This window comes from Talpa occidentalis, unplaced genomic scaffold, assembly GCF_014898055.3.
Source record: "Talpa occidentalis isolate TD23 unplaced genomic scaffold, MPIMG_talOcc4v2.1 talOcc4.13, whole genome shotgun sequence".
Taxonomy (NCBI): domain Eukaryota; kingdom Metazoa; phylum Chordata; class Mammalia; order Eulipotyphla; family Talpidae; genus Talpa; species Talpa occidentalis.
Window position 1 is genome coordinate 58,475,016 of NW_023601322.1, and position 114,004 is coordinate 58,589,019.

The following is a 114,004-nucleotide window of genomic DNA, read 5'->3' on the forward strand; positions in this document are numbered from 1 at the left end:
CCTCCCTCTTCTGTTTGGTGGAAAAGCTATAACCAGTTCCAGGAAAAATGTTCTCTTTCCACAAATGGTCACACAGTACAGGTCAGACTTGTAAAAATTTCCCTGGCAGGACCTGGCGGTTGGGCTTACTCTTTTCAAGTGCATGACTGTGTTGCAGCAGGTGGCTTCCGGATGGACATCGGGCTGGGCCCAGAGTACTGCTGTTAGTAAACACGCCCCCACCCCCACCATTGCCACAACACACACAATTCAGGACTTCTTGTAGGGAACTGCCCACATGCAAGAGCCTGGACAGGGCAGCTCCTGGGGTGCCAGACTCCCCCAGGGGATGCCTCACTGCAGGGGTGAGGAGGGTTCAACTTGCCAATTGAGGTTCAGGGCTCCTAGGACTTGTCCAAGAGCCGGGCAGTTTTTCTTGGTGTTTCAAGGAAGCTTAGGGTTACGAAATTGGGTGGGGTTGGGGAGGCATTGAGCTGGTGACATTCCAGACCCTCACCCCACTCCAACCAGAGCACCTCTGCCTTTGCCCGGTATTCAGTGAAGTTCCTCTTTAAACATACATTTCCTGGGTTGTAAAATGCACAAACCTCTCTTTAGCCAGAACTCATTTGGCACAAGAATCCTTTCTGGATGATACCTTCTGGACCTGCCCCTTGGACACAGCTTCCAGCCACATTCTTGGGGATGCCACAGGAGCCCTCCACCAGGCTCCCCCCTGACAAACCCAGGTCCCTGCACGTGCTGTGCTATGCTACTGGGGTGGTATCTGGATGTGACCCCAGCTGTGTCCCCAGCACCCGTGTCATCCCCTTCTCGAGGTTCTGATTGATTGGTTTTGGGGCACCCAGAAAAGTTTACTTTGTAAAGTTTCGCAGGGGGTTGGAAAGAGCAGGTCAGACACCTGTGCTGCCTACAGCAGCCATGGCCTCCACTCCCTGCAAAGCTCCCATTCAGCCCCCAACTATCCTGGGCAGACTAGTGTCACTGATTTTGCCCCAAGTTTTAGTTCTTCAGACAGCAGGGCTCTCAAGAATTAGAACCCGGGCCTCCCCAGTGGCGCAGCGGTTGAGCGCTGGGTTGCGAAGCTGCCCACAGCCTCTGCAGCGCTGGTTCCATCCCTGGCCACTGGAGACCTCTCCTGCCTCCCTCTGCTCCCCTCAGCAGTGTACTTCGCCAGTCTGTCTGTTCTGTTCCCCGCTCTGGCTCTCGTGAATTCTCTCACCCTCCCACGCTTCTGACTGTACCCAGTGCTTGTATGAATAAATAAATTAATCTTAACAAAAAAAAAAATTAGAACTCATGGGAACTGTGGATCAGAACCAGGTGGCCAGAGGGGAGCCTGGCCAGTTCAAGGGGTTGTTAGAAGGCAGACCCTGGGCCACCTCACACCTGCCAGAGACCCCCCAGATGTGTGGCCTGGGAATCTCAGCAAGTTTCCCAGGAGGCGTTGCTGAGCCCAACTCCCTCCACAGCCTGCAAAGAGGAGGGAAACAGGAACAAATGTGAAAATGACTAGTCACTAGACATTTTGTGACAAAACTGGCTGTAGACCGACTCCCCCTCTGTGCAGGACTCAACCCCAGGCTTTCCCTGCCACCCATGGTGCTGAGCCAGCCATCTGAGCCCCATTAAGGCTCTCTCAAGGGTGAAGTCCTTGCTATTCAGAAAAGCTTCAGCTTATAAACCATGGACAGGGCCTGTGCCTTAACCAAGACACTGTGTGCATGTGCATGTTGATATGTATGGTGCATACGATGCTTGTGTGTGGTATGCGTGAGTGTGGTGTGTACTATGAAAGTAGGGTTTGTATGTGGTAGTGTGTGTATGGTGTCTGTGTGTTTTATGGGGTGGTGTGGGGAGCAGGGGTGTGGTGCATGTGCATGGGCAGGGGGTGGTCAGACTGATGTGCACACGGACGTCCCCTCTCCATCCTCCCCTGCAGGCTTTGCAAAAAGGTATGAAAGACAGACATGACCAAGGCGTACAAACAGAACCCCACTTTATTAGCAGTTAGTTCAAGATTGTACATTATTGGAGGAAGGTTCCCACTTCTGACACAACCCAAAACGGCTGTTCGAGAGCCCTGATCAGGTGAGCTGGGTAGCACCCTCTCTCCCCCCGTCCCCACCCCCACAAGGGCAGGAAACCTCTGCCTGCTCCCCTAATGTGCCCCCCACCCTCTCCGGTCAGCCCTCTCCTCTCCCCAGGAAATGACATGAATTTCATGCACAAATTACAAAAGGAGCCCTCTTGTGATAACAGAAGCTAGCAATCATAGAAAGCCCTCTCCCCCCTCGTCCTTAAGGTCAGAGAAAGAAAGGAGAGAGGGTGTGATGAAGGTATTGGGAGAAAACACAGCCAGGGTCTCCCCAGGCCCTTGACGCTGACCGTCCTGCAAAGCACATGCCCTCCCTGCTGGGAGCTGAGCAGTCTCCCGCCACCCGAGCTGGCGAGGGCAAGCCCAGGGCAATCTGGGCCCGCCTCAGGGCCAGGGGCTGTCTGGCCCTCTGTCTCACTGCCACCAGAGGAGCTTCCTTCCTTCTCTAACTTTGTTTAAAACCCTGCTGCGGCCCCAGCTGCTCCTTCCCTAAACGGGAAATTGAGCCCAGGGGGATACCTGTCCCGCAGATCCAAATGCACCCCATGGTAAGAAACCTCAGGGCTCTGACCGCCAGCCTAGTGCTCTTCTCACATCACAGTGGGGGAGTCAGCTCCCCAAAGAGGCCCTTCCATGGGGAGGCATCCCAGGGGCCTAGCTCTGCTCCCAAAAACACAGCCCCTGGGCCTTCGGAAGGGAAACCGCCCACAGAGCAGCCTGCATTCCACGGCCAGGCATGAGGGGCAGCAGGGTCTTCTAAGCGGTCCCCTCACCCCACAGCCCCGCACAGCTGGGGCAGCCTCAGGCCCACCTCCTCCTCTAGAGCCCCTTCCTCCCAGCTGCGCTGCCTCCTGGCCTCCCCCATCCCCAAGCTCCTGGGCTCGGGCCCCACCCCTCCCTGGCTTGGCACTTGGTATCCATGACAGTGGAGGAGTCTCAGGCTGCACTGCAGTTGTCGAGTCAGCACAAAAGGTAAAAAACCCACATAGCCTCAATTCCCCGTGACAAAGGGCCATGTTCTATGACACAGCGAGGACAGACACAACCCGGAGGGCGAGGTCTCCAGCAGGCGGCCCGCTAGCTCCCTCTCACACCACGAGGAAACTGAGCAGACTCCATCTCAGCACAACTGGCAAACAGTTCTTGCGTTCTGGTGTACATTGTTTTTACTCAATATAAATAGTAATGCTGATTTATTTTTTAAAAATCAAAGTGAGCAGAAGAGGAATCTTCAGCATCCAAGGAGATTTTTAAAAAGAGTTACAAAATGCAGCCTGTGCACCTTGACTGGATCCTGATTCCAAAACCAGGCTATGAGTTATTTGGAGGGTGCGAAATCTGAATACAGATGGAATAGTAGATATTAACGACTTGGGTGTGACATTTGGCCACTATGTAGGAGAAAACTCCTTAACTCTCAGGAGACACGGGCTGGCACATTTTAGAATCAAGTCTGATAAGATATATGTACCTGTGTTTGTGTACATATATATAAATATATATATATATATAAAAAGTTTTTGGCCAACCGCTTATAGTGCATTGGTGACCTCTGAAGACGCTGCCACACCCACTGACCCCTGGTTTTCTCCTGTGAAGGGCACCTGTGTGCTCAACCGCGGAGAGCCCCAAAGGGGGCATCTCTCTCTCTTCCTCCCAATACCTGCAGGTCCAAACAGTGGGTGACCAACAGAGACTGGGTAGTGGGAAGGGGTGAAGAAGCCGTTAAGGACACATTAAGGATGTGTGGCAGGTGAAGTCCCAGCCCCCCAGATAGGCCTGGACGAAAGTCCCCAGTATCTTCTGTTTCCCCAGGGTTTAAAACTTGCCTGCTCCTTCCTTGGGCCAGAGGCAGAGAGCTGCCTGCACCAGGCATCCAGCCCAGAGTGCAGAATTCAGAACAAGGAGTGCTGGGCCCTCATGGGTCACACAGCCCGGCACCTCGCTGACAGGTGGGCAGAGGCCTGGTATCTGCACCAGGGGTTGCCCACTCAGGAGTCAGTTTCCATAGTGCAGGCAGGTCTTCACGAGTGTGCAAGGAGGCATGCACCCCCCTCCCAGACACTGGGAGCCCCATTCCTTGTGGGCTGACCTCGCCCAGGGTTCCTAGGCTTGACAGCCCTGCTGGGAGGCACTACATACAAGACCCCTTCTCCCACAGACGGTGAGACCATAGGAAGCCGATCCCGTTGAGCATCCAACTTTCCTCTCCATCCCAGCGGAGAATGTGGGAAAGGGAATTGGTTCAGAACTAAGACAGATCCAGGCCCTGCAGTTTGGAAAGGACCTTTGAGGCAGAAGAGCAAGACAGGGATGTAAATGCAGATCTGGAGCTGAGAAGGCTCGAAGGCACCCTGGCTAGCAAGGAGTGGTTTGTCCCCATATCCTGGAATGACCAAGGGTGTGACCGAGGGAGGGGCAGGAACCTGGCACAGGTGGGGTCCCAAAGACGGGCTCAGAGGCAGTGTGGCATTGGAAGAAGAGCACTGGACTCAGACTTGGAAGTCTCAGGTTCAATTCTTGGCCTGCTCCCGACCAGCTCCATGATGGCAGCCCAGGCAGCCACCTCCTCTTTCTGGACCTGTTTCCAAACCTGTCAGAGGACCCTTCCAGCCCCAAGATGCTAGAGCTTCTGAACAAGACAAGGTTCTCCAGACAGGATTCCCTGGGTGTCAGTTCGAACCTGAACTGGCGATGGGAGGGGGCTGGGGAGAGGCACCCCAGCCTTACTACTTCACATTGTTAAAAAGAGGGAAGGAGCACACCCCAACCAGAAAATAGCCCCGAGACCCTGCTGTCTACAGGGCAGCCTGGAGCAGCCGTATGGGTCTCGGTAGGCCTCCCAGTGCCCGGGCAGCTCCCAACCTAGCACCATGTGAGGGGAGGGGGACAGGCCAGCTGTGGGCCCGCGGTCCTACCCCAGCCTGGCTGTTTCCTTTGGCCAAAATTGCCCCAGGGTCCCTGGGCTTCATGAAGCCTCATTTCCTGGAGAAAGTAGTCTGCCCTGTGCGCCTCATCGCCTCTGTTCACCTGGGGCAGCCCCAGGACAGCCACGGCACTTGGGAGAGGGACGGAGGTCTCCAGAGGGCCGCTCCACACGGCCTCCAGAGACACACAGAGAGACACCTCCCCACCTTTCCACCTCCCGCTCCAGCGCTGCCACCATTTGTACAACTGAATTAAAAACAAACCCAACCAAAAAAATATAATATATATATATACACGTTATATATGTAAGTGTATATATGCAGATATACACACTCACACATATATATATATATAAAACACAGTGCGACCCCAGCACCCAGGGTATAAACTCTGGCACCAGAAAAAAAAATATTAAAATACTTTAGCTTCTTAGTATTGGGGAGGTTAGGGGGGTCTCCAGGAGCCCTTGGCCACAGGTAGCTGGGGCACAGCAGTGGAAGGAGTCTCATCCGCTCTGCCCAGCGCCGTGGGGGCCACGGCCGGGGTCCTGGGGACACGTATGTACATTGGAACGTGTATACCGGCAGACTCCTGAACCGCCTAAGTCTTTTACCACAGGAAACACCACTCACGTCGTATTCCAAGGTGAAGAAGGGGGCAGGGTGGAGGCCTGGGTCTCTAGGTCCAAATGACATGGCAGTACCCCAGGACGGGGTGGATACTGTAGGAACCAATGACACTTTCCCCAGAAAGGAAGGTGAGGTGTGCAGGTGTGAGCCAGAGTGTGTGTTCAGGTTTGACCTTTTTGGGAGGTGGCCACCCTCTCGGCCAATCTGGTGACTGTCCCTGGGCATCCAGCTGACCCCTCCAAAGGGTCCGACTCGAAATAGTCAGGGAAATGTCCAGTCTCACTCCCTGGTTTGGCAAAAGACCCAGCCGGGCTTCACTCCCTTGTTGTCTGGAGGACAGGGAAAATATGGCAGCTAATACTGAGGGAAACCCTGCCAGGGCAGGGGACAATGGGATGAAGGGGAGCGTGAGGTTGGCAGAGCACAGTGAGGGACAGAAGAGTCTCACGGATGTCCTCCTACCAGGAAGTGACCTTCCACCAACAGGAAGTGGCCGCCCATGAAAGGCTGTGAACGGAACGGACCTCTGGGGGGTCCCACTAGCCGCAGGCTCAACACTGGATGACTGGAAGCGCTCGTGGCCCTGCCTGGCCTCCTCTCCCGGCCCTGCCCGGGCCTTAGGGAGTATTGCTCATAAGCGCTCGGCCAGCCCAGACCCGGCTCCCCACTCTGCAGGTCAGTCTGGCTCAGCGTGCGACGGGACATCCCTGCCATCACAAGCATTCCTCTGGTTGTGGTAGCCATGGCTACCTGGTGTTCTGGAGGTCCTCCCGCAGCCAGGTGGGCAGCGTCTGGCCCATCTTGTACAGCAGCTTTGAAAGCTCAACATTGTGGTCCCGGTAATAGTCCTTTAGGAAGGTGCGGGACTGTAATGGGAAGAAAAAGTTGACATTGTCATGTGCTGGGTTGGGAGAGACCCTCCTCTTTAAACCCACCATCCTGTTGGCATCAGCCCATACACCTGTTAGTAGTACTACCTCTGTCAAAGTGAGAGCCTCCAAAAGAAAAGTTTCCTACGCAGGAGAACCACCAAATTCTTGTGAGAGGGAGAAAAGAGAATTCATCAAAACCGGAGCCAACGGGGAAAGGAAAGCTTGAGAGTCACTGTGTGTGCCGTCACCCCGTGTTCTCAGCACCTTCTTGCCCACAAGAACCTTCTCTTCATCACATGGGCCCAAATGCACCCCAGAGACCCCTCCTCACTCCAGCTTCAAGTAGCACCCCCCATGCTAACTCCTCGGCACTGCACACACCTCTCCCTGCTCTGGCACTTGGTGCCTCACAGCTACTCCCCACTGTAGGGGCCCACCCCCTCCTAGACTAGGAGCCCCCTGAAGGCACAGAGCATCTCTCATCATCTTGAGAGCCCCGGAGTGCTCAGCCCTCAGCAGGAGATAAATACCCATCTGACTGCATCAGTTCTGTCCTGCTGTCTCCTGGCCCATCTTTCCACAGGTTCCAGAAACGCCAAGGCCGTTATCACTCTGAGAGGAGGGTGAGGTAGAGCAAGATGCCCCCAGTATAGGGATCCCTGCATCTACCCAGCAACCCTAGGTCAAGTACACGCCACTTACATCCAAGTCCATCTCAGGGTACTTCCGACCCTTGCTTTTGCCCAGACACTTGGTTTTTCCTCCTTCAAGCAGTTGGCACCAAAATCCTTTCTTTGGATCGAACCTGTGGAGGGGGGTAATGTGTGTGGGTGGGAGCTGGGCCTGGCACATTCCTTCCCATCAACTTCCGCAGAGCCCAGGAGACTCCCAAGTGCATCCCTCCACTCTGGTGCCACCTGTATGTGAGGCCTGTGATTTGCCCCAGATTCCACTAACCACGCCCACCCTTCTTCCCAGCAGGGGGCAGCTCTTGTCCCTGAGCCCCCACTTCTCCCACCCACCCCAAGTGGGGGCACTTGTCCCTCCTACTGTGGTGGGAAGCCTCTTCTGAGCATTTACCAATTCAGGGGTGAGCACCATTTTTCTTACCCAAGAACCCAGGGGGTTGGAGTGCGGGCAGGGGGGAGCGTGGTGGAGGTCCTTTTGTTTTTTAATAAATTATTTATTTTTCAAAAAACGCAGTACCTGCAGCTGCACTTAAGTATGTCCGTCACCACAGAGTTTCATTTTGGGAAGTAAATTTCACCATGATAGTGCAAGACTGCCTTTAGTTTTCAAAGTCATGCTGGGCCTTTAAAGACATTTGGGGGAAATAAGATCTGAAGCTGACGTGGGGCGGGGGGGGGGAGGTAGGCATTTGGAATGCAGAATTCAGTCCCATATGAGGAGCCATTAGGAGATTCCTGGGCATGAAGGCATCAGGAAAGATGTGTGTAGCAGCTGAGGAAGACGGGGTTTCTGCATGGGACGCACAGGGCAGGCACAGGTGGAGGTGGTGACCGCGAGGGTGTGGTGGTGGCAGCTATTACTCAGCATCAGCCTTTGCCAGGCACCGAGCCAGAGCTGCAAGGCATGCCTTCATTCAATGCAGTAGCTCTCAAGGTCTAAATTATCCCCAACTTACAGCTGAGAAAAGTGAGGCTTGAAGGAATTAAGATACTTGTCCAAGGTCACAAAGAAAGATCTGGGTCCCACCCCCAGAAGTCTCTGAGGCTATAACCCACACTTTGAGCTCATTTCTGCCTAGAGGTGAGAAACAATGACTTCCCTCTTCTATCTTCAGTTTCCAAGACAGTGAGAACATTCCTGTTGTAAGGTTTTCCAAGAAGGTGGCCATTTGAGGTGACTTTATTCCTCCCTCTCTTGAGACCGCCCTCACACAGCTGAGTGGGTGACGTGCCTTGAATGGCAGCCTTTCCCCAGCCCTGAGCCCCTACGATACAACCTGGCACTTACCCATCTTGAGAGGGCACTTTTGTGGTTATATATAAAGTCATAATCTAAGAGTAAGAAACTTTTGTTTGTGGGAATTAGGACCACTCATTGCTGGTTTACCTTACTTAGATTAAACATTCAGAAAATATTCAGCTCAGACTGAAAGGAATACCCAGGGGTGGGACTGACCTGAGTGAAACAGACTCATCGCCTCCTTTTCTCTTGAGTTAATACCTTTACATGACTCAAGTCATATTAATATTTGTTTTTCTACTAAACTGCCGTTGGAGACACACATACTTTCTCACATTTGCTGACTCTTAATTAATCTCTGTCTCTTTCATAATCATTCCAGCCTTGGGCCTTTGGGCCCAGCTGCATGATCAGGAAAATCCCCATTGAGGGCCTCCACGGTGGCGCAGTGGGTTGAGCGCCACGCTGTGAAGCTGTCCACAGCTGCTGCAGCGCAGGTTCAATTCTCTGCCTGCCAGGGAGATGCCCACATGGCGCAGCAGACCTCTCCTGCCCCGCCTGCTGCTCCCCTCAGCAGTGTATTTTGGTCAGTCTGTCTGTTCTGCTCCCCACTCTGTCTCTGGTGAATCCTCTCACCCTACTGCACCTCTGGCCTGGACCCCAGCTCTTGTATAAAAATAAATAAATCTTAAAAAAAAAAAAAAAAAAAGAAAAAGAAAATCCCCACTGAAAGACCAAGGCAACACTCACGCCAAGGTTTTGTGGTAATCAATGGTGTTAGTCACCCCAAGGAACTTTTGCACTGTGTCCATCACTTTGGCAGGTTCTGTTCGCAGCAGCTTGCCATCCAAGACTAGAATCTGGCAAAAAAGGGAAGGGAGAAGGGGGTCACTCCAGTGGCAAATCAACCCCAACCTTCTGGGCCAGCAGCCCCATCAGCAGGTGGAACTGGTAACAAAATGGGGACCCTGAAATTCTCTGGCATCTGCTTTCTTCTTCCCCTCTGGATGGTAGGAACCCCCAAGCCTCAGATTATCTCTCTGCCCTGTGGCAGCTGCCTCTGATCAGTGCAGCCTCACTTGGAGTTGAGACCACCAAAACCCTGCCCATCCCTCTATCTCCAGGACATCCCTCTCAGGCTTTCTGCCAAACTTCTGGCCCAAACGTCATTCTCCTTAAATCCTCCAAGATGTTCCCTGCCTAGATGTTCCCTGTGATCTGGCCCTTCCTATCTTTCCAACCAAGCTCTTTCCCTTCCCAGGGTTCTCTGGGTCTCCTTGGAGACAACAGAACCTGCTGGGGTGGTACAAGAACCTAGGAAATTCTCACATATTAACCTAGGGTGAACAAGACTGAAACTTTGGAAGGTCCCGAAGGTCTAACTCACCGATGACAGCATTTCTGGCCCTATGACAGGTGGAAGAAATTTTGGGGCTCTCTCTAAGCACACAAGCCAGGACAGGCAGCTACCTGGTTGGCATGGAAGGCGCTGAGCCAGCGCTCGATGTGGACGGCGTAACAGCCAGGGACCAGGCAGCGGTTCTGCAGGGCACGGAGCTTTGGAGATGCATCAGGCCCCGCTGTGATCACCTCATGGAACGTGTACTTCAGAGCCACTGGGTCATCGTGGGCTCTCTGATGCTGCAGGCAGAGCAGGGAGCAGAGGGTCAACATGTCCCAGGAGGGTGCAAAGGAGGAGACTTTCTGGGAACTTTCTAGGACGGAGGTGGTCATGGACCCTGGGCAGGAACCAAGAGCCTGTGATTGAGCCCTGGCTCTGTCTCTCATTGCTGTGTGGTCTCAGGGAAGTCACTGGTCCCCCTGACTCCCAGTTTCCCCATTGTTGGGAGATAGGAATTACACAAAATCAGTTTCCAAATGCCAGTCATTTGCTTACAATCTCTGTGGTTGCTGCTACATCCACTAACTACCTGTATGTGCCAATATCAACACAATTCTCGCGACACTGACTCATCTTTCTTACTCAGAACAATTTATTTCAAAATAAAACTTACTATTGCCTCCATAAATGAAAAGCTAAAAATCCACTGTCATATACACAGAAGATAAACATTCGTAAAAAGAGACAACAAAAAATAAAGCATGTTCTCAAACACCGCCAGACACAGACACCTGCCACAGGTCCTATACCCCAAGCTTATACTCCCTTTGCTGAAAACAGACCGAGCACTGTTAGAAGGGTCTTGAAAGCCATTTACAACAACCTGGGAATTTCTGCTTCACAGAATCAGGTGTTACACACTAAATGTTTGTCTCGCCTTTCACATTCCTACGTTGAAGCCCTAGATGCCCCTAGTGTGACAGCATTTGAGTGGCACTTGGTAGGTAATAAGGTTTTAGATGAGGTAGGGCCCTCACTATGGGGTCCCTTCCCTTACAGAAGGGACTCCAGAGAAGCCACACTCTCTGCCCACCACGGACACAGTGAGAGAGGCTCTGAAAGCCAGGGTGAGAGCTCCCACCAGGAACCAAACCAGCAGGCACCTTGACCTTGACCTTGGACATCTAGCCTTCAGAACTATGAGAAATAAATGTCGGTTGTTTAAGCTACTCACTTGGTGATATTTTGTTATGGCAGCCCTAGCAGACCAAGAGAAGGGTTGGGAAAGAACTAGAAAGGTAGGGGGCTTCCCTAGTGGCACAAGGGGTTAAGTCTCAGCATTATCAAGTGATCGCCAGCCACTGCAGCATGAGTTCGATCCCCGGCCAGGAAGGTGACCCACATGGCGCAGCAGACCTCTCCTGTCTCGCCCGCTGCTCCCCTCAGCAGTGCATTTCAGCAGATCCACCTGTTCTGCTCTCTGCTCTGTCTCTGGTGAATCCTCTCACCCCCACCCCCACCTGTAGCCTACACCCCAATTCTTGTATGTATAAATAAATAAAAACAAATATAAAAAAAACTAGAAAAATAAATACTCCAGGTGTGAAATTACCTAAAATAATTCCATGGGCACTGGCACCTGTAGAATTCCCGAAGTCCAGAGAGCAGAAACCTGCCCACCAGAGGTAACCCTCAGCAGCCTCCACACCCCCACCAAGGCTCACACACAGCTGGGGGTTGGGACCATGTGGTGCGTAACAGCCTCCCACCCCACACACCCCAACCCCCACCAGGACAGGCGACTGTCCTTCCTCCCTTCCAGTGCCTTCCTGGTCCCTCCTGGTGGGAATTACTCTCCCTTCTTCAGAATAGGGTCTAGACATTAAAGACATGGGTTCAAAAAACCTGCACATGAACTTGAAATGGTCACGGGATTTGCTGAGCCTTGGTTTGTTCTTTTTCTGACCCTGTGAGAAGGGTCCCCCTGCCTTCTAAAGAACTGTGTGGACGCCAGTGAGGGGGCAGAGGCGGGGCAGTATCATCAGGATAGATGGGGGACAGACTCCACCATGACAGCCTCCCCCCATATAGGCAGATAACTGGTCCACGCTCACTGCCAGGAGGTGGGGGCACAAGGGAAGAGAAAAGGCATCTGTAAGTGTTGCTGGCTTTCTTCTCCCAGAGACAAAATCTAGAAGAATGACATTAGTGGTAGACAACAAGCGAGAGGAAGAGGGGCACTATGGCTTGGGAACGGGAGCTAAGATGGTCTGCATGTAGCCTACCTCCCACTGGCCCTGAGGAGGCAGCATGGCGCCCCCAAGAGAAAAGGGACATTGAATGAACAGGATCCAGGGATGGCACAGAGCTGCTGTAAGCAGTCAGGCCCCCAGCCATCCCAGGCCAGGGATCCCAAGTCCCACACTGGCGGGTAACCCAGGAAGACTGGTGGGCAGGGGAAGAATCCCCCAAAAGGCTGGAGCCGAAGCTTTCCTGTAAGATCAATGAAATGGCACTTGAGAGAAGTGAAGGCGGGGCACCAGAATGAAAAGATAGTCTAGTTCTTCCACCATAGGGCCCTGACTCTCCTCTCCCGTGGCAGTCAACCTCCTCACCTGAGCAAGGGAGTGACAGGCCCCCCTCTGAATTCCCACCCCACCCAGGGCCCCAGGGAGACGGCCAGTTAGCATGGGCCTGGGTCACTGTGTGCGGAATCTAGGTCTCATCACAGTGGAACCAATCCCTGCCTCTTGTTGATGTGAGAATTAGAGGCAGGACCCCTAGAAGAAGTGAGGAGGCAGGTGAGTATTGGGAGTGCTTGGTGTGGATTCCTGCCTGTCTCCTCACCAGGCTAGGAACAGTGTGGAGGACTCCATGCTGACCCACAATGGCATTCAGGGCACCCAGCTTAAGGCTGTCCACAGCAGATGCTTAGGAAACACTTAATGAATACGTGAACAGCTGAGTGGCAGGGCCCTATGCCCCCACCCAGGGCCCCAGCCCAACCCCAGCTCACCTGGTACCAGGAATAGGCCCGGTCGGCGGGGTTGATGAGAATGGTCAGGACCTTGGCCTTGGGCAGCAGTGCAGCTGCCCGCCGGGGTGCCATTTCTGAATCAAAGTAGTTGGCGCTTTTCTCAAAGTAGAAATCAGAGGTGGTGTTGGAGGGGATAGGGAAAAACTCCATGTACCTGCAGAAAGCCCAGAGAGGGAGGCTCACAGGTTAGACTCATGAGCACCCAAGGAACACAGCAGGGAGGACAAGGGCCCTGGGGGGGAACTTCAGAAAGCAAGCAGAGCACAGGCTCCCAGCCAAACAGGTCCCACTCATGTGGGCTTCTACACGAGGCACTTAGCATCTCCTTTCTTGGAATCCAGTCTCTTACAAGGAAGACCAGGGGGCCCTGAGAGGTACAGACTTTGGGGGTGATAGGAGTTGAGAGGCAAAGGAAGGGGTTGTCTCTCCAACCTCAGTGGGCTACTCCCAGTTAAACTGAGAGGGCCTAGCTCTGTCTCGAGGGGATGAACTAGGACTGGGATCAGCTCCACTCTGACCTGGGAGGGGAGTGGCCGCAGAAGGGGGACAGCCTTCCACCTCCCAAGCACAGGACTCCTTTCCTGACTCAGTGTGGCATTTTCTAGGCTCCCATTGTGGCTCAGTAGACCAAGGGGGGGCGTTGCCACCTGGCACAGGTCCCACTGATGTGGGCTTCTACACAAGGCCACTTGGCATCTCCTTTTTTGGAATCCAGTCTCTTACAGAGAAGACCAGGGGGCTTGGTGACAAAGATACCAAGCTTGGTGAACTGCCAAGCTTTCCAGATGACAAAGCTTGGTGAACTGCCAAGCTTTCCAGATGACTCACCCATCCCACCCGGAGTGATCACCCACACCAGTCCTTTTCAACCACCTCTGAGTTGACGGCCCCTCAAACCCTGCCCTGAGCACCTACTCATGCACAAGAGAGGTACAACTTTGGAGGTTCTGGGGAACCAAAGGCCACAAGGCCCACCCAAGTTATGGGTATAGGATTCCTACACTGTCCTGGGAGACAGAGTTTCTCCAGGATGCAACCAGACCCCCTATATCAGAATCACCTGGGGATTTGTGAGATTCCTCAACCTCACCTGAGACCTACCACAAAATTAAAATCTTGGAAACTGGGCTGAGGAATTGCTACCCCTCTAAGTTTTCTGGATTTTCTTTATAAAATAACATCTGTATATCCACAATACATAGTTTGCAATACCTAAGCTGAAAGAAATTCCAAAAACAGCACCTTCTTCCTCACATTTATAAGCATTGTCATCTAGTAGCAAAATTTGACTGATTAATCTTGGTGTAAATCTTCACAGTTTTTGCTAGGTATGTTAATATATTTGCTACTGGGGTGCTCCCCCGGCCCTGCAGCAGGTGTTGGTAAGTGTATTATGCTGCACCCTATTACTGCTCTAACAGTCAAAATATGCTGACTTCCAGTAACACATTGGCTACAGTGGGTTTTAAGTAAGAGCCTATGGACATATTAGTGTTATAGATTAGACAGACAGATAGATGGGTTAAAAGACAGACAGGAGAGAAAAAAATACACACAAGAAAAATATGCAAAAACTACAAAAGAATATTCTACCTCGGTAAACCACTGACACAAAAATAAGAAACAAAAGTAACACATATGTAAGGTTAGAAAAGACAAATAGCAGAGAAGGATATAAGCTGAAAAATGGGGGAGTGAAAAATCCCTGTTCTGGCTCCTCATGCCCAGGCACCTCTGTTGGCAGGTCCTGGAGGGAAGCTGCAAGTTCACACACTACCCACCACCCCTGCCCCATCCATGCACAGGACAGGGAGAGGCCTCCCCAGGACCCACAGGAACAACCTGCTCAATGTAAGCCAAGCACAGCGGGAAGGGGTTGCTCCTGGGTCAGAACTTTTGGAGTTAGTCCCTGCTCTGTCCTCAGTTCTCAGGGCCAGCGGCAAGTCCCTGTCCTCCTCTGGGACTCCAGATGTTTCTGTGCAGTCCAGACAGGGGCTAGACTCTGACTTCAAGCAGCCTCTGACTCCAGGCAACAATGCAAAGGGGCAAAGGCCTTCCTCATCAAGTGCCCTGTCTGTGATGAGGCTTCCACTCCATGACTCAAAAGTCAACACACTTTATCCCTGTTTACAGGAACTTCAGTTGCATGTTGAGTGAACACCAGCTGCTTCCTGCTGTGACCCACGCAGAACTCCCCCGGGGCGGGTTCTGCAACAGTCTTCCCATCCCGCAGTAGATGAAACTCACCAGTCGATGCCTTTGTGATAGTTGTGGCCATTAAAAAACTGGATTTCCTCAAATGTCTCGGTGCTAGGGTAGTTGCTGCTGAGGTCAGGGTGCATGCCCAGGAACAGGTAGAGGGCTGTGGTGCCTGCAGGACAGAAGGCAGCTGAGCACAAAGATGGAGTCTTGAAGTCCTAGGTTCTGCTCCTAGCTTTCCAGTACTCACTGAGAGACCCTGGGCAAGTCCCTAGCTTCTTTTTTTTTTTTTTTTAAAGATTTATTTATTCATGCATACAAGAACTGAGGCATAGGCCAGAGGTGTGGGGGCTGAGAGGATTCACCAGAGACAGAGTGGGGAACACAACAGGCAGATTAACTGAAATACACTGCTGAGGGGATGAGCGGGTGAGACAGGAGAGGTCTGCTGTGCCGTCCCTGCCTTCTGAGGCTTAGTTTCCTCATCCATACGATGAAGGAATTATAATAAACCCGGGGTGGCAAATACACGGTGTTTGTGTGGACACTTCAACTTCTACACTCAGTGCAGACATCACTAATCAATCACAGCACTTTTCATCACTAAACAAGGACGTGGCCTTACAATGCTTCTCAGCACCATACTCCAGCAGCCACATTACCGACCTGTGTCTCCTCAAACTCCTGACTTGTGTCTCTTCACACTTGCTTCCAGCTCAGAGCCTCTGTCCTCTCTAAAACTCAAGTGGAGTTTGGAGAAAAGGGAGCTCCAGACCCTCCTGTCATTTGTTGTGGAATTCTTGAAGGGCTAAGAGATGTAGCTCAAATGCCTCCTCTTCTGAGGTCTTTCCCTCACTCACACCCCTTGCCCTATCTGACAGCTCAGGCCACACCTCTCCCTTAGGAGGCTCCTTTCTTGCATGTGAGCCTGACTTATTTATATGCTACAGTGAATGACAGAAGGCAGCTGAGCACAAAGATGGAGTCTGAAGTCCTAGGTTCTGCTCCTAGCTTTCCAGTACTCACTGAGAGACCCTGGGCAAGTCCCTATCTTCTTCTTCTTTTTTTAAAGATTTATTTATTTATGCATACAAGAGTATGCATAGTAGAGCATAGTAGAGTTTGCTAATTACAAGTATAAGCTTTGGGTTCATACAGACTGGGATTCAACACCTGGATCTGCCAGTTATTAGGGGAAGTCCTTACCTGCTCTTAGTTTTTATCTGCAATGGCAGTACCTATTCCTGCCTTATAGGGTGTGAGATTGGCAAATACTTTGCAACCAAGTCACCACTTCTCCCACCCACGCCTCTGGCAGACAAGATTAATTGATCATGGTTCTCCACATGGAACCAGTTTTGCCTGGCACTGCTCAGACCTGCCGAGTAGCTGCTCTGGGCCTCCTGCCCAGATGAGGACACAGGTAGTGCCCCCTGAGGCTATAGTTCAGACAGAATTCTATGCCCACTCTCCACCCCTTCCCACCTATGTACTCCAACTTTACCGCCACTTCCTGGGGGAGGTGGACAATGATTAGGGAGTGGACCCAGGGTCAGGTGGCCCCAGAATTCTGGGCTGAGACTGTAGGCGATGGAGGCCAGTCACAGTGGAGGGACCTGCCTGTTTTCTGGGGGCCAATGATGAGGAGCTTTGGGAAGCGGTCACATGTCTTCTCCTTAGACCAGATGTCTTTATGGCGCTTGTCCTCACATGGGTCCTAAAACAACAGTAGAAGGAAAGTCAGGGAAGCCAAGATCCAATAAATGAACTCCAGTACACATGGACATGTGGCGCTTAAGCCCTGACAGGCACATAACTACACATGTCCCTGTCACATCCCCGCCTCAGCGGTAAATAGTTTAGGCTTAGGTACTACCGAGTTACTATAGCCAACTTAACAATGGTTCAACTTAGAATTTTTTGACTTTATGATGGTGTAAAAATCATATGCATTGAGAAGAAGTAGAACTTCAAATTTTGAATTAAAGCATTGCCTTTAACTTCTAGTATAGTATTCAGTAAATTACATGAAATAGTCAACACTGTATTATAAAGTAGGTTTTGTATTAGATGATGTTACCCAGATATATAAGCAATTTAAGTGTTCAGAGCACATTTAAGGTAGGCGAGGTTAAGCTCTGATGTCCTGTAGGTTAGACATATTAAATGCATTTTCAATTTGCAGTAATTTCAATTTATGATGAGCTTGTCGTGACATAACCCTATCATAAGTCTAGAAAGATCTGACAGTGGAGTCACATGCCGCAAGCAGACCACATTCATACCTACTTCCAATCTTTGACCGCCCCCATGGTCAGACACACCCAAGAATGGGCCCTAACCCTCCCTGTCCATGGCTCAGATTCTGCAAGAGATAGGGGGATGCAGAAGCTGGCCTGGAGTCTAAACAAGGCCCAGCAGCTGCCTTCTCCATGTACCTACACCACATTCACTGACAATTTTCAATAGTGCTTTTTTGGAGACTATGCAGGAACATGCATGTGATGCCCAGGGTGGAGGTGTGTGTGTGTGTGTGTGCATAAGAACCGTAATGAGTGTGCCCAAGCTGGTGAGCCAATGTTTACCCCTAAGTCTACCCTCAAGAGCGAGTCCCAGGTGGGAGGGCCACGCCCATGTCTGGAGTACTGGGCAATCCATCCCAGCTTCCAGGCCCCCATGCCCCTACACCCACCTGCCAGAGAGGGTCCTTCTCCTCTGAGAAGATCTGGAAGTACTTCTGAGCCAGCTGCACAGGGGGTAGTGTCTGCAGCCGGAGGTTGGTCCAGGAGTGCAGGAAGCGCACCAGGTGCTTGAAGGTGTACAGGCCCAGGCGGTCGTTGCCGTAATTGGACAGGTGCGTCATGAAGATGCTGATCTGCACCAGGGTGGGGGTGGGAGGCAGGGGTTGCTCGGCTTCAGAGTCACCTTCACCCCACTTCCCACCCTTCAGCTTGCAGGGCCCTCAGATGACCAGTCCAAGGTTCACCTGGGTCATCAAAGTCATGGCATGACCCAGGTGGGGCAGGGGCAGCAGAGGCGGGTCTGCCAGCCAGGGCTATCACAGCCCGGAATGGGAAGCTGCCCTGAAACACAGCGATTTGGGTGTTCTCTAGGGTTTTGGCAAAAGGGGCGGGAGCTGGTGCATGGAAGATAAGGAGCACAAAGTGACTGCAAAGCTGAATAACACCATTTGATATCTAGTTAATATCATTAAAGCATGAATGACTATTCTCATTTTATAGACAAAGAAAGAGGCCCAAAAAGCTCAACTAATAGCTTAAAATGTGTGTGAGTATATATATTTATATATAAAGTTTAATATATTGTACCTTAAAATACTAATAGTATATTAGTAGATATTGATCTGTAATATTAACATACACCTTCACATATGAATATTCATTATGTGTGCATACATACATATATTGTACACACACACAATGATAGCCCATAATACATACAACATATAAAGACTGGAAAAAGAATCCAGACACAAATACTAACGTTACTGTAATGAAGAGCAAGATTATGAAGGGAGAAAGATAGCTCAGATTCTATCCAAATCATGCAACAGAGGAGTGACAAAGCCAGGCCTGGAAGGTGGGCTTCCTACCCCCTGGAAGGCCCCCACCCTGCCTTGGCTGCACATGGGCTGTCCCAGCCCCCCACAGCACCAGTTGGGGCTGGAGTACTCACAGGGTTGAGAAGCACAGTGAGGAAGAGCTCGCCCCCATTGATGATCTTGTCCAGCTCACCAGAGCCCCCTGGGTACTCGTTGTAGAAGATGGTGTGTGTGAAGAGGCCACAAGTCTGCCGTGGGAGGACCTGGAGAGGGAGTGGGAGGACAGAGCAGTGGCATACCCAGGCCTGGATCATGGCAGGGAGACCCTTCCTCAGAGAACAACCAGGGGTCTCCTCTAAGAGATGGCCTCCCTTGGGGCTGCACAGCCCCAGCACCGAGGGTCTTTGGCCTAGACAGGGGCCCATGAGCCCAGAGGCCCACTGCATGTACTCCACTGCTAGTCTTTGTACAAAGGAACAGAGGAAGAGACAGGCAGGGACACCTGGACTGTCTGCCCAGCTAGGGTGCTGGCCCTCTCTAAGCAGCACCTCCAGCCCTGCTCTGCAACGGCTCTCACAGCATCAGCGCCCGGCCTGCCAGCCCTCCTGGGCATGCCCCAATTGAACTGCTTGCTTCCCTGTCTCTTCTCATGAAACTGGGCCCCAGAGAGCAGGGAACGCGCCTTCCCTGTCAGACCCTCATCCTGGAAGGAAAACAAGCACCTCATACTAAAGAGGATGCATGGATGGACGGACAGACTAAGAAGTAAATGCATCAGACCTGGCCTTCCCACGGTTGCCTCCTTCAGGTGATGATAACTCATCCTCCCAGGGGCTCAAGCCAGAACCTTGGAGCCATCCTCAACTCGTTTCTCCCCTTCACCCTACATCCAACTCATGGACAGACAGATTCTGTTGGCTCTAACTCTTAAGTAAGTGAAGGATCTGATCACGTCCCCACACCACATCTTGCCCTCAGCCACTGTCACCTCTGAACACTGCACCGGCCTCCTAACTGAGCTCGCTGCTTCTTGCCTTGTCCCGAAGAGTCTGCCCCACACAGCAACCAGAATGATGGCAACCCATTAAAAACACGAGTCAGGTCACAACATGTTATTCAAAACCTCCCATCTGAGACTAAAAGCTACAGTCCAATAGCTTTACATGGCCACGCACAACCTGGCCCACCCTCCTTGGCCTTCTTTCCCACAGCCTCCTGTGCACACGCTCTACTCCAGCCTGACGGTCCACTTAGCTGGTCCTCAAATGCTCCCCGCACCAGCCTACCTCCAGGCCTTTGCACTTGTTTCTCTGCCTTGAATGCTCTTCCTCACAGAGCAGCATGGCTCATCCCCAAGAAGGGCCCCCAACCACCTCAAAGCAACTCCTCTTCCCAGGCACGTCTCTCCTCTGCTGGCACTTAGCACCACTGGACCGCTACACACTTTGCACAATTAAGAATACACACTGTCTCCTGCCCTGGAATGTCCAATCTGCAAGAGCAGGGATTGTGTTGGTTTTGTGCACCTTTGCATTCCCAGTGCCGAAAAAAGGGACAGACACAGAAGAAGTCCATGAATACTGTTTAAATAAGCAAACAAATGACTGGCACAGAAACCCCTTTAGAGAATGCTCATTCTATCACCAAAGCTCAGAAGGAGCTCATGAGATGGGCATGTCGCCTGGCAGCCACCTTCCCTGTGACAGAGCTTCAGATGCCACAGCGGACAGCAGAGACAGCCCTGAAGTCCCTAACCAGCTCACTGATGCCATGCTTCCCAGGGCAACAAGCACACACCCCTCCGGGGCTGCCCGCCAGGGTCCACTCACCATGATGCCATTGTGAATGAAGCCACGGCGGTAGCGGGCCGGCTTCAGGTGAGGGTACTCCTCTGTGCTGGTCACACGGATGCCCCACACCTGCTTCCAGGCCTCATACAGCTGCACATGCACAGGGTACACACCCGAGTGGTGGGGCGCCACTGCGTACCCCATGTCGGTGGGAATGCCATGCTCCTGGAGAGAGGAGGGCCAGGGTAGGATAAGCATGGGATTTCTTCCCCTCTGGGCCTTCTTTCCCCTTTATAGAATGGGAGAGAAATCAAAGACTAGAACCGCAATGCTATGGGTCCATGATCTCCAGTACAGGTGGGACGTTAAGGCCCACGGAGGGAGCCTCGGGATCTCAGTATGGGTGGCTGGGCCAGAACTCTGACTCTGCCCTGTGTGCGAGCCTTCTAGCACCCCCGCTAGAGAAACAAGGAACAGGCTTGTCCTGCCTCTCTGGGCCTCTTCTTATATTTTAATCCTGCCAGGATTCAGAATTATTTCACATATTGTAACATATTACTCAGGGAAAAAAGAACTTGGCTGGTGGGCCCAAGCTGAGGACACAGGCCCTGTTCCCGCTCAGCTGAGCACCTGCCCCAGTCTGAAGGTAAGAGGTCGGCCTTCAGAAATAGGCAGGCTTGGATCTAAGTCCTTGGGACCCCTTGGTGAATGTGGCTTCCCTGAGCTCCAGCCTCTTGTCTAAGAGTCAGGCTATCAATAACCGTCCCTGGGGCGCTCTAGGAGACGTGAGCGAGACAGTGGGTTTCAGGACATTCATAAAAAGCTGACAGACCAAACTACAAAGGCAGAGAGGCCAACAGCCCTGTCCCAGCCCGGCCCCTCGCCCGCCTGGGACTGCCTATAGGGAATCTTACTCACGACAGCGAACTTCTTGTTCAGGGCCATCTGCTCAGCCAGCACTGACTGGTTGTGGAAAAGGTGGGGCTGCATGTGGCTCCACATGTGGGGGAACCACCAGAACTCCTTCACATAGGACAGCAGCAGGTCGTCCCCAGCGTCCTCGGCATCGGTACCTGCGCAGGGCACAGGCAGCTCAGCCCGGTTGCTGTGCCACCCTCCCCCCGGCCAGGGCACAGACGGCTCACAGCAGGCACCTGGGCTACAGCATGGAGCATATGGGGTCTAGGGGGTCCTGGGCTGGCCTAGAGTGTGGCCTTGACTCACTGGTCTCCCCACGTTCTCCCCTCTGGGCCCACAGGTGCATGCGTGTCATGTGGGGTTTGGGGGCAAAGATCTCAAGGGTTTCTTCCTGTATTTCCATTGGGCCCTTTATGTTTTACTTACTGATTTGCAGTTCTTTGTATATACTAGATCTTTAACCCTCTGTCACATACCTATCACCACAAAATATCCCATATGCTAAGGCTGAGAATATCAAAAAATGCAGAGATCACCCAGAAGGGTTCAGATTGGGCCTGGGGACTATTTTGTACATTTGGCCCCAAATTGTAGGCTAATTGGATTTTGCCTAGAATTCAAGAGCGGCTGCCATCCTGGGGCCCGTGCAGTGGGTGGCCAAGGGTGCACGCTGCAGTGAGGTGCCCGAGGGTGGCCAATGAGAGCCAAGACTAGAAAAATCAACCAGGACAGTGGTCACCTCTGAGGTGGGTACAATTATAGGGTGTTTTCACATCCTATAGTATGTATTTCTGTTCTTAAAATTCAATTAGCTTTTAAAGCATAAATGCTACAATAACATTAAAAGGTGGGATGGGGTGGAGATGAGAGAGAGAGGCGAGTGTGGCTTCTGTCCCGATAGATTCGCTGGGGCTGTTGGCTCAGGGAGGCCACAGAGGTCAAAGACACCCTTAAAGCAGGCCACTGGTCCCTGGCTGCCCCCTGACACTGTGCTCTAGGGGTCCAGTGGCTGAGGATCCCTTGGAAGTTGCTGGGGGCAGAGTCAGGCCTTACCTGTGTGGAAGAATTTCCCTGAGTAGCCCATGTTGAAAGTGAAGTTGGGGATGTGTGTGCGGAGTTCGTTCTGGGTGTCAAACAGGGCCTAGGAAGGACAAAGGAGGAAAAGAGCAGTGTGAGAAAGCCAAGAGATCCCCCTCCTTCCACCAAGCACCCCGGAGGGTGTGACTGCTGCAAGATCACTGACAAAGTCTGCCGGGGGTCAGGGGGAGGAGAATGCAGGACTGTGCCTGACATTAGGATGGCGAAGACGGCAGCAGTGGAGCCCTGAGGCCTGCACGGGTCCTTGAGGAGTGAGGAGCTCTAGGTGATGACGTGGGTCCCACACCCATGACGCCAGACTGCTGCCCCCTCCACAGGCCCCAGCAAGGGAAGGCCCAGGCCCTAGCCCAGTTCTGTGGCATGTCCTTCCAAAAAGATTTGTAACTTCTCCAGGCCCCAGTAAAGTGTGGGTGGACACAAAGGTGTGGTTGGGAATCAAAACATTCCTATGCTAAGAAAACTTCAAGCGCCCATTATGTCATGAAAGCACTTTGCAAACTCATACTCCTGGTCCTCTTGCACTTCCACTGGCATCTCACTAAGGCCACGCACGCCTGGGAGACAGGCAGGCGCCAGCTGTGCAGCCTTGGTCAGGTTACCACATCTCTCTTAGCCTCAGCTTCCTCTTCTGTGAGACGGGACTCGCAGCAACACCCGACCCACAGAGCTGCCATGAGGATCAGATGAGGCAACACAGAGAAAGGACTGAAAGCAAATAGCTTTGAGTGGGGCACTGGCCAAGCCTCAAATAAATTTGGTTACAATTGCTGCACAGCCCATACAAGCTAGTATGGCGACCTTCGTGCTCGGAGAGGAAGGCTCTGTGTAGCTGGTGCATGGGGTTAAGAGAGAAAAAAAACATCTCTGCCCTTCCTGATGGTGGGCCATTTACAGCAAGTGGGAGCCTGGATGGTGCTGCGCTTACTGTGCCCGGAGTGCTCGGGAGAGCCGCCTCTCTGTAAGAGACAGAAACGGCACAAACATCTTCATTATTCTCACTCTAAAAATGGGGGAAATGAAAACCAAAAACGACAACTCTGAGGGTCAAGAGGGACATGGTGAGCCCATGGTCTTTGTTCCAGGTGGAGTCAACGCTGGCCCAGTCTCAAGACTTACTCTGGGCAAAAAGCTAGGTTACCATTGGAGAGGGCAGGTGGGGCCACCTACCCCACATAGAAAACACAAGTCTACTTTGCTGGAGGTTGGTCATAGCATTATGTAAAGCCTCAGAGCTGGAAGGTTCAATGGGAGTCATCTAAAAACTTCCTTTCAATGGGACAGCCCTGGAGGGGCTGATTCTCAGGAGGAAGCAGGATGCGTAGAGGGGCCTACCTGGCCCACCAGCTCTAAGCTCTGTGAAACTCCTGCTGCACCAGGAAACCTCCCATCTACCCCATCTTGTCATTTTACCACTGAGGCCCAGAGATAGGAAAGGACTGGCCCAAGTCATCAGTCAGTCAGGGTGAAAGTAAAATCTAAGTGCAGGTCTTGACTCCCCAGACAGTGCTGAGGCTCTCAATGCCAGCTGCCCTGCTCTGCACCTCTGGATGGGTAAGGAAGGGCAGAGCCCACAATTGCCCAAGGCAGAAGGCTGCACCCCACCCGGCCTTGCATCGGGTGGACAGAGAACACAGCATCCAACCCCAAATCACTCAGTGAGAAAGGCATTCCTTCTACAAGTCTCTTCTTCAATTGTCCACCTCACTTCAAAAAGAAATCTTACTTCTGTGCTAATATGTTGCTGACATTTGCTAACACTGCACAGTTCTCTGTGCAGTGGCCAGGGGCAGGGCCAGGACCAGGGGCAGGGCATCTAGAATATAACCCCCTGTTTTGTTTCACTGGGCCAGATGTGACGGCTTCTCTGCTCACAGCAACGCTGACTTCTCCACTGATGCTAGCGATGCTTCCGTGCAAACAGCTTTGAGTGAAACAGCAAGAAGATGAAAACCATTTTAAAGATTGCTTAATAGTCTTAACTTACAGACTTGTCTTTAACAGCGATAGTTGACATTTGTATAAAATTCTGTGGTCTGCAAAATGCTTTTATACAAAGTTTAGTTTGGTAAACACTTTTTGAGTTAAACACATGCATTCCACTATCAGTTAAAATATGCCTTCAGCCTGACTCAAGCTCTAATTCTTGTTTGAAGAGATTTGCGGGAGCTCTGGCACTGACAGAAACATTTTTGGAGAGTTAAAACCGTGTCTGGATGAAAAGGCAGATAAATGACCCTCCTCCCATCTCTGTTTCAGTGACCGGGTCTCTTCCTCCCTAGAGTGACACACTCCAGATGCAAAACCCCTCCACATTCACTATGTCGGCAGAATTTTAAATGACACCGACATCTACTAAGACAATGAGTGAAGCCAACTGACTGAGGGAAGGGCCGACAGCCCGGGTGGACGCAGACAGCCACGCCAGAAGAGGCTCAGAAGGCTGGACCTGCCGGGCGCTGGGACATACCTTCACGTCCTCCACCTTCATGCGCGTGCCCTCCTTGCCCACAAAGATGTCATCGATGTCCACCAGGATATAGCGATCCAAAGGCAGCGACAGGCGCTTGCCAGTGAGGAAGGCCACGGCGTCAACAAAGACAAGCTTGTGCAGCCAGAAGTTGAGGTTGTTGCCGAACAGCACGCGCTGGATCCCATCGTGGAGGCCCAGGTCCTGGACCACCGTGGCATGCAGTGCGGCATGCAGGCCGGCGTCCGCGCCCAGGTGCGGGATGGACTCGGACGAGCGTGTCTTAGCCAACAGCACCGGCTCATAGGTGGAGTGGTTTGACTGGAATACCGTCCAGTCCTCACCTGGCAACACGCCCTTCTCCACCTCACTGGGCCTCATCACGTAGAGCAGAGGGGACTTGGGGTTGATGCTGCAGTCCTTCAGGCCCAGGTTCGAGTGCAGGAACAGGGGGAAGCCCTTGAGCTGCGCGCTCAGCAGGCTGTTCTCGTTGGCCTGCAGTGGGGGGGAGTGGGTATCAGATCCAGAACCCCAGTGGCCACAGGCTCCCAGGGGTAATATCACTAATGTTCACTCACATGGAAGCTGCCCATCTCCCTGTCTCTGTGCCAAGCAGTGGAAACCAGCTCCCCCACCAGAGACCATACCAGCCACACAGGACGCGCGCACCAGAGCCAGGCTGTTTGTGACTGTGCGCTGCCCTCGCAGGGGTGCTGCTAATCCTCACAGTGACCAGGTGGAGGGGTGGCTGTCACTGCCATCTCACAGAGGGCACCTTGCCCAGAGACACAACGTCACTGCCCCAAAACCACACACTCCAGCAGCTGAAGCGCATGAAGTCTGCCACTAGGCTGCCTGGTCTTAGGCAAGTCACACAAGCTTTCCGTGCCTCAGTTTCCTCTGCTATAAAATGTGGGAAGGGATGAAAACTACCTCCTGGGGGTGGGGGTGGTAGAGGAGGGTGAGTGTTAAGGCCAGCAAAGTGCTCAGAACAAAGCCAGCTCATTCTGTCCTCATGCCAGCCTGGAGGGCAGGCCCCTTTGCTATGCCCTTCACAAAGGAAACTGAGGCTTTAGGAGAGTACTACCCAAAGTCACACAGGGATCAGGAGGACCCCAATTTGCAGTCAGAGGGTCTGAGCCTGGAGTCCATACACTGGGCCTGCCTGGGGTTTCCAAATGGGCTTATGCCACACAGCCCTGTCTTCAGGAGAGTCTTGGGAAAATGCCAGTGGAAAAGAGATCAAAGAGGAGGTATCCATGGGGGCGACAGGAACAAAGACACTCAGCATTCCCACCCCTCCATATGCCCCCAGCACCCTAAGGCCAGTCGCTTCCCCGCCCCAAGAATCTAGCTCTCCATGCCTCTCTTTTCCTTCCAGGGTCTGCTGCCCATTCCTCGGGGATCTGCCGACAGCCCCCACAGTCCCCTTCCCTAGGCTCACACCCCTGCTCCTTCACGCCACCCTTCACTCCCCGAGTCGCCTGCCTCTAGATGTGGTACAATTTGTTCTTGTCCCTGTGCCAGTTCCATTCTGTCTTGGCCTGGCAAACTCCTGCTCATCCTTTAAAACCCAATGCATCACACCCTCTTCTCTGCACTGACCACCCTGGGACCACAGCCTCAGTTGCAGCACTTCTCACCCTGAATGCTGTGCTGCCCGCTCAGGTGCTCTCTCCCATCAGTCTGCACCCTCTGAGGGCAGAGGCTATGTTATCGCCACCTTTGGATCCCTGCTACCCAATCCAGGCTTTACACCCAGTGGGATCAAACACATGTTTGATAAGTGGATTTTTAAAAATGATGAAAGGACAGCTCCCAGCACCTGGTACATGAGAGCCGTTTAATAGAGGTTTCATTTGTTCACCCACAGCTGTTTTCCACACCAGGCACTATGCAAAGTGTCAGGGACACAAGTGAGAAAACACAGACTTGGTTCCCACCCTCATGAACCTTAGAGTCCAGCAAGGACGAGAGACTTCAATCAAAACCATAAAAATAAACATAAAACCTCAGTGTGGCTCTGCACAGCGGACAGTCACAGTTCTAGAAGAATAGATAACTGGGTATAACCAGCTGGCTCACGAAAGGCTTTCCAGGAAAGGGGCTTTTGAATTAAGATTTAGAGAATGAATAAACATCAAGTAGGAGGGAGGTAAAGGGCCAAGTTCAAAGGATACCAGTGCAAAGGCCCAGTGCAGAGTGGTCCGGAGGAAGAGGAGGAGATGAGGCAGAGAGGTCAGCTGTGGCCAGAGCTGCAGGTCACTGGAGGCATGAAGTGGCTGGAAGCAGCCAACAAAGACCCATCAAAGGGTTTTGAAGAGAGAGTGACAGGTTTGAATGTGCATTTTAAAAAGCTCCATCTGGCTTCCGAGTGGGGAGTAGGTGGGTGGGGCAGAGCAAGGATAGAGAAAGGTCACCCAAGGGGAGAGGGAAGCAGGTCGCAGCAGGGACCTGGAGAGATGGCCGGGGGAGGGCTGAGTTGTCCCCAAGCAGAGCTGCCTCTGCTCAGAGCGGGGCTATTACTCATCTCCTCCCCACACGAGCATTTCTTTCCAGTTTCCATTAAGGCACTACACGGCCCTGCCTTGAGAACTGTGATAAGAAGCCTGCTTTCCTCATTCTTCACTCACTAGGCACACCTGCCGGCTGCCCCCTCTGTCCTGAGCCCACCTCGGGTATTGAGGGTCAAAGCAGATCCTGTTCTGAGAGGCCACATCCCCCAGTCCCAGGCTCCCCACCGAGTCAGACCAGCACTGGCCCCAGATGGGAATGGTTTGGGCTGGGTGAGAGCTAGGTGGTGGGGGTGACAACCTTTCAGGCCAGGTCTATCATCTGCTGTGTCCTGGGAGACCACACTGGACCACATGCCAAAGGGGGGAGGAAGGGAGGTGAGGACAGGGAGTGTGGATCCCATTTCAAAGCCCCAACCTGGAGTTGACTGCCAGAAACTCACAGCCCAGCCAGCTGCCCCAGCTGGAAGATGTCAAAAAAGGGAGAAAGCCAAGTGGCTGATCGTCCACCCCAGTTGGCAATGAAAGGAACCAGCTGGGGACAGGAAGGGAGTATAAGCCTCACGTGACTGAGACTGACCCCCATCTCAGTCTCGCCCCATGGGAGGGAATCCCTCCTGTCCTCAGCATGAAGGATCTACTCAGGAGACACCAAGCTTTCCAATGGGCTCATGCAGTCCAAGGAAAGAAACCTCGATCCAGAAATCAGAAGGCCTAGACTAGTCTAAGATGATGACCAGCTGGATGACCTTGGAACACTACATCTGTTCTCGGGATCTCAGTTCCGCGTCTAGTCATTTTGCTCACCTGGGATTAGGTTAGCAAGCATGAGCATGTCGGCTCTGATTTACAGCTGTCACTCTACACACCCATTCAAAACTTCTGAGCCTCCACACCTTGGTTGATAATAAAGTGCTTGCTTTCCACGGAGAATTACACACAGTCAGGCCTGCAGAGCAATAAGCTCGGGGTCAGCACATTGGAAAGGCATAGGAAAAGAATCTGGGGAGCCCTTACTGCCCTCTGCCAGGATGTGCTTAGTCCCAGGGTCCCTGGAGTTGTAAGTTCAAACAGGGTGATGAAGACCTGAAGTACCTCACGGGGTACATGCTGGTCTGAATCACAGACAGACAGAGTGCTACCACCTGCGGTGTTTGCTAGACATGGAAATGACAGAACGTGGCAGCCGCCATTTATTGGGTGGCTGGTACCAGGCCTGCACTACTGCTTCCCACAGTGTTTTGTTTGAGTTTTAACATGGACCGGCAAGGCAGGCACTGTGATTTACCCCCTTTACAAATGGGTCCCTCTGCTTAAAAGTGCCCCCAAAATCTGGGTTTTCCAGACCCTGCACCCACACTGACCTAGGAGCCCAGCATCAGTGGGACTGGAAAGGGAGTCTCCAGATCCTGGGAGTGCACATGCCCTCCAGCTCTGGCAAGCCCAGGGCAGAAAGGCTGCAAAGAAAGTTGCACCCTGACCACCAGAGGGCGCCCGTTTGAGCAGAAAGTCCCAGACCTCTTAGGCAACAGGAGAAGAGGGCCTAGGATTGTCGAGAACCCACAAAGTGGGACTCTGCAGGCCCAGCCTCTGCAGAGCAAAAAATTGGGGCCAGATAGGATCCAAGCTCTGTGGTACCAATAGTGTCAAAGACCCCATACACTGCCGGGTCTGCAAAAAGACAAGGAGCTCAGTGTGCTGGATGTGACCTCTGATAGAAATTCTCCTAAATAAATAGTATTTGAGGCTCCTGCACTCATTCCACAGTGATTAAATCGAAGGCACCCAGAGCCAGACTGCCTGGGCTCAATTCTAGATCTGTACTAACTAGAGGGGTAAGCCAGGGCATGTTTCCAACCTCTCTGCCTCAGTTTCCTTCTCCCTTAAATCAGGATGATACTCACCTGCCTTGGAGGATGGTTACGAGTATAAAAGGAACTGTGGCAGCTTGTGGTGGTGGGGAGCACCCAATAAATATGAGCCACTGTGACATATCTCAGGCATGGCTCTGATTCAATATAATGAGGTTCATGGCAGGAAGAGGAGCACAGTTCAAGAGAAAAGAAAACAGAGACATGACGGCAGCCTGGTGTACAACACTGTAAAGCCATAAACCAGGACCACATGTCCCAGAGGCTGCTCTGTAAAAAAAAAAGGGCTCTGCGATCAGGCCAGCTGGGGACAAACCTCTGCTGCAGGACTTGTCAGGGTCTTGCGTTTCTGGGCCCGCACAACCTTTGTAGTGGCAGAGCAAGCTGCTACACATATGTATGAAAGAGCCTGCTGAGGGAAACCCTTTGCTCAACGAGTTCCTCCTAGCACCATGCACAGGGCCTGGCACACAGGAGTGCCCACAAGCACTGGGGACCAGGCACGGCTACTTCTGCCACATCTGCTCCTCTCCTCACTGATGCTGAGCAAGAGCCTGCTTCATGAGCTGTGCACGCAATGTCCCTCAGAGAGCCACACGCTCTGCCCCTCCCCACCTAATAGGCATGTACCAGGACGCTTCCCCTGGCCATCCTATCAAACAGTAGCAAGGCCCAAACCCATCACTCTTCCGCCCTTTCCCTGCTTTAGCTCTCTAGTAGTTATTGCCATCTGCCATGTCATGTGTTTATTTGCTCATTGTCACCCACCACACCCGCTGCCATGCAGTGGCAGCTCCACGAGAGTAGTGACTCTGCACACCTCCCGCAGTGCTGTCTCTGGTGCGCAGCACAGGACCTGGAGCAAAAAGGGTGCCAGTGAACATCTGCTAAATGCAGAAACAAATCCCCCCAAGCACCCACGGAGGCCCTGCCGCCATCTGCTCCCCGCTTGCAGGCAGAGTTCTCTGACGAGGCCCTGGATGCCCAGCCCGGCCAGCCCAGCCTCCCTTCCCAAGGACAGGTTCTCCATGGCACTTTCAGCAAGATCCCCGCAGCTGTTCTGGGGACAGTGCAGATCCAGAGCAGCTTACTTCCCCACTGAGTCCCTCTCCTCTTTCTTTCTTTTTTATTTTTTTAAAGATTTATTTATTTATTTATACAAGCACTGGGTACAGTCAGAAGCCCGGGAGGGTGAGAGAATTCATCAGAGCCAGAGCGGGGAGCAGAATAGGCAGACTGACGAAGTACACTGCTGAGGGGAGCAGCGGGCAACAGGAGAGGTCTGGGCGCCATGTGGGACCCTCGCCGGTGGCTGGGGATCAAACCAGTGCTGCAGAGGCTGCAGGAAGCTTCGCAGCCCAGAGCTCAACTGCTGCGCCACGGGAGAGGCCCCCCTCCTCTTTCTTTCAGTGCAAAATGGCTCTGACTTGACAGGTGCATCACCTCCATGCCCCAATCCAGCCGAGGGGACAGGGTGCCAGATCCAGAGCTCCAGTGATCTACTTCTCTCCCCCTCACTGGCTGCACAGCTTCAGACGCGCTACTGAAACCTGCTGAGCCTTGGCTTCTCTACTACAAAGTGGGGACACACTCTATCCTTAGGGGCACTACTCTGACAGGTTTCCAGGGGCCTAGCATATGTGTGCCAGACCCTAATTCCTCTGCTGTGCTCCTGACAAAGTTAATACTAGGTGCGCAGGAAGAGCCAGCACTGTGGGTGGCAAGCTCTTCACATCAACCCCTCGTTTGACCTCACAACTACCCCAAGTGGGAAGCACTACCCTCACACCCACTTTTCAGGTAAGAAAAGTCAGACAATCAATCAGCCAGGATGGAGAAAGGTTCAGAAGCAGCCAGGACGCTGATCTTCCTGGGGCCCGGCCCCTGCCTACCTTGAAGAAGCCAATGATGCCCACGCCGTAGGCCACACAGTATTTGTCCAGCAGCTCCCGGTTCCAGGAGTCCAGGTTGACATACTTGAGGATGTTCTCATAGATGATGAGGGCGAAGCGGCCACGGCCCTTGTCGGTGAGCGTGGGCATGTCACCCTTGCCTGGGGCGATCTCAGTGCGGTACTTGAAGCGACTGGACTCCAGGATGGCCACCACCTCCTGGCCCAGCTGCGAGTACAGGCTCTCCACAAACACCAGCACCAGTGGGTCCGTGCGGGAAGGGGCAGCTGCCTGCATGGGCTTGAGTGGCAGCAGGCGGCTGGGGGCCACGGGTGGTGGGTCCCCAAAGTCAGGCTCAGCAGCTTCCGCTGAGGGCTCCAGGCCCCGCTTCCAGCCGTACAGGTAGTAGGCCGAGACAAAGACACTGAACAGGCAGAAGATAAACAGCAGGAACAGGACAGCCTGCGGGGACACGTGCCGACACAGCCTGCGGAGACGCGCCAGGGAGGGCATCCTGGCCCCCAAGACCTGGGCCACTGGAGGCTTGGCCTGCCCTGGCTACCCCAAGGCCCCACGAAAGGGGAAACACCAGAGTTGTCCACTGACTAACAAATTCACAGAGACTTAGCAAGCAAGGTCCTCAGTGGGCAGTGGGAGTGGAGGATCTGGGCCCCTGGCCCTTCCTCCCAGCCAGGGGCACAGTCCACAGGCTGGTTGCGCTCCTTCCTTCCCCTGCGCCCCTTTATGTCACCATGGCAAACCCCCACGTGGTCCTGTGCACAGCAGAAGTGCCCCAGGGCGTCAGCGCCTCCTGGGGGGTCTGAGCAGCAGACAGAAGAAGACTGGGCAGGCTTCGGGGTGCAGCATGCTGCTCACTCTGTGGGGCCTCTGGGGCCAAGCTGTAGAAAGAAGAGAAGAATCAGAAATTAAGACTTGGAGAGTCTGATTAGCTGATTAGCTGGGTACCCTGATTAGCTGGACCCACATTAAACATAGCTTCCCAACTGGGGTTTAGGGCAAGCTCCTGAATCTGAGCCTCAGTTTGCCCATTTGTGACAAGGGGCTGACAATAGCGCCCACCTTACCAGAGGCTGGGGGATTAAGTCCAATAATGTGTGTCAGTCACTTAGCACAGTCCCTAGCATATGGTGTCTACAATGGCAGTTGCTATTTGTTATCAGAGGACAACACTAAACCAAGAAAACTCCAGAAGGACAAAGGGAGACAATAAACATTTGCAAGACCTAGGAACTAACAGTGGAATTCTAAATTAGGACCTCCTCATCTTCCCTACCCATTTCCCTCTCTGATCGAGCCCAGCAGCCTCATCTAACAGATGAGAAACCAAGGCTCAGGCAGAACAGTCAAGACTCAGCCCAGGGCTGTCAGAGGTCAGTACCTTGGCTGTGCCAGATGACCCTCTCAAGCAGTGGTGACCTCATGTGTGAAATCACTACCCCTGCAGCACGGGCTTAGGGCCAAGGGTTAACTAAGTAAATGTGTCTGAGGAAGCCACACTCAAGAAATGGCAGCTGTCACCAGTGCAACAGGCATCCTCCACCCTTGGGCACCTGCCCTCACATGCACACACCACCCCGGACAGCTGGGGACCCAGCCCCCAACTTGATGATCAGGAGACTGCTAGGCAACTGGGGAGGGAGAAGACAACTCCCTCAATGCCACCCAGGTAGCCAGAAGTCCGGGTTCCCACCTCCCCCTCAGTCTGACCTGCCCAGGGTAAGCCCATGCATCAATCTCGGGGAGCCCACAGAGACCTAACACTACGTACACTACACAAAGGCCCCAATTTCCTCACCCCAAATAGCATCCTCACCATGGACCTCAAGTATCCCTTAAACCTGAGTGGAAGCAGCTGCTGACAGCTGGGAAAGACAAGGACAGAGGTGTGCAGGGCTGGGCTGGCACAGCCAGGGAGGGAATGTAAGCCTCAAACCTGGACTTGGGGGTGAAGATCCTCCAGAGCCCTTAAAGGGACAGCTCAAGACTGTATGGTGTGCTGGGGCGGGCACAGCACACAGAGGCGAAGCCATGGTGCTGCGAGGGCCTCTCCTCCAGGCAGTGACTGCAGAAGAGTGTGAAGATTTCCCAAGGACAGGGATCCAGGTGCTGTTTCTGACAGTGAATGCCCAGCAACGGGGGCTTGTCTTCAGCAATTAGAACTCAAGCTTGTGAGGAGACCCCAAGCAGCCATTTACTGTGCACTGAAGAAAGACACTGACTAACGCAGGAATATAATGACAAAATACATCATTCAAGTGGAAAATATTTATAAAACAGTATGGATGATGGCCAGAAACTGGTACTAAATCCAAAAAAACCCTAATCTCTGAGTGATTTTTCCCCCTTTTGTTTCCTAAATTTCCCAGAATAATCACCCCTAATTTTTGTGAAAATAAGAAAACAAATATAGTTAAAAGATGTGTTCAGAAATAAGGGGCAGGGCTGTGAAACAAAGAGGCATATGGGATACCGAGTCTTCCCCCAGCCTTCACGACAGGTTGTGTGATCCCGAGCACACCCTGTCCCTCTCTGGGTTCTGCCGGACCATCTCTGGGGGCTCTCCTACCTCTGAAACTCTAAAACCATGTCTGACTATGTGGTAAGACCATGGGGATCCTGAGGCAGCCGAGAAAACAGGCAGCTACAATGCAGTCAGCTGTGGGTATGGATGGCAGAGTGGGAGAAGGGAGCAGGTCTGACAGAACTGAGGTGGTTCGGGGATCCGGGGAAAGCATCACCAAGGAAGCAGAACCTGAGCTGATGAGAACAGGCTGGGGCACAGCTTGGAGATAAGGGAGTGTGCAGGGCTTTCTAGGGCCCCCTGCAATTCCATGGGAGCGGGACAAAACGGGGCAGGTTTCTGGCGGGTACACCATGTCCCATTCCCCACTGATAAGGGCAGCCCTTCTGCACTTCGGCATGGGGAGTTCCGCCTCTGTTTCAGGGCAGGAGCACAGGATAGAGCTGCCCAGGCCATGCCCAGCCTCCTGTCATCAAGGCCTGGGAGCTCCCACCCACTTCCCCTGATCCCCCCACACACCCTCGATCCACTGCATTAACACCTTTCACCATGTGTGTCGATGCAGCCTCAGGCAGCTGGGAGTGATGACCCTTATGGCATTCTAGACACATTTTCCATAAAAAATATGCATATACAATGAAAATGTAACCATTCAGGGAGTTCAGACATCTTTCCCCACTAACCACCCATAAAGAGACTAACAGCCACAGGGACACCCTGGAGCCAGGTGACTTCATTAGAACTCATTGCACACCCAATGGCTGTGTGATATTGAACAAGTTAGCCAGCCTGGTAGTGCTCAGTTTCCTCACCTGGGAAATAGGAAAATGGGATATCTCAAAGTTGTAAAAGTTAAATGATCTGATACTTGTCAAGCGCATGTCAGCACACAGTGCAAAACGTGCATCAGCAGCTACTGTCATGACCCTGGTTGCTTATTTAATGTCCTGACAGAATGGAAAACAGTGTCAAACTCTATCCTCCCCGCTCTTTCTCAAGTCCCTAAGAGTTCTCAGAATCCGGAATCCCCATTTGCAGAGACTGTGCCCCTTCTAGAGGGGCTGGCTGGATGGGCAGTTCTGGCTGGTGACAGGGGAGGACATTAGGCAGAAGGTCATGGCAAAGCCCAGAAGGAGGTGACGGGGAGGGAGAAAGAGAGTAATCCAACTCTCCCCAGAGAATGTGAAGTACCCTATGATGGGGGTCTGGACAAAGCACCAGCCCCCAGCACTGGCCCCACTGCAACCCCCTCAAAGGCCTGGTGCCAGTTGTTCAAGGCTGTTTGCACCCTCTGGGGCTCAAGGAATGAAGAACTGGGGGGCTTCTAAGCCTCCTGGAGTCATTGAGGCCTCAAGGCCAAGTGGGGGCTGAGGCCTCAGTGTGCCCCCCTCACCCAGGGTCTGCTAGTCCTTGCCGATTTCCCAGCTGAAACACCAGCCTCACCCAACCAATCACCAAGTCACTAATTTTGACCACACAACTAAGCCTTTGCTAATGAAACTCCCGTTGCCTGAAGTGCTCCCCGTCTACCCTGGAGAGACTCACTCATCCTTTCAGACCCCAACTCTCTGAAGTCATCTTCAGCTACTATCCATCCCTCTGGAAGCCACCCTGCTCCACAGGGCTAGAGACTGAGAACCAGACCTTCCGGCCAAAGCAGGCAGCAGTCATGCGTTCCTTAGCTTGCAGAGCATTTTTCTTTAATCTGAGACTAGTTATCAGCATTTTACAATCAGGACCTTTCACCCAGAAGTCAGAACTTCTAACTCCTCTTTAGAAAGAACACTTCTGGGATATGGGTCACACATCCCCGCCGCCAGCACTAAGGAACTTACAGCAGCAGCCTGTGAACTGGCCATGCCAGTTCACACAGTCCCAGGGCAACCCCCTTCCTTCACTTGGCCTCCTACCCTGGCCCTGGGTGCTCCTGAGCAAGCGGGTCCTGGCAGAGCCCCTCTGCCCCTCTGCCTATGCAGCCTGTAGCACCCAGTCAGGACCGGGACTGACTGTGCTGTCAGGTGCCTGGCACAGAGGCCCTCCTCAATACCCATTTCCCTTTCTCCTGCTCGTGGGTGCCCCGAAGGGCAGAGACAAGTCTGGATCACCAAGGAAACATCCACGACTTTCTCCAGGCATGGTACTCAGGACGGAAATGAAGAACAGCTGTCATTTCCAATTTAAAGATGAGGAGACTGAGACCCCGCATGCAGTGACTCGCCACAGTAATATAGGCAGCCACTAACTCTTGACTCAAGCGGGTCTCCCTCCTGACTTCAAATTTGGCCTTTCATTCTTCTATGGAACCCAAGCATTTCTGTAATAAAGATAACAACAACAATATCACTATAACTGTCATCGCTGTTATTTTTTTTTCTGCGTATTCATCATTTACTATGAGCCTAGTGATACTAAGCACTTTTAGATACCTTATCTCATTTAATCTTTACAATATTTACTATCATTATTCACATTTACAGTTAAGGGAAATGAGACTCAGAGAAGTCATGTCACTTGCCCCAAATCACCCAGCTAGTTAGTGGCAAAGCTGAAGTTTGAACCCAGATGCCAAGGGAGGGAGATGGCTCTAGAGCTTGCAGGTGAGCCTTGGCCAGGACAGGGAGAGCAGGAGGGGGTCTCAGCCACAGAGACCTCAACCTTCAGCCAGGCTCCCACTGTGCTCTCCCAGCCCTAGGCCCAGCTTTCCCTGCCAAGGTGCTAGGGATAATGAATGAGATGCTCTGGTTGCCATGGAGATGCCATGGCAACGCTGCACTTTCGGGAAATACCACAGTAACTGTGGCCACCACTCTGGAGTTGAAAGTCACTCCCTACCCCACCTCCCACTCCAAAATGCTCTGGGTTCTCCCCACAATCTGCTCTAGGACACAGAGAAGGACGTGGAGTTACAGGGACCTGTTCAGTAATCAGGCTGCCTAGAGGGGAGAACCAGGGAGGGCGGTGCTCCACCCCGCGTGGGCAGGTGGCTCAAGGAGGGGGCCCCAAGGCCCAAAGCCTTGCAGACTGCATCTCTGAGCCTTTCATGATGCAGTGCACCTCACAGCCCAGCTAGCATACACACCAGGTGCCTACTACGTGCAGCAGTAGGCCTCCTGCATTATGCTGTTTTACCATGGCGCTTCCAGGCTCAGACTGGAGCTAGCCTCCCTGGGTGTGAGTTTGTCCTCCATTACTTACTAGCCTTGTGAACTTGGAGCAAATTGTCAACCTCACTGAGCCTCAGTTTTCCCCAGAATAAATAGGGTTTACACTACTTTGTCTATCTTGCAGGACTGCCAAGAAAAAAGAAAGATGATCTCAGCACTAGGCATAAGTAATTATCCATTTAACAGATTGGGAAACTGAGGCTCAGGGAGGAACTGGCCCAAAGCCACACATCAAATCTGTAACGAGAGGGAGGGAGGGACGTCAGGTATAGGAGCCCACTGGGGATCAGGAGAGAAGAAGGTCCGTTCCCTGCTTCCTTGCTTGAGACCACTGGGCACCAAGTACAACAGCAGACACTGATGATATAGCCCTCTGGGTGCCAAGGTTTTATGTCTCTGGTGTGATGCTGTTGTAGGATGAATGGCAGAAGGACCCCGCAGCACTGCTCCCCCAGCCCAGAATTTATTTCCTGCCTGGGTGACTCCCGACAATGACACACCCACACTCACATGCACACCAATGCACAGGCAAACTTGCAGGGGGCTGACATGTCCAAATGGTGTCACCACAGGCACCTGGGCCACAGGCACTAGTACCAGGGTTGGGCGAGTTGAAAGGAGGGGCAGGAAGAGCCCTGCAAGCAGGCTCCAAAGTGTGAGGCAGCGTTGGGGCGGGAAGTGGCTGTAGGCCAGGCACTAGTGGTCCTACCAGCGATCCCAGGGCCACACCCCACAGCTGACCCAGCCCCTCCCAGCCTGTCACACCCCCCAGCACAATCACACCACCACCCACTACCCAGCCACACCCCACAGCCACTGCCAGCCACCCTGCCCCAGCCAGCCCCACCCACCATATACAGAGCAGGGAAGAAAAGCCTCCACATTTGCTTCCCAGCTGTGCGGGAGTTTCTCCAGCACAATTACACCCCCGGGAGCCCAAGACAAGAAGCAAATCCCCTCCTCTACTGGAATGTGCTGTACACCCCATCCCCCACAGTCCCTGCAGTGCCACCTGGCCCAAGGCCAACCCTCCCATCAGTCACCCCAGAGTCCAGCACTGCCACCAGAGACTAGCAGCAGTCCGACCAGTCTTAGGGCCTCTAAGTTCTCGTCCATCCTGCAGTGAGCACAGAGGACACTGAAACCCAGAAGAAAAAGAGATGTGGGGGGGTGGGGAGGGTACTCCAGACCTGTCCCACCACCCCTCCACCACCAACCTCAGCCCATCTTCTTGTCCCTTAAAACCTACAATTCCTCCTCCATGCCCAGCCTCAGCCCAGAATTGGGGTCTCCAGGCCATGGCCTTTAGGTGCTAGATGAGCTCTCCTGGCCCCATGCCACCACGCCATGCCAGATTCATGCTGCCAGACATCACTGCTCTGGCAACTTCAGGAACTGGTCCCCAACTTCCCAAAAGGGGTCCAAAGCACAGCAATCTCCTAAAACTAAGGGCATTACTACAGACTCCATGTATGAGACATGACCTGCCTGGATCACATGCTGTCACGCAACCCTCACACAGCACCATCACCTACAGTGCCCTCATTTCACAGGTGAGGAAACTGAGGCTCCATGCCCTGCGCCTGTCCAGAGAGCTGGGATGACTGCACGTCTTAGCACAGAGCTGCCTGGCTTCCGAACCTGGGATCAGCATCCTTCAGCCACAGACTCCCTCCGAGTCCACCCAGGTGGCTAACACACACCCCACACTGCGCAGCCCACCTCTGCTCCTTCCCTCCTCTTTAGGATGTTGTTTTCATCCATTTTATGTGTGCTTTCAGATCAAAAGCAGCCTCTAACCATCCTTCTTGGAAACAGACCCACAAATCATCCATCAATCAACTAGCAAACAAAGCATAAAGCGCAGGTTCACTCTCAGGCTCTCAACCTGGGATCTGTTCTGGGTTTGCTGGCCAGAGTGCCCAAAAGGAAACCTCAGAGGCTCAGACCCCACTTGCTGAGAATTTGTCTTTCTTCCAGCTGGGCTTGACAGTTGAAAGTTCACCTTTGCACAGGCTCTGAAGACAGGGTTTACTGAGCAAACAAACAAGACAGCTGGGGGGTGGGGTGGAGTAGAAAGCTGGACAGGTCAGGGACAGCTGCCCTCCCGTCTCAAGGCCAAGCTCCCCTTCCAGTGCCACTGAAGCTCCAGAGGCAGATCAAGGTGGGCAGGCCCATCACCCTCGTGTTATTCATTAGCCATGAGCCACCCAACCCTCAAATCTGTCTGTGACAGTCGAATCCACCCATAATTACTTTTCTTAGGTTCAGATCACAGCCCTCCAAAAAGAATGGAATATTTCCTTGCACATAGCATAACCCCCACACTGACAATCACTAGCACTAACCAAACTTGTGGTCCCTCACCAGCCCCACACCAGGCCCATGCTGACAGCTTTTCCTGATTTATCACATACAACCCTCATACCCTGAGAGGCAACGCCACTGACATGTGCACCGTACAGAGGAGGAAACCGAGGCTCAGAGAGGGTAAGTAACTGACTCAAAGTCACACAACTGAGCAGATAGAGCTAGAAGGAGCCCTTGTCAGCCCACCTTGGAACCCCAACTTAGAGCCCCTTTGAAGTCCTATTGCCCAGCATTTCACATCATTCCTCAGCCAGAGTATACCAGAGAAAAGCTTCCTGCAGGTAACCCGTGCTAGACTGCCTAAACCAGGCTGACCCAGCTTTTCCAGAAATGGGAAAGCCTTCATTCCCAGGAAGGGACATGAGGGTCCTCACCTTCCCTGACTCAAGAGGCCCATGTCAAGGAAGAGGAGAGTCAGGAGTGCAGGGAGGAAGCAGGAGATCTAGCTAACAGGCCAACTCTGAGGACAAGGGTGACACAGATCTTGAAGGTCTGCTGCAAGCCACATACTACACACAGCAACTCCCAAGCACGACCTCATGCTTTTGTCATTTATTCCCAGTGACAAAATAAGCTCACCATGCCCTGAACTTCCCCCTGCCTACACCCCTGCAGATAAGCAGGGAAGTGCTGGTTGACATCAGCCCCTTAAGCCCCCACATGCTCACCCCAGGTCTCCAGATACCCCAAGATCCTGACACGCAGGCATACTAGGGGGACCTCTACTGGATGCAAAACAAAATCCATGTGGGCCTGCCTGGTATACCCATCATCATGGCAGCACCTCCCCTGGCTTCCTCTGTGCCTCTGGCGGAGACCCTTTCCCTTGGAGCCGCCCTGTCCTGCAGAGTGGGGGGTGAGTTCGAGTTTGTGATTTGCTGGGGTCAGCAGCCTTTGAGAGCTTACTGAAGGCTGCCAATGGGCTTTCCCTGGACAGGTGCCATATCTCACACAAATTCAGGGTGGTGAGGATCAGCCTCCCAAAAGCGGCTCTCTCCATGGGCCCTGTGGTTCGGTCCAGTCACAGCTCCCACAGACTAGACTATGGACTGAAGCCAAAAAGGTAAATTCCGAACACCCTGGGGCCTCACTCCTCATCCAGCTCCCCATGGTGCCGTGGTCGATCTATAACTCTCAGACATGGTGGCTTCAGGTGGCTCTGCCAACTTGCCCAGCTGTCAGGAGAAGCCCAAGAGCAACTAAGCCCTCCCTTCCTCTCTCAGCTGCCACCTCCTTCTCCAGCACCGGGAACCTGCCAGGGCAGCCGAGGAGCGGGACACTGGAGGAACCTGCTGCTGATGTGGAAAGGGACAGGACCAGTGCCAGGCCTGCCCCAACCCGTGTGCCTGCACTCCTCCTGTGTGGTAATGAACATAAACACATTGTATGTACAACCATCAGACAGGAGACAGACTGGGGGTATGGAGGAGGGCCAGGGCCATAGTCAGAGGGGATGGGGAGGCTGGGGAGAAAATGACAAGACCTACCAGAGCTCCAGACAGCAGCTGCTCAGCTCTGCTTCACTCCACTGTGTCCTCTCAATAGCGCCACACACCACACTTAACACAGCCACACCTAATCCCAGAGCCAGGACAAATGGCATTACTGTCGCCCAATCCCCTCCCTGAGGGAAAGGAGGGGGTGGCCCCAGGACGCCCTGAGCCACCAACCACCTTCCCAGAAGCTTCCACCACCCCCCCACCATGTCCTTGTCCCATGTCCCAGAGGCCACCAGTCCCTACCTCAGAAGTTCTGCCCAATTCTGCCCCACACTCAGGGATTGCCCACAGTGGGTAGGGACCCCCCCCCCAATCTGGACTTGCTTCCACTCTAGAGGAGAAATCACATCCCTCCTCTGCGTGCCATCTGGTCATCTGGCCCCTCTCAAGAAAGGAGGCAGCTAGGTGTGGAAGGAGCCCGCACCTGCAGCAAGGGTAACGACCGCTGGCTCTACCTGACCCCCTCTGTGATCTGAATCAAGGTCCTTCCCTCTCCAGGCCTCAGTTTTCCCACCTGTCCTGAGACCAGGAAGAACTGATATTCTTAAATGGGGCCAGCTGGTATCTATGACACTGGTTTTGGCCCCAAAACCACAGCCCTGCTGCCAGGCCCTTCCCACTCCCAAAAGGAGGAGGGTGTCTAGCAGCGTGGCAAGTGTGGGAGCACCGAGGTGCTAAAGCTGAAAAGGGCCCTATAGAGTCCCAAGGGAACTGGCCGCTGGGGCCCAGCCACACTGGAGCCAGGCCAGGCCACCTGTGTCTGCCCTTCAGCAGCAAACACCAGAGAGCGAACTATAGGGTGCATGTCTTTAAAGGGGACACCTCGGAGAGCACAAGGTCACCTGTTAATATCAGAATTTCAGGCTCCGAAAGCAGCAAAGAAGGGAATAAAAATTGTGTTTATATTTGCGAAACTTAGGAAGAAGACCAGGCAGCCGAGCCAGGCGCCTCACATACCACAAGGGTGGTCTAGGATCCCTCTAGCCAGGGCAGATTCCAGGACCTTCCGCAGGGATTAGCTGCCTCAGCTGCCTCTTAACAAGTCCCCTGAGGCCCAGCGGTGGAGAATTGTCCAGATGACCGCCCCCAACCAGGCTGCCCAGAAAGGCTCCTGAGGCCAGAGCATGAGGGGGGCAAAGAGACAGGGAAGCTTTGAGACACCTGGAGCCACAGAAGCCCCCTAATCTCCTGCGGGCCTGGTGGGCACACCACCGGGCCTGCTGAGACCAGGGATGTCCCTCAAGACTCGCTGGGGCTTGTCAACACCACGGGAGCCCTCGCTGAACATACCTTGGGGGTGAAGGGCTCAACACACCTCCATGGGGTGCAGCTGGTGGGGGAAGGGTGGGAGGGCCTTGTTTTCTCTGGAACACAGACAGCAGTGACATAGAGCAAAGAGCCCTGGGCAACCCACTTATCACAGACTCTTTTAAAAAAAGGCCTGGGGGGCTCGGTGAGACTCCAGAAGGTGCCTCACAGATGTTCCCATGCCTTTAAGGCTCAGGGACCAATTCCTGGGGTCAAGGGACTAGAGCTCTGATCTGAGCCCGTGCTAGGGTGAGGCAGGCGAGGCAGCAGGCGCAGATGGGAAGGAGGCACATGCTCTCGGGCACGTTGCACCTGCATGGCACTGATGGCAAGCTGCCCCTCCCGGCAGCTCCCAAGAGTGTGTGCTCTGTAGTCTCATCGAGGTGCTTCACTGGCCTCATCCCAGTCCCAGCCTTGCACTGGCCTGTTCAGTGACCTCAGGTAAGCACCCGTTCCTTTCTGGGCCTTGCCTTTTCCACCCATGCAATGGAATGGTGTCAGAGGACCCCACAGGCCCACCTAAGCTGGGTGATTCTATCCATCACCCCATCAGTCCCCAGGCTCCAGGAGAAAGCACATTATTCTATCACTCTACATAACTCTGCGCAGCCCTTTGCTAATAAGTGCTTAACATCCCCTTTATCAGGGCCTCACAATGTGGAAACTGAGGCTCCTGGCAGGCAGTTTGCTCAAGCTCCTAGTCGGGAAACCCCTAGCTGAGATTCCAAGTGGCATCTGACTTTAATTTCTACATTCCATGGTATCAACCACGGATAACCCAAAACCCATGCGGCCAGCAGATGCCACTGAATCTTTGCACCTCCCACATCCTCCAGGGCGCAGCGCTGATGTGAAAGGCGCCTGGTGGAGGCTGGGGCAGGCAGGCAGGAGGTGAAGCCGGTGTGGGTGCTGAGCCTTTGCAGGCTGACAGGCCTCCAGTCAATCCAACTGTCCACTGCTGTGGCTACAGCACCCTCCTTGCCATTGCCATTAGCACGCCACAGCTACCGCCATGCCATTTTGAAATAATGCAGATGTGAAATTTTTTCCGCAGACATTGCTTTGGCATCACATGGTAAGAGCAGAGCAAGTATTTCTTCCACCTTTCCCAAATGAGGGAAGTGAGGTCCCCAGAGGAGGAGTGACTTCCCCAAAAGTACAGTGAGAAAGACAGGGTTTGAGAATGACCTTGTTAGTTCACATCTGCCTTCCGGGTCTGCCGTGTCTTTACAGTTCAGCCAGCACTGACGGGACTTTATAAGGGCAATGATCGGATTTTGAGAGCTCACCATGGGCAGGCATAACACCTAGCACTTAACGTACTATCTCATTTAATCATCATGACAGCCTCACAAATTCAGTACTGCTGCTGTTTGAAATTCACAGAGACTATGAGGCTCAGAAACATGGAGTATCTGGTACCAGGCCTCTGTGCTAGAAGAGCCCTGAGCTGGGACTCAGACTGAGATTTATCTGCCTCCTGGGCCTGAGCTCACCCTCCGCACTGCATTGCTCTGTCTAGAGGGTACAGGAGACCAGACACGTGCAAAGAGTGTGTGTGCTTGGCAGGTTATGGCAAGATTATGATAATAGGAGGACAAACAAAACTCTTAGAGAGCCCACACGACAAAGGTTGTTACAGACGTCCGGGCAAGAGGCCAGGAGTCTGAGCAAGGGACATGGGAACAGAGGGAGGTGACGGATAGGAAGGAGGCAGCCTTGCAAGACCTTGGTCAAGTGCCTTGCTAGCTCAGGATCTCAATTTACCCAGCTGTTAAGAAAAGTCCCTGGAATATCTCCAGAGCCTCCTCCATCCCTAAAAACCCTTGGACCCTGGGAAAACAAGCAATGCTTGCTGACAGCCTGGCTGCCAGCCCTGGGGGACTCTGAAATGTCCTTGGCTGTCCTGGCACAGCTCAACTACTGGAAAACAGGCTTGCAAAAGCACAGGACTCGGCTGGCATGCCCGGGCACCACTGAAGTGTGGGTCCTGAGGGGGCCACATGCCTCCCATTGTCAACCTCTCCAAGGCTCCACTACCACAGACTGCACCAGCCTGGATGTAGACAAAGAACTAAGGTCACATCCAAGTGCCCAGTGGAATGCCACTCCAGACCTGCCCTGACCCTGCCAGACCTCTCCAGAGCCCTGCACACAACTTAAATTCTGTCAATGTCACCCACCCCCCAAAATCCCTCACTCACATTCCCCATGTACCTGGGAAGCAGAGACAAGGAGACCTACGGGAAGCTTTAGGGAAAATGCCACAGGGACCTCTATAAGGCAGAGGCTGTTCACCCGTCAGTGAAGCCCCTCAGTTGGGGGAGGTCATGACAGCCCACCAATGCTTATTCTCAGTTCTCACCTGGCAGGGAAAAGGCTCAGCAACTTGCCAAGAGGACTCAGCCCAAGTTTCCACACTCACAGCTGCCCTCTTGATCACACACCTACCATGCTCATGCTCAATAACCTCCTGTGGCTCCCACTGTCCACCGTGCAGAGCCACTCAACCTAACCTACCTCACAGGCTGCTGTGACTAACAGTCGGGTTAACTGGGTGTGGTATGTGGTAGGGCCTTTATCAAGTGTTTACACACACTTTCTCATTTAATCCTGATAGTAACCCTGTGACACAGGTTACTGTGACTGACCCATTTCCACAGATGAAAAACTGAAGCTCAGAGAGGTTGTCACTAGCCCATGATCTCATAACCCAAGAGTTGCACTCATAGTTCCTGACCACTGTCCTCTCTGGCCTCCCCAAGTGCTCCCTGCCACACTCAGAAGCCTGGGGCCAGCTCGGCACTTCTACGACTGGGGGGGACCAAAGCACAGAGCCAGGACAAGGTCCAAGGCCTCTGGCATCCCCTTGCAGGTACCCCTGACCCATACTCTAGGTTGAACACCCACCCAAGAGGCATGGGGTTGGAAGGCCGGCCTGCTACCACAGTGTCCTCAGAACCTGCCTCTGGCTCTGTCCAAAGGAAAGGGAAAGCAGGAGTTGGTTTGCAGAGAGAGAAAAGACCAAGAAGGGCCCAGGAAAGATTTGTCCTTACAGGACAAACCCTCAGGGTTCGGGGGTCCTCAGGGCACCCTCTCACGCCCCCTACAGGTATTGCCCCTTCAAGAACAAGACCATGTTGGCCCAGGACCCATCTCCACCCATGTCTCTGCTCCCCCCGGTGTATGCTCTGACCTAGCACATCTGACTTGGAATCCCCATCTCTCCCCAAACCTGCTAGTCCAGCAGATCCCCCTGCCTAGGCAAACAGCAACCCCGTCTTCCCTCTGGCTAGACTCCTGCCATACACACTCTCTCTTTGCAGCCCGCACCCCCTACTCCATCAAGCTCAGCCTGCACAAGCAAAATTCTGGGATACGGCGCCTACACTGAGTGTCCTCTCGGCCAGTCTTACTTCCACTCCCCGTCTCTTCTCCCCTAAGGAAACCCACCTGATCCCTCTCAAATGCATGTCCAAACAGGTCAGACCTCCACCCCAGACCTCCAGCAGCTCCCCCTTTAGGCAGACTGAGCAGTCCTCCCACAGGGCAGCGAGCCTTCCGGGGGGCCCGCGCACTCCCTCTCGCCTGGTCTGCCATCACAACCGGCCTGTTCTCTCTGCCACAGGCATGGAGTGCCCTGCTGCTCCTCAGCTTCTCCCCTCACCTCCTTCCTTGAGGGCCCTGCGTGGCTGCTCTGTGTGCGTGAAATGCTCTTCCCCAGGCAAGCCGCAACTCCCACCCCACCCCTGGAACTGCTGTCCCCTTACCTGAGACTTTCCACCATTACCTGACGCAGCGGAGCCCCTCCCACGCATCACACTTTCTATCCTCAACCAGTTTTATTTTTCTCTCAGGCATTTCCCACCACCTGACAAATTGCTAGCGTCGGACTGGCATGTGTTGGTTTGCTGGTTCTGTCCCACTGCTGGAACATCAGCCCCAAGTCCAGAACAGGGACTAGGCTGTTTTAGTCAGCACCCTTTTGGGCTGGAAGACAGCAGATGCTTCATAAAAATGTGTTGGCTGGGCCTCCCTGGTGGCGCAGGCAGTTGAGTGCAGCACTGTGAAGCTGTCCGTAGACTCTGCAGTGCCGGTTCGCTCCCCGCCGGCCTCGGAGAAACCCACATGGCAAGCAGACCTCTCCTGTGTGCACCCGCTGCTCCCCTCAGCAGTATATTTCGTCAGTCTGCCTGTTCTGTTCCCCGCTCTGTCTCTGGTGAATCCTCTCACCCTCCCGCGCATCCGGCCTGTACCCTGGTTCTTGTATAAATAAAATAAATCTTTAAAAAAAACAATGTGTTGGCTGAGGGAATGCTGCCATCCTCCTTCGGGCACACCTTTGGGTTCCTGCAGCCCCCTAGAAAACCAGGGTTGCCTGGAGGGTGACCTAACATGCCACCTGTGTGAGCTGAAACATGAGGACTGTCACGTGAACAGCTGCCAGCCAAACCCACACCCTGCCCTGGAGCAGCTGCCGGCTTGGACCAGGACAGGACTCTGCATTTGCCCCTATCTGAGACCTCAGCCCATCCTTTGGAGGGAGAACTGGGTCTGATGGGCCTATGGATGGTGCCAGCAGCAGGAACATGGGTCGGCTTGCTGCTGTCTTCCTGGCTGCCAGGGCTGCAGGGTCCTGCTTCTGACCTGTGCCCCCAGCAAAAGGAGGTGGAGGAGGGAGCCCAGCACCACGCCTGCCCTTTTCCTGTTGTCAGCAGGAGAACCATCAGAAGGAAGCTTTGTTCTCAGAATAAAGAGCATGGAGCCCAGTGCCAGGCGGAAACGGGCACAGAGGCAGCTGGCCCATTAGAGACAAGGAAAAATAAAAAAGTGGGATGGAGGATGTCTAAGGGGTAATTTGCACACCCAACCGGTTTCATGTCTCCAGGGTGGCTGTGACAATGGTGGCTGCACTGTTCCAGGCCCCAGACTCGAGGTCATCACAATCACCCAATTGTCCAAGCTGCCCTGTAGCGGGAGGTAGGGATAGGGGCAAGTTGCCTTGTCCAGGGCTCTGGAAGCCTGGGGGCCAGGCCCAGCTGTCCAGGCACACACGTGCTAGTCAGAGGGTGCCCTCCCTCTATATACCTCAGTCTGCCCATCTGTAAATGGCTTTCCGCACCTATCCTTGAAGTGCCAGACTGCCTGCCACAGCACCACACAGGGAGAGCCACTCAGCCTGTGGCCAGACCACTGCCCACCCCCCAAGCCAGTCTTCCACCCTATTTAGGTGTAAGCCTTTTTTATGGGGCCTGACACTGGGGCATAGCCCTGACCTAGCTCCCAGCCTGCTTCCTTCCTTGGCATTGAGGTGCTCCTCTCCCGAGCTGTTACCTAAAGAAATGAAACAGTTCTGCTCCTGGCCTAGGTTAAGGGCAGAACTGGGGGCCCCTACATACCCAGTCACCGGCACTTGTACCATCCCCAGTTATCATTTGCAAGGATGGCTCACAAGATGCAAAAGTCAGCAGGAAGAGCCCAGCAGTGTTGCACAGAGGGCCAAAGAGAAGCCCAGAGAGGGAAAGGGGCATACTGTTGTCACACAGCATTGCTGCCATCCAGGCATCTTCCCTTCCAGCCTGGGCTCCATGTCCTCAAAGCACATGCACAGATCCCAGGGTATAAATCTTTTGGGGCTGGGAAGGTTGTACCCTAGTCTGAGGGGCCCAAAAAGGAGGGTCAAATGCAGCTTTTTATAAGCTCCCAGGCCTTTCCTGTATCCAAAACAATTGTATCCTCCTAGCTATGACTTCTTCCAGAAAGAGACATCTTATCTGGGTTGAAGAATGGTAAGGATTTCAATTAAAAGAGTAAAATAAACCTTGGATGGATAGACAGCTGGACAAAGGTGCTCATGCATAAAGCATGCACTCTAGGGAGAGAATAAAGCAGAGAAAGACCCAAAAAAGAAGACCTTCCCCCACCCCACCTCCCCTTACCCCATGTTCTCCCAGGATTCAGCTCTGGACTGAACAACCCTGAAGGCTGATCCCTGCCTCCTCCCTAAACTCCTCCAAACCCAGGTAAATGTTCCTCTCCTTGGTTACACTGTAGGCCATGTGTGTTGACTATTTATCTGCTGCTTAAGAAGCCATCTGGGTCAGTGGCAAAGCAGTCCCATCTTATTGGGGAGAAGTATTCAAGGACCTGACGGCAGGCAAATCCTGAGGCCTCTATCAAATGGAAGCTTCACAGCTGTTGGGGAGCACCACTGTACATCCTCCTTCATAAAAAAGCACTTATTATGCTCCCACTGTACCCATGGACCTGAGCCTGAGCACAATGCTTTGAGGGACAGAAGCTTTGAGGGACAGAGATGAGTCTGCCTCTACCCTCGGCTACCCTCAAAATCCCACAAAGAAGACAGACAGGGCATCACATGACATGGCAGGAGAGAAGGGAGTCCATACCTTCAGGGTGGAGTTGAGAACTCAGATGCCTAGGGAGCCAGAAAGATCATGTAAGTGTGTGAAGTGGCTGGGTGGGGATGGGGCAAAGTGGCGTGTACATGACTTGTCTCTAAGAGTGGTCACTGGAGAATGTAGGCTCAAAGTCTTCAGAGCTTCTCATATTTGAATTAAAGCCAGGAGTGGGGTTTTTTGTTTTGTTATGTAAAATCTCCTGTTAGCCACCAGCTCAGTATTTGGCCTGGGCCAAACAAAGTCTGCCCACAGGACGGATATGGCCTGCCAGTTTGAAATCTCTGTTTTCTTAAAAAGGACAGAAGAGCACACTGTGGCGCTCAGTAGAGGATGACTTCCCTGCAGCTGAGGTATCAGGGAAGACTTCCTGGAAGAAGAGGCATTCGTGCTGGGCTGCAAGGATGTAAGGGGAGGGAATGGTCATAAACATTTGAACCAAAGTGCCATGGGTGAAGAATCTCCCCAGCCAAGAACTTGCCTCTCCCCCCAAAAGGAGTCCCTGTCTCTGTCCCCAAAGCAAGCAGAGGCTGTCTATCCCCAGGTATCAGGAGGAGGGGCCACCCGGCCAACAAAACCTCTGGACTAAATCAATCAGCACAGAATAGCATGGGCTCAATTTCATCCCTGGAGCTTGCAGAACTGGTCAGCTAATGCAACAGCTCTACAGGAAAGGGAGAGAAAGAGACAATGGAGGACAAAAAAACAAGGCTGAGAATCCCGTCCTGCCTGGCTTGGCCCAGCCAGTTACATAACCCTGCCTCAGGACAAAGCCTCGCTCAAGGCACCAGGGAAGGCTTGGGCCAGGGAGCCCTGAAGTTACAGAGGGTTCCCCCTCCCTCCCCTGCCCACCCCTGTTCTCCAACCTTGCCCTGAGGCTCTCAAGCACAGAGAGCAAGATTCCAAGATAAAGTACTTAACAGGATCACACAGCAAATTAGCAGCAGAACTGGAACTAATAATAATAACAGCAAACTTTACCAAATGATTGCTTTGTATCAGGCAGTATCAGGCTTTGCACATTTAAAGCCTGTAATACCAGAGCTGTTCTTGTTATTCCCATTTTGTAGATGGAAACTGAGGCACAGACACAGGCACTCACCCTGAGCCATGCAGCTGGTGAGTGAGCTGGTTAGAAACCAATGGCAGCCTCGCGCCCACTCTCTGAAGATTGTCATCAGGCTGGGGACATACCTGCCCCTCAGCAGCCCTCTCTTCAGTCTCACTGCGCACATACAGCCCCCTCGGCCCCAGTCGGCACTTCCATGGTCGCCCAGTCCTCTGACAACCTGGTGGAACTCACGGATTCTCTCTGTGGAAAAAGAATGCACAGAAATGCCTACAAAATGCTGTGCCTGGTTTTAGGGGCCCATACACCCCTGCATGGGGTAAAGATCGTGGGATAAACATGAGCAACAGTTCAGAGGTCTCTAGGTCCCTTCCTGTCTGTGAACTTGAAGCCCAAACACAGGGCCACCTAGTCCACAGCCATGGACATGAATCAGCTCAGGGCCTAGTCACCCCCAGGGCTGGGAGAACATCAAGACACACAACAGCCTTCGCCTCTGCACCTACTGAGAGTGACTCAGTGCGGGCTGCTGGGCACCTGGCACACAGCTGGGCCCCAGCATCTGGGCGGGGGTGGAATCTCCAGGGACACCATTACAGCCCTCTCCCTACAAAGCAAGTCACCACCCAGTGTGCTCACCTTACTGCAGACAGACCCAGCCCTGGCCCCACCCCGGCAGCTCTCAGGAGTTCCCAAGGGGAGGGCCTCTGCAGGCCCTGCCCAGCCTCCACACCAGCCCAGGCCCAGGGAGCCGTAAGACAGACAGACCCTGCAAAGCACCTGAGCACCAGAGCCTAGTCCTATGTCCTCGTCCTCTGCTGCTTCATGGTGCCGCCTCATGCTGCCCCTCCCAGGCTCCCCAGAGCCTCGATTTCACCACCTGTCAAATGGAGAGACTCCCAATAGAGTCCTTCCCAGCTCCAAAGCCCTGAGTCTATAAACAACAGCATCTGCCAAACTTCATGGAGCTGTGGGGTCCTGCTTTCAGGAAGTTACATAAACATCCTCAGAGAAACAAAAGTCAAACCTACAGGCTCTACTTTTTTTGTTTAAGGATATCAAGAAGCCTTTTTTATAGTCCAACTTCCCCCATCCCACTTCCATTGTTCCAAATATCCTCTCAGGACCTAGAAAATACATTTGGTTTCCGTCTGGAGCTTGGGCTTCTTGGTGTTCTTCCTCTTGGAAGCCACCCCACCCCTCCTTGGCAGCTTTCTCCCCAGGTCACACCCATATCTGCCCCCAGCATTGCTCCGGGCCACCCTGAGGGCTACCCGGCCTGCCCAAGATGGGAGATGGAGCAGGAACAGATTTCAGAAATGAACCCTTCCCTGGTCAGGACAGAGAGAGCTCTGTCCCATTCTGCTCTAAAACGTGGCCTGGTGTGGGTAAGCAGCTGTTCCTCTCTGGGCCTCAGTTTCCCACTGAAGAGTGGAAGAGTCTGGAAAGCCCTGGGGACTCTGAGGCAGAAAGAACAGCAGGATAGACTGTGGACTCTGTTCTTGCTCCCTCACTCCCTCCAAACTTCAGAGGAGACCCACTTTTTGCTCTCACTGTCTCTCCTGCCTTAGCTGTGGGACCTTGAATTCAGCCCTGAGCCTCCCAGTCTGAAACAGCCTGCGCACAGAGCAGGGAGAAGGACCATGTGTCTGCAGGAGAGGCCCCAACTTGGGGGCTTGAGGTCTAACCACCCCAACACAATCCTACCCCTAGAAAGGCCTGATTCACTCATTTGGAGACTGTATTTGCTCTCTAGAAAACAAGCTAAATTGTGCCTCCTATACAAATACTTCTAGATAATCCCCACTGCCCTTCTTCCAGTGAGTTCACGCTTCTAAGCACCCCTATCTAATTCTATAAAATTCCAGATCTACCACCTTATAGCTAATGTGGTCTCTATAAAATGGGGCAATGATGATGCCTACCTTATAGGATTATCCTGAACATTACTCCAGATGTGGCTGCATAAGAAGCGTCCAGTAAGCACACTGATAAGCACACTAATAAACATGAGCAGGGAGCAGGTACATGATCGGCATCATTAAAATACCAAGATGCTGAAAACCACTACGGTGCTGGGATCCCAGTCGGCACCATAATGGAACCATATGTGCCCCATCCCCAGCACACTCTTCTGCCCCACCTCAGTCCCAGAACAGAGGGCTACATTCCTGGCACCCACCCTTGCCACCTATAGAGACTCCCCAGTCTTCAAGCTCCCCAGCATAGTCCCCTGCAATCATGTTGGGGTTCTAGTGAACCCTATCACTATGTCCCAGGTTGTTCCCTGGGAGTAAAAAGCTGTTACATGTTACAGATGGTGGCTCCTTGAAGTCAGGGTACAGAGAAGCAGGGATTTCCTCTGGGCCCCTCACATTTGCGGGTGTCTGAAGATGCTGAAAACATATTCTCCTTGGACAGCCCAAGGAGAGAAGCATCTATTTTTTTTAAATTACTTAAGCAAGTATTTCTCAATCTTTAGCATGCATCAGTATTACCTGGGGGGGCTTCATAAAACAGTCTGCTAGATTCCCTCCCTCCCCACCCCCCACACGGTTTCTGACTCAGTGTGCCTGGGGTGGGCTATGTAATTTGTATTTCTAAAGAGTTCCCAAGCAATGCCAAGGCTGCTGGCCCAGACACCAACTTTAAGAACAACTGACTTAACTCAGGTGAATCAAAGAGGGCTCTGGTGAGCAGGTGGGGCTAACGCCCCTGTAAAAGAAAAGCAGGGGCTGCTGGGATGAGGAGATGGGAAATCAGGCAGAAGTCACAGCGCAGGTCCTAAAATGACAACACTAGTTTCTCCTCACCTGGCCTCTGCCTGGGCAGGTCGATGTACGCAAGGCTGGCAGTGTGAACCAGAGGTGGCTGCCACTACACATTAGCCATAGCAAACACCCTCCCCCTGCACCCCCAGCCTAGGCCTGCCACCCTGAGGCCTGTCTGGACAGGCCATCCTCCAAGAACTCGAGGAAGAGAAGAAGCCCCGCTTCAGGTCTGAACGGGTCAGAGTCCCCCCACCTCTTAACCCCATGGTCTCCAGGATTCTGCTTCATGGCTCCAGACACAACCCCGTCAGTCTTGGCCAACTCGGATTACATTTCCTCATTTCCGGTGTTTAACATAACAAGTCTGTCTGTCTGGCCAGAGCAGCCCCTCAGAAATCAGCAGACAGCGACTGTAATCCCAAGTCCAAACCTCTCCAGACTAAGCATCCCCCTTAGGTGCCACATCTGCTAAAAGAGGATGAAAACCCGGCCTACCTCCTACGGCTGCTGGGTAGTCAGTTCTGCCACCATTAGCAGTGACAGAAACATTAGCCACAGAAAGCGCCTTCACTGATGTGAACTGAGCTTGAAGTGAAGCCCTTTCCCTGCATTCTCTCCCCAAACATGTGAGATAGGGACAACATTACCTGCTCTGTGCAGATGGAGAAACAAACGGCTTGCCCAAAATCCCACAAGTAGGAAGTGGGCTGGCAGGGATCTGAACACAGATCCCCTGGCTCCAGAGCTGAGCTACCAGTCTCTGCCCCATGTCCAGATCACCTGTCCCGGGACCTAGCCCAGGTGCCCTCCCACCACTCTCTACTCCCCTTCCCTGGGCACCTGTCCACAGTGCACACATCTGGTTGCCCCATCCTAAAGGCAGCCACAGGACCCACCAGCCTGGCCAACTCAACATGGCCACCCGAGAGCCTGGGCCAGCAGAGCCTGAGCACTTTAAACCTAATGAAAGGAGAGAAGAGGAAAAACAGGTGTGACAAAGAGGAAATCGTGACAGCTTCCTGGATGAGCAACTCCCACACCCCATGCAAATCAGCCTATCTCTCCCGGCCTCTGTTTCCTCATCTGAACAAGCCTTCTCAGGCCATCAGACAGGAAGTTTGGAAACTCAAACTCCAGGAATCTTTTCCCACACCTATAAAAAGATAGATCACCTTGGAAGGAAATAACAATAGTAACCATTATATCCTTGAACAGCTTCTGCTTAGGAGACTCTTACAATGGGTCAGGCTCTGAGCTTCACAACCTTCCTAGCAAAGAACTATTACTATCCCATTTTGTAGCGGAGGAAACCTACACCTGGAGAGATTTAGGTCGTTTGCTCTAGTTCCCACTGCTAATGGTGGCAAAGCTGGGATTTTGAACCCAGGACTCCTGACTGTCAATGGCACCCCACCCCACCCCAGGTGCAAAAATGGGCCACATGTAGCCCCTGCCTCTGGAGCGGACAGCCTCAAGATGAGATTCCTCTTTAAAGAACCAGTATTCACAAGCAGGTGGGTGAAGGGCCCCAGGGAGGTCCGGGTAACAGGCCCTATACAGGCAAAGCAAAGCAAGGAGCGGGCAAGGTCAGCCCTGCAGAATTAGGAGTGCTGCACAGAAGTGAGAGATAATCGGGAGAAATAAGAGGCTGGTTCTGCTTGAGGGTTGCAAGGCAGTGGAAGATAGAGCACCAAGGTCTCAAAGCTGGGCACCTCCCATACCTGGTCCTCTAAAAAATGCACATTTTTAAATCAGACTAATCCAACCTGTATGGAGAAATAAGATAGGTAGAGATAAACAAGGTCAGGAGGCAACTTAAACTTTTCTCCATGGAGGTAAGAGTTTTGGGCCCCTCTGTGACTCCTTTGGTGACAGACTGGTTCTAGCCCAGAGGCCACTAGATCCAAGATAGCCCTGTCCGTCCCATCCACTGAACTCCAAAGCTCCAAACTGGAGCTGATGGGCAGCGCTTCAGTACAGCCCCACACCCAGAGACCAGAAGCCGCTCCTTGCACCTCTACTGCAGGAAGGAGGCGACAATCCTGCCTCTGCACCCTACTCTCTTCAACCCTCCCGCTCCTCACTTTCAAACCCACCTGCCCTTTCCTCCAATCCCTGCTGAGTCAGCCTGATTCATGACTCAGTCTGTTTCCCCACCTACGAGGAGAAAATGAAACCCATTTCACAGATTGAAAGTGGAAGCAGAAGGTTTCAGTCTTCTGTGAAACCAACCACACACTGCACAGCCAGGCTCTGGCAGCTGACCCAGACATCCCATGGGGCCCTTGAAGCGGGGCTGGGCTCTACACCACAGGCTGGGTGTGCATGGAACTGCCCCAGATGTGCAGGAGGGGGCAGGGCGGCTCCATAAGGCTACGAGAAATGCGGGGGGCAGGAGGTAGGTGGTGTACCACCCCAAATGTTGAGACTCTTGGGTGAAAAGGGAACTGAAAGAGGTCACCAGGGCTGACCCTCCTGGTATATGCCTTCAACTTTGGCACCTCTGCATACCTTCAGTGATAGACCCTCACTGCCTCCCCAGGGAGCTGCTCCCTGTTAGCGTCCCCGTCATCCTTGCTGCTCTCTCTGCCCCTAGGAGCCCGCATGACAAAACTATGCCCTCTGCCCACAGAGAGTCCTGCAGGGACTTGAAAGCAGCGACACTGCCTTTCAAGGGTCCTTGCGCTAGCCTCAGAGCACCTGGGATGACCCTGATCCCCAAGGTAGCCACGAAGTCCCACAGTCTCCCCTCTTTCCTTCTCATTCCTATGCTGTGAGTCAGGGCTTGGGGCAGTGTTCTGCTGGACCACAAGCAGCATCTCCTCTGAGCTCATTCTCAACCCGACCCATCCTACTCCCCCTTCAGCCAAGTGACCTCTCAAAAGAGCAGTGCAATAGGGCAGAAACCGTTTGGCCTGGGTTCAAGTACAGCTCTCTAAGTGACTCGACCCCTCTGAGCCTCCATTTCCCCATCTGAAAATGGGGCAGGGGTGGGGTTCCAGCAACAGCAGCTACTTTGCAGGGGTATTGTGCGATCTCAATGGGGCATCTGTAAGGATCCTGGCACAAGGCACAGTAACAGGCATCGACTCAACGGAGCTGCTTACAACCCTCTGTCCTCTCTGCCCACTACGGAATAAAATCCAAACTCCTGAGCAGGATACGGCAAGTGCTCCATGACCTGATCCTGTCTCCCCCTGCTCACTTCCCCACAGCCTGCATCCTCACAAACATTTCCTCCCCCAGGAAGCCCTATCGAAATTAACAACCAGAAGAGCTTTTCCCCTCCACCAAAGCCCATCTATCACTGATCATATCCTGCCTCTTCACCTCGCTTGCTCCTCACCCCCCTCGCCCATTCAGATCAGATCAGCCTCTCAGTCAGAATCCAGCAGCACCTCACCCCATCTCTGTTCCCCGGCACCCTTGTCCACAGACATTTTCCATACATATTTAACAAATTACCCCAGCGTTCCATTTCAGCTAAAGAATGTCCAAGTCCTCCAAACAGCCAGGATATTTCAAGCCAGCAGAAAACCGAATTCCAAGCCAGCAGAAGCCGGCTCAGTCTTTAGGGACTTGTAGGCCTGACTGTGGTCCCAGAATATGGAAGATGGGTACGGTGTGTCCAAAGCCAAGGGCAGAGAAAGCTCTCGGCTGGAAAGATCGGGGCCTATTTTCATGTTCTTCAGTTGCAGAATTTCTTAGCTACCCCCCTAGACCAATCCCCAGATTATGATTTCATACTCAGGACCACATCCTCAATTTGGGATTGCAGAACAGCTCCTTGCACTCCCCTGGCTGACAAAAGTCTCACTATCCATCTTTTCTTGCTTGCTGGCTCCGGCTCTTCACCTGTTGATTCTCCAAGGACTTCTGCTCCTGTTCTGATCACCAAGACAAGGCACCCCCATCCCCTCCACTCAAACCCCTATTTTTCTGAATCCCCTCAAATTTCAGGGGATTTCCATTCTTGTTCCGGCAAGCTGACAATAAGCTGTCAGCCCAGGTGCTCCCCCTCTTCCCAGTGCCCAGGAAACACTTGTTAAGAGCAGTTAGGAGAGCAAGGTACAAACTTGCCTCTCCTAAGAACTTTCATTAGCTGCCCCCACTCCATTAAGATGCTTTTTATTAGCTAAAAATTTGGTTTCTGCTTTTAAAGAAGTGACTCCAGGCCCCCAGCCAGAGCCTGACCAGCAGTCACGAGATGGTATCCCGACCAAAAGACTGGGCCAGGCCAGAGTGCTAAAACCAGTGGAAGTCTGGGCCACCCACACATTATTCCTGAGATCTTTACTGGGGGGCCACACTGTGCCCCAAGCTCGGAAGACCACCCACACATGCATTTTCCATTAGGATTCTGCAATCCTGACACTGCCTCGAAGCCCATCCCACATGACTGTCAAGGCCCTTTGGGGCTGGGGCACCTATAGCAGCCTGCTAGTTTAGCAGTGAGGACCCTGCTAAAACCAGAGGAATCATAACAGAGGATACCTAGGATACAAGTCCCTTGGCCTTAGGTCTCTCATGGCACCAATGGCTCCACTTGGAGGCCCTATCTCTGGCCCCTATTGATCTGAAAATCACCTGGTCTGAGAGGAGATGACAGGCTCTGCAGTCCCCTGGGTGCCGGAGAGAGACCTGTTGACCAAGCCACCAGCTGCCCCCAGCCGGAGCCAGGGAGAAGGGTTCCTTCCCTGCACCACCCACACTGGGAAAGCATTCCTGCCACCGACCCAGCCAGCAACAAGACTAGAACCATCACAGAGCTCCAGGCCCAGGCTCCAAATGACTTCCCCGCCTCTCCAGTTGCCCACAGTAACAACTGCCCCCGCCACCAGTACCAAGCAGGAGGAACATCACCTGGGGGTAAGGGTCACGGGGACAGAAGGCAGATCCACCTGGAAATGAAACCGTGAGCTCAGCCAGCAGCAAGACCTTATATATAGAGTCCTGCAACTAAGACTCAGGTTGGGGGAGGGAAGTCATACCCAAGCCCTACCACTTCCTACCTGTGCCCCTTACCATTCTGCGTTTCGGTTTCCCTCCTAAAACGTGGTTAATAGCGATGTGGACGACTTAAATGAGATAACGAATGTCAAGCAATCAGCCCAGTGCTTGACACATAGGAAACATGCAATAAATACTTGTTGAATATAAACATGCCACCACCGTTTCCTGAAGGACAACTGTTCCCCTTCCATCCTTTTGCGGGCAGACACTATATATTTCCCCCATTTCACAGGTGAGGAAACTGAGGCTTGGGGTAAGGAACCAGCCCCAGAGCACACAGCTGGGGAACGACAGCTACTCGGGTCAGAGCAAACCTCAGACCAGGGGCAGCAGCGACAGCCACTGAGATTGCGGAGGGTGGAGACGAGGGGACAGCGCTGGGGCGTGATGGGGTGGGGCTCTCCCTCCCCTGGGCTTGGCCTGGCTCCTGGCTGACTTGGCTGCTCCAATCTGGGAAAAAGCCAGGAGGCCAATCCCCAGATTCCTGGTCTGTCCCAGAACCCGCGTCCAGGGGCGCCCCTCTTCCCGCCGGCCCGGAGTGCTGAAGCGCTCTCAGAGCAGGGGCTCGCGGCCCCGAGAGCCGGGGAGACGCGGAGTGGGCGACCAGGCCGCTCCAGCCTGAAGAAAACCGGTCGAGTGGCCCGACCCTGCGCGAGGCGGGGAGCCGGCCGCTCACCCCCTCCCGCGCCAGACAAAAGTTTCGCGGCCCGGGCGGGGGAGGGGAGGGGGCGTCCTCGGGAGTGACATTCTCCGTGACCTCCAGCGGCCGCGCGGCCGGCCCGCCCCCGCCGGCCCCGGCCCCCGCGGGTCCCGGCCGCCTGGGTCCCCTCCCCAGCCCCGCGCGCCGGGCGCCGGCTCAGCCCGCCCGCCCGGGGCCCGCCCGCCCTAAACTTGCGCCCGCGGCCGCCGGGGCCCCGCGCGGCCTGCAGCTCTGCCCGGGCCCGCCGGCTCGGCGGCAGGGACGGCTGGCCCCGGCCTCGGCCTCTTACCTGCCGCGGCGGGAGCGCGGGCGAAGGAGGGGGCGCGGCTGGCGGGGCGCCGGGCGCCGGGGTCCCCGGGCCGGCGCGCGCCGCGGGGCTCGGGCCCGGCGGGGTTAACCCCTTCGCGGCCGCCGCCGCTCCCGCCCCCGCTCCCCGCCGCCGCCCGCCCCGCCTCCCGCCCGCTCCCCCCGCCCCCGCCTCCCGGTGCCCAGCCCCCGCCCCGGCCGCACGCCCCGGCCCCGGCCCGCGCCGGGCAGGGCTGTAAGCAGGGGCGCGCCGACTCCCCCTGCGGGCCCGCGGGGCGCGGAGGGCCCGGCCCGGCTCCTCCGACCCGTCCCGGCGCCGGCTCCTACCTCCCGGGATCGCGGCGTGGGAGCGGGCTCCCCGGGCTGGGCGGGCGGCGGCCGCGGCGCTCCCGAGCCCGGCAGCAGCGGGCGTGCGGAGAGCGCCCTGGGGCGGGGGCCGGGGCGGGACCCGGCGCCGCTATCGGGGCTGGATTTCTCGGCTTCCACCCGGATTCTCCCTCGGCTCCCGGCCGATTCGGTGCTGCTCGGCGACCACGTGACGCGGGCTGCCTTTGACCCCGGTCTCCGAGCGGGTAGGGGGCGGGGGCCGCAGGGGGTGTCAGAGGTGGGACCCGCGAGGGCCCGGAGAGGCCGCCGGGCGTCCCCAGGGGGCGACCCCGGGGAACAAAGCCCGGGGGAAGCCAACAAGTTATTCGGGGTCAAAAAGGGAACAGCGCTGGGGGTCGGAGAGGCTCCAGAGGGAACGAGGGAGACAAAGACCCGTGCCCACTGCTCCCCCGAGGGCCCCAAGAGTGCTGGCCGGGACCCAAGAGGGCCCCCCAGGCTCAGCTGCCACTGTGTCTCTGACAGCCCTCCGGGGCCTTCTTGGCCGGCTCCCTGACCGCCAGGTTTCTGCTGGGGTCACCCCTCCTGGGCAGGCCTGCCTGGCCCGCCCACCACCACCACCACCACTGCCCTGCCTCTTGAAACCCCTTTATTTCCTGTATCTTGATGAGCTGGTTCATTTACTGGATTCATCATTTACAAAAAGTGGTCTCCCCCAACAAGTCGTTCCCAGCTGAATCCCCAGGCCAGGCTAACAGGCTGATGAAGAGGTGGCGGACCTTGTGCAAAAGGCTCCTCCCACTGAACCCATTTCCCATTCCCAGTGTTATTTCAATCATCTCAAAGGCCCTGCAAGTCAGACAAGAATATGGTGGTGGTCCTCCTTAAACAGCCAAGACACCAGGCCCAGAGAGGAGAGATGATTTCTGAGAGTCTAGTAGGTAGCTGCAAGCTGGGCCTAAGCCCTTATCTGACTGGTCCAAGCCCGGAGCATTTTGCCATTCATGAGCCAGTCTCTAAAACTGGGGGGCTGAGGGGCTCCTGAATGAGCTTTAAGGAGCTTGTTAGCAATGCAGAGACAGTGATTCTATGAGGCCGGGGCAAATTTGGAAACAGGAGATTGGAGATTTCCTAAACACCTAACAGGCTCAAGATGATCTAACTATAGGAGCAAAGTTCAAGAAAACACAGGAACAACCGAGGCAGAGCAGAGGGAGACAGAGACACCAAGCCTGATGCCTGACAACAGGGTAGACTCATCTGGGTAGTCCCAAAGGGAAACCTTGTGCTGGGGGGAAGGGTTTGGACCAGCTTACTCATGTCGGGAAGGAGGAGAGGGTGTGAGACTACTGAAGCCTGAACAAGGAGAGAGGCGGGGCATGGGAGGAGGGTGGACCTGGGCTCCTGGCTCCTAGACCTGCCTGTGATAGCTTGGGATGGGGGTCAGACCACACCCAACCTAAAGGTGGTGGCCACAAGCCCAAGCTGCAGACCATGTTCAAAGAGAAGCGAAGGCTTCCTAGTATATACTGCAGCCACCTCACAGCCTGACTGGGGTATCCGTCTCCATTATCCACGAGCAAACTGTCCGCTACGATCTGCATTCCTGTGGTCAGTGATCTAAAGTCCTTGAAGGTCAGCTGGGTTTTAGAAGGCCCAGTAAGCCCCCATGAATCTTACTCATGCTGATCTCTGCTTTAGAAGACAGTGCCACACATAGAGGCCCTATGAGCATCTTCTCTGTGCCAGGCCTGCACTCTCAAGAAGTGTCCAGGCAAGTTTGGATCTAGGCTGCATGTCCCTCTTGTGTCCAGGGACTGGCTGAGCTTCGGGCCCGCTGGGGGAGTCCCAGGGCAAGTGCTGTGGGCCACAGTGAGAGAGAAGCAGAATGAAGGATTTTTAGGGGAGTAGGATCAGGAGGAGTAGGATCAGGAGTAGGATCAGGAGGAATGGGGGGCAAGGCATGGGGAGATGAACATTCCCAGCACACGGAACACGTGTTCAAAGGCCAATGGAAAACTGGGTGTTTCAAGGGAAGTGGGGGAGGAAGCAGGAAGAAAAGAATGAGCAAAAAAAAAACTGGAGGGGAACGTTAGGAGCAACAGTCTGGGTGACCTCTTGTGAGGGAATGAATGGACCTGATAATTATCCTGAGGGTCTGGTGAAATGAGAAGGTTGCATACAGTGATAAGAGCCATACTGTGGGAGGGTGGAGGGGAAGGGGCATTCTCTGGCCTGGGCAGAGGTGGGAGTGGGGGGTGGGGCAGCATCTCACCAATGAAACTGCAGAGTAGGGATGGGGTAACTCTCCATCCCTGACTTTCCTTCTTGTTCTTTTCAAGTCTTCAAAATTGCTATTCACAAGCCAAAGCCCACCAGCTCACTGTCATCTGGAAAGCCTGTAAGGAGGTGAAGCTCAGTGCCCCCACCCCAGCCCCTGCATTTGACCTCTGTGGTTCTAGGTGAAGCTGCTTTTCTAACCAAGCTCCAGAGGTGCTCAGAAGACTGTCCCGATGCCTTGCTCCTCCCTCAGGACCCACCCATCTCTCAGAGCTTTGGGGATGTTCCTTCTGCTGACAACCACCCCCTGCCAGAAACCCTTCTCAGCCTCAAATGGCCTCCCTGCTGCCCACCTGACATTCTCCTGGGCAGTCCCAAGCTCCCCTTTGGCCAGCTCCACAAGTCAGAGACTGAACTCATTATCTCCCACCCAAGCCTGCTTCTGGCACTCCTCCTGTTCCCGATTCCCACATCCAGTCCAGAAATCCCACATCCCATCCATGAGCCAGTCCCACTGGTTCTTCCTCTAGTTTTTGTTGTTGTTTTTTCTCTAACCAACCCCATTTCTTCCTCATCACTGCTACCCCAATTCAAGCCACCATCTTGTCTCCCTCCACCTTGGCCCAGGTTAACAATCTCTCAGCCCCTCTCCCTCCCTCCCACTTTGCCCCCTTCCACACAAACTGTGTCATGCTCATGTCTTACTTGAAACCACCAATGGCCTCCCACTACTCTCAGGATAAACTCCTTATTGTGTTGTCCAGCTTCTTTGCTTGTCCTAAACCATACACCCACCTTCCCTTTTACCTAACTAATTCCTCTTTAAGAGTGTGGGCTTGAGGGGCCTCCCTGGTGGAGCAAGGGGTTAAGCACAGCACTATGAAGCTGTCCACGGCCACTGCAGCACAAATTTGATCCCTGGCCAGGGAGCTACCCACATGGCGCAGCAGACCTCTCCTGTCTCACCTGCTGCTCCCCTCACCAGTGTATTTCAGTCAATCTGCCTGTTCTGCTCCCTACTCTCACCCCCCCACACACACACACACCTCTGGCCCGAACCCCAGCTCTTGTGTGCATAAAATAAATAAATCTTTAAAAAAAAAAGAGCATGGGCTTGGCCAGATTGCCTGCGTTTGAATGCTGCTACTGCACCTCACAAACTATGTGACCCTGAGCCAGTTTTTCAATCTTTCTATGCCCAGTTTCCTCATCTCTAAAGTGGAGGCAACAGTGTGTACTTCATAGGACTTTTGTGACAATTAAATGAGTTAGGTCTGTAAGCCCTCCGAGTAGTAAGCACTACATAAACATTAGCTTAGATTATTAGCCATGATCCTCTAGGTATCAGGTAAAATTTCATTTTCTGGGGCCTCCCCGGTGGCGCAGCGGTTGAGCGCTGGGTTGCGAAGCTGCCCGCAGCTTCTGCAGCGCCGGTTCGATCCCCGGCTGGGGCCCACGTGGCGCGCAGACCTCTCCTGCCGCCCGCTGCTCCCTCAGCAGTGTACTTTGGTCCTTCTGCCTGCTCTGCTCCCCACTCTGGCTCTGGTGAATTTTCTCACCCTCCCGCGCTTCTGACTGTACCCAGTGCTTGTATAAATAAATAAATAAATCTTTAAAAAAAATTTTCATTTTCTCCTGGCACTTCCTTTAGGCCCCTAATCCAGACTTCTTCCCAGACACCACCCTAGTTAATAGCTGGCTGCCCATCTCTCCCTCCATCATGTAGGCTCTGGACAGGACTGCATTTGTCTCAGACACTGTTGAGCACCGGCATCCACACAGTGCCAGGAGTGAGGTAGGGAACCAACACATCTGTTGAGGACTAAACAGTGTATTAGAAGCATCACTAAACAGAGTCCATTGTCTACCTCAAAGGGCTCATCAATGGCACTTCATTTATTTATTCACTTGATACTTATTACTCTCTCTCTGGCCCTCCTCATGCCATCCTGGTAGAGGAGAAAAAGTAGAGGGACACAGACAAGACAGATGTGGCCCCTGTTGTGGAGGACCATATAGTCTGATGCACGTAAATACATCAGAACATATAATATACAATGTAACTCTGGTGTTAAAGTAGCCTATAACAATTTTGTTTCCCAGAGGTCTTTGGAGCAAAGTGAAAAGTAACTAGAAACAAATACTGTCACCTACCTTTAAAAAAAAAAAAAAGACTTATTTTATTTATACAAGAATGGGGTACAGGCCAGAGGTGCAGGAAGGTGAGAGAATTCACCAGAGACAGAGCAGGAAGCAACAGGCAGATGGACTGAAATACACTGCTGAGGGGAGCAGCGGGTGAGACAGGAGAGGTCTGCCACGCTATGTGGGTAGCTCCCTGGCAGGCTGGGAATCAAACCCACGCTGTAGAAGCTGCCGACAGCTTCACAGCACTGTGCTCAACCTGCTGCGCCACCCTTAGCCAACATCCCAAGTTTCAGCAGGGTGGTCTTGATTCAGGCCATTCTGTCTTTCTCTGCCTCGCAATCTCCTATTCAGCCTTCAAGGCCCCACTACAGCAGCACTTCCTCCAGGAATGGGGTACAGGCCTGCTCCTGCCAGGCCTCTGTATGGGCCTCTGGTGATTTTCTGTGAATATAAAGGGATTTGTCGAGGACAATCCAAATTTCATGTCATTTGCTTCTTTAAAAAAATAAAAGGTGATTCAATGAGATTGTAACTACATTTGACTACATGTTTGGACTTCGGTGGAGACAGATAATAGCTTCCATCAGACCATGTGACTTGAATTGTGGTTTGAAGGACATGGTCACCATAATTACAGTACTGGCCACAAGGTATAACAGTTTCCTCCCTTGCTTTGCATGCATGCATACACGCACACGCACACACCACAGATCTTGGTATTATTAAGACAATCAGTGAAGGAAAAAATCTGTGAAATGGGCAGGTTGTCCATGCTTCAGATCAACAATGGATATAAATGTTCTGGAAACTAACCAAAGAAGGTCTGAGGTGGGGGATAAGGGCAATTAGCAGCAATTAATTATCTACTCTGCTGATGCCACCTGCTTTCCATTTATTACTCAGCAACCCAGGGGGCACACAGCTCAGAGAGATGAAGCAACTTCCCTCAGGAGTGTTTAGAGATGGTTTCAAATCCAGGTCCATCCAACTAAAAGGCCATTCTTGTCACTATTTACCCCATCTTTCAGGGTCCAAGGGCTTGTGTTGTGCACCTCCTTCCATCCATCCCTGGGGTTCCCACCTCCCTCTCCTGTTGCACAGCCAAGCTGTGCAACTCCCTCTCCTGTGGCACTGTCAAGCTGCTGCTGTTAAAGAGCACTTGCAGCTGGTCTCCAAAGCAGTTTCCTCAGCAGAACTGAAGGATGCATGCAAAGTCCTGCCTCCCCCACACCATCATTCCCTCACCCCCAGCGGCTGACTGTCAATGGGCCAGTCAGCTAGCATCACCCCTTCCACGCACAGCACTTTTCCTGGTACTTATAAGGTCCCTCCCCATTCTATAAACCAATTCCCAGGGACCCTACAGCAGCCCTGAGAAGTAGACACAGAGGAGATTTTTGGCTCCCATTTTCCAGAGGAGAACATGGAAGTTTGGTCAATCTGTGGGAGAGCTAGCAAAAGAACTGAGCGACCTGCTGAGCTCTCCAATTCCCTGGAAGGGTCAGGTTAACCAAGAGATAGGGAAGGAGGTGAATAATCTTCAAAATCCTCACACAGAGAAGATAATGGTTACAGCAAGCAATAACAAATCAGTTCATTTCCCTGTTTACTGTGTTCATTGTGATGCACCAATTACAACCTGACAAAAGAAAACACAGGCAAGAGTGGTCTCTGAAGGCAATAGGTTCAAAGTACCCTGAGGGCAGGGCCAATCCATGGTCCAAGACAGCCAGGCAATCAGGGCAGCCAATGCCAAGGACCTGTGGCTGCTATTCAGAGAACAGCGCCCTGGGCTTGCCCTCACCCTAGGGCATTTTCACCCTCTCCTCTCCTCTGACCTTTCTCTTCACTTGATCCCCTGGAGGGAAATACTTTAACATCTAAAAAAGTTTACAGTAATCAAAGAAGTGTACTTGGGGGCAGGTTTCTCCACAAGATTGCCATCAATTATTCTAGGTCATCTTTACCACTGGGGTAAGGGCGCCATTACACTTCCACTTTCTAGGTAAAACAAAACAAAAACAAACCCCCCCTGAGACTTAGCACCTCAGTACCTGCAAGCAGAGGTCCACATAGGCCTGTATCAGCAATGCAGGGAGGGATGGTCCAGGTCACCTGGTCTGGAGGGTGCTGTCCAGTTCTCCTCAGTCCCCAACATTCCCCTACACACACCCTGTCCACTTTGCTCATTTGCATTCTCCTCCTGGGCCCCCTGGGCACATTAGTTCATGATTCCTGGACTAATGCAATTCACCTCCCAGAAACAGACTAACAGGAAGAGGGACTTGACCCCTCTGCAAGGGCTGGTAGCAGAGCTAGCATGACCTGGGGAGCCCCTGCTTGCCTGCTTCCCCTCTCCCCTGTCTGTGTGTATATAGGAAGCTGAGAAGAATGTGGCTCCAGTAAGTCGAGGACCTCCAGGCTCAAGTCCATGCACCATTCTTAGGCCCTTGGAGGTGTGGAGGCATGATAGGGAGAGGGGAAGGTAGTGTTGGCCCAGTACAAACTTGGCTCTGGGACTGGCAAAGTGGCCAGACTCTTGTCTGGGGCTATCTGCTCCAACAGGTACACACATTCTTATCATTCCAAGGCCCCTCTCCACACCAACCTGTCTGGACTAGGTCCGTCCTGAGAGGGAGATGGGGCTGGGGGAAGGAAGAATGAGGTAAATGGCAGCGATACTCCCCCCCAGACACACAGCAGAGTAGGGCCACTCATGCTCACTCTCATGCCACACACCCTCACCCACCATCCTTCTTTCCCAACCCGCCCTCCACCCAGTGCCTAAGAGCTCTGGAGTCAGACTGTCCGGTGTTGGAATCCAAGGTCGATCCTTTCTTACTGACACTTAACTTGGCTTCAATTGTTTATTTGTAGAATGGGGTAAGTGCGCTTACCTCATAGGGCAAGATTAAATGAGATATAAGGAATCCACTTAGCACTGTGCCTGGCATAGCTAGAGTTGCTGTCATTTTATCCAGGACTCACCTACAATTCCCCGGGGGGGGGGGAGGGTTCCCTTCTCCCTTATAGACACATACCCCCACCCCAAAGGCTAACTGCTAGGCAGCCTACAGTCAGCTGTGCCTACCCTCACAGTCCTACCACCTCTGTGCCCTCTATTACCAGCAGCCTGGGGCCCTGGAGGTCTGGGCCCGTGTCACATGTGCCAGCATCTTCCATTCCCAGTGCCTCACCTCTACCTCTTCACAGTTCAAACTCCTCTTCCCCTTCCATCAACTTCCAGCTCCGGGCCCACCACCTCCCCTAAGAAACCTTCCCTGACTGAACTCTGCTCTTCCTCCTCTGAACTGCTAAGGCCCTTGGAGTAAGGGGCATCTGGAGCTGAGGGGTCCTGCTGGGGGCGGGGGGAGTCCCTGAAGCCCACCTACAGAAGCAGCTGTTGAAGTAGGTCCTGCAGCCTGTAGGACAGAGGCCCAGGATGGGGAGGGCCAGGACCAGACTCCCTCCCCTTTCATGAAGAGGCCAAAACAGCTTGTTCTAGGCAGCCCGGAAGATGCGCTGGGAATCAGCCTCACGTGAGTGGAAGGAGCAGAGGGAAGCCAGTCGTCCCCTTTCAGCAACCTCAGTGGGGCGAACCGCTCCCCTCTCGGGCTACACGGATCCCTGCACTGTATAGATTCTCCTCAGGTTCTTCCAGGTTCTCAGAGTCTGTGTCTAAGATTCCAAATCAAGGGATGCAAAGATCTGGAAATTGGGTTCGAAAATTCTGTCCCAAGGGCTCTGAAATGCCACAATTTTATGACCTTTAAAAATATTATTTTTAGGTTCTAGAACAGCTCTGTCCATTAGAAATTTAACACAAGTCACACATGAGATTTTTTAATTTTTCAGCAGTCACATCATAGAACATAAAAAAAAAGGTAAAATAAATTTCAGTAAAGCAGTGCATTTACCCAATGTACTAAACAATATGTTGACATGTAATTAATATAAAGCAATTATTAATAAAACGTTTTCATTCTTTATTTTGTGCCATCTTCAAAATCCACTGAGTATTTTAAACATTATGGTGCCTCTCAATTCAGACGAGCCATTTTTCAAGTACTCGATGGCCACACATGGCTGGTGGCTCCGGTGCCAGAGAGCAAAGTCAGAAACCTAAAATCTATGACTCACTGAAGTGCTAGGATGTTGTGCTCTGAGAGTCTAGAATTCTGTAATGCTACAACTGAGAATCCACCAGGTTAAAAGGTTTGCCCGAGTCAACCCCAAGTCTGCTTGTGGAGAAGGCTTCTCCCTACATGTCTTTTGTGTGGAAAGAAATTCAAGCTTCTGCACAGCCCCTGGGGGTGAGGCAGCAAGGAGCCCCCCTCAGCTGTCCCAACCATCTGGCAGGGCTGACTGAAGACAGGCGGGTGTGCCCACATGCCCATCCTGGCCTCTCTGGGCCAAGCTGCCTCACTGCCATCCTCCCTGCTCGTCACCTCTCCATCCATGCGCATAGGCCCAGAGGTGAGATGCCTGCCATTGAGTCCTCCTGGGGAGAGGATACAGCCCTGCCTCTTCACCGCCCACCCCCCGTCCCCCGCCTCCTTGGTTTCTGTCCACTCTGAAGAGCATCTGTGGACTGCTGCAGCAGATGGAACTGGGGAGAGTGCTTAAAACCCAAATGGAGTCCCCTGAGGATGGAAATGGTCTCCATCTGATGAAGGCTGAAGCCTGGGGGCCCAACGAGGGGAGAGTGAGAGAGCCCCTGTGTATGGGAAGTGCTCCCTGAGGTCATGCCATGTATACCTTGAACTGATGCAGATGGGGAAACTGAGATTCAAAAACAGAAGGGGGTTTCTAAGCTAGGCGCCAGGCAAGAGGGGGTGCACCCTGGTGAGTCACTGGTCTCTCCTTCCTACTCCCTAACTTCCTCTCCTACCTCCACCAGCACTGCAGACATCAGGGGAGCTTCAGGCCCTACAAATGTTACATCCAAGCGGGCAATTCTGGACTTTTGGGATTTTCGTAACAGCCCCAAAGACCTTTGCCCCAGGCACCTCCTTGCCGCAGCCCACAGGTCCAGCAGGTGCTCTGGGAAAGGCATGCTTGAGCGCAGGTATGAGACTGGGTCAGGAACAAGCCGAGCCCACAGAAAGGGTCCCTGAGAACAAGGGTCAGCTTCCACACCCACTCCATCATCTGGCTCTGTGTTCCACTCTGGAGTTCCATTTACCCTAACAGAAGCTCAAGAGCAAAGTGGCAGGAGGATGTGCCCTCAGCACATCATCTCCCAGCCCAGAGGCCATGCTGAGAACCTGATGCTGGAGCTTGGTCACCAGGGCACTTTTTACAGGCTCAGAAACTGAGGCCGAGAGCAGGCTGTGACTCCTCGCAGGCTACAGCGCCCGTGTGAGGCTAGCTCTAGGCCCCTGGGAATCACTGGCTCAGCATCCAGGCAGGAACCCCCACCTTGCTCCATCCCAAGCACCCAGAAACTCTAGAGTTAAGCAGACCAACATCAGGAACCTCCATGGCCACATTTTCCACAGGCTGCTCCCAGACTGAGCTTCCCCTCTGGGGAAAGCCCCAAGGTTGTTCTGCATGGTCAGGCGCACCGGGGAGGAAATGACAAAGTTCTTGCTACAGAGGACAACAGACCTTTGGCCCCTGATGATTTGGCTCTGCCAAAGTGGAGGCAGGGGGCACCAGGGTCTGGGACGAGGGCAGCTTGACAGCAGACCTGGATCCTAGATTTGGAAACATAGCCTTTGGAAGAAGGTGGGCCTGGTCCTGCACCAGCCTGCTATTTGGTACGGGAGGTGATCTGGTGTCCGTGACTCCACGGGGCTCCCTCCTCTGCAAAGTGGCCCATCTCCAGAGGCGGGGGAGTCTGAGGGTACACAAGCTCAGCCACTGTTAGTGCTGAATAAACGTTAGTTCTCTACCAAATGTCCCTCCAGGAGCCAATCAGGCCCTACCTGCCGCCACCACCCCCACCTGCCACCCTGTGCTGCCATCAGTATCCTCCATTCTTGAGACACTCCCACCTTATAGACAGTAGGATTCTGCAACATGTAGATGTTTACAAATGAACGCTGTTAATAATAGATAAAATTCCTTGATTATTATTTAAGCTACAAAAAAACCCTTACAAATATTTATTAAATAAATGAAAGAATAATCATGCCAGACAAAAGTACAGCAAAATACAGACTTTGAACTAGGCTATCAGAACTGACAGCCTGTTGAAAGTGGCCGGACTGCCCCGTTATAAAAAGAATATAATAATGACTGTTCCAAAGCTCTCATGGTGGTTCAGACTTTGCTAAGAACCTTTAAGCACTCAGTTCTCCCAGAGAGGAGGTGTGACTCTTATCTCCGTGTTTCAGGAGGGAACTGAGGCACAGAGAGGCTGAGAAACTCCAAAGGCCGCACTGCTGGTTGGTGATTCAGTCTAGATGCAGACCAGCCGGCCTGTCTCCCGAGCGCACCGTCTTCACTTGGGGTGGGCTGAGGGCCCCTTTGCTCCCCTCGAGCTCCCCTGGCCAGGATCCTTCCTCTTCCCGGGCTGGGCCCACTCAGGACTTCCCATGGGTTTTGGAAGCTTCTGAAAATCAGCCTTGGGCAGGGTGTGTGAGGACAATGAAGTGGGGGCTCTCCTCACTCTGAGACCGTCATCCAGGGCCTTTGTCAGAGACTCAGAGACTAATTCTCCCAGCTTTCCGGTTGCTTCCTGCCGAGGGAGACAGGAAGCAGGCCACCGGGGACTGGGGCGCCAGCTCCTTTGTCCTCTCTCAGTTCATCTTCCCCTGCTCTGGCCTGACTTCTGGACTTTGCCCTTCCTTGTCTAATCTTGGATCTGAAACTTGAGGTTCACTCCCAGACAGACTTCCCAGTGTCAGGGTAACGATTAGGGACTGGGAATCCGGGTGCTGAATTCTATACACTGCAAAGAATTGAGGGTAGCTTTTCGCTTTGAGGGAAAAACAGATTTGGGGCCCAAGACGGAGGAGAGAGGGGTCAGGAATGTGCCCACTCCCACAGGCAGCTCTGGGGTGCAGACCATCCCAACCAGAGATGGGTTTGACTGTCAATACCTGACTTAACACAAAAGGAAACTGAGGCCCAGGGGGCTTAAGTGACTTGTTCATTATTATGCAGACATTTGGAGGCAGAAGCAAATGTTTATCCAAGTCTCCAGAGATTACAGGATAATAATAACTATTATTATTATTGCAAATATTTGCCAAGTTCTCACTCTGCCAATAGCTTTCCTCTCATTTAATCGTCCCAACATTTCTAAGAAGTAGTGCTTCCCATATTAAAGTGAGGCTTAGAGGAGCAAATTCCCTAAAGTCCAGTTTTCGCATCCACTAGTCAGAGTGCCAAAGCCAGGTTTGAGCTCCGGTCTGTCTGGCTGCCATGTCTCAAGCCTTCCAGGTAAAGCAGAGCCTCCTCTACCTGGAATTGGACTGGAGTGACCCTGCTTCCCAACATGGGGTCTGACGTGCGCCTGGCCACACCCTGCACGTGGAGCTGTGTTAGGTCTGCTGCACACACTTGCCAGTGGGCTGTGGCAGAGTAGAAGGCCTGCAGGACTCAGGCCTCTGGCCGAGGCCCACTTGACCCCTGACAGTCTCACACGTGAGCACGCACATTCTCACAGACTCCTTCTTCCTCAGTCCCCAAATGCCAGCCAGTGGTCCTCATATTTCTACACATAGACACTCACTTCTTTTGCCTACCTCCCCAACCAGGGACAGCAACATAATTTGTGGGGGCCAGTGCAAAATGAAAAACCCCTTGTTCACAAATTAAACATCTCAAGATGGTGACTGCTGAGCACTCAACGAAGAGCAGCCCAGGGCCAGCGGACACTCACCCTGCACCCTCGCCCTGGGCTGCTCTTGAAGCTGAGTTCTGAGGGAAGGCTGGGGCAAGGGCTCCTGGCTGGGTGCACAGCCTCGGCAAAAGCCCAGAAGTGGGAAAGAACCTGGAGGATGTGAAAGGAGTGTGAGGTGGCAGGCAAGGAGGGCTCTTGGGAAAGGGAAGAAGGTGACAGGGGGCAGGGCTGGTCTCTCATAATTAGGTCCTTCTCCTCATTCAGGGCTCAGCTCAAAAGTCACCTCCTCAAGGAAGCCTCTCTGGTCCCCAGATCTAAAGGGGCCACCCACATAGCTCTCCATCACACCAGCTGCGTATCCCTTCTGAGTGTGCCCCCATGTGTTCCTGGCAGTTGACTGTTTATTAGCCATCCTCCCCTCTGGAATGGCGGCCCCCCAGGGCAGGGGCATCTTTTCCTGGTCAGCATGGAATCCCTTGTGCCCATGCAGTGCCTGGCACACTGTTGATGCTCAATAACTATTTCTAAAATGGTAAATGAATGTATCCACCACCTAAAACAGTCCCCATCCCCATCACCTCCCACCCTCTCTCTGCATCCCGAACAAGCACAGGGGTGCTGCCCAAATGCTCTGGGGCCCCCAAATATGTCAACATAGAAAACCAATGAGATCCAGAGGGGCAAATGAATCAGGAGGTCTCAAAACAGGACAGAGAGAAGCAGGAAGGCTTGGAGAAAAAGAAAAAAGAGAGAGAGGAGGAGGAACCAGGAAAGTTAGAGGAAGAAGCAAACAGGCAAACAAAGAGGGGAGAACAAGTTGGACCTGGTGACAACCCACTTCTCATTATTAGCGAAACTAATAATTACTATTAATACCTGGCCCCTCCCTGGCCCTTTCATCCAGGCTGGTGGGGAAGTTCTGAAGATGAAAGTCTGGGGGCCCTCTCAGATGCAGGTTCCAGGGCTTCACAACCACTAATTAAATTTGGCAGCCCCTCCAATTACCCGCACCCCCCTCCAACCCCCAGGATGCTGGGCCACCTGACTCAACGTCTTTCCAGGTGGGAACACAGAGTGGCTGCTCCCTGGGCTGGGCCTCCGAGAGGCTGAGTAGCTGCAGTGGGGGTGGGGCTGGCAGCAGGGTAGTCACAGGGGAGGGACCAGAAAGAGCAACTCACTCTGAAACTCAGGGGCCCTGCCCTCATCTGAAATTACAGCCTGTCCCTGAGGCTGCCCCCCACCCTTACCCCAGGGTCTGTATCTGGGCCCTGCCAGATGGCAGTGGGGGAAGTGCATCATGGGAAAGAGAATCCAAGCAGACAAAGCAAGTCAGCGCGTCCAGCTCCTTCGTGCAGCCTGGGCTGCCCCGAGGCCTGGTCTCTGGCATCCTCAGAGGCCATTTCACTCCACCTCCCTGAATGAGGCCTCTCCCTAGGCAGTCATGAGAGGCCTCAGCCAGAATCCCACACCTGCAGGAAGGGGCCCTCATCACCTCCCCTTGTTGAGCTGCCTGGACTCAGGGGTATCTGAACTTGTGCAACACTTTGACCTGAAATACAATCTAGAGACTCCTAAAGTTCCATCTGCAGTCCTAACTTTTTTTGGTGAGCCTCAATGCCTATCCCATTTTTCTGCTAGGATGTCACACCGATGACCCTCAAAGTAACAGGGCCTGCACCCAAGTTATATCTTGCATTATGCTCCCCAATCTTGATACATGTCCCTGCCATCTACACATTGCTCAAACCTGGAACCTGGAACCATCCTTACCCAGAAAATCTTACAGATTCTACATCCAAAGTGACTCTCCAATGGGGACACTGTCATCTTAATAGCTTACTCCGAGCTCTGAGCCACCATCTCCCACCTGTGTGACCACCTTCACCTCATTTCTCCAAGCAAAGCCACAGTGGACTTTGAAGCATACAGCTCAGAACACATAGCTGCTTAAAGCTCTTGCTATCTGTGGGATAGAATCCACCAGGTCCCTCTCCCCAGATCTCCTCTTTCCCCCCAGCTGCACCTCTGAGTAACCCCTCAAGCTCCCTCCACCTTGGTGGTTTTTGCACTAGCTGCTTCTTCTGCCCCCCTCATGACTACATTGCCCCCCCCCCTTCAGGTCTCTTCTGCAGAATCCAATCCCTTTCCCTCTACGAAAGAGCCCAGGCTTCTTTGGAACCTTCCTGGGTCTGCCTGTGCCTTTCAGAGCAATTACTACCACCACCATCTGTAATGAAGTTGTCAGCTGGTCACTTGTGTGACGTCTGCTGGGGCTCCGCCCTGGACTGTGCCTTTGTGTCTATGCTATACATTGTTTTATCGCTCACCCATGCCCAGCACAGTGCCTGGCTCAACCAATGTGCTGAATGGCTAAAAGACCCAGGTCTATAGCCTGGGATTACTAACCAATGGGTCTTTCTCTTGCCTTTTGTGTGATTCAGAGAAGGCCTTTGGTCTACAGTTGACTAGGTGCAGAAGCCTGACCAGGCTCTAGGGGGCCTGGTGGCTATCCTGTGCTCCCTCTCCACTCTGAACCAGCCAAGTGACCATGGGCAAGTCCCTGAACTTCTCCTGTCTCAGCTTCCCACTCTATAAAGTGAAAACAAAATCCTGAGGATAAAAATTCACCTGGTAAGGTGCAATAGGGCACAATGGGGGAATGCACACCACGGCCACATCACAACTATGACTGACTGACAGACAGACAGACAGACACACACACACACACACACAACTTCTGGGCTTAGAAACTACAAAGCTCCTCCCTAACTGCTGCCTCCCCTAGCAACAGCCCCAGCTAAGGCCTGGTCTTCCCCTGGCAGCAGAGACCAGGCGCCATCTAGTGGGAAACCTGGGCAAGAGCAGCCATTCTCAGCCCCTGGGTGGGTGGGGCTGCTAACTAGGTATGCTAGGTCAGACAGTGCTCACTGGGCAGACCAGGGTCTCAGGGTAAACAGAGGGCTCCCTGTAAGCGCTCTTAGCCCTGAAGGTCTTTTATCCACCAGCAAAAAGTCCTAACCCTGAATCAGCTTATCAAGCCTTTGTGGGGCACCCCCCCATTCTTTGAACTCACAGTGTACCATTCCCTCCTCTCCAGACACACAGAACTTGTCCACAAATGACCTTGAATTATCCAAGTTTTCCTTTGTCTCAATGCCACCCCACAGGCTGTTATGACAACTTGGGAATTGTCCCTGACCCTCTCCTCCCTGTCCTGGCCGACCCTCTATTCCCACTTGGGACTGCTACTTAAACGGCCTCTCCCAGAGACCCCTGACCACGCCAGAGCTGCCTTCGCCCTCCCTCCTCAGGCCCCCATGTAACAGGGTAGTCCCCGGGGAAAGGGGAGGTTCCAGGTTCCCTGCCCCACCCAAGGAAGGGCAGAGTTGGGCAGGGAGGTGAAGTTAGAAAAGACTGGAAGAAGGACTGAGGAGGGAGGCAGAAGAAGGAGGAGAAAGAAGAGAGGAAGACTAGGAGGGAGACCTGGAGGAGGCACTTGGAGCAGAGAGACATGTAAAGAAACTGTGCTTGCTCTGGGCCTTGGACTTGTACCAGGTACTTGGGGGACATGGAAGTTGACAGTTGGAGGAGGTAGAGACCGGGTGAGAGACCCATGGGGAGGCTGAAATGGCAGCCTTTATCTTGACTTGTATTTTTTTTTTTTTTGGTACCCCAGGTGGGACACGAATATCTTGACTTGTATTTTGATATTGGTCTTTAACTTCCAGACTTGCCTCGCCCCTTCAACTATTCCTCTGGTCCCCACTGGAAGGTGCCTTAGACTCGTGGCAGGCTTTCAGGCCTCAGCTGTCCTGCTTTGGGCCAGCTCTGTTTGGCTGGGCATTTACCCATGAGGGGATGGGTAACTGGGGGCTTGATTTGAAAACTATATTCTTTCTCTTCTATTGCACACTGATTGTATTACAGTTCTTTTCCATTGACGGTCTTATGAACTGGAGTATGTTTGTCTTTATGTGGCAGATGGCAGAGCCTATTTAGAGGGGGCTGACCTAGTGAGGGGTACCCCTCACCCTGCTCGTTAACAGATTTGGTGACTGGTGGGATATGCAGTCCTTGGTGCCTGGAATCTCTTTGGCATGGAGGTGGGGGTGGAGTCCATAAAACATCAGTGGGTAGAGTTCATTCAAAACACGCTGTTGCCCCAACACCCAGGCCCCCCGCTCCTAGCATATTCCATGTCTCCTGCTTGTATTCCCCATCAGACACAGCCCTGGCAGCAGGTCCTGTAATGCTCACCTCTGCATGCTAAGCGCTTCAGAAGCAGAGGTCATAGCCATCAGAGGAACACACTAGGGGTTTCCAGGAAGGATTCAGGGTGCTGCTTCAGCCTGGGCCCCACCCCCAAGCCTCAGAGCCACAGATCTCCCCAACCTCTCCTCGCTCGCTTTCACAAAAGTTCCCTCCAAGGGGCGCAGAGGATGGAGACGCAGGAAAACTACAGTGTGAACTGTTGCTAAGAATGGGAAGCATGGAGTTTTCTAGGGCGGGTTTGAGAGTCAACAGAAGTACTCTGGTTCTGCGGCTTCAAGACCAGCCCCCCCCCGACACCCCCCCCCCCCCCCCCCCCCGGTTCATTCATCTAGTCACAGGCATTAGGGAAATGCCTGGCTCTGAGGCTGAAAGCATTGGGACCGCAGGCCGATGGCCTGGGTTCAGATCCAGCACTTAGGGCTCTCAACCCCTTGCTTGCTGAGCTGTAAAACAGGGGAGTAAGAATGTTCTCCCAGACAGCATTATTGATTTGACTCGGGGAGGTGAAATAGGCAACTCGCTCATGACAGGGTCTGGCAGGCGTCAGTGGGCTCCAGCGCTGCCGCGATCACGCACGGAGCAGCTGCTGCCCAGCCGCTCCTCTCGTGCTGTCTGGTCCACCCAGCCACCGAGGTCCCCCTTCTCCAGCACCCTGGTCCCCAAGGCACCCAGGGCAGTCCCTTCTCAGCCCCCCTTGACCCCTCCTCTACTCCTCAAGGGCCCCTCCTGTCCTGAAGAGCTCTAGAGCCTCGCAGCAGCAGCAGAGTCTCCTCTAGCCTGTCTTTTCTCTGAATCTTCCTATCTGGTCCTAGGAACCCCGGTTCATCCCTGAGCACACTGGACCCCCTGTAGGCTCCTGGGGGCTTCTCCTTTCCTTGCACAGGCTGTGGAAGAGGTAGGGAATGGAGAGACCAGGATGTGAGCGTTTGTCCTCCCTGCTCCCATTCTCCCTCCTCCTCCCTGCAAGACATCACTTTAAATCTTGTCAGCCCACCGCAGCGGCCCTCCGATCCCACCTCGGCAGAGACATCCACAGCCCCTGGGGGGCCCCTCCCAGCCGGAGGGCTTCGCTGGTCTCAATGCCACTCCTGATCAGTTTGCTTCTGGGTCAGTCCTTCCTCACTCGGAGATGCTGCCGTGACCTGGCCTCTGGTCTCTAGTGATCTTGACCCCAGCCCATTCAGCGTGTCTCCTGGCTCGTAGGCAAAGCCCGCCACTGCTTCCCAAACTGACATCTCAATCTCGCAGCCCCTGTCTCTGAGCACGCGCTCAGAGTATGACCAGTCCCCAGACTTCCACTGCTCTTGCCCCGCTGGGGCCTGGATGCCATTGCTCCCACTACCTTTGTAATGTCCTCCCACCCCCAAGCTCTCTTCGTCCCAGTTCCCAGCTTCAGTGACAGGATCGGTCGTGACAATCATTCCCAGGCATTCACCCAGCTCCCCTTCTCTTGGCGAAACCGCAACCCTGGCTAAACAGCCAGCACTCTGCCTACTCTGTGCCCGCACCCCGCGGCTGATGTGGCTGGAAAGCACACCGGACTGCCAGCTCGCCTGCACCTGCCACGCAGCCCACCCATCAAACTTCATCCCCCCACACCTCGGTGACCTTTCAAACCTTCTCCTACCTCAAGCCTTCAATATCTCCTGCCCCAGCCTCACATGGCCCTCATCCTTCTCCCCCATGAGGACGGTCTCAAGCTCCACTCCTTATCTGCTCGCCTCCAGCCTCTGCCCTCTCCCATGGCACAGATGGACTACCCTACCTCACAGCCTCCCCACCGTGCCCTGCGGCCCATCACCTCTCCGTTGCCTACTCAGGGACACGGCTGCACCAGACAGACAATTCCTATCTGCACGATCATTGTGCAAATATTTGCAATCTGACGCAGTCTCAAAAAAGGACCTCGATCCCACTTCCTCCTTCTCCTGCCCCCTTACACACCTGGGCAGGAAACCTCAAGTGCTATTTATACCTCCCTCTCTCCCTCTCTTTCACTCATAAATCTACTCCATTTAACCTTTGGCACTACACACACACACACACACACACACACACACACAGCTCCTGTTCCCACGGCCTCCATGCGGCACATCAGTGATCACCCTCAGTCCTCAGCACTCAACTCTCAGCACCACGACACAGCCCCCCAGTTCTTCTCCCGGATTCCCATTTCCCTCTTGGCTTGTGGGACGCCTCCTCTCTTGGCTCCCTCCCATCGCTCTGCTCCCTGCGTCTTCATTTCTTGGCTATCTCTTCCTTCCCTCCCCATGCTCTCCGTGCTCCGGCATCTCTGCTCCAGCTCCAACCCGCTCCTCGGCGGCCACAGACTCACGACCTAAATACCATCTGCGTGCTGCCTCCCAGATTTATCCCAGACTCACTATCCCAAGCCCTCCTCAGTGTCTCCACTTGCATATGTAGTCAACACCTCAAACCCAGGTCTAAGACTGAACATATGCTCTTCCCCCACACACCTACTCCAACTCTCAGCCTCCCCAGCTGGGGTACCTCTGTCCTCCACTTACTCAACCATAAATGCTGGAATCATGATTAGCAACCCTCTTTCTCTCATGCTCCATGTCTTATCTATCAGAAAATCCATGTTCAAAAGGTGACCAAACTTTAACCATCTTTTTCTTTCTTTTTTTAAAAAAGATTTATTTTTATTTATGCATACAAGAACTAGGGTGTAGGCCAGACATGTGGGGGGTGAGAGGATTCACCAGAGACAGAGTGGGGAGCAGAACAGGTGGATCTACTGAAACACACTGTTGAGAGGAGCAGTGGGCGAGGTCTGCGGCACCAGGTGGGTCAGCTCCCTGGCCGGGGACGGAACTCATGCCTCATGCCACAGTGGCTGGTGACAGCTTGACAGAGCTGAGACTTTGACCCCTGCGCCACCAGAGAGGCCCTTTTTCTACCCCACTTACGCCACCTTGCTCTCAGCTGCCAGTACCTTTCACCTCTTCACCCTAACCCCTGCTTCTAACTTTAGCCCCTCGCCCCACCCCTACTGAGAGTCTATTCAGGGAGCATCCATGTGATCCTATTAAACCTGTGTCAGTCTGTTACTGCTCAACACTCAGAGTAAAAGTCAAAGTCCTTACCATGACTGAAAAGGCCCTGATTTGCCCCCCCTTCTCTGTCATGACACCTCACTCATCTGCTCATTACACTGGCCTCTGTGCTGTTCCTTTAATAAATCAGTGTTGCTGCAACATTGGGGTCTGCTCAGGCTGCTCCTTTTGTTTCCTCTGCCTGTAATCATCTTCCCTGAGATGCTGGTGGGGCGCCTTCCTTTTCCTCCCTCTGCTCAGATTGCTCCTCCTCGGAGTGACCTTACTTAATTCTGCCACCTGCCTCACCCCTTTCTCAGACCCCCAACACCCTTTACTTACCTGACCTGTTCTTTCCATAGTACTTACCAACTTCACTAACAGTACCTGTTACCTCTTCTTTCCCTGGTACCTATCACCTGCTAACACCATGAAAAATCTACTTACGTATTATGTCTGCCCCTCTTGCCAGAATGTAAACTCCAAGAGAGGAGGAACCACAGTATGGTCACAGATGTATCCCAAGTATCTAGAACAGGGCAAGGCACATAGTAGGTGTTAAGCATTTGCTGAATGAACAAATGGCTAACACTTTCCCTGTGCTCACAGTACTGATGGTACACGAGATGAGATGGGATGGGGAAAGTGGAAGGCTCCTGCCATCTCCTCCTCCCTGATCGCCCAGTCTTCTTCTCTCATACAGCCCAGTCGTGCTGGTCACGTTTCCTTTTTTTAAAGATTTATGTATTTATGCATACAAGAACTGGGCTGCAGGCCAGAGATGAGGGGGCTGAGAGGATTCACCAGAGACAGAGCAGGGACCAGAACGTGCAGATCTATTGAACTACACTGTTGAGGGGAGCAGCAGGTGAGACAGGAGAGGTCTGCTGTACCATGTGGGTCAACTCCATGGCCGGGGATCAACTCATGCTACAGTGGCTGGCGATAGCTTGATAGCACTGTGTGTTTAACCCCCATGCCAGCAGGGAGGTCCCTGGTCACATTTTATATTCCTTGAATTCTCCAAGCACCTTCATACCCCAGGACCTTTGCATATGCTATTCTCCCTGCCCAGAACATTCTTCACAACATCATTTAGTTAATTTCTACTCTGTTTGCAAGTTTCAGCTTAAATGCCATTGTTACTGTAGCTCAGAGGTTAGCACTAAGCAAGTGCCCAATAAAGATACATATATTTCAAAATATATTTTTTTAAAGATTTATTTATGCATACAAGAGCTGGGGTACAGGCCAGAGATGCGGGGGGTGTGAGGATTCACCAGAGACAGAGTGGGGAGCAGAACAGGCAGACTGACTGAGGGGAACAGCAGGCAAGACAGGAGAGGTCTGCTGCGCCATGTGGGTTGCTCCCTGGCCAGCCAGGGATTGAACTCGTGCTGCAGAGGCTGCGGATAGCTTCATAGTGTGGTGTTTAACCCCTTGCACCACCAGGGAGGCTCTTATTTCAAAATATATTTTTAAAAATACTGTTATTCTTCCATTTTACAGTTATAAAAGCCCAATTTTCACAATTTTTGCACAAGGACCCACAACTAATAACTATTTGTAAAAATAATAAACATGTTAATTAAATAATACAAGTAATTTGCCTTAAGCATTAAAAATAGAGGGCTTCCCCTGGTGGCGCAGCAGTTAAGCGCTGGGCTGCGAAGCTGCCCGCAGTCTCTGCAGAGCCGGTTTGATCCCCGGCCGAGGGTCCCACATGGCGACAGACCTCTCCTGCCGCCTGCTGCTCCCCTCGGCAGTGTGTTTCATTAGTCTGCCTGTTCTGTTCCCCGCTCTGGCAAATTCTCTCACCCTCCCGTGCTTCTGACTGTACCCAGTGCTTGTATAAATAAATAAGTAAATCTTAAAGAAAAAAAAATTAAAAATAGAAATACTGTACAACCCAGCAAGCCCACTTTTGGGCACAGAATATGAAACCATCAACAACAACAACAACAAAAAAAAACCCCTATGTTCTACAATAATCCCAGCAGCATTATTCACAGTAGCTAGCACATGGAAGCAGCCTAATTCTCCTTTAATGGATGAATGGCTAAAAAGATGTAGTACCTACACACCATGGAACCTATATACCCCAAGAAAGGATAAATGCAGCCATTTTCAACCTGAGAGAATTTGAAAAAATTACATGTAATAAAACAAGTCAGAATGATAAACATTGGATGTTCAAAAACGACTGGACAAACATCCTGAGGACTCTGAGATTAAGTGGAAGGAAGGAGAGACAGGGAGACAGGAATTCAAAAATGCAGCAAACAAATTCAATAAAATTCAATGCAAAAAGAAAAGGGGGAAAAGTAAGTGATTATTATTTTTTTTCTGTTGCTATAACTGCTATGCATTTGTGCAAATAATAGCTCTAGAGTCTTTCAATTGCTCATAAAAGCCATACGGTCCAACTAGAACTGGAGACAGAGAAATCCAAAAAAGGAAGAGACAGGTGTCAGTCATTTCTGTTAACATTTTGCCTTGTTTTTGCTTAGCCAGACTCAGGGACATAAGATGAACAAATAAATAAAATAACTACAGTGGCATTTGAAAGCAGTGACTTTGATGGCTTCCAGAATAATGATCAGAACTTTCCATGGAAAACCTGTCCTGAAGAAATGGTACAGTTGCTTTTGGTCATAAGATGAAGCCCTTGTATGCTCACAGAGGCCTTCTTCACTGAGACTTCGAGGTCTGCTGCTTACACAACTCGTATTCAAAGCGCAGGAGCCGCTCCAAATGCTCCAGTTGCTGCTAACATCCTCCTCTACTGGAGAACTCATTATTTGAGCACAGAAAAGCGCGTGCGTTCTCTCTCTCTCTCTCTCTATCTCATAAGAAATGCAGTTGCTTTTAGATAAAGAGGTATCTAACCTTACTGATCTTGAAGGAAACACAACACAATGACGAGATATATTTAGTTTCTCAATTTAGCAGAAGTGAAAACTGATAGAAACTTTCTGGAAGGCAGTTTAACAACATATATCAAATTTTATATACATATTCCTTCTGACAATTTACTCTGAGGAAAGAAAAGCATAAGTGTGTTCTCGACAGTTTTGTTTAAACTTGCAAATTTGTTAATGGCTAAGATATTTTTTTTGATATATTTGGAATTTTTTTTAAATAACCTAAATGTCCAAAAGCAAAGCAGTGATTAAATGAATAATGGTATAACTATATGCAGGAATATCATGTAGTAGTTTAAAATGGTGTAATACATGAATACAGTTATTCCAGTTGCTTGCAAGGAAGTGGATTGGGTTACTGAAGACAGAGGTAAGAGGAAGAGGATTTTGATTTCTTATTTTTTTAAAGATTTATTTTATTTATGCATATAAGAACTGGGGTGTAGGCCAGAGGTGCAGGGGGTAAGAGGATTCACCAGAGACATAGGGGTGAGCAGAACAGGTGGATCTACTGAAATATACTGCTAAGGGGCACAGCAGGCAAGACAGGAGAAGTCTGCTGTGCCATGTGGGTGAGCTCCCTGGCTGGGGATGGAACTCAGGCCGCAGTGCCTGGCGATAGCTTGATAGCTCTGAGACTTTAATCCCTGAACCACTAGGAAGGCCCTGATTTTTATTTTCTATACTTTTTGGTAACTGTTTACAATTTTATTTCGTGAATGCATTTAATGCTGAAAAATAATAAATGAAATGTAAATTTCTATTTGTTGTTATGGGAAGATGTACACAACATGGAATGAAAAAAGTTGCCAAATGGCATACAGAATACCATTTCATTACATAAGATAGAATATTATAGAATAGAGATGTAGGCATAGATGTAGGTAGAGAAAGTTGTTTCTAGAATAATGTGCAAATTAGCTCAGTGGTGGCATCTCTAGAATTTGGAGATGACTTTTACTTTTTCCACATAGTTTTCTGTATTGTCTGGATTGTTCGTCCTGACCATGACTATTTCAACCACCAAGGAAAAAGACTGAAAGGTTATGTTCCTTTTTAAGAAAAAAGAAATGCCTCTCTGTATGGATATGCACAGATCACGTTGGGCAAGGACATACACCAAGGTGTTAATAGCAGTGAGTAAGCCTTGTTTCTTTTTTCTTTGCTGTTCTCACTTCTGCATGTTTCTACTTTATGGGTTTTCTGTAATTAATTACTTTTTAAAAAAGATTTATTTATTTATGCATACAAAAGCTGGGGTGTAGGCCAGAGGTGCAGGGGGTGAGAGAATTTGCCAGAGACAGAGTGGGGAGCAGAACAGGCGGATTGACTGAAATACACTGCTGAGGGGAGCAGCTGGCAGACAGGAGAGGCCTGCTGCGCCATGTGGGTCAGCTCCTTAGCTGGGGATCCAACTTAAGTTGCAGTGGCTGCGGATAGCTTCATAGTGCTGCGACTTAACCCCTTGCACCACTAGGGAGGCCCCTGTCATTAATTACTTTTTAAAGGGGTAAGGGGAGGTGGCACTACATTTTTAAAAGAAATTCTTCCCTAAATTGAGCTGAAGTTGCTCAGTGGCATTAATTCCAGTACATCAAGGGCTACAAGCAATTATGCATAACTGCTCATTTTGTTAAAAATTGTATATATCCCATCCCAGGGGTTTTATATACATGTGTAAGTGGGTCTCTCTCTTTCTCCTCTCACACGTACATATATGTATACACATAAGATGGCCCTTCCCCAGCTTGATCTTTACAGTCTCTCAGTACTTCAATATGATGCAATATTGCTATGAGGAGGATTAAACAGATAGCCTCCGAAGTTAGAATTCCAAATTGGCCACAAATGTGTGATTTCCGTCCGTTAACATCCCTACTCTGTGAACGGGAAAGCAAAACAGCTAACCGTCTGACTGTGCTGTAAGGACTAAATGAAGCAATGCATATAGCTTAGCCCAGCTAGGTGTATACTCCATACTGAATAGCTGATTCTTCTTTGGCCCAGACAGAGTACAGTGGGTGAAAGTCTCCGATTACCCCGCTTTTGTTATTGTTATTCTCCTCCACTCCAAGGGGGGCGCTGCCGTCCCCCAGGCTCACCGGCTCCCGGGTCAGGACGGCGGAAGTTGGTCTAGCTGCGGCGGCCGCCATCTTAGAATACAGGGCCTCCTCACCCAGGCGGTGTTGCGTCGTGCAGTTTCAGAGGCCTACCCTCTCGCAGAGACACCAGTTCCTCGCCCTCTTAAGGAAACCGTACACCGGAGGGCGCATTTTACTCTCCTGGGAAACACCGACGGCGGCGTTTTCCGGGAGCCGGCCTCTTCCCGTGACCTCAGACGGACACTTCCGGGGACGCGGACGTGACCCGTTGCCCCGCCCACCCTACCCTTTCTTTCCGGTGGCGGAGTCTGGAGAAGACGCGCAGGTAGGAGGCCTGGGCGAGGACAATCGGGTGCCATCCGCCGCCAGAGGGGCGCAGAGGGCCAGGGGTGGTGGGCCAGGGGTCTTTCCACGGGAGTCGAATCAGATACTGGGTAAGAGGGGCGCGGCCGGCCGTCCCAAACTCGAGGTCGCGCCTTGTCGGAAGGCGGGCGGTCCTCCTCCGGGAGGCGCCGGTGAAGTGAGGGTGAGTGCGGGGGCAGCCCTGGTGGCCTGGCCCGGTGGCGGGGCCGCCGCCGCGAGGCGCGGGTGGTGAGCGGCGGGGCTCCGGGCGTGACGTGGGCTTCCGTCTGTGCGGCTCCCGCTTTTCCTGGGCGCTTGAAGGCCTGGCGCCTAATGGTGGGTTTGCGGGCTCGCCTGGGAAATCGGGTAACAGTGGGTCGTGTTGGGTCCAGAGAGGGCACGCGGGAGAAGCGAGCTCGAGGCGGGCTGCCTGGTGGTGGCTGCCGCGGGCACGCGGCCTCCTCTGGGCATGCGGGACGGGCCTTTACGAGTCAGGAGCGGGGTAGTGCCCACGCCTGATCGGTGTCCGCGAGGCACCTTTCAGGCCTTCATAGACCCCGTGCCGACCAGTCTCACCGCCGGGGTCGGGAAGCCGCAGGTTTACATTGAAGTGGCCGCCAGGGCGGGAATTTTGTGCTTCACATGTTAAGATCACCTGGCACCTTTCTGGCCTTACCCAGCAGAGGAAAGCTTCCTGTGCGCCCCCTTGGCAACCTCCTTGCAGTTCTTCACCCGCTTGTCTGGTTGAGGGTAGGAGTGGGTGACTGTCCCCCCGGGCCTCAACTTGTAGTGCTTACTGCAACCACAGCCCCGTAGTCCACCTTACCTGGGGAAGGCTGGGGAGGCCCAGGAACCCTGCCACACATGGAGTTGTTCAGGCCTGGGGATGTGGCTATTTATGGAGTAGAGGCTGCTGGACAGTTTGCTTTTGCCTCTTGTGTCTAAAATCCTAGATGAGACCCTGCTTCTCCAGCTGCCAGGGTGCAGCCTGATTTCACCTGAGCCCTTCTTACTTTCAGTGTCTTCTGATAATGTTAAAGTTTTGATTCCTGAGCTGGGGTGTCATTTGCTAGAGCAGGAAACCATTGCTAGTCTTTCACACTCTCATCCTCACCTAATTATTTCTGTCGTTGCCGCTTGCCCAGGTTTCCTAGTAGTATGGTTCTACTTATAGCACGTGCTATGTCAAATTAGTTATTGGTTTCACAGACAGTGAACTTCTAGGGTGGGTCATTCCCTTTAGCCTTCTGAGAGGACACTTTCAGTGCCTGTAAAAAGTTGCAGAATGAGAGCAGGAGATGAATTACAGAAGATGGGAGATAGCATTTCAGTTAATTTTGGAGGGGTCTGTTAAAGGAGACTTAAATTTTAAGCTGCGTTGGTACAGAATTTAGCAGGCAGTGGGCTTCTACCTCCCCTCCAGGCCCCCATAAAGGGTGAGATCATTCCAGTACATGAGTTTTTTAGGGACCTTGGCACTAGCCTATAGGGATGTGATCTTTTGTGTCTGCCTGACCTGTAAATGGTACAGGGGGCCAGGAAACCCAGAAGCATTTACAGCGTTGGAAGTATGAGGTGTAGACTGAGAGTGCCCTAAGCTGCTTCTGATCGCAGCTCTGCAACTGACTTGCTGTATCACCCTGAGCAAGTCATAAATCTCCTAACCTTATGTATTAGGGTTAGAACGGCCAAGAGAGAATTGATTTGCCTTAGTTACAATGCTGTAAACTGAACTCAGAGGTCTCTAGAAACGTAAGCCTTATGTTTTCCAGGTTTTTGAGGCCCACTGGGTAAAAATTTGAGAAGTACTTGTGGTCTGCTAGTAGAACCCATACAAGTTGGTCTGAGTTGTGCTTTTGGTGGGTTCAGGAGAAAGGGTCACAGTACTTTGCTTTTTAGCCTCCAGTCAAAATCCCCTGAGTTCGGGTAGAAGTGAGTTTTGGTGAGGCGGAGATGAGAATATAGCACGGGCAGGCCTGGGTAAAGGGAGAGGTGGTGACACAGAAGCAAGGCTTGGGATTTCTTTTTTTTCCCAAGGTTTATTTATGCATACAAGAACTGGGGTACAGGGCAGAGGCGTTGGGGGTGAGAGGATTCGCCAGAGACAGAGCGGGGAACAGAACAGGCAGACTGATGAAATACACTGCTGAGGGGAGCAGCGGGCGAAACAGGAGAGGTCTGCTGCGCCATGTGGGTTGCTCCCTGGCCGCCCGAGATCGAACTAGTGCGGCTGCGGACTGCTTCATAGGTTGCGTCCCAACTCCCTGCGCCACTGGGGAGGCCTCTTGGGATTTCTTTTAATAGCCAGGGAAAGGGGGTCCTGAATATCTCTGCTAACATTGGGATTCGTCTTCCTTTCAGAAATGGCACCTCGCAAGGGGAAGGAAAAGAAGGAAGAACAGGTCATCAGCCTCGGACCTCAGGTGGCTGAAGGAGAAAACGTATTTGGTGTCTGCCACATCTTTGCATCCTTCAATGACACTTTCGTCCACGTCACTGATCTCTCTGGCAAGTAAGTGCCTGGGGGAGCTACACAGGCCCCCACTGAGAGACTAGAGGAGGAAATATCCCTTCAAGTAGGTGGCAGTTTAAATGGTTTTCTTGAGCGAAATAAAAACATTCAGAAAATGAAATCTTCTTAGTTATTTTGTACATAAATGCCATGATTTCCCAAATCCCGATAAAGTGTTAATACGGAGTATTGCTATCTTGGGTCTTTGGATCAAGTAAAGGCAGAGCCCATGTTGGTCTTGTCAGGAGGAGGATGCATGCTCAAGGTGACCTTCCTCTGCGTACCTAAGCGGCGATACTTTTTACTATATTAGATGTAGGTGGGCAGTCTTAAAAGATAAGAGCTGCAGTTTTTTGTTTGTTTTTCAAAAGATTTATTCATGCATACAAGAACGGGGGTACGGGACAGAGGTGTGGGTGAAAGAATTCACCAGGGATAGATTAGGGAGCAGAACAGGTGGACTGACTGAAATACACTGCTGAGGGTAGCAGTAGGCAGTCAGGAGAGGTCTGCTGCACCATGTGGGTCACCTCTCTGGCCAGGGATCGAACTCGTGCTGCAGTAGCTGCAGATAGCTTCATGGTGCTGACGCTGAACCCCTTAGACCACCAGGGAGGCCCCAAAGGCTGCAGTTTTGGATGGAGTTAAGAAAGGGTCACCTACGTAGACACCAGTGGGCAATCTTAAAGAACAAGAACTGCCAACGTGCGTACTCTGGGCCCTTGCTGGATAAAAGAGAAGTGACTGCTTTTGTCTCCAGGGAAACCATCTGCCGTGTAACCGGTGGGATGAAGGTGAAGGCTGACCGAGATGAATCCTCGCCATATGCTGCTATGTTGGCAGCCCAGGATGTGGCACAGAGGTGCAAGGAACTGGGTATCACTGCCCTCCACATCAAACTCCGGGCTACAGGAGGAAATCGGTATGTAAGGCTGGTTTTTCTGGTGTGGATTTGCACAAGGCATCTTGGCTGCATATGTAATAATTGGTTCCCACATATCCCCCACTTGCAACTTCCTGTATAGAGTGCACAGTGGTGCAGTGTTCTGGCACCAGAAGAAAGTGAAGAGAACAGTAGACACATGTTACCTTCTGTGTGGCACCTAGACTGGAAGGAGAGTCAGACTTAAACATGGAGTTGGGAGCAGGTGATTTCCTGTTAAAAGCAAGTGCTGGGAACCAAAAGTGCAGGGCCAAGGATGCAAATAGTGATAAAGCTTCTTGTCCGCTGTGCCCAGGGTGGCTCCAGTGAAGATAAGACAGGTTCCAGTCAGAGACAAGTACACAGAAAAAGCACATCTGTGGGGGAGAATCAGGGGCCATCAGGTGTGAGGTCCTACTGGGTCTTGAAGAATGTGATAACGATTTGGGCTTTTAGCCAAAGGGAGAGAGGCATAAGATCTTAATGTTAATGACCTGAGGGGACTAGGGTTTCTTAAAGATGGCTGCTGTGTAGGGAACAGACCAGACAGGAAGTTGTCTAGGTGGTCCAGAGAAGAGGTGGTAGTGTCTTGGTCTGGAGCAGGTCACCAAAAGAGTACAACTCAGCGTGTCGCAGGAAGAATAGGGTGCAAACTAGAATTTGTGGGCAGATCTGACCTGGCTCTGCAGGCTGAGAATAATTTTGGCTTTGTTTAAATGACTTCTTTAAAAATGATGAAACTGACGCACCAAGCCCAAAATATTTCTTGTTCTGGCCCCTTACAAAAGGTTTTCAGATCACTGAAATACAGGGTTATGGGGTGTTCAAGGGGACCCCTCTTGATTTGGCCAAAGGCGTTCTTACTATAAACCTTCGTTTCTTAGGACCAAGACTCCTGGACCTGGGGCACAGTCAGCCCTCAGAGCCCTTGCCCGCTCAGGAATGAAAATTGGGCGGATTGGTAAGTGCCCCCTACTTGGATTTGCTTTGGGTCATTAACCCCAGAACGCATGTGATAAACCCAGTGGACACGGGCTGGTTTGCTGGCTGTTGTCAGTTAGGTTTGTCAGCAGGGGCTGCAAGAGGCACCTAAAGACACAGTCCCTCCCAGGCCACCCCTGTCACTTTGATGTGAATGTTGTCCTTCCCTTCCACATTGGGACAGCGCAGTCATTTTTGAATTTGCATCCCACTGAGGTGGGAGACTGAAGACTGGTGGGACTGATGGAGATAAAGTGTTCAAGGGAGTTACTGCTGACATTTTGTTTGACTGTCTCCTGCACCATAGGATCTTCGGTATCCTTGGTCCTTGTCTGCTATCAATAGGGCATTTCAGTCGCTGATAACCGGAAATGAGTCAGGGGGGTAGTAAATCCGGTGACTGAGAATCACGGCAAGTCCCCTAAATTTGGGTGGCCGCAGGGGGGTGTCAGCTCTTTGGTTTGTTTGGCAATGGTCCAGCCCATTGCTCTTAAGACTTAATCAGAAATCTTACCTATCGTGAGATCATTTTCACTTGCCCTGTTTAGGAGCTTTCTTCTAGAAAGAGTGGGCTTAGGAGTCAGAAACATGGGATTGTCTCCTACCTCTGACGTCCTGGGAGCTTCAGTTTCCTCTTTGGAAGAATTGAGTTTAGACCACATCAAATTTTGAGGAAGCAGCAGGTGGGGCAGCTCTGCATCCATGTTGATGTGTTATATCCTGAGGGTCCATTTGGGGAGCCGCAGGGTCCACTGCTGCTCCATTAAACTAGTGGCGGGGGGACCGGGGCTCCTTCCCATCCAGCTCCATGCAATGACATTTTCTCTTCCTCCCCACAGAGGATGTCACCCCCATCCCCTCTGATAGCACCCGCAGGAAGGGGGGTCGCCGTGGTCGCCGTCTGTGAACAGGACTCGTCAAATTATTTTCTGTTAAAATAAATTGCCTTCTTGTAAACCATTTCGACTCTGGTCTTCATATAGGGCCACCCAAGGATATTTGACTGTTTTCCTGGTTGGTTTCACCAGGGTGTGGTGCTGACTGGGGATAACCAGGTACAGTGGGGAACTGGAGGGCCTTTAGTAGATGTTCTGCTTTGGAGGCTGAGGGTAACGTGTCATCCAGGAGCACAAGAGGGATTAATTGGTGTGGAGCAGGGTGAGCCTGTGTTCTGTGAACTGACTAAAGGAGGTGCTGTCCAAGGATGGGTGAGACGCCAGTGCTGCAGCAGAATCTCCATGCTGCTTGTGGTAGCAGTAAGTTGGCTCACTATCTAAAGCAGACCGGGGCCCTGAGACCTTGTTTTGGAAGTGGACATATTGGTTCCAAAAATGGACTAATTCTTAGAGTCAGCGAAGGGAGAACTGTTGAGCCAAGTGTAGCCCAAGCAGAAGAGGAGCCTTCTAGGCTTGAGCCATATATAAACACGTGTGGGTGTACACTCACTCCCACACACACACACCTTCTGTGCAAAATTGGGTGCTCACTCTGCATCTTGCTTATTCTCACTTGGCAGATCTTAGCGGTTGTTCCACATCAGTACATAAAGTACATCAAGATTCAGTGGCCCATAAATACACACCGAGCCCTATTTTCATCGGTGATGGAAAGAAAAAGGTTTTGTTTTCCGGAAGCTTGCATCCAGTTCCAAGGACGTGGTGGCACCAGATGGTACTGGGTGTTCTGCAGAATAGCACGGGGTCTTCAAGGTGACTGCTACACAGAGGGACGGTTAGGAGAGAGCATGGCCGTGGCGCATAGACAGGGTGAAGCCAGGCCTTGTGAGAGGGGAGGGCCATGATTGAACATGGGAGTTATAAGTTCGAAAGGAAAAAACATGCATTGGCACAAGATGGGGTTCACTGGGATCCTGTCGCTCTGGGTGTACTGCTGGCATACCTAGAACAGAAACTAGTGGAGGAATAAGTTGGGTTTCAGGTAGAGACAGGTTGTGTGAGGCTTTGGACATGCCAGACATGCAAATGTAAAATACTTTGCTGAACATTATACCTGAGGAGGAATTTCCATAACCAGTGTGAAAATAACTTGCCAGGTAGCAGTCCTGCCCGCCTGTGACTATGCAGGTGCTGCTTTTCACTAACTCTCTTCCTCTGCAGGGCAGCAGCCTTCCTGCCTGGCCGTGACCTGTGCTATGCCGGGACTTGAGTGATACCTCTCAGTGGAGGCAGCTCTCCTCAAGGGCCCCCGCCTGCAACCATGCAGGACACTCAGCAAACCTGTTCCTTTGGGGGCAGCTCTTTAAAGAGCTGTGTCAATAAACCTGCTCTTTAAATATTTAAAAAGAAAAAAAAAAAGATAACTGGCCAAAGTTACAGCTTCTAAGATTTCTAAGACTCCTGAGCTACGTTTTTTGTTTTTTGTTTTTTAAAGATGTATTTATTTTATACAAGAACCCGGGTACAGGCCAGATGTGCGGGAGGGTGAAAGGATTCACCGGAGACAGAGCGGGGAACAGAACAGGCAGACTGACGAAATACACTGCTGAGGGGAGCAGTGAGTGAGACAGGTGAGGTCTGCAGCTCCAAGTGGTAGTACCCTCGCTGCCATCCGGCTGGGATCAAACCAGCGCTGCAGAGGCGGCTGACAGCTTCACAGCGCAGGGCTCAACCGCCTGCACCACCAGGGGAGGCCCTCCTGAGCTATGTTCTAAAGGTGTTAGATCTAGTTAAAGTCCATACAGTATCACTTAGTCTATAGGTTAGTGACTGATTATATCCATAAGCAACAATTTCACCACCCAAAAAGACCTCAAAGTCCTTAGTCTATAGTTTGCCGATTATGGACATTTCATGTAAGTGGAATCTAATACTTGGTCTGTGTTTATATAAGATTCTTTAATGTTTTCAAGGATCAGGCACAGTGTAGTAGTCCTTTATTCCTTGCGATTGTGAAAAACATGTCTGAATAGTCAGACGCCATACTTTCTCAGCTCTCCCAGTGGAAGAGGCCTGGAGACCTGGGTTCAGCCCACCAGGACTCCTACCAGTTTATTCTAGGGTGTTGGCCAAGTCAACTTTTTAGAATCTCTTTTTTCATCTTAAAAATGAGAAGTGTGATTACAACCCAAAGTAAAATGATTCCATGCCAACCTAAGTGATTTTTACAAATGAAGAGTACAAATCTGTATCAAAAAATCCTAAGTAATGCAAGTTAGATACTCCCCCCCCCCCCCCCCCCACACACACCTTGCAGTAAGTGAAACTTAATTCCCTCTCCTTTGACTACCAGTAGGACTTAGTGATTCACTGTCTAAACAACAGTATATAGAAGTAGGAAAATGGTCATTTGACTCTGGAGAAACTTCGTCACACTCTTAACAAATCATCACCCAATGATAATGATACTCCTTCTAAAAACCTGTAACCCAATAATGCAGTGTGTTATCCTGGACTAGAAGGGGTATTCGTGTAAAATCTGGATACAGTCAAGTTTTAATAAGTGGTTATGTACCAATGTTGGTTTCTTAGTTTCAGCAAATGTACCATGGTAGTGTGTGATGATAACATTAGAGGAAACTGGATGAATTAGTATACAGAAGTGCCCTATCTTCGCAACCTTGGTAGGTCCAAAATTACAAAACAGAAACTGCTCTTAAGGATGCTTTCCTACTGTCTGGTTTCTAAGGCATACTGCGGAGCACAGACTTCAAGTGGTATGCATGAAAATCCCAATACCCCATCTTTGGACTAACTTTCAGATAAGTTACTTGATGTCTGTGATAAAGAAGTTCATGTGATGATAGCTGTCTCAGTCTATCCAAAGAATTAAGGAAGATTAAAGTGTTAAGCACAGTGCCTGGCACTGAAGAAGCTGCTGCTATTCTTACGCCTGTTCAGTTTTTATGCCAAGCAGCGTGAGTGACAGCTGGCTGGAATCCTGGTGGGGAAATGCTGGCAGTTACTGGAGCATTCTTTTTATTTCCTGTGGTGGAACTTTGCAACTTATCCTACTGTTTGCTGGTAACCAGGGATGTGATCAGCTAGGCCTTTGAAAGCATTTCCTTTCAGGATTTTATTTGCAAGAAGAGCCAGTTTGTACCGCTCTTGTTGGACCAGGTGAGCAGCCTGTCCGCCACGGGGACAGGCGGGACAGGACTAGATGGGACCAGATGAGATGTGACCCACCTGAGGCCAAAGCCCAGCCATAGCAGGTGAGCCTAAAGATGCTAGCTAGCTGTGTGACCATAGCAGAGCCCTTCTGCGGGCTCCTTTGCCCTATCTGAGCTCCTGCAATAGCTTCTTAGACCTAACACATCTCCCTATCTTTCATTTGGCCCCCGCCTATCCCTGAAGACACTGCATCCATATTATCTAAAACGAATTGAGATATGTCTCTCCTCTGCTATTTTATCATTGCTAATCCAGTTGTCTGTCTAGACAACTCGGTCTCCCACACACATCTCCAGCATTTTATCTGGCCGTCCATCTCTCTGTCCAAGCCAAACCTGGTTCTTTTCATTTTCCCAATTATGCCTTCAGTCTTCGCTGGCACATCCCTCATCCCACCCCCCCACCCCCAACTTGGCTCATTCAGTATCTACTCTCTTCCACTTGCTCACTTTCTAGGCTTCCCTGGTGGCATAAGGGGTGAAGCACAGCACTATGAAACTATCCGCAGCCTCTGCAGCACCAGTTCAATACCTGGCAGGCCAGGGAGCGACTCACATGGCGCAGCAGACCTCTCCTGTCTCGCCCGCTGCTCCCCTCAGCAGTGTATTTCTGTCAGTCTGCCTGTTCTGTTCCTCCTGTGTCTCTGGTGAATCTTCTTACCCTCTGCACCTCTGGCCTGTACCCCAATTGTTGTATGCATAAATAAATAAATTTTTTAAAAAAAGCAAAGTGAGGGATGATCACAGGGGAAATTTTTTAAAAGAAAAAGTGGGCAAACATCTCCCCATAACTTTAGAGATAATACAACTTGACTGACAAGAGAATCCTTTGGAAAACTTTTTTTTTTTTTAAAAAAAGATTTATTTATATAAGCACTGGGTACAGTCAGAAGTGTGGGAGGGTGAGGGAATTCACCAGAGACAGAGCAGGGAGCAGAACAGGCAGAAGGGCTGAATTACACTGCTGAGGGGAGCAGCGGGTGGCAGGAGAGGTCTGCGCGCCATGCGGGACCCTCCTCCGGTGGCCGGGGAGCAGCCAGGGATCGAACTGGCGCTGCAGAGGCTGCGGGCAGCTTCGCAACCCAGCGCTTAACCGCTGCGCCACCGGGGAGGCCCGAAAATTTTTTTTTAATTAGAATTTTAGAGGTTGGTCAGTTTGAACACTGGTTCATTCTCCACAGTCCTGTTCTGAATGTACAGACTGTGCTCTCCACATTGTTCAAATATGGTTCCAGCACTTCCAGGCATTAAAATATCTCGGTTATAAATGTCCAGCCATGTGCAGAGGCAGAAGGGGCCCTCTCTTCTCATGTCTTTTTCTCAGATTTAGGACCTTCCTTCAAAGTCTGGAGCATGGTCTTTGTGGAATTAGCCTCACTTACTTCACATAGTCTCATGCAAAATTAACTGCAACTGGGTCATGTGCCTCACCTTAAAGCATTACAGGGGCTGGGATCATCCTGACTGGCTTGTACCACTCATGTTTTACCCCTGAAGGCAGACATCCAATTACCGTCCCTGAGTCCGAGCACCAAACAAAATTGGGTTTTGCACGTTAGAAAGAAGAATGGGTAAAGCAACCATATCTGGATACTAGAGAAACCAAATCAAAATCCTTCTAAAACCCTAAAGTCGATCATTTTGAAAATTGTGAGATGATGCTGATGATCTGTTGGCGTGGGTGCAGCGGCAGGAAGGCACAGAGCTGGTTCTCTAGGACCCGAGCAGATGGGTAAAGGAAGAGTCCTGGAGCCTTCGGTGGCTTTTTCAGGCTATTATTGAGTTTACCAGGTACATGGAAAGCAGGGGTGCCAGGCGAAGCTGGCAGGCCTCCCAGCCCCCAACAAGTCTTCACTCTTTCTGGGCTCTCTGGCGTTCTCTCGTGACCTCTGCTACTGCTGTTTCCCTTCCAGTCTCTCACTTGTTCTCCTTCTGGTAGTTCTCTTCCCTGTCTTCCTCTGGCGCCGCCCCTCTAAGCCCAGTCGAATCTCACCTACCTAGGCCCACACCCTACTCCAGGTGCCCGCCATCAGGCATGCATTTAATCTAATGGCGGGAGGGCGGAGAAGCCTGATACTTTGCTTACCCTACAATGGAGAACCTTGGTCCTGAACTTGGGGTGATGCCAGTCCACTCATTGCCTGTACATGAAACAAGATGCCCCTGCAGGGACTGACTTTAGGAGTGTGTAGGGGCAGGAAGACACTGCAGGTTTTCTATGATCCCATGCAGACAGGGTAAAGGAGGTGTCCTAGAGCCCTCAGTGGCTTTGCAGGCTTTTATTGGGATTAACCAGGTACATGGCAGGCAGGGGTGCCGGGGCACCGGGAGGTTGGCAGGCCTCCCAGCCCCCAGCATGTCTTCACTCTGGGCTCTCTGGGCTCTCTGGCCTTCTCTCACGTTCTCTCTGCTCTTCTCATGGCTCGGTTCTACTTCTCTGCTTCTTTCTCAGCTTCTGCTGGTGTCCCCGTGACTCCGCCCTTAAAAGCCCAGTCTCAGCCCAGGTGAATCCCATCTACCTATGCCCACACCCTACTCCAGGTGCCCGCCATCAGGCATGCATTCAGGACCGCAGAGTTCCGTCATACATCCTAATGGCAGGGGGGCAGAAAAGCCTGATGCTTTTTACCTTACCCTACAGAGTGTATGGCCATGAGCAGAGCACAGCTTTGGAAAAAGAAAGTTCTTTTTTTTTTTTTTTTAAGATTTATTTGTTTATTTATACAAGCACTGGGTACAGTCAGAATTGCGGGAGGGTGAGAGAATTCACCAGAGCCAGAGCGGGGAACAGAAGAGCCAGACTGACGAAGTACACTGCTGAAGGGAGCAGCGGGCACGGCAGGAGAGGTCTGCATGCCATGTGGGACCCACGCCCGGCGGCCCGGGATTGAACCGGGGCTGCAGAGGCTTCAGGCAGCTTCGCAACCCAGTGCTCAACCGCTGCGCCACCGGGGAGGCCCGAAAAAGGAAGAGTTCTAAAAGAACTGCTCAAAGAAGGAATCAAATGCTTCACAAGACAGTGATCTCCCCACGTTTCAGGGCATACAAGTGTAAACCAGACCCTCAGACTGGTTACAACAGAATCACTTAGTGTGGCAGAGACAGTGTTTCCCCAATACACTTTTCTTCTTTAGATTTTTTTTTAAAGATTTATTTATGCATACAAGAACCAGAGGTGCAAGGGATGAGAGGATTCACCAGAGAAAGTGGGGAGCAGAATAGGCGAATTGGCTGAAATACACTGCTGAGGGGATGTAGGGTAAGGAAAAATGTCAGGCTTTTCTGCCCTCCCACCATCAGAATAGATGATGGATCCTTGCGGTCCTGAATGCATGCCTGATGGCGGGCACCTGGAGTAGGGTGTGGGCATAGGTAGATGACATTCACCTGGCCTAAGACTGTGCTTTTAAGGGGGGCATCACGGGGGCGCCAGCAGAAGCCAAGAAGGAACGGAAGCCGAAAGAAGAAGAGATGCAGAGAGAACACCAGAGAGCCCAGATAGAGTGAAGATTTGCTGGGGGCTGGGAGGACTGCCAGCCTCCCGGCCCCCCAGCACTCCTGCCTGCCATGTACCCGCTAAATCCCAATAAAAGACCTGCAAAAAACCACTGAGGACTCTGACTCCTCCTTTACCCGGTCTGCTGGATCAGAAAACCTGCACTTTGCCCTGTCCTTCTTGCCCCTACAGGGGAGTAGCAGGGTAAGCAGGAGAGGTCTGCTGCACTGTGTCAGTTGTTCCCTGGCCTGCCGGGGATCGAACTCATGCTTCAGTGGCTGGCGATAGCTTGATAGCTTAATAGTTCTATCTTTAACCCCTGTGCCACCAGGGAGGCCCCTAAATTTTATATATTTATATTTTTGTATAGAAGAACTGAGGTGTAGCCCAGAGGTGTGAGGGTCCTCACTAGAGAAAGAGCGGGGAGCAGAGCAGGCAGACTGACTGAAACACACTGCTGAGGGGAGCAGCGGGCAAGACAGGAGAGGTCTGATATGTGGGTCAGCTTGTTGGTCGAGGATAGAGCACAGGCTGTCACAGTGATAGTGCCAAGACCTAGCCCCTAGGCCCCAGGGAGGCCCAATATGCTTTTACTTTTCTGAGGTAAATAGGATCCTGTAGGGTAAATGAAATTTATCAGGATTTTCCACCCTCCCACCATTAGCATTAATGATATACCCCAGTGGTCCTACAAATGTGCCTGAGGCTGGACACCTGGAGTAGGGTGTGGGCATGCATTAGGTGGGCACACTGGGCTGAGAGAATGGGCTTATAAGGGTGGCATCAGGGGGATGCCAGTAGAGAGCAGAAAGAAGAAGGAGAGCAAAACCAGCAGAGTAGCAAAGGAGAAGCAGAGACTGGAGCCTGCAAAAGAATGCTAGAGAGCCCAGAAAGAGTGAAGACTCACCAGGGGCTGAGGGGCCTGCCAGCCTCCTGGCCTCCTGCCCTCCTGCCTGCCGTGTACCTGGGTGCTGCACCACAATGGTGTAAAAAGCTCAATAAAAACCTGAAAAAGTCACTGAGGGCTCCAGGACTCTCCTTTACCTGTCTGCCCAGATCATAGAAAACCTGCTCTGTGCCTTACTGGCACTACATACAGAGCCTCAAGTTTTAGCTGGATGTATGGTTGGTCAGAATAAAGACTACAGTTCCCAGCCGCCCCTGAGGTGTGACCCATGTGACCGAGCTGCACCAATGGGATGTAAGCAGATATTGTATATAGAATTTATGGGAAGTGTCTCTTTCTTCCTTTTCTATTAACTGTAGTCACCATTCTGTATATTAGACCCCCCCAATCTCATTTCTCTTAAAAATAGAATACTGTCTTAGGGAGGGGCCTTCCTGGTGGCGCAAGGGGTTAGGACACAACCTATGAAGCTGTCCGCAGCCACTACAGCACAAGTTCGATTCCCGTCCAGGGAGTTACCCACATAGCGCAGTGGACCTCTCCTGACTCACCCGCTGCTCCCCTCAGCAGTGTATTTCAGTCAATCTGCCTGTTCTGTTCCCCACTCTGTCTCTGGTGAATCCTCTCACCCACCACACCTCTGGCCTGTACCTCAGCTCTTGTATGCATAAAAAAAAATGTCTTGGGGAAAAGGGCATGCATTTTCAGATGTGGGATGGAGGCCTGAGGGTTTGCATATCTAACATGTTCCCAGGCAGGGCTGATATTGGCATTCGGGAGCCCACACTCAGAACTACCGCACATGTTTCTTTTGGTCACTTGCATTTGGCACTGGGAGTAGTGCGGAAATGAGGGCACTCTGTAGTATTTCTTGACTCAGATTACAGTTATAATCTCATTCGCTCACTTTGAGGGAAGTGTTGTTCCATATGGAACAAACTGAGGGCCAGAAAGTTACGTCAGTTGTGCAGGGTGCCTAACTAAAAAGGGCAGGGCAGAGATTCAGACCCAGGCCCGTCTACAGCCACAGACTATCCCTTAGTCTCTAGATGCTCATGCCCGTGGCAGGCGGGGGTCACAGTCAGGCTGGCAGGGAAGAGCCTCACTGTTTAGCGCCTCTGCAGCGAGTTGGAAGTAGATGGCAGCAGAGTGCTGCCTGGGAAGGGGCCCAGCAGGTGCCTGTGGGGCTTGCACCCGGCCTACAGGATGACCACCAGGTGGCAGCATCGCTCTGACAGGAAGCCCCTGCGGGGAGGGCGGTGCTGGTTCTGTTCTGGCGCCACCATTCCTTATGCGGCCTAGCACGAGTCCCATATACAATGGGCCCCAGTTTCCCTGGCTTTACAACGAGGAGATTGGATTTCTATAGTTGCCGAAGAAGAGTCCTTGCAGCTCAAATACCATCTACAAGAGATAGTATAGCCACTGAATTTAAATGCCCCAAACCAAGTTTTACTGTTTCTCTTCTCCCCTTCTGAAAAAAACAAAAACAAACCCACCGCCACCAAAACAAAACAAAAAAACCCACTATACTAGCACTGTCTAAAAGAACTATAATGCAAGCCTCAGAGCTGAGCCACATAATTTCAAATTTGCTACTAGGCAAATTTATAAAGTATGAAAAATGACATCAGTTGTGATCATGTGTTTTAATCTACAATATTTTCACTCCAATTCTAATCAATTTTTAAAAATATCAAGTTTTTTTAAAGATTTATTTATTTATGCATACAAGAACTGGGATACTGGTCAGAGGTGTGGGGGGTGAGAGGATTCACCAGAGACAGAGTGGGGAACAGAACAGGCAGATTGACTGAAATACACTGCTGAGGGGAGCAGTGGGCGAGGCAGGAGAGGTCTGCTGTGCCATGTGGTTAGCTCCCTAGCCAGCTGGGGATCAAACTTCTGCTGCAGTGTCTGTGAACAGCTTCATAGGTTGCGTCTTAACCCCTTGCGCCACCAAGGAGGCCCTAATCAAGATATTTTTAAAAGGAAAAAGAATTAAAAACAGATAAAAATGTTTTTTAAAAAAGATGTTTGTGGGCCTCCCTGGAGGCGCAAGGGGCTGAGTCTCAGCACTATCAAGCTAGTACCAGCCACTGCAACATGAGTTCAATCCCCTGCCAGGGATATACCCATATGGCGCAGCAGACTACTCCTGTCTCACCTGCTGCTCCCCTCAGCAGTGTATTTCAGTAGATCTGCCTGTTTTACTCCCTACTCTGTCTTTGGTGAATCCTCTCACCACCCCCCACCCCACACCTCTGGCCTATACCCCATTTCTTGTATGCATAAATAAATAAAAATAAATCTTTTAAAAAAATTTAAAGGGCCTCCCTGGTGGCACAAGGGGTTAAGACGCAACCTATGAAGCTGTCTGCAGCCTCTCCAACACGAGTTCGATTCCCTGGCCGGCCAGGGAGCAGTTGCCCACATGGCACAGCAGACCTCTCCTGACTCGCCTGCTGCTCCCCTCAGCAGTGTATTGTGGTACATCTGCCTGTTCTGTTCCCCGCTTGTCTCTGGTGAATCCTCTCACCCCCCTCCCCACGCCTCTGGCCTGTACCCCAGCTCTTGTATGCATAAATAAATAAATCTTTAAAAAAAATAAATCTTTAAAAAAATTTTAGAAAACATGTATAGGGTAAGTGAAAAAGTATCAGGCTTTTCTGCCCTCTCACTATTAGGATTGATGATGGATCCTTGTGGTCCTGAATGCATGCCTGTTGGGGGGCACCTGGAGTGGTGTGGGCACATGTACATGGGATTCACCTGGGCTAAGACTGGGCTTATAAGGGCGGCATCACAGCGATGCCAGAGGAAGAGCAGAGAAGCAGAGAGAATGCGAGAAAAGGCTGAAGAGCCCAGAAAGAGTGAAGACTTGCTGGGGGCTGGGCGGCCTGCCAGCCTGGCCCCCTGGCACCTCTGCCTGCCATGAACCTGGTAAATCCCAATAAAAGCCTGCAAAAGCCACCGAGGGCTCCAGGACTCTCTCCTTTACTCCGTCTGCTCAGATCATAGAGATCCTGCCCTGTGGCCATCCTGTCACTACAAGATGTTTGACGTTCATCTTGCATACTAAATCGTTGAAGTCCAGTATGTACTTCACATTTCCAGCACAGATTAACTGAGACTACCCACTATTCAAGGCTCAAACGGTACGCGTTGCCAGTGGCTGTCTACACAACACAGTTCTAGAATATCAATGGCAAACATTTATTGAAGTAGGCACTGTGATGAGAGTTTTATATGCTTTATCCTAGTCAAGCCTCGCAGTATCCTATGACTCAGACAGGAGGATGATTAGACCCAGTTGCAGATGAAAAGACAGACTCAAGTACCTTGCCCCAGGTTACACAATGCAGGTAACTGGAGGAGTTTGGATTTGAACTTGGCTCTGGTTGGCTCTAGAGTGAGTTTGTCCTCATGACAGAATCCTGCCCTGATGGTCGGTGCTGAGGATGTGCAGTGCGGCCCATTGACAGGTACTCCAAACCCAGGAGAGGCAAAAGCCTGGCAGCCAAAGGTGGGCCTGTGGAGGGGGGTGGGGGGCAGGAGGCAAGGCCCTCAGTTACATGTTTGGCAACTTTGAGCTTACCCGGTAAACAACCAGTGACTCTAGAGGAAAACTCATAATCTATGAAAAATCATGTTTGCATGATGAATAATTGAGCTTGAAAAAAAAAAAACTGGTGTCAGGAGAAAATGAAAATTGAGAAATGCAGAACTTGGAATAACCTGTGGATGAGTGAAAAAGAGGGTAAGAATTCTCAAGACTGGGACTAAGCCCAAAGCATGGAGGTCCCAGGGATGTGAGATGTAGCTCTGCCTCAGCAAAAATCACAATAGGGTAGTGATGATAATAATAAAGAGCATAGTAAATTTCTTAGTCAATTACCCCTTTCCAAGCAACTTAAAGAGAGCATTTTATTTAAGCTTCATAATCACACTAGGCAGAGGGTTCTACTATTATCATTTTATAGGGAAGCAATGGACACAGTAGCCGAGTAAAGATTCAACCACAGCCACCTGAGTTGGAGCCCATGTCCTGGATTGCACCTTATTCTTCTCCCTGAAACTGTCTGCTCAGGAAGATAGTGTGCTCTCTGCCTCTAGGGCCATGCAAGTAGACCATCAGGGATGTGAGGAAATGTTCTAAAAGGATCATTCCTGGGTTGGACAAAAGCCTGGTGAACTGATCTTAAACTCATCTTCGGTCCCTCCCTTCTGAGTCATGCCCATCTGTGGACAAACATGCTGAAACTTCCGTCAGCTCCCTCTTTCAGCTGCAGCCCCTTGCTCCCCCCTACTCTCCTTCCCATGCTGGCATTGCTTCCCCCTCAGACACCTCCCAACCCAACCCAATTTTCAGACCTGCTTTTGTCAAGATCTCCCGTGACCTCCACGTGGCCAAGTGCAGCAGGCACGTCTCTCCTCCCTGTCGGATTAGCGTATTGACACAGCTGGCACCCCCTCCCTTGCTCCTGAGCTCCATGACCACACCCTCTCCCGGTTTTCCTGCTAACCCCTGACCATTTCTTTGCACCACATCGTTCCATCCCTAAATATTGAGGGTCCCTGAAACTCGGCCCTAGGCCATCTGCAAGTTGATAACTCACAGATGTGAATGTTCACTTTTTTCTATATTTCAGTCTGGTGCCTTCCACCATGTTCCTGATGTCTATGCGTAGGTGTCACACACAATACAGCAAGAACCAAACCTTGGAGCAGACTCTTCCAGAATGTTCTCCCCCTCGTCCCGGCTTCGGGGAATGACACCCTCCCGGGTGGAGCCCCAGCAAGACCATGTCTTTGACCTCATTCTCACAGCAAGTCCTGACAGGTCTACCTTCAAAACAGCCATGGGGCCCTTCTGTGTTCCCTGCCTCCATAGCCACCTGAGGTAACTTCCTCGTGCGCCTAAAGGGCTTCACCCCTACAGGTCTCCCAGAGCCCACTCCTGTCCCCATATATCTGTGTGCACACAGCATTTGAAAATGTAAACCAGACCCAGGCCCTCCTTCGGATTCGGACGCTCCACCAGCTTCCCATTACTCTTGGAATAATATCCAAGCAGGCAAGGCTGCACGGCCCCCGCCACAGCCAAAGCTGTCCTCCCCTTTCCACCCCTGCCCTCCCCTGCCCTCCCCTGCCCTCCCCTGCCCTCCCCTGCCCTCACTGTGTGCAGAAGCTCCACGCTTCCTTCTGTTGTTCAGACCACTCCCTTGTCTCTGCAGTGGCCTTCTCTCTATCAAGGCAGTGGGAAAGCTCAGCAGCGCCCTGGTCCCTGCCCTCTCTCCATATCCAGTCTGGCCGAGTTGGTGGACTTCCCTACTGATATTTTCACTCTTTGTGTCCTTGTCTCCTGCTCCCAGCCTCAGCAGCCCTCAGTTGCCCTCTGCTAGATTCACCGCAGCCTTCAGCCACAGATTGATCTCAACCCTCCTAGCCCCACCAGGCTTGTTGCAGCCTGGTCTCCCAATGACGTCCGTGTCCTGCCCCACCACCAAGTAGGCCTCAGCCCTTGCCAGGTGTCTCCAGATGCCCTGTGACCCAATGCCTGGCATTCAATTGGTGCCTAGTTGAATGAATGAATCCTAGAGTACTCGGTGGCCTGCTGAGCCCCATTAGCTGAGGTCACACGTCCAAAGGTCTTGCCGAGACATCTACCTACCTGCCAGATGGCACAGAGCCCTGGAGGAGAGTCGGGGAGTTCCAGATCCTCTAGAACATCTTACCTCAAAGTGTTCCTTCACCCAGCCTTCATTGGCCCTCCAAGAAACAGGGGAATTCCTGCCACTGAGGTGGAGACTCTGAAAACAGCAGCCAGTTGCCGTTCTAATACAAAGCCACCTGACAGCCCATCTGCGCTCCAAGTCTTCCTGTGGCCCCAATTTCACTCAGAGTGAAAGGCAGGCCTGTCCCCAGGCACAGGTTCTCACTAGACACTTCTTGCCCACCTGTCCCCTCATTCTCTGTCTCGGGGGCCCCATCCAGCCACGCCATTGTGTGCCTGTGCTGTGGAAAAACTCCCCAAAAGTGTCAGTGGAGTGATGGAAACATGGGGATTTCTTGGCCTCCAGCACAGTTCTTCTATAGGAGGAAATCAGATCTGTACACATTTGCCTTTCATTTTTCTCTAACCATTTATTATGAAAATTTTCAAATATATGGAAAATTTGATGATTTATATACCCATTACCTAGAGTCAACAACTGTTAATTTTACCCATCACCTTTCTATTATCTATAGATCATTTGTCATCTACCATTTTTTTTAAGATTTATTTATTTATTTATTTATTTATTTGTTCATTCATTCATTTATTTATACAAGCACCGGGTACAGTCAGAAGCGCGGGAGGGTGAGAGAATTCACCAGAGCCAGAGCCGGGAGCAGAGCAGGCAGAAGGACCGAAGTACACTGCTGAGGGGAGCAGCGGGCGGCAGGAGAGGTCTGCGCGCCATGTGGGACCCTCCTCCGGTGGCCGGGGAGCAGCCGGGGATCAAACTGGCGCTGCAGAGGCTGCGGGCAGCTTCGCAACCCAGTGCTCAACCGCTGCGCCACCGGGGAGGCTCTCATCTACCAATTTTTCTGAATCATTTGAAAATAGGTTGCAGATATCATGGCCCATTAAGTATCTCATTCAATGTTTAGCCCCTAAAAAGAAAAATATTCTCCCAGCAAATTAAATTCCATGATCACACCTAAGAAAAGCAATAAGTTCCCAAATATCAAATATTCAGTCCATATTCAAATTTCCTCAGCTCCTCACAATAATCTTTTATATGTTTTTTTCCTAAGCCAGAATCTTCTCACGATTTATAAATTGCATTAGGCTAGTATCTCTTTAATCTTTTAAAGTATAGAAACCTTCCCCCACCTCTTTCATGTCACTAACCCCGAAGGTACAACCTTGTCCCTGGATTTGTCTGTTTCCTCATAATGTTTTGTGGGTTTTTTTAGGTTAATTTTATTTATTTTTGCATACAAGAGCTGGGGTGTAGGCCAGAGATGTTGGGGGGCGGTGAGAGGATTCACCAGAGACAGAGTGGGGAACAGAACAGGTAGACTCTCGAAATACACTGCTGAGGGGAGCAGCGGGAGAGACAGGAGAGGTCTGCCACACCATGTGGGTAGCTCCTCTTGCTGTAGTGGCTGCCGATAGCTTCATGGTGCTGAGACTTAAATTAACCCCTTGTGACACCAGAGAGGCCCTTCTCATAGCGTTATTGAACCTATTTTCTATCTGCTGTGTTTACTGGAAACAGGAATTTAGGTCTTAAAGGCAGGTTCAGATTAGAGATTTTTTAGCAGAGACACTCCCAGCTGATGTTGCATTTGACCAGTTAGGAAACATATCAGGTCATTCTACCATCAGTGATGCCAATTTGATCACTTGATGGTGACAGCAGGGTCTCTCCATCATGGCGTGTCCTTCCCTCTACACCTGGCAAGGCCCCGGCAAACAATCCTGTGGTGGGGGACCAGCCTGTGCTCCCTCAATGGTTCCTTTGCTGGTGCTGGCATTAACTGGTGGTCCTGGCCTGAATCAGTTATTACACTGGGGTTACAGAAAGGTGAATTTCTAATTCTGCATTTTTGTTTAGATTAGCTTGCATCATTCTAGAGAGAAGATTCCTCATCAACAAGTTTCCTTCCAAAGAGGAAGGGTAAAATACTCTAATAGATGCTGAAATTATCCTACATTTGGCTGGCAGGGGCCCTCTTCAAGATGACTCTGTGGTTCTTCTCACAAACCCCAGTAGTTTTTTCCAATGACTCTGAGGTCGTATATATTTTTAATATTCTGCCTCAAATTTTTAAAAAAGATTTATTTATTTATGAATACAAGAAATGTGGTACAGGCCAGAGGTGCAGTGCCGGGGTGGGGGGATGAGAGGATTCACCAGAGACAGAGTGGGGAACAGAAGAGGCAGATTGACTGAAATACACTGCTGAGGGGAGCAGCGGGTGAGACAGGAGAGGTCTGCTGCATCATGTGGACAGCTGCCTGGCTGGCCAGGGGATCGAATTCGTGCTGCAGAAGCTGCAAATAGCTTCATAGTGCTGTGCTTAACCCCTTGCACCACAAGGGAGGCCCCTGCCTCAAATTTTATTCCAGTAATGTTGACCCAGTCTTTTTTGGTGTCCCTGATTTGCTACAGACCTTGCTCAGTCAGCCACTGGTTCATCTCACACTGGCTCCTCTCATCATGTAGTTTTAGAAAATCAGCAAGACCCAAAGCTAGTTAGCTAGGAGCACTCGGGAGATCAGGGCCTACAGTTTCCTGCTCCTTCTTTTCTGTCACTGGTTTTGCTCCACATTTCTTGTGAATTCATTAGGTGATACTGTGCTTCCTGCTGCTGCTTTCCCCATCCAGGTGCACACTGCTGTCACCACGAGACTTGCTCACCTGGGTCCACGGATGACAGTGCCTTAACACTGAGATTAATCATTGTCACCACAAGATAAATGTGAAGTTAAACTGATTTTGATGGAGGAAAAGAATAGAAAGACTGGAAAGAAGGTGCCCTAAGACCAGAAACTGACTCACAAGGAGGTGATGGTCGAGGGGAATAACATGACCATTCACCCAGCTATGGAGGTCAGGACCTTAGGCACCAGCGCCTTATCACAGGGCATAAGACCCAAGCAGGATCACACTGCTGTAGGGAGTGGAACACAGACCTGAGGGTAAAGATATGAGATTGGGCCCATTCTGGAATCGCTCATCTCTTTCTAGGTTTGCCTAGTTGTCCAAAATCAGCAACAAACAGGCCACTCCACAGCGGAGTGAGCCCCTCCCACACAGAAGAGTATATCCGTGCAGTCTCTGCACAGGCTCGGGGCAGCAGTCCTACTGCCCACCTGTGCCTATGCAGGTGCTTCCTTTCACCAACTCTCTCCCTCTGCAGGGCAGCAGCTTCCTGCCTGCCCGTGACCTGTACCCTGCCAGGGCTTCTCTTCACTGACCTCCCTTAGCAGGGCAGCTCTCCTCAAGGCCACTGCCTGCAATCATGCAGGCCCCTCTCAGCAAACCTGTCCCTTTTGGGGCAGCTCATCCTGCCTGCTTGTGTCTATGCAGGTGTCCTTTACTGTTTTGTCCCTTTCCCTAATAAACCTGTTTTTTAAATATAACTACCATCTCTGCCTCGTGGAGAAACTCACCTGGGAACTCCCCATGTGCCACTGAAAGGGGAGCTCTGGTGAAACCTTTCCCGGAGTGAACCCAAGGACCCCGTGCTTCAAACCCACAGACTCAAAACCACATCAATTGTCCCAATTGTTTCTTTTGGAGTGAGGGGAGTGTTTTGCTATGCTCCACCCTGGACCTTGGGTGACTGCATTGGGGTAGCCCAGTGTCTCAATATGTTTATAATCCTTGGCATATGAATGGGATTTCTAAGGTGCAAACTAAAGAAAAATTCTTTCAGACTGCTGAAACCAGTGTTTAGTCAATGAGTTTTTTTTTTTTTTAAAGATTTATTTATTTATTTGTACAAGCACTGGGTACAGTCAGAAGCGCGGGAGGGTGAGAGAATCCACCAGAGCCAGAGTGGGGAACAGGACAGGCAGACTGACGAAATACACTGCTGAGGGGAGCACCGGGCGACAGGAGAGGTCTGCGCACCATGTGGGACCCTCGCCGGGGGCCGGGGATCGAACCGGCGCTGCAGAGGCTGCAGGCAGCTTTGCAGCCCAGCGCTCAACCACTGCGCCACCAGGGGAGGCCCAGTATTTTTTGTTTTTTATATTTTCATGTCCCTATGAAAATGTCCCCAGAAGTCTTTGAGCACTTCCTTGCTTTCTGGAAAAAAAAAGATGCCCTGACTCATGTAGTTTCCCTTCCTCAGCCCTGCCATCTGATCCGTCGTTTCAGACCTGGGTGTGAATTCAGGATCCCGGCCTTTGAGCTCTTCCATTTAATGTTCACGGCTTAGCTCTGTGTGATATTGGGCCAGTTCCCTCCCCTCTGTGAGCCAGACTTTCTCCCTACGAACAGTGGGGGAACTAAAATACCCCCTAAATTGTCTAGTCCCCTAATGGTGTAGCAGATACCAAGTCTTCTTGCTTCCTGTCACTATCTCCTTCCTTTGCAGGAGGATGAGCAGGACCCTGCCCCCCCCCCACTTTGCAGCAGGATCTGTGTGACAACAGACCTCTTACTCTGTCAGGTGGAAGAGTCACTGTCTGACCCATTCCAGGAAACTCAGTCTTGGCACCACCCTCCTGCTTGGAATTATCTCCAGCATGCTGTGGGCAGGATGACCTTTGGGGTCAACTTCAGTCTTGTCCTAGAGTTGCTTCACATGGACAAGGCTTTGTTATCTCAGTCAGCTTACAATCTCATTAGAACTGATTTTGAGGCGTATTTTCTTTATTTTCAGTTTAGCTTTACTTTGTATCAAAGCTATAATTTCACATATTTAAAGAATCAACTATTTCTATAAGACTGACTGAAAAATGCTGGTTCCTCACCTTCATCTTCACACCACTTCCAATTTTTTTTTTTTTTAGATTTATTTATTTATTTATTTATACAAGCACTGGGTACAGTCAGAAGCGCGGGAGGGTGAGAGAATTCACCAGAGCCAGAGCAGGGAGCAGAGCAGGCAGAAGGACCGAAGTACACTGCTGAGGGGAGCAGCGGGCGGCAGGAGAGGTCTGCGCGCCATGTGGGACCCTCCTCCGGTGGCCGGGGAGCAGCCGGGGATCAAACTGGCGCTGCAGAGGCTGCGGGCAGCTTCGCAACCCAGTGCTCAACCGCTGCGCCACCGGGGAGGCCCACTTCCAATTTTTTTTTAATTGAATCTTTTGTTATACCTCCATGTCTCTGAATAACTCCAGGCTTTTCACTTGGGAGATGAAGGTTTAACCCTCCCGTACATGGCTACTGTCTGTCTGGTTAGTTCAGTATTCAATGTTTACCTTATTAGGATAAGGTAAGTGCCATTCATAGCTGACTGACACAGTGTGCTAGGATTATTATTCGTTTCCTAGATAACTTTTGTTTCCCAAGAATTACTCATCTTGGCTTTCTACTTCATTTTTTCTGAAATCAGAATTTAATCCCATGTGCTACAAAAATGAATTAAATTGGGGCCTCCCCAGTGGTACACAGGTTGAGTGCAGTGCTGTGAAGCTGTCCACAGCCTCTGCAGCGGGTTCAATTCCTTGCCGGCCAGAGAGATACCCACATGGCGTGGCAGACCTCTCCTGCCTTGCCCTCTGCTCCCCTCAGCAGTGTCTTAAGTCCATCTGCCTGGACTGCCCCCAGCTCTGTCTCTGGTGAATTCTCTCACTCTCCCGCACCTCTGACTGTACCCAGGTTCTTGTATAAATAAATAAACCTTTAAAAAAATGAATTAAATTGCCTCTCAGCACATTCAGACATACTAGTCATATATTCATGTTATCCTCTCAGTTCAGAGTCTATGGACTGAGCTAAAGTGGATCTTGTTACTTTACTCCTGGGATTTCTCTGCCCATTATTCTGGGGGTTCTCTTCCCCTCCTGTGAGTTGAATTTCAGTTTCACCTCTCTGTCTTCCTTTATTCTTAGTGAATGTCTTCATTTTGGTGGAGTATGCCTTCTTGAAGTTTTTTGAGAAAGGAACATTTTTGAGATATGAGCAAAAATATATTAACAATACCCTCATACCTATTTGATAATTTGGTTCTCTAAGATTGTAGAGTAGAGGGCCTCCCTGGTAGCGCAAGGGATTGAGCACCACACTGTGAGGCAATCCACAGCCGCTGCAGCACGAATTCGATCCCCTGCCGGCCAGGGAAAAACTCATGACACAGCAAACTTCTGTCTCGCCCGCTGCGCCCCTCAGCAGTGTATTTCAGTCAGTTTGCCTGTTCTGTTCCCCACTCTGTCTCTGGTGAATCCTCTCACCCCCCCGCCCCCCGCATATCTGGCCTGTACCCCAGCTCTTGCATGAATAAATAAATAAAAATTAAAAAAAAAAGATGGTGGAGTAGAAATTATTCCCCCATAGGACTTAAAGCCACTGCTCCATTGTCTTCTCGTTTCCAGGGTTGCTGTTAAAATCCAAAGTGATTCTGACCCTGGTGCTTTATACCTGTCTTGTTTTATCCTTCTGGAAACTTGCAGAAACTTCTTTGTCTTTATTTTTTTGAAACTTCAAGATGATGTACCTTGGTGTGAAATTATTTTCAAGCTTTGTCCTTAGTACTCACTGAGCCCTTTCAGTTTGGAAATTTATGTCTTTGAGTTCTGGAAATAATTGTACTGAATTATTTCACTGATGGTTTCTCCCCTCAGTCTTCTCTGTTCTCTATTCCTGGAACTCTGATTTGGCTGTTGGGCTTCCTGGACTGGCCTTTAATTCTCTTCAATGTCTTTCTTTTGGTCTTTGTGGCCTACTCTCTGCCAGATTAAAAATAAAACTTTATCCTATTGATTGTTTTATGTTTACCCTTATACTTTTAACCTTCAGTAATTGTTTTTGTGTGCTTCTAATAGTACTCATGTCTTTAGAATATCTTGCTTTGAGGGTGCAATATCTCCCTAAGGCTAGTAGTGGCCCTTTGTTTCCTCCATGGTGCTCTTTTTTGGTTTAGTTGTTTGTTTTGTTCTCTTTCTTCCCTCCAGAGGTCCCATGATCCCCAATAGTCTAAAAGTCCAAGTGGAAGCTAAGATCATGAGCAGGGCTTATCCACTGAGGGCGTGTAGAGGTTTATCTGGAGTGCTGTTTCATGGGACCCGAAATTCAGACTCTTTAAGCCATTCCTCTTGGGGTGGTTATGCTTCCCAGAGAAGGGTTGTCCCAGGTGTGGCCTGGAGGGAGAAGGCCTGGGATCTGGCACTGTGGGAACTGGGTCGGGAAAAGACTGGGCCTCTCAGCTGTGGTGCTGGGCCCATGCTTATGCCTTCTGCTGGGCCTGCGGGTGACTCCAGCCCCTCTCAGGAAGGGAGGGGGCATGGATAACCAGCTCTTCCTCATAAGCAGACTCCCTTAGCCCCACCTCTACTCCCACCTAGGTGCCTAATACCCCACGTCCTGCCTCTGTTCTGCCTTTTTGGCTCATGTGCAGGTTTAATAGTCAATTTTCTGGGGGCTATCAAAAGAGTTACCACCATTCCATGTGCTTTCTAGATTCCAAAATTCTGCTGACTTTTTATCTTCTGTTCTCTTTGTCCTTACAGATTAACACTTAAAACAACAACAACGACAACAAACTTTGCTATTTAGTGACAGAAGCAAAATGAGAGAAGAATACAAGATATATTTGTGTTTTAACCACCATTACCAAGAAATTTTTTTTAAAGGTTTTATTTATTTGTGTATATAAGAACCGGGGTAAAGGCAGAGGTGTGGGGGTGAGAGGACTCACCAGAGACAGAGCAGGGAACAGAACAGGTGAAATGACTGAAATGCATTGTTGAGGGGAGCAGCGGGCAAGATAGGAGAGGTCTGCTGTGCCATATAGGTCACCTCCCTGGCCAGGGATAGAAATCATGCTGCAGTAGCTGCGGATTGCTTCATAGTGCTGACGCTTAACCCTTCTGCCACCAGGGAGGCCCACCAAGAAATTTTAAAAAAATTTAGTGACAGGGCCTCCCCTGGTGGCGCAGCAGTTGAGCGCTGGGCTGCGAAGCTGCCCGCAGCCTCTGCAGTGCCGGTTTGATCCCAGCTGCCAGCGAGGGTCCCACAAGGCGCGACAGACCTCTCCTGCCGCCCGCTGCTCCCCTCAGCAGTGTACCTCGGTCCTTCTGCCTGCTCTGCTCCCTGCTCTGGCTCTGGTGAATTCTCTCACCCTCCCGCGCTTCTGACTGTACCCAGTGCTTGTATAAATAAATTAATCTTTTTTTTAAAAAAAGATAGTTGTTAAAAAAAATTAGTGATAATTCATGTACCATAATATTCAAGCTTTTAAAATTATACAATTCAACGTTTTTCTCTCTATACACAAAGTTGCACAACCACTGCCACTAATTCCTGAATATTTTCATCACTTGCAAAAGAAAACCCAGACCCATTATCAGCCACTCCCCATCTCCTTCTCACTCCAGACTCTGCAGCGACTACTCTACTTTCTGTCTCCATGGATTTACCTGTTCTGGATATTTCATGTAAATGGAATCATACACTTTGTTGCCTTTTGTGCATAGCTTATTTTACATAACATGTTTTCAAGATTCATCTGTTTTTTATTCCTTTCCTCTCCAAACCAAAATTCATCCATTTTGTGGCAGGAATCCTGCCTTAAAAAAACAAAACAAAAGTTTTATTGAGATATTAATTCTTTTTGGGAGCCAAATAATATACCACATTTTGTATACCCACTCATCAGTTGATGGGTATTTGGATTGTTTTCTGAAGCTATTATGAATAATAGTGCTATAAAAATTTGTATGTAAGTTTTTAATGTGGATTTATGTTTCCATCTCTCTCATATACATATCTCAGGATGGAATTATTGAGTATTGGTAACTCTGTGTTAGCTCTCCAGGAATTCCCAAATTGGTTTACAAAGTAGCTATACCACCTTACATCACCACCACGACCACCACCCATTCAGCAATATAAGAGAGTTCCAATTTCCCCACATCCTTGTCAACACTTTTTATTGCCTTTTTTATTTTAACCATCATAATGGGTATGAAGTGGTACCTCACTGTAGCTTTGATGTGGAGCAAATTTTTATGCACTCATCACTTTTGGAGACAAGTTTATTCAAATCATTTTACTTTTTGAAATTGGGTTGGGTTGATTTTGTTGTTGAGTTGTAATAACTCTTCACATATTGTGGATACTTATCGGGCATATAATTTGTGGCTCACTTCAGGCTCACTTTTCACTCTCTTGGTATTGTCCTTTGAAGCATGATTTATTATTCTTTGTTGCTTGTGTTTTGAGAAATCTATTTTAAAAGTTTGACTGAGGTATAATTGACACGTAAACTTTACATATTTAAAGTGTACAGTTGGTACATTTTGATACACATATACATTATGAAAACAGCAAGATAGTTGATAAACCATAATACCCTTAAGTTTCATTGTACACCTTTGTCATCCACCCTCTGTCTCTTCCTGCACCAAAATCCCTCAATCCTCAGGCAACTACTTGTGTATTATATCACTGAAAGTTAATCTGCATTTCCTAGAATTTTATTTGAGTAAAAATGTATAGTACATATTCATTTGTTCTGACTTGTTCATATAGTGTGATTATCTGAAATTCATCCAGTTGTGTGGGTATCAGCCGCACACTCCTTTGTGTTGCTGAGTAGTATTTCATTGAATGGCAGAACCACACTTTGTTTATCCTGTCACCCATTGAGAGACATTGTTTCCACTTTGGAGCCTCATGAATAAAGCTTCTCTGAACATTTTGCACAAGTTTGTATGTGTTAGGGGAAAAAGGCTGTCCCAAAGCTAATTCCATACAGGCTTTGTGGACTCCACCCCCACCCCAGTGTTAGGGGGAAAAGGCTGCCCCAAAGCAAATTCCATACAGGCTTTGTGGACTCCACCCCCACCCCAGGCCAAAGCCAAAGACACTGGGAACTCTACATCCCATCACCACCCAAGGGAAGGTGGCTGGGACCTGAGGGTGGGGTTAAGCAGCCAGGTGGATACAAAAGGCAGACATGTGGGCTTTGGGGCTCTCTCCATTTTGGGGCCCTCGGCCAGCTCGCGGCGTCCGTCTAGCTCTGAGAGTGACTTTGGGTTTCCAGGTCGTCGGATCAGGTAGGACGCATTAAAGACTTTATTTCCCTATTTTCTCCCTGAGTTGTACATTTTCCTTATTTCTTTTTCTCTTGTAAATAAACCTTTTATTAACCCTTTTGCGTGTGTCTGTAGTAGAGTATTCATAAGTCCCTTTAAAGCGCGCGGGTGAGGACCCACAGCCAGGAACCCGTTTAATATCGGGGTTGCTCTATAACAGCTTGGCGCCCAACGTGGGGCGCGTTTCACCCATGGTTGACCAGCCCAAAGTAATTTTTCTTGCGTTGGTCACCATAAAAGCGCATTAGGTCTGCAGGACTCGCAGTGAAACTCTTTGTTTCACGTCTTGAAAAGTTTTTTTTTTCTCCACGCATACGGCCGTTGTGGGTGTGGTTTTGACCCAAACGTGGCCTCAACCATGAACTTCAGCAGTTTAATCCCTAACTTGAGTTCTTTCAGTTTTTTTTCCGGCCTTGAATTTAAGTAGCCTTTTTCCATTAAATATTACCACCAGTTTAATAAGTGTAAATAATTAAATTAGACCTAGCTTATGGCACGTAATTTTAATTCTGTATACATATGTGAATGGTTTCCAAGCCATCCCTTTGCAGTCTGTGCTTCTAGGTGTTTTTTTGGTAATGTGCATAGGCGCCATGTGCTACATTTTTGTTTCTATGAAAAGTAGTGGTTGGACTTCCCATACTGAGAATGTGCTACAACAAATTCAAGCTCTTAACTTAGCGATGAAACAACAAAATCAGGCTTTTGAGTCAGCTTTTCAAAGCGTACAGCATCAAGTGCAACGACAAAATCAGACTTTTAAGTCAGCTTTTCAAAGCATGCAGAATCAAGTACAACGACAAAATCAGTTTTTTGATTCAGCTATTGACAGTGTGAGGGACGAAAATCGTAACGTTTTTGAGTCCGCCTTTAAAAGTGTGCAGGACCAGATACAGGCCGCCCTCCATAAATGGGATATGACACAGAAAAAGGCTAAAATAATGGTGCAGAAAAGAGATAAATGTTCTCCTTCCCATGAGGACTGCAGAAGGGCAGAGTTAGAAGAAGAAAAAAAAATTCATATGCTAAATACCTTAAACTCGTCAGGACAAAGGCTTTCTCCACGTAAAGTGGCCCCTCCCGCACAGACTCCTGAGGCTTCAGGACAAGGGCCTTCTCCACGTGACCAGGCCCCTCCTGAGGCCCCTCCCGTACAAATTCCTGAGGCTTCACAGCCTCCATTGCCCTCCAGGGAGGTAAAAATCGTGGCGTCTCCTCCCCACACTAGGAGCGGCACCCATTTTGGCAGTAACGACCGCTCTGTGGCAGGACAGTTTCCTCTTCGCCAACTGCCGATAGGTGGTGTAAATGAAGAGGGGAAACCTGCTGGGTACTTTTGGTCGCACCATCCTTTTAGCACCGGGGACCTCCTAACTTGGAGGAACTCTGTTCCCTCGTACCGGCAGGCTCCTAAGAGGATGGCGAACTTGTTTGCCTCCGTTTTTCTCTCCCACCGCCCTAACTGGGCAAATATACAGATAATGTTACATGTTTTACTAGGTCTAAATGAGCGGAGGATAGTAGTGAGGAAAGCCAGGAAAGAGACTGCACGTCTCCACCAACAGGATAGCCAAAACCCAGAGCCAGAAATTGCTGTCCCAGAGGTAGATCCTCAATGGGACCCCAACAATGGAGGACTGGCGAAGTTGGATCTCTATAAAAAATGTTTATTGGCAGGACTGGAGCAGGAAATCCCCAAACAAAAAAGTTTTAACAAAATATTGAAACTTACACAA

At 51.5% G+C, this 114,004-nt stretch overlaps 2 protein-coding genes across 10 annotated transcripts; one reads left to right on the forward strand and one right to left on the reverse strand.

The window, feature by feature from the left end:
• Nucleotides 1-2,178: 2,178 nt before the first annotated feature.
• Nucleotides 2,179-58,674, reverse strand: NDST1 (N-deacetylase and N-sulfotransferase 1). 7 transcript variants are annotated; one of them, XM_037508934.2, is made up of 16 exons: nt 58,634-58,653; nt 49,642-49,759; nt 31,146-32,044; nt 24,870-25,364; nt 22,358-22,445; nt 21,305-21,459; nt 20,426-20,611; nt 18,731-18,859; nt 17,727-17,909; nt 16,655-16,751; nt 15,083-15,206; nt 12,815-12,989; nt 9,927-10,097; nt 9,207-9,316; nt 7,230-7,332; nt 2,179-6,521 (listed from the first exon to the last, which is right to left on the reverse strand). In XM_037508934.2, the coding sequence occupies exons 3-16, from the start codon at nt 31,656-31,658 to the stop codon at nt 6,402-6,404; spliced, it is 2,649 nt and encodes an 882-aa protein (XP_037364831.1). In that variant the 5' UTR covers nt 31,659-32,044; nt 49,642-49,759; nt 58,634-58,653; the 3' UTR covers nt 2,179-6,401. The 7 variants fall into 7 exon arrangements, with proteins under 7 accessions (XP_037364831.1, XP_037364830.1, XP_037364828.1 ...); XM_037508933.2 differs by lacking the exon at nt 58,634-58,653 and adding an exon at nt 50,297-52,034; XM_037508931.2 differs by lacking the exon at nt 49,642-49,759 and having other exon boundaries at nt 58,634-58,674.
• A 24,583-nt stretch (nt 58,675-83,257) lies between these two features.
• On the forward strand, nt 83,258-88,953 carry RPS14 (ribosomal protein S14). Of its 3 annotated transcripts, XM_037508939.2 has the most exons (5): nt 83,258-83,535; nt 85,914-86,064; nt 86,825-86,986; nt 87,871-87,947; nt 88,807-88,953. In XM_037508939.2, the coding sequence occupies exons 2-5, from the start codon at nt 85,916-85,918 to the stop codon at nt 88,872-88,874; spliced, it is 456 nt and encodes a 151-aa protein (XP_037364836.1). In that variant the 5' UTR covers nt 83,258-83,535; nt 85,914-85,915; the 3' UTR covers nt 88,875-88,953. The 3 variants fall into 3 exon arrangements, with proteins under 3 accessions (XP_037364836.1, XP_054550236.1, XP_054550235.1); XM_054694261.1 differs by lacking the exons at nt 83,258-83,535; nt 87,871-87,947; nt 88,807-88,953 and adding an exon at nt 83,626-83,644 and having other exon boundaries at nt 86,825-87,104; XM_054694260.1 differs by lacking the exons at nt 83,258-83,535; nt 87,871-87,947; nt 88,807-88,953 and adding an exon at nt 83,663-83,736 and having other exon boundaries at nt 86,825-87,104.
• Nucleotides 88,954-114,004: the final 25,051 nt, after the last annotated feature.

Coding starts and splice junctions, on each gene's coding strand:
- NDST1 (XM_037508931.2), bottom strand. CDS start 31,658: ATGCCCTCCCTGGCGCGTCTCCGCAGGCTGTGTCGGCACGTGTCCCCG. Junction 25,365..31,145: donor GCATCATTGGCTTCTTCAAG/GTAGGCAGGGGC, acceptor CCCCCACTGCAG/GCCAACGAGAACAGCCTGCT. Junction 6,522..7,229: donor ACCCTGAGATGGACTTGGAT/GTAAGTGGCGTG, acceptor TTCCCATTACAG/TCCCGCACCTTCCTAAAGGA.
- RPS14 (XM_037508939.2), top strand. CDS start 85,916: ATGGCACCTCGCAAGGGGAAGGAAAAGAAGGAAGAACAGGTCATCAGC. Junction 86,987..87,870: donor CGGGCTACAGGAGGAAATCG/GTATGTAAGGCT, acceptor TTCGTTTCTTAG/GACCAAGACTCCTGGACCTG. Junction 87,948..88,806: donor AATGAAAATTGGGCGGATTG/GTAAGTGCCCCC, acceptor TCCTCCCCACAG/AGGATGTCACCCCCATCCCC.